We start from the raw sequence: 105,028 nt of genomic DNA, 5'->3' as shown, positions 1-105,028 counted from the left end.
GAGAGCTACTGTGCCAGCCACGGCCTCCCACACCGCCCCGCGGCCCCGCCCGCGCCCCCGGGCCGCGCCCCCGCCCCCCATGCACCATCTCCTGGAGCAGTCCGCGGACATGGCGACAGCGTTGCTGGCCGGAGAGAAGCTGCGCGAGCTGATCCTGCCCGGCGCGCAGGACGACAAGGCGGGCGCGCTGGCGGCGCTGCTCCTGCAGCTCAAGCTCGAGCTGCCCTTCGACCGCGTGGTCACCATCGGCACCGTGCTCGTCCCCATCCTGCTGGTCACCCTGGTCTTCACCAAGAACTTCGCAGGTGAGGCCGGGGGCGCGTCCGCAGGTGTCGGGCGCCGGGCGCTCCCCGAGTCCCCACGCCGGCGTCCCGCCGCGGGCCACCCACTGGGGCCTGGCGGTATTGGCGGCGCCCCGGGGGTCTCCCAGCAGATCCTCAGCCACCACCCCCTCCCCCCGCATCGCTGCCTATGTCGCCAGCCGCCTGGGGCTGCCTCCGAGACCCCTCTCCTCCGATGTATTGTTTTTACTTTCCATGCGCTCACCGTGAGCCCTGGGTGGACGCATCCTGGACCCGGTGGGTCTCAGGCATAAATGAAACCCGGGGTCTGGCAGGAGAGACCAGGAGGGGGAGTGGGCCGGCTCTGAGGGGGGAGGAGTGGCCAGGTGGGGACGGGAGAAGGGCGTCACAGGTGATGAGAACGGTAACTGAAGCCAAAGGCTGTCAGAGCACCTGGCGCAGCCCTGCGGCCGGACTTGCCCCGAGGGTCCCTGAGACCCAGCCGGTTCTGGTCAGCTACAGGAGGAGGCCTTGCTCTGGGCGTGGGGAGCCCAGAAGGTTTGCAGGCAGGACGGGTGAGGCCAGGCTGAGCATCCACAGCGGTGCTGGGCAGCGGCCCCACCTGGCCAAGCAGGAGGCCCATGCAGGTGGAATAGGGCAGTGACAGGAACCAGCGCTGTGAGATGCTGAGGCCTTAAGTTGACAGACGTGGGGGCACCAGGAGGACCTCCTGACAAGTGACCCTGGGTGAGCCAGCCTGGGAGGCACTGGGGGCAAGCGGACAGAAGAGTGGGCTCCAGTACCATCCTTCCTGAGGAGCAGGGACAGGGTCGGGCAGGGAGAGGTAGGTGGGAGGCTGGAGGCAGAGAATGGCACCCCCCCACCCAGATCTGGTTGGCAAGGGGTCCAGGGAGGCCCCTCCGCAGTCCATTGGCCAGACTTGAGGGCCAGAGGTGCCCGTCCGTGGCGGAGGGTGTGGGTGTTCCTGTGCACCCCTCGAGGAGGGACAGGTGACTCTGTCCCCTGAGTGACATTGGCAGACATTCTTGCCTTCTGCATTGGTTCTTTCACAAAGGGCTCGATTTTTAGGGGTCCCCATGATCTGGGAACCCACCAGACCTGAGGGTGGACATGTTCGGGCCCACGTGATCCTGCTCTGAGACTGGGGGCCTCTGCGGTTTCTCTCTTTGGACACCGGTGCCCAGACGCTCTCTCAGGGACGGGGGTAGTGCACGTGCAGACGCAGGTGTGACCCACCAGTGTCGCTCAGGGCATCTAGGTGTATTGGGTTTCTAAGACGACTGTAACAAGCTTGGTGACTCAACTGTCATAGTCTGGAGACCAAAAGTCCAAAATCAGGGTGTGGGCAGGGCCTCTCGCCCAGAGGCTCCAGGGAGGGTCCCTTCTGGCTCTCCAGCTTCCGGGGCCTCCTCACCCCGTCCCTGCTCCTCTCCCTGGGCGTCTGTTCCAAATCCCCTCTTCTTACAAGGACATGGGTCATTGGGTTGGGGCCACCCTACTCCAGTGTGACCTTATCTGTTTTGTTTTGCTTTTTTAAGATTTGTTTATTTGAGAGAGAGAGTGAGTGCACGCGCAGCGAGGGGGGGTGGGAGAGGGAGAGAGAGCATCCCAAGCAGGCTCCCCGCTGAGTGCGGAGCCCAGGCACTTCACCAACTGAGCCTCCTGGGTGCCCCCAGTACGACCTTCTCAGGACCACAGTACAAACAAGGTCATATTCACAGGAACCAGGGGTTGGGACTTGAACATCTTTGGGGGGGACACAATTCTGCCCACTACGGACGCACACAGTGGGGCAGGCTCAGGACTGCCGTCCTCAGGTGACCCCCGCCCCCCCCCCCCGGGGACAGGGGCTCCATTCTCATGCTGTCCAGTGCGTCCAGCTCACCCCAAGTGGAGCCTCAGCACTGCTCCACGCCCAGCCAGGCTGGGGTCTCCCAAGTTCATTCTTCATCCCTGGTCCTGGTGGTGCCCTGGGACTTCCTGTGCAGGCCTGCCCCCCCGCCCCGTGCTGACCTGCATTTGCACGTGGACATGCCTGTGCCCACTTGGGCTCCTGAGCATGGACAAGGCAGACCTTCTGAGCGGTGGCAGACAGGCGCTGGACCCTGCTGCCCTGCATCCCGGGCCATGCAGCGCGTCCCGTGGAACATGCCCGCCTTTGGCACCTGGGTGTGCCCGAGGAAATCTTGTTCCAGGTCCCCGAACGCAGGGGGGCTGGCAAGAGCTGGTCAAGTGGGCTCTGGCCCCATTGCTGAGCGGGGTGCACCTGCCTTGGTCCCCTCACGGTCTGGGGGGGCTTCAGCAGCTGCTCTTGCTCACGTGGATTGGGGGTCAAGGCAGGACAGTGGCTGTGTCGGCCTGTAGAGTGGGATGTCTCCTGGTGCTTCACACAGAATGTGGACGAGCCCCGTGCCCCTCCCCAGGCCCGAGGACAGTAGGGGTGCAGGGGGAACCACGTGTCCACAAGCTGAACTGCCAGGAGAGGCCCTGCTGACACGTGGGGACGACTCAGGTGGGGCAGGGGTGCCAGAAGGAAGTGAGGTCACAAGCTCTAACCCTCAGAGGGCACTGGAGGCCCCTCCCCCCAGATCCCCCCACCCCCAGCGCTGTGTCTGCATCCATCCGTAGGCCCCAGCCCCGGGTACAGGGCCGGCACGTGTGCCAGAAGGATCCATGCCCCATCCGCGAGGAGCTGGCCTGGAGACGGGGGCTCGACACTCACCACCCCCCAGCCGACCCTGCCTGGGGTGGACGCCCAATGCCCGGGAGCTTGCTGCTTGGGGATCCCCTAGAGCAGGGGAGACCCGACTCTACGCCCTGGTTTGCTTGTCAAGGACACGATGCTGGCCACACATGTTGGCCATGTCCAGGGTTGGGGTGAGGAGCTGACAAGGCAGCACTGGCTTCCTAGCCTAGAACCCCCCCAGTCTGGAGGGCCACAGACAGCAGGAAGGACCCCCGTGGCCCCTGGCCAGGCTTGCTGTGAGCAGACCCCCCTACTGCGCCGTGGACAGAGGGGGCCGGCCTTGTGGGGTCGCCAGGTTCCACAGATGTCCTTGGGCCACCGCACAGGGGAACTTCCAGCAGCGTTTTCTTAAATAGCTGGGCCCCACATCACCTGGGGGCCTCTCTAGCCTGGAGGGGCGCAGGTAACCCCAGAGTGCGTGCCCTTTTCGCAAAGGAGAGCGGGCAAGTGCTCGGCCCCAGGAGGACTGCTGAGCGTGGGCTTCAGGGCCTGTGCCACGTCCGGAGGGCCAGGGGAGCCAGCAAGGCTGACTGCTGTCTGGGGAGGGGAGGCCGCACGTCTCAGCGGCCAAGTCTCCCCGACCCTCGTCTGTGGCCTCTGAGGGCCTTGCCCTCCCTCGTGTATGGGGTCCCACCCCCTCGGCCCCCAGCACCGTGGGAGAACGTTTGTTCACACCACTGGGGGGGCACAGGGGGACAGGAAAGGGTCTCGGCAGAGGAGGCAGCCAGCCAGCAAGTGGCCAGCCACCACCTGCGTTAGCTTCCGGCTGATGCTCTAACGAGTGACCACAAACTTAGTGGCTTCAATGACACAAGTTTATGCTCTTAGAGCTCTGCAGCTCAGAAATCTGAAATGAGTTTTATGGGGCTAAAGTCTAGGGGTCAGCAGGGCCTCACTCCTTCTGGAGGCTCTGGGAGACTGTCGTCTGCCTTTTCCAGTTTCTAAAGACCCCACAGTCCTTGGCTTGTGGTCTGTCCTCCACCTTCAAGCCTGGCACAGTGGCATCTTCTCTGCTTTCATCCTCACACCCTTGACTCCGACCCTCCCGCCTCCCTCTTCTAAGGACCCCTACCCGATAATCCAGGGTCATCCTTCCCACCCCCGCCCCGAGCCCTAACCTAATCCCCCTTGCGGAGTCTTGTAAAGTTCTGGGTATTAGTACGTGACGCCTTTGGGAAAGGTCTGCGCCTCCCCTGGGAGGAGGTGGGGGCCATGAGCCAGGTCTGGGGGTAGGATCCCACCAGCCAGAGGAGCAATGTGGGCAGCGCTGTAGGGGGGCCGCTGACCCCCAACCTGTGTGGTGAGAGGTCTCAAGCCGGCCTGGCAGCAGGGTGGCCAGTCCCTCGGGGCAGTGAACATGGGGGCCTAGTGCCGCACAAGGACAGCCCCATGCCTGCCAGGTGTTGCCCTTTGGAGAAATGTTCAAATGTAACAGCCCAGCAGGTGGACCCCAGCGTGGCTCCAGACATGTCCTTTTGGTGTTGTTTTGTGCCCGTCGTCATCTGGGAGGGAAAATAAAGTTCAGTGACAGCCTTTTTTCTGCAATTCAGGAGGTCTCCACCGTTCCCAGTGGCAGACACTGCCGTCCTGGTGAGTGTTCCTGCCAGAGTCCAGGTCACTGCCCGTGCCCACCCAGCGTCCAGGACTCCCAGCCTGCCCTTCTCCAGGACAGTGGGTCTGGGAGAGACACCCCATACCCCTCAGGGGCAGGCAGGGCCCACTTTTGTGCCACCATAACTGCCTCTGGCCAGGCAGGACGGTCCGGGCCATTCACCCTCCTAAAGATGGAGCCCCCGGCAGTGCAGCCCAGGGCCGGTAGCTGTGCTGAGGGGCCTGTCCTGCTGCCCTGTGGGATTGGGTTTCCCCCACGTGCACACAGACCCTATGCATACAGAGGGGGACCCCAGGTTTGAAGTGCAGGGCAGTCCCTGAGGGGCTGTACCCCCCACCCTGTGCCACAGGCAGCTGCTGAATGTGGGGGTCTCCAGGGTGAGCCCCCCAGCCACCGCGGCGGGTCGTAGGCGACCGGGGCATTTGTGCTGGGGAACAGCAGTCCCTGGCATGTCTGGCGCGTCCCCCCACCCCCGCGCCCCAGCCCGAGTCTCCTCTCTGCCCTCAGAGGAGCCCATTTACTGCTACACGCCGCACAACTTCACTCGCGACCAGGCGCTGTACGCTCGCGGCTACTGCTGGACGGAGCTGCGGGACGCGCTGCCCGGCGTGGACGCCAGCCTGTGGCCGTCGCTGTTTGAGCACAAGCTGCTGCCCTACTCGCTGCTGGCCTTCGCCGCCATCATGTACGTGCCCGCGTTGGGCTGGGAGTTCCTGGCCTCCACCCGCCTCACCTCCGAGCTCAACTTCCTGCTGCAGGAGATCGACAACTGCTACCACCGTGCGGCCGAAGGCCGCGCCCCCAAGATCGAAAAGCAGATCCAGTCCAAGGGGCCCGGCATTACGGAGCGCGAGCGGCGTGAGATAATCGAGAACGCCGAGAAGGAGAAGAGCCCCGAGCAGAACCTGTTCGAGAAGTACCTGGAGCGCCGCGGCCGCAGCAACTTCCTGGCCAAGCTGTACCTGGCGCGGCACCTGCTCATCCTGCTGCTCAGCGTGGCGCCCATCTCCTACCTGTGCACCTACTACGCCACCCAGAAGCAGAACGAGTTCACGTGCGCGCTGGGCGCGTCCCCAGACGGGCCGGCTGGCGGGGGCCCGGCCGTGCGCGTCAGCTGCAAGCTCCCGTCCGTGCAGCTGCAGCGCATCGTGGCAGGCGTGGACATCGTACTGCTGTGCGCCATGAACCTCGTCATCCTCGTCAACCTCATCCACCTGTTCATTTTCCGCAAGAGCAACTTCATCTTCGACAAGCTGCACAAGGTGGGCATCAAGACGCGCCGGCAGTGGCGCCGCTCCCAGTTCTGCGACATCAACATCCTGGCCATGTTCTGCAACGAGAACCGCGACCACATCAAGTCGCTCAACCGGCTGGACTTCATCACCAACGAGAGCGACCTCATGTACGACAACGTGGTGCGGCAGCTGCTGGCCGCGCTGGCCCAGTCCAACCACGACGCCACGCCCACCGTGCGCGACGCGGGCGTGCAGACCGTGGACCCCAGCGCCAACCCGGCCGAGCCCGACGGCGCCGCGGAGCCGCCCGTCGTCAAGCGGCCGCGCAAGAAGATGAAGTGGATCCCCAGCAGCAACCCGCTGCCGCAGCCCTTCAAGGAGCCACTGGCCATCATGCGCGTGGAGAACAGCAAGGCCGAGAAGCCCAAGCCCGTGCGCCGCAAGACGGCCACGGACACGCTGATCGCGCCGCTGCTGGACGCGGGCGCGCGCGCCGCGCACCACTACAAGGGCAGCGGGGGCGACGCGGGGCCCGCGCCCGACAAGAAGCATGCGCGCCACTTTTCCCTGGACGTGCACCCCTACATCCTGGGCACCAAGAAGGCCAAGCCCGAGGCCGTGCCCGCCGCCGCCCTGCCCGCCTCCCGGAGCCAGGAAGGGGGTTTCCTGTCCCAGGCGGAGGAGTGTGCGCTGGGCTTGACCGCAGCACCCACCAAAGGTAGGCGGCTGGGGACCCTCGGCCCCAGGGAAGGACGCCCCCCCCCACCCCGCCCCACGCACGGTCCGCCGCAGACCAGGCATCTGGGAACCGTGTGCGGGGGTGAAGCAGCTAGCGGAAAGAAGGGGGTGGGCAGCCAGGGGGCCGACCTTAGGGCAGAAGGCAGGCAGGCCATGAGGGGCGCTGCCCGGCACACAGGAGGAACGCTAGCAGGAGAGCCCAGGGGGATATGAGAGTAGGTTGTTCAGGCTCTAGAGAAGGTTCTGGAAACGGGCCCTGCTGCTCCTGAGGCAGTGCGAGATTCCGCCCAAGCAGGCCGGAGTGTGCAGAGAGGGTCTTGGGCGGCCCCACATGGCTAAGGAGGCAGGAGGAGGGAGAATCAAGCCCTCCCCGGGGCCTCGGGGGGGCCTCCGACGGAGCGGGGCCCTCGGTGACCAGTCTCTGCCCGGCGGGGTCTGAGAGGGGCAGCAGCGGTGGAGGGGCGGGCGGCCCGCAGGCTGTGACCTGCCCGTGTTCTCGGCTGTTTGCAGATGCTCCGCTCCCTGACAAGGAGATCCTGTACCCAGCAGAGCCAGCCCGGGCCACGCTTCCTTCCGGGGGCCCGTTTCACGTCCGCTCGCCCCCAGCAGCCTCCGCCACAGCCCCTCTGTCCCCAGCCACTCTGGGCAAAGCTGACCCGCTCGCGATCCTGAGCCGCAATGCCACACACCCGCTGCTGCACATCAGCACGCTGTATGAAGCCCGGGAAGAGGAGGACGGGGGTCCCCGGGCTCCCCCAGACGTGGGCAGCCTCATTGCCATCCCGCCCCCCCAGCAGATCCTCATCGCCACCTTTGACGAGCCGAGGACAGTAGTGAGTACCGTGGAGTTCTGAGGAACAGGGCTGCCCGGGCCATTACAGAGCCCTCCGCATGACCGAGGAGTGCCGCGGACCCCAGCCCCACGGGGATGTGGTCTCTGCTTCACCCAGCACTGCCCGCACCTCCTGGCCTCCTGTCCGCATGCCCTGGGGCTGAGACCTGGCCCACCCGCCCCCCAAGACAGCATCGTTGGGGTGCTGGCTGGGCCAGGGGCTGGCCTTGACCCCAGCGGAGCCCCCAGCCAGAAAGGCCTGGAGCCACCCCCACCCCCACCCCCCATCCCTGCATCAGGCACTCGGCTGTGAGGTGAAGAGTTTATTTTTTTAGTCGATTTTGTCTTGGGCCCAGGCTAAGGCAGGACAACTCTGGTCCTGAGCCTGGAAGGAAGCTGGGGGTGATCACACCACCAGGCCTGGCTATGCCCAAGGGGCCGTGCTCAGGGCTCCCTCCTGCAGTGGGAGGTGCCGGGGTCCACCCTCCATCAGATCAACATGCACTTTCTCCTTGTATCCCGACATACCTGTACTTTATTTTACTATGATTACTGTAACTACTGAGCGTACATGATCAGGAGACTGGACGGTGTGCGAGTGGATGTGTGCGTGAGTGGGCACGGAGCTGAGTTGGTGTGGACGCCGGCGTGCAAGGGAAGGAGTCCAACGCAATAACCACGTCCCCCCACCCAGGCCACCAGCCCCCACCCAAGGACCCACGCTGCTTCCCGTGGGGACCCAGGGCCGGCGCTCGGAGGGTCTGTCCCTATTACCTCAGCCACGGTGACAACGTGACAGTATTAACAAGGTAGCACCGAGCAGATCAATAAATATTATTCTGATACCGCCTGAGTCCCGTGTGGTCCACCCTGCAGGAGACCTGTGCTCTGACTGGGCTTGCCGCGTCTGGGCCAGCTGCCCTCCACCCACCATCGTCACGAGGGGATGCTGCCCCCCAGGCCACCTTGGGGGCCCGGCTGCGCCCACCGTGAGGCAGGAGCACATGGTGGTCACTTGCCATTGACCTTCCATGACCTCTGACTGACAGGCATGCTCTCCAGGCCTGGGGGGTAGTTCAGGTGAGCCCTGCCCTCCCTGGGCTCACAGGCTCAGCAGAGGCAAAGGCAGGAGCCCCCAGAAGGCTGTCCCCTCCATCAGATGCTTGGGGACAGGGGACTGTTGGGTACACTTAGGGGGAACAGGGAGAGCCACAAAATCTTCCCGGAAGAGGTCCCCTTGATACTGCTGGGGGTGCCCCTCATGTTCCAGGGACCCAGGGCAGGGGGCCCTCCTCACTGGGCCCACGACTCAGGTGGGATGAGCCTAGTCTTACGGGTACACCATGGACCCACGTGCCCTTCGGTCCATGGCTGGGGACCCCGAGAATCTGAACAGAGGCTCCTTGGAGCCAGGTAGCTGAGGCAGCCAGGCCAGAAACCTGCGGGCCCTAGAGCGAGGGGCCGGGGGGGCCCGGCTGAGACCGGTGTGAGCCCACTTGCTGTGCTGCCCAGAGACCTGCCCGGCCCGGCCCCTGGAATCCCCGGGGCAGCCTTGAGCTGGGCAGGCTGAGCTTCCCTGGCGCTGGCTCATCACACAGGGACACAGACAAGGGACTGCATCCCTCCGTGGATTTTAAGTGTGGTTTTATCATCACTCAGGTCTGCTGAGGCCTGCGACCAGCAGACAGCCGCCATCGGGAAGACAGCTTCCCCCAGGAGGAGGGGGCACGCCGTGCCCAGGCTGGGGGCCGCTGGGGGAAGCACCAGCAGGCAGAGCGGGAGGGGGACAAGGGCAGGAGCCATTCCTGTGGTTTCCGCAGGAAGGAACGGACAAGGCAGGTGAACAGGCTTAGGACTGGCCTGTGTGAATACCGACCACGGGTTCACCCGGGCTCACCTGGCTGGTGGGCACCTGCCCTGGGTGGTGGGAGCAGGTGAGAGAGGCCCCGAGGGTGGGGGCCCCACAGAGGGGGTGGTGGGCCGGGGCCCTGGGTCAGCTGGTTTGTACATGGGAGTTTGTGGTTTCTAGGAATTAGTCCTGGGAGGGGCCGACCTTCCAGGGTCAACTTGGCCCAATGTCAAAATATCAGAAAATGAAAAGGCATTGTGAATACACCCTGTCCCCAGAGAGCACTCGGCCTCACCTGAGCCAGGACACTTCCCGCCCAGCATCCCAGGCTGTGAAGCCCACTGCCCCTTGGGTTGGCACTCACCATTTCCACGTGTCCAGGGAAGGGACCCCACATGCCCACAGGACCAGCTCTGCAGAGTGGGGACAAGCCCCTGGTCCCTCAGCAGCTCCCCCCTACCTTGGTCCGCACCATCAACCGGCTCCACGACCCTGTGAGCAGGGTAGCTGTGCCCACCTGGGGGGCTCAAGTCCGCAGCTCTTGCCACGCCCCCACCCCCAGCTGCCCGCCATTCCCTGAGTGTGGCTGGAGTCCAGTCCAGCCTCCCCAGCCATCCACGGCCACACTCACCTGCCCACCCTACCCATCCACGTGCAGAGCTCAGCTGGGCCCTGCACCGGTCATCCCTGCCCCTGCCCCGGTGGCTGCACTCAAAGTGGGGATGGCCCCAGAGCCCCGCAGAGGCGTTCGCTGCCTGGGCCAGGCAGCAGGCCGGTCTCGTGCACCCTCGCCCTGCCAGTGAGCACCAGTACCGCGGGCTGAGCGATGTTCACACACACACGTCTGCGTACGGTTAGCGCACGCCTGCCGAGGAGGCCCCCAGCGCAGCCACCTCCATGTCTTTGAGGAGACTGCTCTGTCAGGCTCTCAGCCACCTGTCCCCGGGGCCAACGCCCAGCGGGACACTGCGGAGCAAGTCTCATCCCGCAGAGGTCCGTCCTTCGGAGCGCACGCAGTGCCGTCAGCGTGAGCTGAACCCTTGCCCTGGTTTGCTGGGGCAGAGAAGAGCCCAAGTCACCATCCCGTCGAAGCCAAGCTCTCCCTGCAGGTGCCGAGGGCCGCCATCCGGCCCCGCTCTTGCAGGAGGGCACCCCATCAGCTCTAGTGTTGGTCTGAAGCCCCCGCCCACCTCTCATCTCCTCACCCCTGCCCTGTAGCCAGGGCACTGCAGCGGCCGGGGGCAACTGGCCCCGCCTCAGAAAAGAGGAGGCTCCCACACAGGCAAGACCGGAACCCAGGCCTCTTCCTGGCACGCCGGCACAGCATGGGCCTCGCAGCCAGACTCGCGCCAGGCCCCACCACACGCTGCCTGGCGCACAGTGCCTGCTCCTGAGAAGGCGGCGAAGGTGGCTGGGACGCAGAAACGACCTGAGCCGGCGCAGAGGGACGGAACAGTAACTGGACAGGAGGAGCACGTACCAAGGAGGACAGAGGCCTCCCTGAGGCCAGCCGGGCCCTTCGGGGACCAAGAAGCCGTAGGAGGGAGGTGGGCGGCAAGCCTGCCCCAGAAGCGTCAGCCTGGAGTCTCCAGTATACAGAGCTCAGCGGGCGAACAGCCCAGCCTGGTACCAAGAGTGGCCGGGGGGTTCTCTCTCACATCAGCTGGACCCCAGGACTACCCCACCGAAGAACACGGGAACCTGTGACCCCTACAAGTCACCAATGCCAGGGCCTTTCTTCCTGGAACCTGAGGGGCGGCCCAGTGCCCAGCTCCGAGCGCTGGTGGATTGGCCCAGCAGGTCCAGGCCCAGTGGGGGCTGGACTGGACTGTGCCCTCACTCCCAGGTGGCTCCAGAGTGAAGGGCAGGCAGCCTGCTCCAGCTACTGAGGCCCCCAGCCAGCCAGTCGTCCCACGGCCCTGAGCTGGACACAAGCTTCAGTGGAGCTAGCTGACTGGGGGTCCGCGTGTGGCCAGCAGGCAAGCCGTCCCCACATCCACCAGCTGCAGGGTGCCCAGCCCCAGAACCACCCTGCGAGAATGGAGGAGGGCCCAGGCGAGGGCAGCAGGCCCCAGGCCCCCTCCAGGGCCCAGGCAGTGGGGGTGGGCGGCCGGGGGCGCTCCACGTGGGGAGAAGAGGGCGGTAGCCTCGGGACACCCTACTGGGAGTCCGCCTCCCACCCCCCACCGCCCACGTGACCAAATGGGGACGATGAGGGGCCAGAGACACGGCGGTTGGGGCCCCTCCGCGGCAGTGGGTCTGTGGCTCCAGGCTCGCCGGGGTCCGCCCGATCTGAGACCGCCCATTAAACACCCCTCCGGGGCTTGGGGTCCAGGTCTCAGCCTGGTGGGCAGCAGGACCCCTGGCGCCTGCCCTCCCAGGGCACTCCACCCACCAAGTCGAGGGATGGCCCGGTCGCCGGCGCGCGGGAGTCTAGGCACCCCCAACCCAGGTAGAGGCACGTGGGCTTGCTCCACACCCCGAGTTTTTTGCTCCTCCCATCCCGCTATAGGCTGCCCCTTGGGCGATTGACACAAAGTCTCTCCGTTGACATCGCGGGAACGTCATCCCTTTTACAGACTGGGAGCTGCGGTCAGAGAACTTAAGAGTGCTCTGCAAGGCCGTCGGGCTCCCCCACAGGCCCGGGGACTCGAACTCACGTCTCCAGAATCTCCTTCTTCCTAGAACCAGAGGCGCCGGGGTCGGAGTGGAGCGGGGTGGGGCGGGGCTTTTCGTGCGCGGCCCCCTGGGAAGTGTAGTCCTCGGGCCCTCGCGCACGGCTCCTGGGAAGTGTAGTCCGCGGGCGCTCGCGCGCGGATCCCTGGGAAGTGTAGTCCGGCGGCGCGGACCGAGCGCGCCGACGGAGCGGACGGGCGGCGCGTGGAACTGCGCTTCCCGGCATGCCGCGCGCCGCCCGCCCCCGGCCCCGGCCCGTCCGGCCGCTCCGCCCCCGGTCCCGGCCCCGGTCCGCCCCGTCCGGTGGGGCGACTAGCCGCATGGAGGCCGGTTGAGGAGCGCCGCCCCGCCTCGGTACGCTGCGCGGCGCGGGCCCCGGCTGACGGGCAGGGGTCGGGGTCGAGTCGGGGTCGGGGACGGGGGCCACCTCGCTCTGGACCGGGCCCAGTGCAGCCCCTAGCGCGGGGTCTGGGGCTGGAAGGGTCAGCCCAGGCCTGTAAAGAGGGCGCGCGGGGCCGGGCCGGCGGCCAGGGCTCGAGGCGGGGGGGGGGGGGGGAGAGGGCCGGGGGGCGGGGGGGGGGGGGGCCGGGGGCCGCGGGCCTCTCCCGGCGGAGGCCCCGGGCCCTGCCCTTCAAGCCGAGCGAGTAGGGCTGCCGTGTGGCAGAGCGGGCGGAGGTGTCCCTCTGTGCGCGCAGCCGAACTTCGGCGGCCTGCAACAGTCTCCACTTTGTTTCCGTGGGGCAGTCGTGTGGAGGTGTAACTTCTGTGCCGCGAGGTGCCGGTTTGAGAGCCCGTAAAACTCTCCCCGAGAGGCAAGGCCGCCTTGGTATCGGCCTCTCGGAAACACCTAGGGCTCCGCTCTCGAGTGCTTGCCACCTTTGGGCATCAGGACAGCTTCGTTAGGAGGACGGGTGGTTTCCAGGTGGAGTCCCACTGGCGTTTGGGGTGCCCCGGAGAGGGGGACGAGCGGCCGCCAGGCTCTCCGCGCTCCTGGGCGGGCTCGGCTCCCTCTGGGTCTCTTGCCGCCCACCCCCTTGCGGCATGACTGGAAGGGAGCCTTGACTCTGGGACCGCTGGTCGGTCTTACAGAACGGCCGTGATGCTCTGGTGTCCGAGGCTCTGCCAGGAGAGAGCCTGGTAGGGTGAGTAGCCAGACCCCTGCACAGCGCCTCCCAGTGCTGGTCAGTGTGGGGGCCTGGCGATGCGCAGCGTCCAGGCTCCAGGAGGGTCAGTCAGGTGTGCTGGGAAAGGGGCCACTCAGGCCTCCAGCTCAGATACAAGTGGGCGTGTGTGCTCTATCCCAATCCCAAACTTTGCCACGCCTCCACAAAGCAGGTGCTGCCAGTCTCAGGGGGGTCTCAAGTGGCCAGGGGTGCCCAGGCTTAAGAAGTGGGGGCATTGGGGAGGTCAGAGCTTTGGCCACATCCTGCCATCTCCCAGCTGGACGTTTATTTCTGTAGCCCACTGGTCTGTCCAGATTGGGACCTCTGAGTTTCTGAGCAAGCCTAGTGGGTTGGTTGGGAGATGCGGGCTTTTCTGGGAACTCCATTTGGTGCTGGTCAGGTCTTGGCCATGCTGAGAAGCCAGTCTGGGATCCGGGAGGCAGTTTGTGGCTTTCCAGTTTTTTGAAGGGCGAGGGGGGCAGAGATGGGTGTCTCAGCTTGCTCTGCAGCCATAACAAACGGCAGAGATGGGGCTTAAATAGCAGATTTTTTTCACAACTCTGGAGGCTGGAAGTCCGAGATCAAGGGTGGTTGCTGATGAGGGTTTTTCCTTCCTGGCTTGCTGATGGCTGTCTTCCCACTGTGTTCTCACACAGCCAGATCTCTGGTGTCTCTTCTCAGAAGGGCCCTAATACCATCATGAGGCTCCACCCTCATGACTTCACAGTAACCTTAGGCACCTCCCGAAGGCCCCACCTCCAAACACCATCACCCTGGGGATTAGGGCTTCAGTATATGAATTTTGGGGGACGCACTTCAGTGCATAGCAATGGGACCCTCCCCTGCCTGGGCTGGGCAAGCAGGAACCTGGGTCTGCCACTCCCACTGAACTGTCTGATGTCCTCTGCTTCTGTCCTGACATGGACACCCAGCAAAACATTATCAGACGCTAACAACATCCTCCAGGGCAGAACAACTTAACGTGTTACTCTGATTTGTATCTCAGGGCTGTACACCCCAGGTGGGTCCCTAGTGCAAGTGGGGCTTTTCCTGTCCTTTGAGCAGGTACTTTTCTTGGAGTACTGGGGAGGGTGGGTCCTCCTGGGGCTGTTGGGAATTCCCACCACTTTGGAGTTGGTTTTCCTGAAAGCTTGTGGTGATTCTGCTGCTGTCCTCTGTGTGCAGCATTATGATTTCCAGAGCCAGATCATGGTGTATCCCTCTACAGATAAGGAGACAGCCAGAGAAGACTCATGTTCTATTGTCCCCTGAAATCAGACTGCTGGTTCTTTTGTGCCCCATGGGGTTTGCTCCTGCCCACACAGGAGGAAGCCCACAGAGGTCTATAGGTCATGAGCTGAAGTGAAATCTGCGTGTGGCACACGTCTTTAGCTGGGAGAGGGCCTACTGTGTGCAGACAGATGGGACGTCTGGGTGATAGCTCTAACCACCTCCATCCTAGATGCAGGAGCTAAGAGTCCCAGCAGGTTGGGAGAGTCCTGCCCGGGGCCGTGCAGCACCAAGTGGCTGGTCTGAGATCTGGCCAAACCCAGGCCATCCCCTGCAGTACAGTTGAGGCATCTGCCCACAGGTCATCTCGGTGGACAACCCTGCTTGGCAGTGACAGCTGGTCAGGGGGAGTGGGTAGCCACTGCATCTGGCAGAAGGCTCTTCCTGCTTTGTGCCAGGTTCCAGAGGCCCCCAGCACTGGTGGCTGGACCGTGGCTCAGTAGCAGGGCTACACACTGGGCTATGGATTTAGGAAGGGACACATTTGTCTCCCCTCGAGGATGTCAGCCAGGGCTCTGCTTGTCACTGCAGTGGTGTAAGGAACTGCTGGGACCTCTAGATCCAGAGAATGTGTGGCAGGAAACTAGGAGGGATGTGGACGCTCCCCGGCAGCCACTGGTGGGTGCAGAGAGGTGGGGCCTGGGCTTGGAGGTCTGTGGGGGCCTTTGCTTCCCTCCTGGCAGCTGGGAAAGGCTCAGGCCCCAGCCATAAATATTTGAAATTTACAACCCACTGAAATGACATTCTACAAGGGTATTGCCAGGGGACCCACCTCTGAGGTTGAGAGAAACCAGGGTATTGGAAAGTGTGTGGATGCAGCAGCATCAGAGAAGGAGGTTTCTCAGAATCACGGACTCAGAGCTGAAGGGGTCTCAGTGGCCTTCCTGCCTGACTAGACCAGGCACCCATCTCTGGGGAGCAGCTGCGGGGAGTGGGACAGAGAGCTCCAGGGGACCCGGGTCCTGGCACTTAACAGGCTCAGGGCTGGGCTTTAGGCCTGACAGGCTCGTCTGCCACCCACATACCCCCAGCCCACAGGAGGCAGGACTCAGAAAGGGCACACCCGGAAAGGTGCCCCCAGCCTCTGCACGGTGGGGCCGGCCTGTCCCCTGTGGGTACAGGCTTCCTCCTGGGCTTCAGAGGGTGGGTCTGGCCACACTGCCCCAGGGCGGGTGAGGGCTGCCAAGCCCCAGGCCTGCCACCACCACACCCGTGGGAGGGAAGGCTGTGGCAACAGCGACAACGTGGTGACCTCAGATTTGCTGGTTGTTGACGGGAGCCTCCCTGCCAGAGCACAGGATGTTTTCTTAAGAAGTTTTTCTGGTACTTTGGCAGCCTTGTGCTGCTTAGAAGTAAGAACTGTTTGCTTTTTTTGTGTAAAGCTGGACTAAGGACCGGCATCTCCACCTGCCCCCCTGGGCCAGCTCAGGGGCCTGGAGAGGGGCAGGCCCAGCTCCCCTGACCATTCAGCCCTGCCCTCCAGCTTCAGACGCCGCTTCCTGTTTGTACTTAGTTGGCATCTTGCATTGGTGGAGTGCTTTAATCTGTGAAGCGGGAAGACGGGGCTTTGGGGATCCTGGACAGGAGGTCCTCCGGGAGGAGTGCTTAGAAGGCCGGGCCTTCTTTCCCCTCCCCAGCCACCCTTCTCTGCTGGCCAACCTCCCACCAGGGCCTAGCTGCTTCCTTTGGCCCTAAGCCAGTTCCTCTTTCTGACCCTTACTGTGACTGTATTTCTTTCAGAAACCTGGCCATCCTCAGGATGGGCTGCCCACCCCACCCCGGTCAGCTCCGAGGCCTGTCCGAATGTCCCTGGACACCAGATCAGGCGTTTGGTTAAACCGGGAGGGAGCCCCGCTCCATCTCTGAGCTGCCTGCGCAGGTGGCGGGTCCCTCCTGCTGCTGAGGAGGACACAGGCTCAGGGGGAAGCAGGGAGTTGCTGGCTCACTGCCCCTTGTGATTGCGGTGCTCAGAGGGGAAGTGAACCTGACGCAGTGCCTTACTTTACCATGTGCTCTTCCTTCTCTTGTGAAACGTTGAGAAGTGTGGTGTGAGGGTGGGACTGGAGTGAGGCCCGCGAGCATTGCACAGCCCCCGGGGCCGCGGAGCTCCGGTGGGCGCTCCCCACAGCACCGCTCCGCGCCCTTCCATCCCCTGGTGCACGTGGGACAGAGGCAGGCTCCAGAGCCAAACACGGTACCGCACCACAGCTTCCAACCAGTTGGAGTGACGGCCTGCAGTCACGAGTCAGACTTCTCCAGGGGCTCCTCCTTTCAAGCTGCTTTCCCCCGCTGTGCTGGCCACCCCTGCACTCAGACTCGGGGCTGAGTTTTCCCGTGGCATCTTGGGGAAGCATGGGTGAAGTCTGCGTTGTCGGTGCTGCCGGCCCTTCCCGTGTCCAGAATCCCACGGCCTGACACAGGCCTCGGGCTCCTGATTCCCCTTGGCCCTGGAGGTCTGAACGGTCCGTTGTCTTTGGCAGTTGTCTGTCCCTGGTGACACAGAGGACCCCCAGTTCACCGGCTGGGGCAAAGCCAGGCATCCCCAGCCCTGTTCTTAGCCCCGTGGTGCAGGGTTTACAGGTCCCACACCTACCGTGCCCGGTCACAAGGGACCCTGGACCTCCATAACTGGTGGCGGACAGGTGACGATCTATCTGGAAATGCAGAGCCTGTGATCCCGCCCACGGATCTTTCAAAACAGACTGAGCACTGGGCACGGCCCTGGGGTTCCAGGTGCGAACATGGCTCCTCTGTCTCCTCAGGCTTCACTCATCGGTGCCAGGAGCCGCCACCCAGCCATGGAGGGGGAGGAGGAGCAGGGCCAGCCACCTCAGGAGGTCAGAGGCCTGGGCCAGATGCTGGGGTGTGGGGGGCCTGCTTCTTGTACGACCTTGGGCTCAGGGTCCAGCCAGCTGGTCAGCAGAGTGTGGGTCCCCCCTCCGTGTGGCCGCCTGGGATCACTCTGGCTGCTTCTATAGGAGAGCTTTGTGTGGTTTTCCTGACCAGAGGGTCAGCCAAGGGGGACCTTGGGGCAGGGAGCCCTGGGGGTGGGCTGCACACAAGGCAATGATCACAGAGAGGCTTTGAATGCTGGGGAGCATGTGGAGTTGATGGAGCAGTAGCCCAAGTCCTAGGTGGGCCCCACTGGGGACAAGTGGGTGCCCTGAGCCCAGGCAGGCCCCAGGGAGGGTGGGCACCCCAACTCACACATTCCCTTCCCTCTGCAGGCCGACATGGAACCTGTTGTGGGGGCTTCAGAGGTGGTGCCCAGGGTGCTTTCTGGAGAATCCCAGAACCTGTGTGCGTGCTCCCTGAAATCATTCAGGGCTGGGGGGCAGGGGCAGCTCCCTGGCAGAAGGGGCTCGGACTGGGTGATCTGAGTCTGGCGACCAGCGGCCCGGGCCAGCCCCGGGTTGTTGGGGAGGAGGCTCTGGAGCATAGGCAGGGTTGGTGGAGCTCCATCAGGAGCCCCTTCCCTGGGGTGGGGGGCTGAGTGCTTCAGAGACGCCGTGGAGGCTGTGACGGCTGGGGGCTCCCCCTCGTGGAGGATGCAGAGCTTCCCGAGGCCCAGGACCCTTTCCACAGGGAGGGTCTTGTCAGACGGTGCTGAGCCCAGCTGCACTCCGTAGTGAGCAGGGACCGGCTCGTCACAGCTGGGAGGGACCCCCGTGGGCGGTGCTGCTTGGGGGCGCGTGCCCCTGTGTGCATCTGGGCCCCGGGTGTGGCTCGGCCTGAGAGCCGGGAGCCCAGGCCACCGGTGTGCACGGCACCCCAGCTGAGCTGCTGTCCTTGCAGCCGACGCGGACGCGCTGACCCTGCTCCTGGAGATGAAGCTGAGGAGGCGACGAGAGCGGCCCAGCCTGCCGCGCACAGTGACCGAGCTGGTGGCTGAGGACGGGAGCCGGGTGTACGTGGTGGGCACCGCCCACTTCAGTGACGACAGCAAGAAGGACGTGGTGAAGGTGAGGCCCGTCACGCGGGGCCGAGCGGCTCCGTCCCGTGAGCTGCCGCCCTCCTGCATGAGTCCAGTGCCCCTCAGAAAAGGGGTTTCTGAGGCCACGGAGCCCTCGTGGCCTTGTGCACTTTTCTGTTGTGTTGCTTTCTCTCAGTCACTTAAATGAGTTGTTGCCACGGCAGCTGAGGTGGCCCCCTGGGGATGGGCCTCTCGGTCGGTCCCAGCGTGGCCTCCACCTGCAGGGTCAGGGTCCACGCTGGGGGCGGGCGCCGGGCTGAGCCGGCTTATCCGTTGCAGACCATCCGGGTCAGGGTCCACGCTGGGGGCAGGCGCCAGGCTGAGCCAGCTCGTCCGTTGCAGACCATCTGGGTCACAGTCTGCGCTGGGGGCTGAGCCGGCTCGTCCGTTGCAGACCATCAGGGTCCAGGTCAGGGTCCGTGCTGGGGGCAGGCACCGGGCTGAGCTGGCTCGTCCGTTGCAGACCGTCAGGGTCCGGGTCAGGGTCCTTGCTGGGGGCTGAGCAGGCTCGTCTGTTGCAGACCATCAGGGACAGGGTCAGTGCTGGGGGGTGAGCTGGCTCGTCCGTTGCAGACCATCCGGGAGGTGCAGCCCGACGTGGTGGTGGTGGAGCTCTGCCAATACCGTGTGTCCATGCTGAAGATGGACGAGAGCACGCTGCTGCAGGAGGCCAAGGAGCTCAGCCTGGAGAAGCTGCAGCAAGCCGTGAGGCAGGTGCGGTGTCGGGCGGGCGCGGGCTGTGCGCCCCTCCCCAGGCAGCCACGCTCCCTGCTCTGCCCACCTGTGAGCACACGGCCTTCCAGGCAGTGTGGAGGTGCCCAGCCCGCCCTGGGGCCCTGGCCTGGGGCGGGAGAGGGGCATATGCCTTTATTGGGTTTCAGACAAGGCAGGTAAGGTGGGTGAGCTTCAACCCCCAGGGAAGACCTGGACAGGGACCCCAGGGAGCTCGGCAAAGGGGAAAGGGGGGGTCCAGAGTCCCCGCCAGCCCAGCACAACATATGCCCCTCGGGGGGACGTGGGCAGAGGAGCTGGGGTCTGGGCTGGAGGGGCAGGAGGGAAGGGGCATCCACTGTGGATGTGGCCGCCTGTCCACGGCCTTTGCTCAGTCCCAGAACACAGGCAAGGCCTCCCCTCACGTTTGAGGAAGCCTGTGCTCAGCGCCCACATGGCCGCTGACTGTCGGCTCTCTCCCCTGCAGAACGGCGTCATGTCCGGACTCATGCAGATGTTGCTGCTGAAAGTGTCGGCCCACATCACCGAGCAGCTGGGCATGGCTCCTGGTGGCGAGTTCAGGGAGGCCTTCAAGGAGGTGGGCCTGGGTTCAGCCAGGAAGGGGGCTCAGTGCCTGGGCAGCCGCCCGGGGCTCAGGCTTCCCCAGCCAACACCCAGCCTCTGCCCCAGGCCAGCAAGGTGCCTTTCTGCAAGTTCCACCTGGGCGACCGGCCCATCCCCGTCACCTTCAAGAGGGCCATCGCGGCGCTGTCCTTCTGGCAGAAAGTGAAGCTGGCCTGGGGCCTGTGCTTCCTGTCAGACCCCATCAGGTAGGGCCCCTCAGCCTCCCGCGGGCAGCCCCACCCCGGAAGAGCGGCCCGGGGCCCGCCGTGCGACACAGCCCCCTTGTTCTTGGGCTAAGCCTCCTCAAACAAGGCCTTCCCACCCCTTCCTTCCGCCGTGAGCCCAAACACAAAGGGTGCGGAGGTCCCTGCCCTGGGTCAATAGCACCAGCCTCCTGCTGGCCGCCCCATCCCCACGAGGCTGGCAGCGTGCCCTCTGCCCCCAGCAAGGATGACGTGGAGCGCTGCAAGCAGAAGGACCTGCTGGAGCAGATGATGGCGGAGATGATCGGCGAGTTTCCCGACCTGCACCGCACCATCGTCTCAGAGCGTGACGTCTACCTGACCTACATGCTGAGGCAGGCCGCCCGGCGCCTCGAGCTGCCGCGCTCCTCCGATGGTGACCGCGACGGCCGGCCCGGGAGGGGGCTCTCCGGGCACTGGCACCACCAGGCCGCTGCTGACGCGTCGCTTCCCCCACAGCTGAGCCCAGGAAGTGCGTCCCCTCCGTCGTGGTGGGTGTCGTGGGCATGGGCCACGTCCCGGGCATCGAGAAGAACTGGACCACAGACCTCAACATCCAGGAGATCATGACGTGAGTACCGCCTGCCCACGCACGCCACGCTGTCCCGCAGCACAGAGTGGGGCCTGGGGAGGGGGCGGCAGCCATGCTGGGGCTGGGGGCGCACGTGCCCCCCCACCCTGAGCCAGGCCCAGCCCGCCCTCCCTTCCCCAGCGTGCCCCCGCCGTCCATCCCCGGCAGAGTGTCCCGGCTGGCCGTGAAGGCTGCCTTCTTGGGCCTGCTGGGCTACGGCCTCTACTGGATGGGACGCCGCGCCACCAGCCTGGTCCTGTCACTGCCTGTCACTCAGTACTGTCTGCAGAGGGCATCCACGGCCCGGCCGCACAAATAGGAAGGACGAGCACCGCGGCGGCGGCTCCCGAGTTGCAGCAGCTGAGAGGCGCTGGGGCCGGCCCCCCCCCCCACCCCGAGGAGCTCTGGGCGCCACCCCCCGTGGGGGTCCAGGCCCAGCCACGCCTGCCCTCCCCCAACCCGCCCAAATAAAGAATTATTTAACTGCTCTGAGCTCAGGCTTCCCAGCAGCCCTGCCCCCACCCCGTCCCCAGCCCTGCAGGGACCACTCCTGGGGTTCACGGGGTTCACGGGCATCAGGACGAGCTGGTGGGAGAGGGGCCGAGGTGGGCGCGGCCAGCCCTCCCCTACCTCACTGTGCCTTGTCATGCGCGGGCGGCGGAGCCCCCGGCCCGGGAGCGACTCAACGGTGGGTTCTGGGCTGCGGGGTTCCCGCCGGCACGTTTGGGAGGGGCCGGAGCAGCCCTCGAGTGGCTCCGGGGAGCCCACCTCCCGACGGGGCAGCTGGGCTGAGCTTGGTAGCCGCTTTCCTTGCAGAGGTGGTGTGGTTTTGGCTTTTAAAAATGTCTGAATTTTTTTTACTCAGGTAATTTTAACTTAAGACAAACTGAAGCCAATGTCAGGAAATACTAGCCTTAAATCTGATTGGGACAAAGAGGGTGTGTTGGTGGTGGGGGGTGGGGGGCACTCAGCTCTGAGCCGGCGAGCCTGGGGGAAGGGTTGGCTTTAGCAGCGGGGCCCGGCCGGCCTCCGGACGCTGCCCCCCCCCCCGCTGCCCCCCCGGGCAGCCCCTGGCTGGGGGGTGTCCAGGGCTGCAGCCCCCCCCGCCAGGCCTGAGCCTCCCCCCGGCCATGGAGGATCGCACCTGCTCCCCGTGCCGCTCTCTCAGCGGACAGAGGGCGTGTGTCCGCCAAGGCCCCCAAGTTGGCACACGTGCCGGCGGGTGCCGGCCACCATCCCACCGCCCCACACGGGGCGTCCACCCGGGCGTCTCCCGCGTGTGTCGTCGCCACGCCTGGTCGTGTGTCTGTGACGCGGCATCTGTGCGGCCCACCTGGGGCCCGGGGTCCTGCCCAGTTGTGCTTGTGCTGACTCAGTGTCTGACAAAGTCAGGTGAAACCCAGGGCCGTGAACTGGCCTGGGCCGTGTTGTTCCTGTCGCGGAGGCGCGTGTACACGTTGCTTAGGAACTGAAATAAAGTCTAATTTTGGAAGCTCCTGTTTTGTGAAATGTGTGGAAGCGGCACTCGAGGGCTAGGGCAGGAGGTGCCCCCCGGGCCCGGCGAGGACACCTGCCAAGGGGAAGTGTGCTCGGAAGAGCGCCCCGGCCCTCACCTCCCTGTCCACACCCTCGGGCTCCCCGCCCTGGCACCTGGGAGGGGAGGAGGCAGGGTGAGCCCAGCGCCCGCACAAAAGGTGCTGGGGACCAGTGGCTCAGCTCTGCCCCGAAGGACAACAGTGAGCGCCTGGGGGGCGTGAAGGGAGGCTGGTGGGGCCGTGGGCTGGGCTCCCCACCCACCATGTCTGCACCCCCAGGAAGCATGGCTGCCTGCCCTGTGCTGGGTCTTGCTGCTCTCCTCTTCCTCTCAGCGCCCCAGGCCAGCTCCGTGGTGCAGTATCGACGGCTGGTAAGAGTGGCCATCAGACCAGCGGGTCTCACTAGCCTGACATGAGCTGGGGACTCCCAGAGCCACCGAGCCTGCCTCTCACCAGGGTCCTCTCTCCACAGGTGCCAGTGGTGCTTCTGGAACCCCAAGGTCTGGCTGGGGCGGGGGAGAGGGAGGGTCCCACCAGGTGGGCCCAAGCTGGACAGCCTCCCACCTGTCACCCACAGGTCCCCACCCAGCAGGTCTCACCCCCCATGAGGACCTGGCTGGGTCCCTGCCCAGAACAGCTTGGGGGGGGGGGAGGGCAGGCAAGGACCAGGCCCCACGGTATTCCCTCCTAACGCCGGCTTGGGGTAGCCCTCAGACCACTGCCAGGCCAGGAGGAGGAAGGTAAGGAAGCCAAGACTGACCTTCCAAGGGCAGCAGGTGAGGGCGTGAGGTGGTGTCCAGGGGCCTCGGGAAGAATCGAGGGTCTGGCCGAGGGCTGGGGGGCCAGCAAATTGGCAGAGCCCAAGGCACAGCCATTTCCGAAGAGGCCTGGGACAGGTATGGCCCAAGGTGAGGGGACTGTGGCCGCCCACCCACCAGGACCAAGGTCGTAAATCATCCGCCAGATTGTCACAGAGCGTCTGCAGGAGGAGGGTTCTGGTTCCGGTCACCGAGAGAGCATGGCCCCTCCCCAGGCCCTGAGCCTTTCTGGCCGTATCCCCCACAGGGAGGGACTGCTCTCATATCTGGTTGGAGAGCCCCACGGCCCGCAGTGGCGTGTACACCATCCAGCCAGAGGGAGTCAGCACCCCCTTCAAGGTGAGCAGCCTGCAGCAAGGGCCCCGGGGTAATGTGTGTGTCACTTGGACGAAAACAAGAGATGGCACTGTCCACCTAGCAGGAGAAGGGCCAGCCAGGCCAGGCGCTGCTGGTGGAGTCTGTCCTCAGACACACCCGGGGAACAGAGGTGTTCGTGGACGTTGTGTTACAGCCAGAAAAGGTTGGGAGAAACCTAGGCTCCCACCTCGAAGGGTGTGAACAAAGAAAGAGCCCAGGAGACAACATTAAGTGAAAAAACAAAGCCACAAAGCAGGGTGCAAAATGACATCAAACGGAGCAACCCTCCTGGGGGCCTGTGACCTCACTGCCAAGCTTGACCCCTTTTCTGAGAAAGTAAACTTAATGTGATGCAAATTTATATGACATTTGACAAGTAGAAAAAGTTTGTTTTCAAATGCAAAGTGTTTAAGGGAGGACGGGCAGGAGAGGGGCAGGCCTGCTTGCATCCACGGGCTGGCCCTTTCCCCAGGTTTTCTGTGACATGCGCATGGACGGTGGCTGGACGGTGATTCAGAGCCGAGACCGGGGCCGGCGGAGGCCTCTGGACTTTGAGAGGTGCTGGCAGGAGTACAAACAAGGCTTCGGAGACCTGAGAGGTAGGACTGCGTTGCCTGTGGGGCACAGGGGCGTAGCCAGCACCCCAAGGCCCTGATCCCCACCGGGGACATAGGAGAGAGATGGCGGGAGGAGGCTAGGGGTGGTCCATCACACAGCAGCCTCTGCCCAGGTGCCCCACTCCTGCAGGTGACCACTGGCTGGGGCTGGAGCACATCTCTGGCCTGACCTCCCAGCCGGGCCTGCGCTCAGAGCTGACGGTGGATCTCCTGGGCCTGGACAACCACACACTTCAGGCCCACTATGAGCACTTCCACGTGGACAGGGAGGACCAGTTTTACCAGCTGACCCTTGGCCCGTACTCGGGGAATGCAGGTGAGTGCTGGGGAGGTAAGGGACCCCTGTGCCTGCCCCCAAGTGCCCTGTTTTGCCCCCTGGGCTCTCTAGGCTGTGGGAGGGGGACTCTTGCAGCAGGCCAGGGTGGGTGGGGGAGGTTGGGTCCCGGGAGCCCCCAACTTGCCGGCCCACATCTGCCAAGCTCTGAGCTCTGGGGAAGACTGTCCCTCCCCAAGCGCCTGCCCTTCTGGGGCCCCAGATGGCAAGGCGGCGAGCGGGGGCCTGAGGGGCAGCTGGCCTGCCGCCCACGCCACCACACTGCGCAGGGGACGCATTCCGGGGCGTGGGCCAGACGGACAACCAGGAGGGCTGTGGCTTCAGCACGCTGGACCGCGACCATGACCGCTGCTCGCCCTGCACGGATGGCGCCCAGACCTTCACCAGCTGCAGCCACGATCGCTCAGGAGCCGGTTGGTGGTACAGCGCCTGCGGCCACGCGGACCTCAACGGGCCATGGCCAGAGCACACGGGGGCCGCTTCCGGCATGCGCTGGGCCGCGGGCAACCACCAGCCCGCCTTGCGCGCCAGCGTGCTGCGCGTGCGCACCACTGCTTCCCTCAAGGCCTAGGCCCCTGCCCATCCGTGGCCGAGCCTCATTAAATGTTCAAGCCCGGCTGTCCGCTGCGTCTTCCTTGGGGCCAGGACGGGGGGGGGCCGAGCTCAGCTCCGACCCACCCTGGCTGCTCAGACCCCGCCCACCCGGGAGGCCTGTCCATCCAGGACAGGCCTGGGGAAACCCAGGAGGCTGTGCAGCGCAACGTTTAGGCCGGAAACAAGGTCACCAGGTCTGGGAAGGCACTACCCCTTGATGCTGACCTCCTGGAACCCTTGGCACCCACCAGAGCCCCCACTGGCTGTGACCTCCGTGAGGGCAGGCCAGCAGGACACAGGGCCTGATACTCTTGAGCCTTCAAGAGCCCAGGCCCACCAGATTCCAAGGTGTGGGTAAGACAGTGGGGTGAGGGGGTAAGGAGATGGGTCAGAAGGGCCTGGGACCTGGGGGAGGGGGGAGCGGTGACCGGAGGCTCAGGCCGGGCCCCCTAGGCAGTTAGGAAAGAGGCTGGCAGTAGGGGACTCTGATAGCAGGCCAAGCAGACAGGGCCCCAAGTGAGGCTCCGGTGGAAGGGGAGGGCAGGCTGCAGGAGGAGACGCTGGGGCTCGGAGCCCCTGCAGGGACCTAACCACGTTGTACTCCACACAGAAGGTCGTGTCCTTGTTCCTCTCAGGGATGGCGACCCTGAGCTGGAGAGGTTGAGGGGTTCCCCAGTGTCACAGCTGGCAGGGGCGGTTCTCATGAAGTCTGGGAAGCCCACATTGTGGCCCCAGGAGAAGGTTCCAGAAGAGGCTGCTGGAACTTAAGTGTAGAATCCATCCAGGAGGAAGCTGGGGTGTTTGTCTGGGGTTCTCCCACGTAGCTCCTGGTCTTGGGCTTTAGTATGGGGCCAGGTGGGGGAGGGGGTTGGGAAGCCCTTCCAAGGACCTACTCCGTGCAGGCACCACAGGGGTCTTTTCCAGGCCCCTCTGAGCTGAACATCGGAGTTATTTATTCTGCAACAGTCATCGCGACTTCTCTGGGGCAGACGCTTTAAGGCCAGGCCCGGCGCTCCCTAACCTCCTGGACAATCTATGGGGAGTTTCTCTTGGCCAGGCGCTATTCTGGGAGAACTGGCACACACATCATCAAGACTCCGTGCCCTCCTAGAGCATGGGTGAGGAGAGAGACACGGAAGAAACAGGAAAATGAGGGAATGAGTTCGTTTCAGGGAAGTGCTATGCAAGGAAAACACAGGGTGCCTAGAGGCACTTTAGGAGAGGCATGGGCAGGGTGGGCACGGAAGCCAGGACACGTGAGGACTCCTGCCCCAAGCAGAGGCAGAGCAGGAGCAGAGGTGCTTCTGCACTGGGGAGGCGCCTGGCCGGAGCGCTGCCCAGTCTCAGCCTTGGCTTCGTCCCGGGTCTCTTCCTGGCCTATCCCCACGGACACTGACCCTCGACCCGAGCTGAAAAACCTCTTTCCCTTCTGCCCCGCTGCCCGGCGCAGCCGAGGACAATCCAGAGACGGGCCCTGGCACAGCACGGGGCCCGGGCTGACCCTGGCTTCACCCCGGAGTTGAGAGGCACCCCTGCTGGTCTACCAGGGACGTCACTGAGCACGGTCACCCCACTCGGAGCTCTCAGCCCCGACTGTCCGGTCTTTCCCGGGTCGGACCTCCGGGACCTGCTGGCTCGTTACGCAGGCCCGGTTCCCCCGCTCCCCGGTCCGCTTCAGCACTCGGCCAGCCGCAGGCCCGCGGAAGCGGACGGGTCGCGGGGGCACAAGTCCTCCTTCCCCGCCCGGGCTGCTGCGGGGCCGAACCGCAGGAGCGGACAGACGCACGGCGCGGCCAATCAGAGTCAGCCTTTCGCGGGCGCGGCCCGCGCAGGCGCACGAGCAGACACCACCGCAGGCGATTGGGCGACTGGGCACGCGTGCCGGGGCTTCCGGTCGGGGCAGAGGGGCTTCCGCCGCAGCGGCGCCGCGGATGGCCGCGTTCGGGGCTGCCGTGAGGGCCTTGCTCGCGGCCGCCCGTGCCCGGTCGCCGCCGCTGGGCCACCGTCCGCCGCGCGCGCCCTGCTCCGCCTCGGCCGCTGCCCGCGGCGCTGCCATGGAGCCGGCGCCCCGCTGGCTGGCGGGGCTGCGCTTCGACAACCGCGCCCTGCGCGCGCTGCCCGTGGAGACGCCGCCGCCCGGTCCCGAGGGCGCCCCGTCCTCGCCGAGGCCCGTGCCGGGGGCCTGCTTCAGCCGCGTGCGGCCCGCGCCGCTGCGCCAGCCGCGCCTCGTGGCGCTGTCGGAGCCCGCGCTGGCGCTGCTGGGCCTGGGCGCGCCGCCCGCCGACGCCGCCGCCCGCGAGGCGCGCGAGGCCGAGGCCGCGCTCTTCTTCAGCGGCAACGCGCTGCTGCCGGGCGCCGAGCCCGCCGCGCACTGCTACTGCGGCCACCAGTTTGGCCAGTTCGCGGGGCAGCTGGGCGACGGCGCCGCCATGTACCTGGGCGAGGTGTGCACGGCCGCCGGCGAGCGCTGGGAGCTGCAGCTCAAGGGAGCCGGCCCCACGCCCTTCTCCAGGTGGGCCCGGGCGGGGGGCTGGGGGCCGGAAGGGGCTGGCCCTCGGAGGGGCCCCGCACGCCCTCTCCGGTGTGTGGGGTGGGGGGCGTGCTCAGTCCCGCAGTTTCCCTTCCTAGCTGGGGGTGAGATGTAACGGGAAGTTTGATCTAGGGACAGAGACCGGGGGAGGGGGTCCCGATACCCTGGCGAAGGGAACAGCTTGTGCAAAGGCCCTGAGGTCAGAGGGAGAGGGCCGAAGGAGGGGCCGTGGCTGCAGAGCCTCCGCCCCTGCTGCAGTGCTGCTGCCAAGTGCCCTTGTCCCCTCTGACCGGCTCGGGGAGGGATCCCGCTGCACTCCCCCCCTGGTCCCGCAGCGCTAGCAGCTGCTCCGTCCCGTTCCCATAAACAACACAAGGACTTTGGAATCAGTCCTGCGTGTGACACTGGTGTTTACCGCTTGCCCAGCCTAGCCACCGGTGCTCGCGGGAGGCAGGGTGATTTGTCCTCTCCAGCGTAGCATCTGTGTGTCCACCCACAGAGGCCCAGTGTGTGGCCGGTGCCCTGGACAGGGACAAGACCCCCCTCAGATCCGATGCCCCCCGTGGTCATTCTCCCAGGCACAGGCGTCTGAGCACTTGTGGGCCAGGACCTGGGTCCAGATCCGGACAGCCTGACCCAGCCGGCAGGGGGCTCTCAGAGCTGTCCTGCCTCTTACATACGAACAGTGCTGATCGTCCGTTCTGCTCTTTTCCACTAAACAGCGGGTGCATTTAGTCCGTATTTGTTAAATGCTTGTTGAATGGCTAAAAAAGTTACACCTGAGTTGTCATTTTCTGTTCAAAGAAATCCTGAGGGCATGTGTCTTCTCTGGCCACTTCCCTGTGCCCTCCCCTCCTCTCCCTCCAGGATCTGACGCATCCTGCACCCCCTGCCTGCCTCCCAGCAGCTCCATCTCTGACCCCCAGAATAACTCGTTCTTCCTCATCACCCAGTCTCCAGGCCTTTCTGTCTCTGGAAGTCTCCTGAATTCAGCCTAGCACCACTGCCGCGCCCCACCAACAGCCTGCTCAGAGTTGTCTGCACCAGTGACTAATGGGAGAGTTCTGCCCCTTGAAATGATATGTAAATGCTTCTCACCTTGGGGCCTGCTCATTCTTTGAGCATCTTTAAATTTTATATATTCAGTTGGGTAATTTATTCTTGCCAGTCATAAAGACAAACCTTTTTGTGAGAGTAATCTGCTATGGGATATCTATTCTATTTGAAGACTTGAGTGTTAAGTTCCATGTTTCTAGACTTGAGGTCTGCTAGAAAATTTTTCTTTAAAATAGAGGGGTCATGGGGCGCCTGGGTGGCTCAGTCGGTTAAGCGACTGCCCTTGGCTCAGGTCATGATCCTGGAGTCCCAGGATCGAGTCCCGCATCGGGCTCCCTGCTCAGCAAGGAGCCTGCTTCTCTCCCCCCTGTCATGTACTATCTCTCTCTCTCTCATTCTCACTCTCTCAAAATAAATAAATAAATCTTTAAAAATAAATAAAATAAAGGGGTCATTTAACCTTTACTCAGGTTAGCACCCACCCCCCAACATGTCCTAGGTTCCCCAGCCTCAGCATGACTTGAGGCTTAACATCCAAAGTGGCTTTGTGTGGCTTAAGGCCAACTCCTGGCTGGGGTAGTACCCAGATGTGGGCTTTGGGTGGTGGGCAGGTGACTTCTCGCCCATGCCTCCTGCCTGCCGAGGGGGTTGAGATTTCAGGACATGCCTCTCCTGGCAGGTACGAAAGAGCTTGTCCTCAGCTGGGTCCATCCCAGCAGCTCGGCTGGGAACAGACATGGGTGTGCTGGAGACGGGACTGTGTCGTGGGTCCTGTTGGCTCTGTGGGTGCAGAGAGGCCCTTTATCCTTGCTGTGTAATTGTCCAATTCTAGCTTTTGCTTTGGGAACCTTGCCTTGGGCAAGAAGGACAGGCTGCTGATTTTCAGGACCATTTTTACCAGATTCAAGATTAAATTGAGCTGTGCTGGCTTCCTGCTGAACATGAAATCTAGCTGGGTAAGAGGTGATTCTCAGGACCAGGGAGGGGTGGATTGACATTTGAGGACAGGTTTCCTTGTCACAGTTCCTCTCGTGGACTAGAAGGAGGTGAGTGGATTGCAGCTGTCACACTGGCCAGAGGCTGACGCAGTGGCCCTGGGGTGACTGCCAGGTCTGGTTTCCAGAGGGATGAGACATACTCAGGCAAGGCGAGGCCGGAGACCTAGATGTGTCTCCACACAATGGGGGCTTGCAGAACCCCGAGCACCATGACCACCACATCAGGGCATGCAGCACATATACAGTAATAGCATTTGATGAAATTGAGCTCCCATTCATGGTAAAAACTCAGTAAACTAGGAAGAGAGGAACTTCCTCAAATTGATAAAGAATATCTCCAGAAAACCTACAGCTAACTTCTACTTAGTGATGAGAGCCTGGAAGCCCTCCCACTGAGATCGGAAACAAAGTAAAGATGTTTCCCCCACCATTGCCTTTCAACATCATACTGGAAGTCCTAGCTAATGCAATAAGACAAGAAAAGGAAATTAAGGGTACACAGATTGAGATGAAAGAAAACTGTCTTTGTTTGCAGATGAACATCTATGTAGAAAATCTCAAAGATCTGACCAAAAACGTGAACTAATAAGCAAGGTTGAAGGATACAAAGTTACCATACGAGTCAGTCACTTTACTATGTACGAGCAATGAGCAATTGGAATTTGAAATTAAAAACAATACTGATTACATTATTACCCCTCAAAATGAAATACTTAGGTATAAATCTAACAAAATATGTATTTGTACCTAAGACCTTTATGAAGAAAACTACAAAACTGCTAAAAGATATCAAGGAAGGACTAAACAAATGGAAAGATGTATCACATGTCCATGAATGAGAAGACTGAATCTTGTCAGGATGTCAGTTCTTCCCAGTTTGACTTGTAGATTCAATATGATCCCAATCAAGGCACCTGGGTGGCTCAGTCAGTTAAGTGTTTGCCTTCGGCTCCGGTCATGATCTCAGGGTCCTGGGATCAAGTCCCGCAGCAGGGAGCCCGCTTCTCGCTCTGCCCCTTCTCCCTGCTTGTGTTCTCTTTCTTCTCTCAAATGAATAAATAAAATCTTTTTAAAAAATACAATCCCAATCAAATTTCAGCAGGTTATTTTGTAGGTACTGATAATGTGATTCTAAAGTTTATGTGGAGAGTCAGAAAACCTACAATAACCAACATAATGTTGAAGAACAGCAAAGTTGGAGGACTTCAAGCCTTACTATAAAACTATAGTAATCAAGAAAGTGCAGTGTTGGTGAAAGAACAGATCAATGGATAGACCTCCATAAATGTAGTGATTTATGACAAAGGAGCAAAGACAATATAATGGAGCAAAGATAGTTGTTTGAACAGATGGTTGGTGCTGGAACAACTGGACATGTACACACCAAAAAATGTATCTAGACACAGACCTTAGACCCTTCACAAGAATTAACTCAAAAGGGATCATAGACCTAAATGTAAAATGCAAAACTATAAAACTCCTATAAGATAAAATAGAAAGTCCAGAGGCCCTCAGGTTTGGATGTGATTTTTTAGACACAACACCAAAGGCAAGATCCATGAAAGAGATTACTGAAGCTGGACTCCGTTGAAGTCGAAACTTGTGCTCTACAAAAGACAATATCAAGACAATGAAAAGAAAAGCCACAGATTTGGAGAAAATATTTGTAAAAGACACACCTGATATACAAAGTATACTTTGAGTATACAAAGTATACAAAGAACTCTGAAAACTCAGACTATAAGAAAACAAAAACAAAGACTTTAAAATGGGTTAAAGATCAGGTCATGACCCTGGGGTCCTGGGGTCAAGCCCCGTGTCAGGCTCCCTGCTTGGCCAGCCTGCTGCTGCTTCCCTGCTTGTGCTCTCTAGCTCGCTGTCTCTCAAAGAAATAAAATCTTAAGATGGGCTAAAGACCTGAACAGACATGTCACCAAAGAAGAGCTAGAGATGGAAAATAAGTACATGAAAAGGTGCTCAAAATCATATGTCATCAGGGAAATGCAGATCCAGACGACGGTGAGACACCACTGCACACCTATCAGAATGGCCAGATCCAGAGCACTGACACTAGATGTGTCTCCACACAATGGGGGCTTGCAGAACCCCGAGCACCATGACCACCACATCAGGGCATGCAGCACATATACATGCACCAAATGCCGGTGGGGATGTGCAGCAGCAGGAACGTGCACTCACTGACGGTGGGCTTGCAGAATGGTGCAGAAGACAATTTGGCAGTTTTGTAACAAAAGTCAGCATACTCTTACCAGATGATCCAGCAGTTGTGCTCCTTGCTATTTACCCAAAAGACTTGAAGATCTCTGTCCACACAAAAACCCTGCACACAGATGTTTGTAGCAGCTTTATTCATAATTGCCAGAGCTTGGAAGCAACCAACATTAAGTGTGGTACATCCAGACAATGGAATATTGTTCGGCACTAAAAGAGAAACCAGCTATTGGGGCGCCTGGGTGGCTCAGTTGGTTAAGCGTCTGCCTTCGGCTCAGGCCATGATCTAGGGGTCCTGGGATCGAGTCCCACATCGGGCTCCCTGCTCAGCGGTGAGTCTGCTTCTCCCTCTCCCTCTGCCTGCCGCTCCCCCTACCTGTACTCCGTCAAATAAGTAAATAATATTTAAAAAAAGAGAGAAATGAGCTATCAAGTTCTGAAAAGACGGCGGCGGGGGGGGAGGGGGGCACGCCTGAGATCCTTCATCCTTACTGTAAGAGTGTTCTTGTAAACTCATAACAGAACTTCAGGCTTACAAGGGAGTGAGTTACACTCCCTGCTGGCTGGGTCCTGTTGCAGAGGCCTGATGCAGCCTCGCTGTCCCAGCTGCAGGCCAGGCACCTGGTGCCGTGGCTGCCACATCTGGGGCAATGTTAGGGGCCCATCCGTATCAGGTATTCTCTAAAACAGAGGCCTTTTACAGTGACATTACAGCTGTCAGGGAATGATTTTTAAAAAAGCCCTTAGAATGCTGTCTTTCAGTCCCTCCCATTTGCTGCCTGTTGAACGGACACCCTGATGGCACAACAACCTGTGTGTTTGATTTCAGACAGGCCGACGGCCGCAAAGTCCTGCGGTCGAGCATCCGCGAGTTCCTGTGCAGCGAAGCCATGTTCCATCTGGGCATCCCCACCACGCGGGCCGGGGCCTGCGTCACATCCCAGTCCACAGTCGTTCGAGACGTGTTCTATGACGGTAATCCAAAATATGAGAAGTGCACGGTTGTGCTGCGTATAGCTTCCACTTTTCTAAGGTAATGCTGGGGTCCCTTCGGGCTGTCATTGTGCGGAGACAGATGACAAGGCTGGTGGAGGGAACGCCCCACAGGGACACGTGTGGGGAACCCATCCCATGGCCAGTCCCGAGCAGCACCAGATGGCCACGAAATAGATGCTGGGCGCCTGCAGGGAGGGAGGGGGTTTAATGGGCAAAAGGCACCGGACATTTCCTGGGCCGGGAGTCCTGTTCTGCGTGTGGATGGCTGTTCAGGCACCTGTTGCCCCCAGAAGGGAGGTGGTGGCAGAGAGGTGGCCCGTGTCGCGGGTGCATGGCTGGCTTGAGTGAAGGGGGACAGGGCCTCGGGCCAGCCGAAGAGGGGCTGCCCAGAAGCGGGGCTCTGGGAAGGGGCATGTGCAGAGCTGTTCACTTGGAGTTTAGGACCAGGAAGGACATGAAAGTCACCCAGAAAGTGGCCTCGTTCCGTCACTGTGAAGAAGAGGCGACTCCACGCGTGCTGTGCCCCCATCCGCCGTGGCCACCCTTGCTCCAGCCCGGTCATCAGCTGCCACCCTTTCTGGTCCCTCCCTGATGTCACCATGCTGTCTGGCATCACACGGTTCTGATGGCCCGAACCCATGGTTGTCAGGAAGCAGCTGTGACTCCCTCTGGTCCTCCCTCCTGTGGAGCCAGGCGGACCCTGTGTGTCAGGGCCCTTCCCACGGTGCCTAAGGCTCAGCACCTGGCTTTTTCTTTTGTCGTCTGGGAGCTGGAGGAGCCAGGGCGGTCGCATCCACCTCCCCCAGGAGACCCAGGGCTGCTTCCCTGAGCAGCGCTCCTGGCAGTTCGACCAGAGTAACCTGGGGGGCTGGGGGGTCCCCCTGGGCCTGCTGGCTGTAATGCTAGTCGTGGCGACCAGAAGTGTCTCCAGACACCGCCTCACGTCCTCTGGGTGACACGACCACACGGTCGTAGAGCTGACCCTGCTTGTCACCTGACCGCAGGACGCCAGTCACCGCCGTGCTCCTTGACCTGGGGGTGAGCACAGAGCCCTGCTGGTCCCCAGAGGCAGCCGTGCCTTCCTGGGCCCCCCACACGTATCCGGCGTGCGTGGGAGCTAACCAAGGGCAGAATGGGTCTGTCTGTATCACCAAAAGACTAGTTATGTTTTTGTTGGTTTTGTTTTAATCAGGGTGTTCTTACCGCTAGAGGCTACAAGGCCTAGCAGCCAGACTTCTGTTTTTCACAAGGGGCTAGAGCCCTGTTTAACCTGTTAAAATGATGGGTATTTCCTCCAGGTTCGGATCCTTTGAGATTTTCAAGTCCGCAGATGAGCACACAGGGCGCGAGGGGCCCAGTGTGGGGAGAAACGACATCCGAGTCCAGATGCTTGACTATGTGATCAGCACGTTTTATCCTGAGATCCAGGCCGCGCACGCCGAGGACCGCGTGCAGAGGAATGCCGCTTTCTTCCGGGAGGTAGGCGGGGCTGCACAGCAGCCCTCCCTGCGTCCCGCCTGCTGATGAGACACGGTCTGCTGGACGGTGGACAAGGTTCTCTGAGTCGTTCCCCTGTCCCAAAGCCTGTCCCCCCTCGTTGACTCTGAGCAGGACCGACTTCTGGGAATGCTGCGTTGAGGGTCAGGGGCCCTGGGACAAACCCAAGGATCACTTTGTTTCTGTGGCACTGGTGGGGCTGTGTGCCCCCGCCAGGCCCAGCAGGAGAACGGTGGGGGGAAGGACTCCGCTTCCGGGGGGGGATGCGGACGGTCACGGTGGGGCCCCGGGCACAGCAGCCTGGACCCAGGGCAGGCTTTGCCGGCTCGTGTGACTTCCCTGTTTCCACACGGTTATCCTCCTGGGCCTGAGTCGTGGGCATAGTCAAGGCTCCCTGGTATTTTTGGTTTCATGGGTAAAAGCCAAAATTAGTATATCGAAGAGACAGATGGCCTGAGTGGAAATTAGAGCCTACACGTGTGCGCTCACCCAAAGCGCTTTTCCTTCTTACACGTCCTTCCGCGTTTGCCCCCGCTGCTGAGTGTGCGCTGAGAGGGCAAACCCGAAGAAGTCCCTGGGAGCAGAGCTGTCCTCAGGGAGGGAGGGGGCAGGCGGCAACCTGCACCCTGTCATGCCGCAGGTGACCCGTCGCACGGCCCGGATGGTGGCCGAGTGGCAGTGTGTGGGCTTCTGCCACGGCGTGCTCAACACAGACAACATGAGCATTGTGGGGCTCACCATCGACTACGGGCCCTTCGGCTTCCTGGACAGGTGAGCAGCCCGGGGCCAGCATGTGGGTGCCCATGGCACAGGGACCACTGGGGAGGGACCAGCTGTCCTCGATACTTGGTTGGAAATGCCTGGTCAGCCCTTCCCAGCAGCAGAAATCCCCTGGAAGGTTTGGAGCAGAGCGGCATTTTCAGAGGGTCCCTCCATTCCCGGATTGGGAATGGACTCAAGGGGCCAGGGCGGGAACAGGCAGCGAGCAGGAAGGAGGGACGTGGCCGGCCAGGGGCAGTGGGCTGAGGCAGCTCCGCCCCCCTGCCGACTGAGCGAGTAGGAGTCAGCTGCGGCGCCTGGACCTGCACCTGTCAGAGCTGGGCCCCTGCGAGGCAGGGCAGGAGGGCAGTGGCCACATGGACGTAGCCTCTGGGCACCCCAGGACCTGCCTCATCCCCTTGCTGGCTCCCCTCACCCCGTGTGGCAGGTATGACCCTGACCACGTGTGCAACGCCTCCGACAACGCTGGACGCTATGCGTACAGCAAACAGCCCGAAGTTTGCAAGTGGAACCTGCAGAAGCTGGTGGAGGCCCTGGAGCCCGAGCTGCCCCGTGAGCGGGGTGAGGCCATCCTGGCCGAGGAGTTCGACCCGGAGTTCCGCCAGCACTACCTGCAGAAGATGCGCAGGAAGCTGGGCCTGGTGCACGCCGAGCTGGACGAGGACGGAGCGCTGGTGGCCAAGCTCCTGGAGACCATGCACCTGACTGGTGAGTGTGGCTAGGGGGTCTGTGCCACACTGGTGGCCCGGCGTTTTCGTTTCGGTGAAATAGACACAACATAAAATTGGCCATTTACCATGAGGTGTGCTCTTTGGGGGCACTAAGCACATTCACCCCGCTGTGCACCCATCAGCCCCGTCCGTCTCCCCACACGGACACCCTGTCATTTCCTCCTCCTCCTGCGCCCCTGGCACCCCCGGTCTACTGTCTGTCTCTGTGCCGAGAGGGAGCGAGCGAGGGCACAGACCCCACCAGAGGCCCCTACTGTCCTGACTGGGATGCTGCTCTGTGGGCTCTTTGGCTTGGGTATCCAGGCAATGCTGAGTTAGGAAATGTTCTCTCCTGTTTTTTGGAAGTTTGAGAAGGACTGGTGATAATTCTTCGATATTGGGTAGAACTCACCAGTGAAGCTATCTGGCCCTACCGTTGTCTTTGTTGGGAGGGTTCTGATGGCCCATTCAGTCTCCTCGCTTGTTATAAGGCTACTCTGATTTTCTACTTCTTCCGAGTCCACTTTGGTAGGTGGTGTTTCTAGGAATATTTCTGTGTCATCTCCGGATCTGATGTATCAGGGTGGAATTCAGTCTTCTCTTCGAGTGCTCTTGCTCTGTGGTCCATAGTCACAGCCCCACTTTCATTTCTGATTTTAGTTACGGGGCAGTAGCTAAAAGTTTGTCAGTCTTGTTGATCTTTTCAAAGAACCAGCTAACTCTTGGTTTTAGTTGTTTTCACTTCATTTTTGTTCTCTATTTTGTTTATCTCTGCTCTACCCTCGATTTCCTGCCTTCCGGCTAGCCTAAGTCTTACTTTGTTTTCTTTCTAGTTCCTTAGGTGTAAGATTAAGTTACTGGTTTGAGGCTTTTTTCCCTTTGAGATTTAACAGATATGTAGCGGTGTCAGGGTATGTGAGTCACTATTTGTAGAGATCGCAAAACCGTCGCCTTCCATCACCCCACAGTTGCAAATTTCTTTTTGGGGGGCGGATAAAAGAGGTCTGCTCTCCTAACGTAGGTAATTAGCACCATAAAATTCTGACCACCGCTTTTGTGGCATCCTATAAATTTCAGTATTGGTGTTTCCACATTTTCCTGCCTCTACGTATTTTCTGATTTCCCTTGTGATTTCTTTTTGGACCCATTGGTTAGTTTTCACAGTATCTGGGATTTTACAGTTTTCCTTCTGTTTGTGATTTCCATCTTCACTCCACTGTGGTTGGAGAAGATACCAGTCTTTTTAAGCATACTGACTTGCTTTATGGCTGAACCAGCGGTCTGTCCCATGTGCACTTGAGAAGACCGATGTCTGTCTGATGGAGCAGCCTGACAGCGTTCAAGTCCCCCCGTGCCCTCACTGGTCTGCCGTGCGGACGTTCCATCCAGTATCCGGAGTGGGGCGCTGAAGCCTCCGGCTCCTACGGGGAACTGTTCTGTTTCTCCTGCCGTTTTACAAGTGTTTGGTTTGTATGTTTGTAACCGTTACTTCTTCTTGATGAACAGGCTGTTCGACACATAAAGTCCTTGTCGTTTGCAGGTCTCTTGCTGACAGTGGTAGGGCTGGCCCCGCTCTGCAGGTTACCGTCTGCTTGGGGTATCTTTTCTGTCCTTTCCCTTTGGGCTCGACAAGTTGGAAGCACTTTAGTTCAAGCTGCCAGTCTCATTTGGAGATGAACCCATTTAAAGTCATTACTGATGAGGATTTCTGTCGTTGCGCTATTTGTTGTCTGTGTGCTCTGCTGTTTTTCCTCCCTCACGTCCTCCATTCCTGCTTTTGTGTCTCTGTTCTGGTCCCTTCTCGTTTCCCTTCTGTGTCTCTTCCTGGGACGTTCTCCCGGGGTTACAGTGACTGTTTTAACAAGTCAGGCCGAGGACCTCCCCGCATCTATTCTGTGTTACGCCCCGTTTGTTTGTAAGTGTTTCAGGGGCTTGTCCTTGACGCTCTGCAGCTCAAATAGGCAGTGGGGACTATGACCACAGTGGGGGTGGCCAGGGGCTGACCTCGGCGCCTGTGCCATATTTACCTGATTCACGGATGGAGGAACGGGGGCTTGGAGTGGTGGCCGAGCTGGGTGGCAGGTGGGTGGGGGCTGTTGAGGAAGCTGGAGGGGAGGGGTCGGGAGCCCCTGGGCCTGGCAAGGCATCTACACTCGGCGTGGATGGTGGTGCAGGAGGCAGGTGCAGGGCCCTGCCTCTGCCTGCCAGCACCCTGAGCAGTGGCGTGTTCCAGGGGCCGACTTCACAAACACCTTCTACTTGCTGAGCTCCTTCCCAGTTGGGCCAGAGTCCCTGGGCCTGCCTGAGTTCCTGGCCGCGCTGACTGCACAGTGTGCCTCCCTAGAGGAGCTGAAGCTCGCCTTCCGACCCCAGATGGATCCCCGGTGGGTACCCAGGTCTCACTTCTTGGAATGTGCTTCCAGAAGGAGAGGACCATTTAGAACAGAGCACTCCAGGGAACAGAAGAGGGAGCTGGCTGAGGCTCCTGGGGAAGGGGGCGGTCGGGCCCTCGTGTCTGCAGCGCTGAGGCCCACCGGTCAGAGGGAAGGACAGCATGTTATCACCACTGGGGGAGGCCAGTGGCACAGCTGGGGAGCAGCTTCCCAGAATGGCTCTCTTGTCTGCCCGGGAAGAGCCCCGGGGCCCTCAGGTCTCAGCCAGACCAGGCTTTCCTGTGCCGCCTCGCACTGGGAAGAGCACACAGTGTCTGAGCCCACACCCGGAGTAAGACACGGGAAGCACTGTGGTTTGAGAGAATTTAGTGCCGCAGGGTGGTGAGTGCTGACGGAGGACAGGCTAGTAGGACCAGGGAAGGGGGTGTTGGTGCTGTCCCTGCCCCACCCCCAGGCCCTTCTGCAAGTGGGGAAGGACCCGGCCTTGTGGCCACCGTGGAGAAGCAGCCAGCAGTGACCTCCCCTGGGGGGAAGCAGGTGCCCCATGCACCCCGGGGGCCCGCAGGTCAGCCGCGGCACTGCCCCCCCGAGCACTGCCCCTCGGCTGTCCTGCGACCAGGAGGGGCTGCCGCAGAGTAGGGGTGAACGGCTGCCTCACCAGTCGGGCCGGGTCACCCCCTCGTGGGGCAGTCAGCAGTGGCAGAGCAGAGCCGCTAAAGCCACTGCCACCTCCCCCGCGCCCGACGGCCGTCTTCCAGGTGCCCAGTGGCCTCAGGACACAGCCCACGGCCAGGGGTGGGGACGCGCCTCACGCTGCCCCTCTGCACAGGCAGCTCTCGATGATGCTGATGCTGGCACAGTCCAACCCTCAGCTCTTCGCACTCATCGGCACCCGGGCGAACGTCACGAAGGAGCTGGAACGTGTGGAGCAGCATTCGCGGTTGGAGCAGCTGAGCCCGGCTGAGCTGCTGAGCAAGAACAGGGGCCACTGGGCTGACTGGCTCCAGGAGTACAGGTGAGGCTCCAGGGGGCCGGGCGCAGACTGCTCGCGTCGCCCTCTCCCTGGGAGGGGGCTGCGGACGACCCCCCAAGCAGGGAACCAAATGCAGGAGGGGTGTGGGGGCGGCATCTGCTGGAAAGATGAACTTGGATGATTCCAGAACCCGGCTGGAGAAGGACAGGGAGGGCGTCAGTGACAAGGATGCCTGGCAGGCTGAGCACACGCGCGTCATGCATGCCAACAACCCCAAGTACGTCCTGCGGAACTACATTGCCCAGAATGCCATCGAGGCTGCCGAGAACGGAGACTTCTCAGAGGCAAGCACACACCTGTCCCTCCTCCGTCCCTGGGTCCAGCAGCAGGGGATGGCCCGGGGAGCAAGTGGCAGCCCCTAAAACTCCTCTCCTATGGCCCTTCTCCAGGTGCGGCGGGTGCTGAAGCTACTGGAAACCCCTTACCACAGGGATGGGGAGGCCACCGAGGTCCCGGAGGCCACTGAGCCCGAGGGGGCTGGCGGGGCAGACAGTGGGGGGCACTCCTACAGCAGCAAGCCCCCACTGTGGGCGGCCGAACTGTGCGTGACGTGATCCTCGTAACGGCCTTGGAGGCCTCCACACGTGGAGCCCCCAAGGCCCCGAGTCCCACCGAGTCCTTGAGGCGGTGCGCACCCTGTGGACAACCCCACCCCTGCCTCTCCATGACGGCCGAGACGTCCAGTCAGGCCCTGACCCGTCTCTGTCTGACGTAGACTCAGCAGCCCAGCCCCACGCTCACTGCGCTCCCTATAAAAGCCGCTTTGTGCAAGGACAGGAGCTCAGCAGAGGGAAGCAGGCCTGGGGTGGGGTGGGGTGGGGTGGGGAGGGGGAAACAGAGTGGCCCCAGCCCACCTTGCCGGCCTGGCTCCTGCCTACTGGGGACATGCGGCCCCCAAATAAACCAGCAGCTTCCCTGGTCCGTCTCTGTGTGGTGACTCTGCCCCTGGCCCGCCATCGTGGGGACCCGGAGGGGCCGGGGGGGGGGATGGCACCTGTGTCACGCGGCCTCAGGCATCCTGATAGTAGTTGTTGAAGTTGATGCGCAGCAGGAAGTCCTCCAGGTGGGGCTGGTAGCCCCGGTTCACCAGCTTGGTCACCACTGGGGGGGGGGGGGTTGCCGCTCAGCCAGGCCCACCCGGTGGCCTCTGCCCTGCTGTCCCCAAGCCCTCCCGGCCCTGGGGGACAGGCACCTTTAAAGAGGAAGTGGGAGTAGTACTTGAAGGTGCTGTAGGACTGCTGCATGAGGGCGAAGTTAGGGTGCTCTGCACCCTGGGGGCCACCAGCCGGGACCCAGGGCTGGGAGATAAGCTGGCTGCGGAACTTGAGGACAAGGCTGAAGATGCTGTGGATGACGTTCATGACGGGCGCAGCCTTCTCTGTCAGCAGGCCCCTGGGGGGGGGGAGCAGGCAGCTGCTGGTGAGGGGCACCTGACCCCCTCTGCACGTGCCCAGGGAGCAGCCCCAGGCACAGCGGCTCACCTGAAGACAGCCTTGTGCAGGTACTCCGCGTGCGCACGCTGGATCTCCTCCAGGTCGCCCACCTGCGCCAGCCGGGCTCGGAACTCACACCAGGTGACATGCAGGATCTGGTTGGCGATGTAGCCCTGGGTGACCTTGACAAAGTGCTGCATCTCGTGCTTGAACAGCTGCAGCTGGCGGAACTGCACGGAGCCGGCCGCGTGGCTCACCAGAGCTGCGGGGGCGCAGAGGGGTCAGCCGGGCCCCAGCCGAGGGCAAGCCTGGGCTCTGGGCCAAGCCTCACCTGTGCGCTTGAGGTGGAAGCAGATGTCCTTGAGCGTCCACATCATCAGCTTCAGCTGCAGCAGGAAGGAGAAGATGCCGCTGTACCTGCTCAGGCAGCCCTCGGTGACCACGATGTTGAGGGGCCAGTCGACCTGCGGGGAAGCGGGCTCAGCATACCCTGCGGGGGAGCCCCCGGCCCGCCCACTTGGCGGCGCCCTGCTGACCTTGTACCTGAGCTCCAGGCAGCTCAGCACGTCCGGGGCGTTGGGGGCAAACGTCTCGGGCAGGAACTTGAGGGCGAAGGAGAGGTTGTCCGCGTAGGGGGTGTCCCCGTGCAGACTGTACTGCAGGGCCTTGCTGAGCACGGAGTTGAGCACCAGCGGGTTGAGCAGCTCCCCGGGCGTCTGCCCCGCCCCCAGCTGGCCAGAAGAGGGCGCAGGTGTCCCGAGGGAGCCCTGGCACGGCGCCCCGGCCCCGCAGCCATGCCCGCACCGCGCCCAGGGGTCACCTTCTCAAACAGCAGATCGCTGAGCGACTGTGCGAACTCCCCGTCCTCCATGAGCAGGAAGTGTCGCAGCGCCTCGAAGTGCGCCTCCAGGCCCAGCTCCACGAAGAAGTAGTCCACGGCGGCCTTGTTCACCAACGAGACGCTGGCAGGAGGGGCGGGGTCAGGAGCGGGGCCTGGTGGGGGCGGGGCCTTCTGGGAGCGAGGAGGCGGGGCCCTTCCGGGGGCGGGGCGTGCACTCACTGCGCGGCCAGCGGGGCAGTGATGGAGTGCTTCATGAGCACGGGCAGGGGCAGCAGCTCGCTCAGCTGCACCGCGGTCTCATCCGCATCTGACCGGACCCGGGGGTCCTCCGGGAGGGCGAAGGCGCGGGGAAGCCCATGGTGTAGCAGGTGGGCGACAGGAGGCTCCGCTGTACGATGGCAGACGGCCGTTGTTAAGAGGCGGGGACACACCGGCCCGGCTTCTGCCCGCCCGCCCACCGCTGCGGCTGCCCACTCACACATGGCCTCGTAGCTGTCCGGGTACTGCTCCAGCCGGTACTGCTCTATCAGACCCGCCAGGTAGGCCTGCTCCCGGCCCCAGCGCTGGGCGGCCACCGCCTCCTCACCAAGGCTGGGGCTGCCCTGGGCCGCCGCGCCTTCCTAGAAAGGAAAGGGTGGGGTGGGGTCCCCTCCGTGCTGCCCCATCCTGGAGGGCCAAAGCCCTCACTGCCCATGCGAGGCCAGACCCCTAGCCACATCTGCCCTCACCTGTGAGCTTGGAGGGTGACCGAGAGAGAGGTCCTCGGTGTCCCCACTCGTCCCTGGTCCTGAGCAACACAAGTGCGGCAGGAGGGGGTATCAGGCCCAAGTGCCTCCTACAGGGTGATACCTCCCAAGTCCCCAGGGCTGCAGACTTCTTGCCCTTCCTCCTTGCCCACATCCCTCCCGGGCCCACAGGTGCCACCAGTGATGGGACAGCTGTAGGGACCCCACTGACCTGGCTCCTCGGGGATACCATCTCCCAGATCCCGGGATGCAGCCACTGCAGACAGCGAAGCCTGGAGGCCACTCGCCTCCCCACTCCTGGAGCCAGCCTCCTGAGCACAGGAGCTGTCTGAGGCTGTCTCTGCAGGCAGCCGTGGCTCGTGCTCCCAGACAGGGCTCTGTGCTCCCAAGCTGAGGCCTGACTGGGACACATGGTCAGGGGGGCTCTGGCAGGGCCTGGGTATATCGGGCTGGCCTTCCCCAGAGAGTGCACCCAGTACCACATGGGACTGAGACACATGTCCGTGGACGTTCCACCGGGGCCGCGAGGGGGCCACATCCCACACGTTCTCCCCCACCTTGATGCTGGCGTCAGATACGTGTCCGTGGACATTCCACCGTGGCTGCGAGGGGGCCACATCCCACACGTTCTCCCCCACCTTGATGTTGGCATCAGACACGTGTCCGTGGACGTTCCACCGTGGCCGCGAGGGGGCCACATCCCACACGTTCTCCCCCACCTTGATGCTGGCGTCAGATACGTGTCCGTGGACATTCCACCGTGGCCGCGAGGGGGCCACATCCCACACGTTCTCCCCCACCTTGATGCTGGCGTCAGACACGTGTCCGTGGATGTTCCACCGTGGCCGCGAGGGGGCCATCCCAGAAGCATAGCCCCCTGTGGGAATGCTGCCCTCTGACACATGCCCGAGGAGCTGCCCCATGGCCTGGCTACTCCCGTCCTTGGGGAGGGTGTACCCAGAGGGGTGGGCGTGAGGCAGAGCCACCTGCCTATCTGAGACACCTGTACCTTGTGGCCGCGTGACACTGTCCCCCCACAGCTGCTGCCCCTCATTACTCGAGCTGCCTCCTACAGTCTTCAGGGACCCTGGGGAAGCCAAGGGGGCTATAGCTGGCCTCAGGATGGTTCTGAAATCATACTCCAGTGGCCCAGAAGGCCCCGTGCCCACCACTTCGGATGGAGCCGAGGGAGGCAGGTCTGAGCTGATGGTGTGCAGCGCCTCCTCCAGGACAGGGGCCACACCAGTGGGTACAGGCGGCTCGGCCTCCCGAGCTGTGGGCAGGAAGTCTTGGATGCTGAGGCCCTCAGAGCACGGCCCTGGCCTGTGCACCAGCCCCGAGCCACGGGCCCCTGCTGCTGGAGGTGTGAGCTGCTGCAGCGTCCGTGCATTCGGGCAATCCCAGGCAACCACGTGCGGCTGTTCTGCATACCCAGAGTCAGAGGTGCTGCCTCCCGCCGAGTGCCCGGGGCCTGGAGACAAAGCCTGAGACACAAGTGGGTGTTGGTTCCCCAAGCTCAGTTCTGCAACCAGCACCAAGTCAGGCTCAGCAGCCACTGTGCTCCCAGGGCACCGCAAACCTGGGGCATCCAGCTCACAGCCCCATGCTCTGCGCCCTGAATCCTGACCCCAGCCCCTCACCTGGGAGCCGGCAGCAGGGAGGATGGAGAGTGGCTCCAGGGCCTTCCCTTCGGACACGTCCTTCAGCATCCCCTGAAATTCAGGCAGCAACAGTGAGCACCTAACCCCACACAATCCAACCCAGAGCTTCCGCACCCTCACCCAACGCACAGAAGCCACAGCTCCTGACTGCCCACACGGGCCACAGCACTGAGGCGAGAAGGGCCCGGGCCTAGAGCTAGCTCTCAGCACTGCCCACGTCATCCTAGGGCGGCATGGTCTCCTCCCAGTCTCGACGTCCCTGAGCACTGAGTTACCAACCCTCTCCCAGAACCCAGGTCTGCGTGTACTCTCGGGCTCCGAGACCCCCGAAGCCCAGGGGAAGAGCTCCCGTCAGAAACCATGGTGATACCTGAATGAGCTTCTGATCTTCTACGAGGAAACGAAGCCGTGCACTTGCCAATCGGTGCCTCTGGATTTTCCACAGCGCCTTCTGCTCTCGACGAGCTGCTTCTGCAGACAACTTGCTATAATGGTCAACCAGTGCTTGCCTAAAGACACAGCCAGAGAGGCCCAGCTGCCACAGTCGCGCAACTCTGTGCAGCTGGCGCCCCGTGGGCTAGCATGGCTCTCCACAGCAGAGGCCCTCGGCACCTTCCCAGGCCAGCAGCTGGTCTGCGTGAGGCCCCACAGCCCCTGCAGGGGCCTTGCCGGGCAGGTCTTTCTGCCCCCACCAGACCAGGACCCCAGCGGGCAGGCACCTAGCTGGGGCTCAGCAGATGTCTGCTGAGCAAATACCAGAACGAGCGCCCACACGACCCGAAGCCGGAGGACAGGCAGGAGGCCCAGGGCTGCTAGGCACCCCGCACGAGAGGTGCCTTCCTGTTCTGCTGGGGCGAACTCCGGAGAGCGAAGGATAGATGCGAAAGGGGGCACAGCACAGCACAAGTGCTGCATGCGCTTCCCTGGCAGCTGTCCCCGCTCGTCACTCGCCAGCAGGGAACTGGGTCCGACCTGGACTGGCTAATTCCCATCTGGCTGCCCCCGACCAGGGACACAGCCCCGACACCTCGCTGTCCCCTACGGAGGACAGAAGAACATCTACCCGCGCGCGCACACCCACACACGAGACACACCCTCCGAGAACAGTACGGAAGCTCAGGACAACTGGGACCCTGAGAGACAACAGGCGGGAAGACGCAGCCCGCCACCGCGGTGCCCCTGGGGGACCCCGACTGTGCTGCAGCTCACGGGAGACAGAGGGGCGGGCACCGCCACGGGACGGCCTCCTGCTGGGTGCTGGCCTGGACAAATGCCCCCGTCTGTCCAGCGGTCGGGCTGATCACAGGCTTAAAAATCAGGGGCAGGAGCTGCTGAACTTAGAAGAAACAAAGAGACGGAGAGGCGGGCGAGGCAAACCCAGTGTGCGCACCTTGTCTGGATGCCAGTCCACACTAACCAACCGGGAGAAGACGTTCTGAGGACAGGGAAGCACACCTGAGTGTGGGAAAACGGCCACAAGCACTCCGCCCAGGTGCACGTTGGAGTTTGGACCCCTACTCTTCCTAGCTTAACACACGCTTAAAAAATCTCCAAAATGAAAAGACAACCATCACCAGACCCTGCCAGGAGGGTCAGCCCAGAGTGCCCGCCTCGCCCGCAGCCGCCTACCTCGCCTTCCTCTCCAGCTGCTCCTCCAGGGCCCTCAGCCTCCTCTCCCTGTCGCGGAGCTCCTGCGCATAGCCCAAGTCGTCATCCAGAGCCTCCTGCCTGGCCGCCCGGCGCCGCTGCACAACGCACCACACGTGCTCTTGCAGGTTAGAGCTGGACTCCACAAGCCTGCACCCCCTGCCCCCCCAACGGCCGCACCACCTACCTCTTGGTCCTTCACGAACTGCTCCTTCAGCCTCTGAAACTGCTCTCGCTTCCGGGCGTCCAAGGCCATGCGTTCCGACGTCTGCCGATCTACGTTGAGATGGGAGGGGGCGGCGTGGTGAGAAGCCCGCAGCAGGTGACCCCAGAGCCCCAGAGGGCGACCCGAGCCACACGTACCGCTGAGCGCTCGCAGGACTCTGGACGCTGCTTCCCGGGCCTGGACAATCAATTCTTGTTTTGCAATTTCCATTCGTAATTCCTGAAAAAGATCATCTGTAAACACATCCCAACTCTCTGTCCCCTCCTCTAGGGCGGCCTGAAAGTGGGGGCTGCTCGGACCCCATGCAGGCCCCTCTAGGGGCAGCACCCTGGCTCAACAAGCCTAGGTAGTCAACACACTCTCCAAGCAGTTTGAGGCTGAGACCCCAGGCCTGCGTGCACCCACCCTGGAGGGGACCGGGAGCTTGGCGCGGGCTTCCCCACAGGGAGGGAGGGCCAGCCCCCTCCCCGCATCCACCCCTGCGTGTTCTCTCAAGTCTCCCCCCGGGGGCCAGGCCAGAAATGGCTTTCCATCAAACCCCTCCCTGGGTACACAAAACACTCAAAGCTCAGGTCCTGGTACGCCGGCCCCTTCTGAGCAGGAGAGGAGCTCACAGGGGCCACCAAGTGCAGGAACCTCCCATCCTGCTGCCCAGGACTGGGCATGTCTCCCGCCCAGCCAGCCCCAGAGAAGAGAGGACAGAGCCCTGACCGGGCGTCCCCCACCCAGATACCCTACCGACAGAGAACATCAGGGCAGCCTCCCCACTGGCCCAAGACCCTTAGAGGGGAGGGAGGTGCACGGAGAGCCCCCAGGCCCACAGCGCCCGACACCTTCTCCTCCTTGCTGATGGAGCTGTGGCGCGCTACCCTCTCCATCCGCCCCACGTAGATGGCACAGTCCCTCTCAACCTCCTTCAACTCCTCGGGGGAGAAAATCACTGAGATCCGAGGGACGGGCACGTCAGACCAGTAGAGGTAATGCTACCAGGAAGGAAAAGCTGAAGTGAGCCAGTGACATGCAGACCCATGCCCAGCTCTGCCTCTGTTCCTGGTGACCCATGGGGACAGCCCCCTTTCTCAGAAACATTCATTCACTGGAGGGGCATGGCTCCAAGGACATCCCAGATGGGTTGTGCAGCGTCTCTGCCCAGGCCAAGGCTGCCTTCCACCAGCGACTCTCCAGAAGCTGTGAAGACCTCTCCTCAGCCTCCCTCACTGGAGGCGCGTGGGCTACAGGCCCAGGGTCAGCCTGCACAGAACAGACCCCACTGCTGGCCACCCCTCCCCCAGGGAGCCCCAGCCTTCAAGCTCCCCAGCATCTGGCCCCTCCCCATGTCCTGACAGCTCCAGTCTGTTCTCAGCCCAGCACAGGAGGAACCCCGTCAGCCACAGGCTGAGCCTCCTGGCCCCTCCCCAGCCCCGGCCTGGGCAGCCCCACCTGCCTCCCTGCTCTACAGGGCTTCACACCATGGATGGCATGTGGGCCGCTGCCAGGCCTCCCCCGCAACCCTCCAAACCACGAGACACGACTCCCTAAACCAGCCTGGGTCCATCTTCCTGCGGATGCGGCCCATAACTGTCCCACTGGGGCAGTTTCCCTCGTGGAGAGAGGGAAGGAGCCCACCGCCCCTCGGCCTCTGAAATGCCTTTGCTTTTCATCCTGTCTTTGGACAAGCTCCCAGAAACTCGATGGAGGAAATGAGAGGTCACCACACACTACAGACAGATGGCCAGGTCTCAGGGGACAGGGAACAACAGCAGGACAAGAAGGGACGGGAGGGCGGGCTCTCCTCACCCGGGGGCAGCAGAGTTTCAGCAAATTGATGGTCTTCCCGCAGACGTACACATCGTGGGCGATGTGCTTCAAGAACACAGGGACACAGTCCTCCACCTCTTTGGAAATGAGCACATAGCCGTGGGTCCAGTAGAACTTATCTGAATGGGGGACGGAACACATGGTTGGCCAGCGTCCAGCACTGGCCCCGACCCACCTGATGGCAGAGGCCCAGCCTAGCAGCCAGCAGCCACCTACCTCTGAAGCCCAGGTACTCGTGGTTCACCTGGATCATGAATTCGCCATAAACGTCTCTGAAGACCCCACTGTACACCCAGTCATGGATGAACCTGCCAGGGTGGACAGACCAGCCATGAGGGGGCATGGCGGCCATGGGGGTGGTCCGCCAATGTGCCCACAGTCCAAGCCCAGCTGCGCTACTCCCCCCTCCTCCCACACAACCCCCGCCCTTAGGAGATGTATGACAAAAGGCTGCTGTCCTATGTCAGCGCGGGGTGCGCGGTCTGTGCAGGGTGCGCCGGGGTGCGCGGAGTATGCAGGGTGATCAGTCTGCACGGGGTGCACGGGGTGCGCGGGGTATGCAGGGTGCACAGGGTGTGCAGGGTATACGGGGTGCGCAGTCTGCGCGGGGTGCACGGGGTGTGCGGTCTGCGCTGGGTGCACGGAGTGTGCGGGGTATGCAGGGTGCGCGGTCTGTGCGGGGTGCACAGGGTGCGCGGATGGCACGGGGTGCACAGGCCCCACCTTGTGTAGGGCTCACAGCTGGTCTTCAGCAGGGACAGCAGCACTGGGTAGTTCTCGTTGCTGCAATTATCGAGAGCTTCCTGGTACAGGTAGGAGAGCAGCTTCACCCCCTGGAGACAGCAAGGGGAGGGGCTTCAGGGTAGTACCACACGCGGCTGACGCCCAGCAGCAGCCCCACCAACGGGACGACACTCAGGAAGAACCCAGAACTCACAGTGGGGAATGCAGCCTTGGGTTCTCCGCCCCCACTACCTGGGAGTGCAGTGCCAACGCCACAGAGCTCAGCCAAGTACCTAGACACAGAGGCTGTGTGAGACCAGGGAGCAGACACTCAGAGTCCCCAGGTCCAGTGACACCACAGCAAAATGTCTCCCAGGCCCATCTCTGCCTGCCTTCAGGCTCCAGGTTTAAAAGCACCCGGACTTCAAGGACTCCAGATTTGAGCTTCCTGCCTGGTCCCTCCCTGCACACCCTGTGCATCTCCACCCCCTTCTCAGGTTCGGACCAGACTCAGAACCACCCTGAGTGCATGACCCTTCCCCCGCCCCCACAGCACCCCGCCACCTCACGCCGGGTGACACCTCCTCTGCCTGGATGACCGCCCAGACCCCGCCCAGACCCCCCACCCTCTCTCCCCTGCTGCAGTCTACACCCACATGGCAGCACAGTGCCCCTGCCCCAGCACCCTCCAGGCACCCCCAGACTCTTGCCACCCCCACTGCACCCCACCTCCAGCCTTTCTGCCCACAAGGTTTCCTCTCCCACCGAACCCTTCTCCCCAGCCCCTCATGCTCCCTTCTCCAGAGGGCACCTGCCACACCACTCCGCCTGGTGTTTACGAACTGGCCAGGAGCGCCAGGAGCGCCAGGAGCCAGGTCTGTGGAGACCCTGTGTGCCCTTCAGGCAGGTGCCCCCAACCCTAGATGGGGCCTGCCATGGTAGGCCACCAAAAGAGACACAGCACACAGCACCCAGGGAGCCCACCGGGGGCAAGGGCTCCTGTTCTCACAAGCCCTTTGCGGCCCAGCAAGTCCCGCACCTGCCTCCACACGGCCCCCAGACTCGGCCCCCATGCCAAGGCTCACCTGAGCTGCCGGCCCAGTTTCTTGAAAAGAAAGCCAATGGTGAGGAGGCTCAGGGTGGGCGGAGTGGAGAGGACGCAGGCACGGTAATACTGCAGGTACTTCCTCAGGCCGCTGGTGAAGGCCTATTGGGCAACAAGGCTGGGAGGGGGGCAGCCGGGCACAAGGGCACGGCCGCCAAGCTCAGAACTTAAAGGATACACTGGAGCTGGGGGGAAAGGCTTGGCTCCCATCCCCAACCTTGGGGCTCCATCTTCCAAGGAATGGACATAGATGGGTCATGCCCAGGCACCCCAGCCCAGCTGGAAGAAAGGACCCTTCACGGAACCCCAGGGCCCAGACCAGCTACACCAGGAAACTGGGAACTGCAGGTCCCAGGGGGAGTTCTGGAAGGGGTAGCCAGGCTCTGCATGCAGGTGCCAACTCTGAGAGGGTCTCTGGCCGCTCAAACCACCGGGCTCTTGGCAACACATGCGTCCTGGGCTGCACCGCAGCAGGAGGTCTACACGGAACGCTCCAGAACAAAAGTCAATCCACCCACCAGCCACATCCTCAACCCACATGGCAGTCCCTTCCATCTTCGTCAGTTTCCTCCTTGCCTCCATGGGCCCGGCCTGCACCGTCTCAAACCTGAACCTCATCAGCCAACAGCACTGCCACAGGGCCACGAGATGGAAGGAACCCGTGCCGCCCAGCCCCCGGGGGGCCCCAGCATCCTGCCTCCTCTGCTCAGCCTCCCTGCTGCTCTTCTCTCAGTTCTCCCCAACGCCCTGCTCCATCTGGACGCCTGCCCCTCCCAGCAGGCCGCACCTGCTGCCCCAGGGGGACTCTGCCTGGCATATGGGCCGACTGTAAGGTCCTCCGGAAGAGCTGCCTCAGCCCCGGGGCCTAGAACTTTAACACCCCAAATCAGGGAGGACGCTGTGTCAGTTGCTGTGCAACTCCCTGAGGACCCAGCAGGGAGCAGGCAGCACATGCCTACCCCATACCGCCCAGCCCCCGCCCCAGAATGCTGGCCACACCTGTATCCCATGGCCTAAACACGGCTGCCCAGGTCTGCAGTTAAGTGACAGTGGAGCTAAAACATCATCCCTAGGGAATTCGTTCCTGAAGAGTGACTGTCAGCTTTTAGACATTGCTAAGGAAACAAAAGGCTTGCACTCAGTGGTCTTGGAGTAGAATCTGAGGCTCCAGGAAGGTCTGGGATATAGCCACGAGGCGGAGGGCCGTACCTGGAACACAAGGCCCTTGCTGCACGAGGAGTCCAGCACAGGCTGCAGAGAGAACTGGCTCAGGCGTGCGTAGTGTGTCCCCCACTCGCCCACCTCTGAGAGGAGACTGCTGACGCTCTCGGGGGAGGCTCCTGATACGTGGACACCCCGCTTCACCACGAAGGTCTGAGCTGGCTGGACAGGCAGAGGAGAGGCTACTGAGTCAGGCACCCAGAGCCCAACATGGTACTGTTGCCCCATTCCACCCTCTCAGCACGGCGCAGGGTGTCCCAAGACTGGGTGCCCCAAACCAAGACACACACACAGGAAGCGCCAAGAGCAGAGAGCAGACGCCACAAAGCAGAGCCTGACCGTCCCACCCTCGGCAATAAAAACACACATGCAGAAACAACAAAGTATGAGTTTTTACAGACCACACTGAAAAATAATACATATCTGAAACGTCAAGCCAATTGTGGATGCGGGTGCAGGAAGACACACGGCCTCCCACACTACCCGAGAAGTGCACACACAACACCTAAAGTGCTGTCGTTAGATCTGACCACTGGACTTGCAGGGACACGTCCAGAGGAGAAAACAGATGGCTGCTGCCGAGCTGTGTCCTGGAATCACAGGGAAAGCCACAAAGGCCGGCCTGCTCCAGCTCTGGCACGGCGGGCAGGGAAGGCCAACAGACAAGCCCCAGGCGTCCCGGCCAACAGCCTCTCTATCAACAGGCTCCCACAGACACAATACCTCCCAACAGATTAAGATGGAAAATGTTTTGTGTATCTTATTGCAATTTAAAGAAACCTTTAAAAAAACAAAAAACCCTCCCAACAAAGAAAAGCTCAGGACCAGATGGCATTACCAGTGAATTCTACCAAACAATTAAAGAACTAACAGCAATTGTTCTCAAACTCTTCCAAAACCCGAAAAGGAGGGAATACCTCCTAATTCTAAGAGGCCAGTATTGCCCTGATTCCAAAGCAAGAAAAAGACACTATAAGGACAGAAAACTATAGGCCAACTTCCCTTATGAACGTAAATGTAAAAATCTCTGATAAAGTACTAACAGATCAGGGGCGCCTGGGTGGCTCAGCCGGTTAAGCATCTGACTCTTGGTTTCAGCTCAGGTTGTGATCTCAGGGTCATGGGATGGAGCCCCCCATGGGGCTCCGTGCTGGGCGTGGAGTCTGCTTGAGGATTCTCTACCTCTCCCCTGCCACCCCCCCCAAATAAATAAATAAATCTGAAAAAGAAAACACTAACAAATCAAATCCAGCAGCATGTTAAAAAGGGTGGCTCGGCATACAAAAATCAATCAATTCGGTCTTTGCCGAGGGTCTGACCCGCGAGCTGCTTCAGGGGCGTCTTTAGTAGGAGTCAGTACCGTGGATCAAGACCGAAGTCCAGAACTACCAGACTGCCCGGCAGCCAGCCGCTTCCCCAGCCAGAGGCAGAGCAGGAGCCGCTGGAAGAACTACGCGGACTTCATGAGACCAGCCCCTGTACGTGTCCCGCAGACCCACATCCTGGGTGTCAGCCCGGAACCACCGCCTGGCAGAAGGCACGTTTCCTGGGAAGATCTCAACTGGCTCCACCGGCCTCTCCTCTGTCCTCCACCCTTCTCCCACCTGTGTGCCAGCCGATCCCCACCCTGGGATCCTGAATCATGGCTTAGCTAATAACAAATACTCACTGGAGAAGTGAAGAAAAAAAAAAATCAATCAATGCGATAAGCCACATTAATAGAATGAAGAAAAAATAGGGTTATCTTAATTGGTGCAAAGAAAGCATCTGACAAACTCCAACACACTTCCATGATAAAAACATTCAATAGGTTAGAGAATATAAGGAACCTCCTCAACATGATAAAACCCATGTATGACAAAGCCACAGCTAACATTACACTCCACCGTAAAAGACTGAAAGATTTTCCCCTAGGACAAAGAAGGAGGCAGGGATGTCTGCTTTCACCACTTCTGTTTAAAATAGCACTGGAGGGGCACCTGGAGGTGGAGGGAGGCTCAGTCGGTTAAGTGTCCAACTCTTGATGTTGGCTCAGGTCATGATCTCAGGGTCTTGGGATGGAGCCTGGTGGTCAGGCTCTCGCTCAGCAGGGAGTATGCCTGGGATTCTCTGCCTCTTCCTCTGCCCCTCCCCCTGCTCACATGCTCTAAAATAAATAAATCTTAAAAAAAAAGAACCAAAATAATCTTGAAAAAGAAGAAAAATATTGGAAGACTCACTTCCCAAGTTCAAAATTTATTTATATTTATTTTAAAGATTTTATTTATTTATTTGAGAGAGAGCGAGCGAGCACAAGCAGGGGGAGCAGCAGAGGGAGAGGGAAAAGCAGGCTTCCCACTGTGCAAGGAGCCCGATGCGGGGCTCGATCCCAAGACCCTGGGACCATGACCTGAGCTGAAGGCAGACGCTTAACCATCTGAGCCACCCAGGCGCCCCCCAAGTTCAAAATTTATTACGAAACTACAGTAATCAAGACAGTGTGCTACTGGCATAAAGACAGACATCTAGACCAAATGAACAAAAGAGGAAACCCAGAGATAAACCCTCACATATATGGTCAATTAATTTTCAGTAAGGGTACCAAAACTATTCAATGGGGAAAGGATAGTCTTTTCAACCAACAGTGCTGAGAAAACTGGACATTCACATGCAAAAGATTTAAGCTGGATCCTCCCCCAACACCATATACAAAAATACATTCAAAGTATGGGGCGTGCCCGGCTGTCTCAGTCAGTAGGGCATGTGACTCTTGGTCTCGGGGTCGTGAGTTCAAGCCCCACCCACGCTGGGTGTAGAGATTTAAAAAAAAATTCACTCAAAGTAGATCAAACACCTCAACTTAAGACCTAAAACCAAGAAACTCTGAGGTGAACACACAGAGGCAAATCTTCATGACCCTGGATTTGGCAGTTTTTCACATATGACACCAAAGGCACAGGCCACAAAATACAAATAAATTGGACTTCGTGAAAATTAAAAACATGTGTGCTTCAAAGAAAACTATAAGGTTAGTGAAAAGACAACCTAAAGAACAGAAGAAAATATTTGCAAATCATGAAACTGACAAGGAACTAATATCCAGAATATATAAAGAAATGCTACACAACTCAACAATTCAACTCAAAAATGCACAAAGAACTCAAATACACAAATCTGCAAAGAAGATATACAAAGGGCCAATAAGCACATAAAAAATGTTCAGTATGATTAATCACTATGGAAATGCAAATCAAAACTATGAGACACCACTTCACACCCATTAGGACAGTTATCTTTTTTTAAAGATTTTATTTGGGGGAGCGCCTGGGTGGCTCAGTCGTTAAACGTCTGCCTTTGGCTCAGGTCATGATCTCAGGGTCCTGGGATTGAGCCTTGCATCGGGCTTCCTGCTCCTCGGGGAGCCTGCTTCTCCGTCTCCCTCTGTCGCTCCCCCTGCTTGTGCTCTCTGTCAAATAAGTAAAATCTCTTTTTAAAATATGATTTATTAAATAATATTAAATATTGTTTATATATTAAACATATAAATATTTATTTATTTTTTAAGATTTTATTTATTTATTTGACAGAGACACACAGAGAGAGAGGGAACGCAAGCAGGGGGAGTGGGAGAGGGAGAAGCAGGCTTCCTGCTAGCAGGGAGCCCGATGCGGGGCTCGATCCCAGGACCCCGGGATCATGACCTGAGCCGAAGGCAGACACTTAATGACTGAGCCACCCAGGTGCCCAGGACGGTTATCGTAAAGCACATGAAACAAGTGTCCATGAGGACGCAGAGAAATCGGAACTCTCGCAGGATGTGGGAAGGAAGGTAAAGTGGTGCAGCCACCATGAAAAATTGTTCATTGGTTCCTCCAAAAGCTACACATACACGTATTACAGGGCCCAACACTCGCACTCCCGGGTATATATTTGAAAGAACTGAAAGCAGGGACTCAAACTCTTTCACACACATGCTCACGGCAGCACATTCACAATGGCCAACCCATGTACCCACACACAGATGAATGCATAAATAAAACGTGGTACATACATACACAGAGTAGTACTCAGCCTGCTGACACCTGCCACGACCCGGGGGAGCCCTGAGGACACTGTGCTGAGTGAAATAAGCCAGACCCAGAAGGACAAATCCTGTCTGGTTCCACTTCTAGGAGGCACCTGCAGTGGTCAGACCCAGGGGGACAGAGAGCAGACGGCGGGGCCGGGGAGGGGCTGTGGGGAGAGTGCGTGATGTGGGGACAGAGTCTGGGAAGTTCAGGTTGGGAAGATTTTGTAAACAGTGATGATGATCACCCAACACTGGGAATGTAATTAATGCCACCAAATAGTACACTTAAAAGTGGTTTAAAAAAAAAAAAACCAGGGGAGCAAGATGGTGGAGGAGCAGGAGACCTGGATTTCGTCTGGTCCCAGGAATTCAGCTGAATAGGGATCAAACCATTCTGAACACCTACGAACTCAACAGGAGATCGAAGATAAGAATACTAACAACACTCTGAACAAAAAAGCGACCACTTTCTGCAAGGTAGGACGTGCGGAGAAGTGAATCCGAGGCGATATTCGGGAGGATAGACGGCGGGGGAGGGGGCCTCCGTCGGCCGCTTCTGGCAAGTGCTAGAGCCGCGGAGCACAAAATCGGAACTTTTAGAAGTCGGCTCCGCGGAGGGATGTCGCTCCAGTGGCTAAGCGGGGGGTGGAACCCTCGTGGGACAGTGTGGTCTCAGGACCCTCGGGGTCACAGAAAGACCGGGGGTGCCTGAGTGCGGCAGAGCTCCCGGGGATCGGAGCGGGGAAGCCGGCTGCAGAGACGGAGCCGAGGCGCGGGCTCTCAGCTCGGGGTGGCCATAAACTGTGATCCGCGGCCCAGTCGGGCCACTGCTCCTCCAGCAGGGACCCAACAAGCGGCAGATCCGGGGAGACTCCCCTTCCTCCCCTGGGAGGAGCGGCGCGGGAGCGCACCGCAGGGATCTGCTGGGTTTGGAGACTCCACACAGGGTCGGGTGCCAGACATATAAACGCTCGGTCACAGGCCGGGTGAGCACGGAGTGCGGCCGGAGACCGGGGACAAGGGAGTGACTGCTTTTCTCTGGGGGCACACTGAGGAGCGGGGCCCCGAGTTCTCAGCTCCTCCGGGTGGAGATTGGGAGGCCACCATTTTCACTCTCGTCCCCCAAAACTGTACCGAGAGCTTGCAGGGAACAAAAGCTCCTGAGAGCAAACCCGAGCAGATTGCTTAGCCCGGACTCACAAGGGCGGGGCAATTCCGCCTCCGGCAAAGACATTTGGGAACCACGGCAACAGGCCCCTCCCCCAGAAGATCAGCACGAACAGCCAGCAAGCCAAGACCAAGTTTACCGATCAAGGAGAACGGGAGAACTCCAGCGCTAGGGGAATACTGCACATAGAATTCATGGCTTTTTTACCATGATTCATTAGTTTTTCAAAGTTAATTTTTTTAACTTTTTTTTTTTGAATTTTTCTTTTTCCCTTTTTCAACCAACATCTTATCAATCCTTTTTAAAAAACATTTTTATTTTTCATTTTTAGAGTCATATTCTATCCCTTCATAGTAGATACCCTTATTTTTGGCATATATATGTAAGTTGTTCTCTCCTTAAAATTTTGAGATACAGTTTCTTCTAACAGATCAAAATATACCCTAAATAGTGTATGACTTTGTTCTAGTCTCCTGCCTGATCACATTCTCTCCAACCCCTTTTTTTTTCTTTTTTTTTAGTCCTCTTCTTTCTTTTTTCAAACAACTTATCTTATCAATTCCTTTTACAAAATCTTTTATAACTTTCATCTTTACAGTCATCTTCCATCCCTTCATTGTATCAACCCTTATTTTTGTACATACATATGTTTTTCCTTCTTTAAAGTTTTGGGAGTCACTTTCTTCTAACAGACCAAAATATACCAAAATCTAGTGTGTGGCACTGATCTATGCACCAGCCTGATCATATCTGATCATATTGTTTTTTTTTTTCGTTCTGTTTTGTTCTGTTTTTGTTTGTCTTTATCTTTTTCTTTTTTTTTTTCTTTTTCTTTCTTCTTTCTTTCCCTTTCTTTCCCCCTGGTTTCAGGTCTTTTCTGATTGGTATAGAGTATATCTGCTGGGGACGTTCTTAACCTGTTGGCATTTTGTTCTTTCATTCATCTGTTCTCCTCGAGACAAAATGACAAGACGAAGAAAATCACCTCAGCAAAAAGAACAAGAGGTAGTACCGTCAGCCAGGGACCTACTCAATACGGACATTAGTACGATGTCGGACCTAGAGTTCAGAATCGTGAATTTAAAGATACTAGCTGGGCTTGAAAAAAGCGTGGAAGTTATTAGAGAAACCCTCTCTGGAGAAATAAAAGAACTAAAATCTAACCACGTCGAAATCAAAAAGGCTATTAATGAGGTGCAATAAAAAATGGGGGCACTAACTGCTAGGATAAATGAGGCAGAAGAGAGAATCAGCGACATAGAAGACCAAATGATGGAAAATAGGCTGAGAAAAAGAGAGAGAAACAACTACAGGATCACGAGGGCAGAATTCGAGAGATAAGTGATAAGATAAGACGAAACAACATTAGAATAATTGGGATCCCAGAAGAAGAAGAAAGAGAGAGAGGGGCAGAAGGTATATTGGAGCAAATTATAGCAGAGAACTTCCCTAATGTGGGGAAGGAAACAGGTATCAAAATCCAGGAGGCACAGAGAACCCCTCTCAAAATCAATAAAAATAGGTCAACACCCTGACATCTAATAGTAAAACTTACGAGTCTCAGAGACAAAGAGAAAGTCCTGAAAGCAGCTTGGGAGAAAAGATATGTAACCTACAATGGTAGAAACATTAGATGGGCAACAGACCTATCCACAGAGACCTGGCAGGCCAGAAAGGACTGGCAAGATATCTTCAGAGCACTAAACGAGAAAAATATGCAGCCAAGAATACTATATCCAGCTAGGCTATCATTGAAAATAGAAGGAGAGATAAAAAGCTTCCAGGACAAACAAAAACTAAAGGAATTTGCAAACACGAAACCAGCCCTCCAAGAAATATTGAAAGGGGTCCTCTAAGCAAAGAGAGAGCCTAAAAGCAGCATAGATCAGAAAGGAACACAGACAATATACAGTAACAGTCACCTTACAGGCAATACAATGGCACTAAATTCATATCTTTCAAGAGTTACCCTGAATATAAATGGGCTAAATGCCCCAATCAAAAGACACAGGCTATCAGATTGGATTAAAAAACAAGACCCATCAATATGCTGTCTGCAAGAGACTCATTTTAGACCCAAAGACACCCCCAGATTGAAAGTGAGGGGGTGGAAAACCATTTACCATGCTAATGGACACCAAAAGAAAGCTGGGGTGGCAATCCTTATATCAGACAAACTAGATTTTAAACGAAAGACTGTAGGGGCGCCTGGGTGGCTCAGTCGTTAAGCATTTGCCTTCGGCTCAGGTCGTAATCCCAGGGTCCCGGGATCAAGCCCCGCATCGGGCTCCCTGCTCTGCAGGAAGCCTGCTTCTCCCTCTCCCACTCCCCTGCTTGTGTTCCCTCTTTCGTTGTGTCTCTCTCTATCAAATAAATAAACAAAATCTTTTATAAATAAATAAATAAATAAACGAAAGACTATAATAAGAGATGAGGAAGGACACTATATCCTACTTAAAGGGTCTATCCAACAGGAAGATCTAACAATTGTAAATATCTATGCCCCTAACATGGGAGCAGCCAATTATATAAGGCAATTAATAACAAAAGCAAAGAAACACATTGACAACGATACAATAATAGTGGGGGACTTTAACACTCCCCTCACTGAAATGGACAGATCATCTAAGCAAAAGATCAACAAGGAAATAAAGACTTTAAATGACACACTGGACAAAATGGACTTCACAGACATATTCAGAACATTCCATCCCAAAGCAACGGAATACACATTCTTCTCTAGTGCCCATGGATCATTCTCCAGAATAGATCACATCCTAGGTCACAAATCAGGTCTCAACCGGTACCAAAAGATTGGGATTATTCCCTGCATATTTTCAGACCAAGGTGCTTTGAAACTAGAACTCAATCATAAGAGGAAAGTCAGAAAGAACTCAAATACATGGAGGCTAAAGAGCATCCTACTAAAGAATGAATGGGTCAACCAGGAAATTAAAGAAGAATTTAAAAAATTCTTGGAAACCAATGAAAATGAAAACACAACTGTTCAAAATCTTTGGGATGCAGCAAAGGCAGTCCTAAGAGGAAAGTATATACCAATACAAGCCTTTCTCAAGAAACAAGAAAGGTCTGAAATACACAACCTAACCCTACACCTAAAGGAGCTAGAGAAAAAACAGCAAGTAAAGCCTAAGCCCAGCAGGAGAAGAGAAATAATAAAGATCAGAGCAGAAATCAATGAACGAGAAACCAAAAGAACAGTAGAACACATCAACGAAACTAGGAGCTGGTTCTTTGAAAGAATTAACAAGATTGATAAACCCCTGGCCAGACTTATCCAAAAGAAAAGAGAAATGACCCAAATCAACAAAATCATGAATGAAAGAGGAGCGATCACAACCAACACCAAAGAAATACAAACAATTATAAGAACATATTATGAGCAACTCTATGGCAGCAAATTAGATAACCTGGAAGAAATGGGTGCATTCCTAGAGATGTATCAACTACCAAAACTGAACCAGGAAGAAACAGAAAACCTGAACAGACCTATAACCACTAAGGAAATTGAACCAGTCATCAAAAATCTCCCAACAAACAAAAGCCCAGGGCCAGATGGATTCCCAGGGGAATTCTACCAAACTTTTTTCTTTTTAAGATTTTATTTATTTGACAGAGAGAGACACAGTGAGAGAGGGAACACAGGCTAGGGGAGTGGGAGAGGGAGAAGCAGGCTTCCTGCCGAGCCAGGAGCCCGATGTGGGGCTCGATCCCAGGACCCCAGAAACATGACCCGAGCCGAAGGCAGACGCTTAAAGACTGAGCCACCCAGGCGCCCTCTACCAAATATTTAAAGAAGAATTAATGCCTATTCTTCTAAAACTGTTCTAAAAAATAGAAATGGTAGGAAAAGTTCCAAACTCGTTTTATAAGGCCACCATTACCTTGATCCCAAAACCAAAGCCCCCATCAAAAAGGAGAATTACAGACCAATATCCTTGATGAACATGGATGCAAAAATTCTCACCAAAATAATAGCCAATAGGATCCAACAGTACATTAAAAGGATTATTCACCACGACCAAGTGGGACTTATCCCTTGGCTGTAAGGCTGGTTCAACATCCGCAAATCAATCAACGTGATACAATACATTAACAAAAGAAAGAACAAGAATCATATGATCCTCTCAATAGATGCAGAAAAAGCATTTGACAAAGTACAGCATCCTTTCTTGATCAAAACTCTTCAGAGTATAGGGATAGAGGGTGCATACCTCAATATCATAAAAGCCATCTATGAAAAACCCAAAGTGATATCATTCTCAATGGGGAAAAACTGAGAGCTTTCCCCCTGAGGTCAGGAACGTGGCAGGGATGTCCACTATCACCACTGCTATTCAACATAGTATTAGAAGTCCTAGCCACAGCAATCAGACGACAAAAAGAAATAAAAGGCATCCAAATCGGCAAAGAAGTCAAACACTCACTGTTTGCAGATGATGTGATACTTTCTAGGGAAAACCCAAAAACTCCACCCAAAACTGCTAGAACTCATACAGGAATTCAGTAAAGTGGCAGGGTATAAAATCAATGCACAGAAATCAGTGGCATTCCTATACAACAAGACAGAAGAAAGAGAAATTAAGGAGTCGATCCCATTTACAATTGCACCCAAAACCATAAGATACCTAGGAATAAATCTAACCAAAGAGGTAAAGGATCTGTACTCAGAAAACTATAAAATACTCATGAAAGAAATGGAGGAAGAGGGCGCCTGGGTGGCTCAGATGGTTAAGCGTCTGCCTTCAGCTCAGGTCATGGTCCCGGGGTCCTGGGATCGAGTCCCATATCAGGCTCCCTGCTCCTTGGGAGCCTGCTTCTCCCTCTGCTTCTCTCTCTCTCTCTCTCTGTCTCTCATGAATAAATAAATAAAATCTTTAAAAAAAAAAAAAAAAGAAAGAAATGGAGGAAGACACAAAGAAATGGAAAAACGTTCCATGCTCATGGATTGGAAGAACAAATATTGTGAAGATGTCAATGCTACCTAGAGCAATCTACACATTCAATGCAATCCCCACCAAAATACCATCCACTTTTTTCAAAGAAATGGAACAAATAATCCTAAAATTTGTATGGACCCAGAAGAGACCCCGAATAGCCATAGGAATGTTGAAAAAGAAAAGCAAAGCTGGCGGCATCACAATTCCGGACTTCCAGCTCTATTACAAAACTGTCATCATCAGGACAGTATGGTACTGGCACAAAAACAGACACACAGATCAATGGAACAGAATAGAGAGCCCAGAAATGGACCTTCAACTCTATGGTTAACTAATCTTTGACAAAGCAGGAAAGAATGTCCAATGGAAAAAAATAACAGTCTCTTCAACAAACGGTGTTGGGAAAATTGGACAGCCACATGCAGAAGAATGAAACTGGACCATTTCCTCATACCACACACAAAAATATAGACTCCAAATGGTTGAAAGACCTAAACGTGAAACAGGAGTCCATCAAAGGAGAACACAGGCAGCAACCTCTTCGACCTCAGCCGCAGCAACTTCTTCCCAGAAACATCGCCAAAGGCAAGGGAAGCAAGGGCAACAATGAACTGTTGGGATTTCATCAAGATAAAAAGCTTTTGCACAGCAAAAGAAAGAGTCCACAAAACCAAAAGACAACCGACAGAATGGGAGAAGATATTTGCAAATGACACATCAGATAAAGGGCTAGTATCCAAAATCTATAAAGAACTTATCAAACTCAACACCCAAAGAACAAATGATCCAATCAAGAAATGGGCAGAAGACATGAACATTTTTCCAAAGAAGACATCCAAATGGCCAACAGACACATGAAAAAGTGCTCAACATCGCTCGGCATCAGGGAAATCCCAATCAAAACCTCAATGAGATACCACCTCACACCAGTCAGAATGGCTAAAATTAACAAGTCAGGGAACAACAGATGTTGGCGGGGATGTGGAGAAAGGGGAACCCTCCTACACTGTTGGTGGGAATGCACGCTGGTGCAACCACTCTGGAAAACGGTATGGAGGTTCCTCAAACAGTTGAAAATAGAGCTACCATACGATCCAGCAATTGCACTACTGGGTATTTACCCCAAAGATACAAATGTAGGGACCCGAAGGGGTACGTGCACCCCAATGTTTATAGCAGCAATGTCCACAATAGCCAGACTGTGGAAAGAGCCAATATGTCCATCGACAGATGAATGGATAAAGAAGAGGTGGTATATATACACAATGGAATATTATGCAGCCATCAAAAGGAATGAGATCTTGCCATTTGCAACGACGTGGATGGAACTGGAGGGTGTTATGCTGAGTGAAATAAGTCAGTCAGAGAAAGACATGTATCATAGGACCTCACTGATATGAGGAATTCTTAATCTCAGAAATCAAACTGAGTGTTACTGGAGTGGTTGGGGGTGGGAGGGATGGGGTGGCTGGGTGATAGACATTGGGGAGGGTACGTGCTATGGTGAGCGCTGTGAATTGTGCAAGACTGTTGAATCACAGATCTGTACTTCTGAAACAAAAAATGCAATATATGTTAAGAAAAAAAAAAGAAGATAGCAGGAGGGGAAGAATGAAGGGGAGTAAGTCGGAGGGGGAGACGAACCAGGAGAGATGATGGACTCTGAAAAACAAACTGAGGGTTCTAGAGGGGAGGAGGGTGGGGGGATGGGTTAGCCTGGTGACGGGTATTAAAGAGGGCACGTTCTGCGTGGAGCACTGGGTGTTATGCACAAACAATGAATCATGGAACACTACATCAAAAACTAATGGTGTAATGTATGGTGAATAACATAACAATAAAAAATTTTTTAAAAAGTGGAGGATGCCTGGGGGCGCAGTTGGGCATCTGACTCTTGGCTTCAGCTCAGGTCCTGGTCTCAGGATCGTGAGATCAAGCCCTGAGATGGGTTCCATGCTTAGTGAGGAGTCACTTCCTCTAACCTGCCCCCAACCCAGCTTGCACACACGCACGCACACTCTGTCTCTCTCTCAAATAAATAAATCTTAAAAAAGAAAAAATTGGTTAAGATGGTAAATTTTATGTGTATTTTACCAAAACTAAAAAAAAAGGAGGGGGGGTTGCTTCCAAAATAAGGCCATTCATAAGAGGCCATAAAAATGGCATTCTAGAAAGTCTCCAGAGGGTGGCCCTCACACCAGTACCTGCATCAATCACCTGAGGAGTCTTCAAGACAGCATGTCTTGGGGGCAAACCCAGGCTGTGCGTCTAGCACATACTCAAGTTCGAGAACAGCCACTGTGTAAGATTGCTTAAGATACAAAGAGGCAGGGCACTTACACGAAAGAAGGCACTGCAGACTGACAGGTACAAAAGGTTTCATGCTTGTAAATACATTCATTTATTTTATGAGTGCCCAGCAAGAGGCAAAAGGTAGATAAACTGCAGCTACTGCCCCCAATGAGCAAGGTCCCGCCCACCAGCAAGGAGAGAGGCCCAGGGCACTGAGTAAAGCCAGCAACAGTCTCAGAAGGGGCGGCGGGGGGGGGGGGGGGGGCTTCCTGCAGGGCAGGTGGTGCTCGGGGCTGAGTGGTGCACCCTATCCAAGTACAGGGAAGGCTCAGAGGGCCCCTCAGCACCTCTTGAGGATGGGCATGGAAATGGTGGGCACATTTCCGTTGTTTCACCAATAGCAATAAACATCTCACTTTTGTTCAGTTTTAAAAGGGCGTTCACAAACTAATACTTTTTAAAACTGAAACGAGAAGACCATGGCCATAACCTCCAGGCAGGCCATGGAGCCAACTTCCCAGCGGACCCATGGCGCCCTACCCCCACCCTGCCTCTCAGAGGCTGGTATCTGAGGCCTCCCGCTTACGGCACTGGGCTCCCATCTACCCTGTAAAGTGCCAGGCAGATGGCAGGCTGCCAACACGGTGCTGTTGCTGCCCCCACATGCTGGCACTTGCTTACCTGGCAGAGGGAAAACGTGGCAGACACTACCCCAATCAGGACATTGAGCGCATCTTTCACCAGCTCGCACTCCTTCACCAGGATGGGCTGTGGGGTCTGCAGCAGGCCCCCACCAAGCACCTGCAGCTCCCCGTGGCGGAGCCTGCAGAACCTGTCGAAGGCGTCCCTTCCGGCCTCCGTGAGGTAGGGCTCCTCTCTGTGGCCAGGGGGGCTGTGTGGGAGACAGAGGAGGGGGCACTGAGCGGATGGAGCGACACACACACCTCAGCTGCATGAACAAAAGGCAGGGGAGAGAGGGACTAAGACCAGAAGCAGCAACACGTGCTGCCCCCCACCCCGCCTAGTGCCCAGGGGCACACGCTGATCATCAGGATGACAATCACAATGTGTCTTCATGTCAAAAATAAGCACTATGCCCACAGCAGTATTATTCACAACAGCCCAAAGTACCCCAGGTGTCCAACGACAGATGAATGGATAAACAGAACACAGCCTGCCCATAAAGTGGAATATGATTCAGGCTTGGAATGGACACTAACACCTGCTACAACACGGATGAACCTCAATTACATTACACTAAGTTAAATAAGCCACATACAAAACTGTATGCTTAAGATGAGCATGACAGCATTTTACGCTATGTACATTCTGCCACTCCTGGGATCTGGCCTAAGAGAGAGCTGACGAGAATGGCACCGGCAGCCGGCAGGGGGAGCTCCCGGTCAGGGCAGCCCCAGTAGGACAAGACACACCTGGCAGGTGGCCCCCCCATTTAGCCCCAGCAGCACGCTCCCTCCTGGGAGCCTCCCTGCCAGCCTCCCAAATATCTTAATGAGGTTTCCTTTATTCAGTTTCATGGAGCAAAAAGTCTCACAAATTTTCGGACATAACAGGCTTGCTGGTCTTGCAGAAGGTGCCTCTGGACACACAGCAGCCGCCAGGGGCTCTGCCTCCCCACGGTCCTATGCCAGAAATTCACAGCCACATCAGTAAAAAGCAGCCCCAAAAAAAACCAGTATCACTTTTTAAATATTCCTTTGAAAACCATCAACCCCTACTGAAAAACATGAAAGAGGTGTTTTTTAAAATCCACTGAAAAAATAATTTCTTTTTTTTTTTTAAGATTTTATTTATTTGACAGAGAGAGACACAGCGAGAGAGGGAACACAAGCAGGGGGAGTGGGAGAGGGAGAAGCAGGCTTCCCACGGAGCAGGGAGCCCGACATGGGGCTCTATCCCAGGACCCTGGGACCATGACCCGAGTCGAAGGCAGACGCTTAACGACTGAGCCACCCAGGCGCCCCATGAGAAAGTAATTTCTTAATAAAGGGAGCTTAGGGAATACAAGCTCTTTTAAAACTTTTCTTCTCATTTTTTTAAAGATTTTATTTATTTATTTATTTGAGAGAGAGAATGAGAGAGAGAGAGAGAGAGCATGAGAGGGGGGAGGGTCAGAGGGAGAAGCAGACTCCCCGCCGAGCAGGGAGCCTGATGCGGGACTCGATCCCAGGACTCCAGGATCATGACCTGAGCCGAAGGCAGTCGCCCAACCAACTGAGCCACCCAGGCGCCCTCTTCTCATTTTTAATACCTAACCAGCTCCTTTCTCCTCCTCTGCAAAAAAAAAATTTATTTTAGGTCTAGCATGTCAAAAAGAGTATCATTTATTCTTCAAAGACAGAAGTCATTTCCTGAGGGGGTAACAGCTCCAAGCTATAGGACATTTTAACATCAAGATGCATGTCTGACCACCAGCACATTTTCATCCCATCAGGAATGATGTACAAGGTACAAGAACAATACATCTCAGAACCTAGTAAATCAAAAATCCTGCTGGGTCGCCTGGGTGGCTCCACTGGTGAAGTGGCCGCCTTCAGCTCAAGTCACAATCCCAGGGTCCTGGGATGGAGTCCTGCATCGGGCTCCCTGCTCAGCAGGGAGCCTGCTTCTCACCCCTCCCCCGCTCCCCCTGCTTCTGCTCTCTCTCTCAAAAAAATTTTATTTATTTGCAAGAGAGAGCACGAGCAGAGGGAGGGAGAGGGAGAGGCCCCTGGGATCGTGACCTGAGCCAAAGGCAGTCCCTTAACCTACTGAGCCCCCAGGCGTCCCTCTCTTGCAAATAAAATCTTTAAAAAAAACAAAAATCCTTTTTAATTGACAATGCATGTCAATCATTCTTCCCCTCTTTCAGGAAGTATCTGAGTGCAGGGGGAGCAGTAAGGCAGACAAGCCCAGCCTCCCGGGGAAGGCGCTACAGATAGGAGAAACGAGGGAGCATCGACTTGGACCCCAGGGCTGGGGAGGACTCCAGGGGGCCCTGGGAGCAACAGGAAGAGAAAAGGGGTCAGTGTGAGTGGAGCTGGGGAGTGCGGGGACCTCACGGAAGGACTGGCCCTCGACCCAGACCAGGGGCAGCCATCAAGTGCGGCAGACGGAGCAACGATGTGCTCTGGTTTCTGTCCCTGGAAGGTGGCACCAGCTGTGTGGACGGTGAGGGAAGGGTAGGAGGAAGCAGGGAGGCCAGACCTGAGGCGTCCAGGTCGGCAGGTGGGCTGTGGCCAGACCACGGACATCTGCCCTCACGCCCCTGGGGAGAGAAGAGCGTGAGGAAAGACTGCTCAAGTTTCAAAGACCTCTGAGCTTCCTCCAGGAAGTCGCTCAGGAGAGGCGCACGCCGCAGGTGCTGTCCCATTTCTCACGCCCCCGGCTGCTCTTGCCTCCACTCTTCCGGGGTCGACGCCAGCACCACCATGGCCATGTGTGCCCCCCTTGGGGATTCAGAGCTAAGGCAGAAAAATCCATGAAGGAAAACACCAAATGCCCCTTGTCCCCACGGAGAACTCAGCAGTCAACATAATGAAACCACTCCCCCCAGAATGGGTGCAGCCACAGAGAAACGGCAGAGGATGCCTTCAGACCTGGACGGGTCCTCCAGGGGTCTCAGAGGACAGAGTTTACAGTCCTAGGGCTGCGGGTAGACAGGCAGCTCTGCTTCTGGAGGCAGCAGCTTCCTTAACTGCCCACTAGCCAGAGCTCATGGTAGGAAACTAGCAGGTGGCTGGGATTTAAACTGAAACAAGTTCAAAAAATTTGCCAAATGAACTAGTGCAAAAGGCCTCAGGGGTCAGGGGCCAGTGGGATTAGGTTCACACCAGAACAGGCAGAGGAGGATGCTTGGGGGAGGGGCGTTTGGGGCCCACGCCCGACAGAGGCATGGCCCTGAGGGTCTCGCTGAAGCAGCCACCATGTGTGCACTGCCGGGCATGGGCTCACGTCCTGGGAGCGAGGGGAAGACCGCCGCGGTAATCCTCGCTGCTGGAGCTCTAAGGTCAGCAACCTTCGGGGGACGCCAAGGAGATCAAGTGCACTCAGCAGAACAGGGGGCAAGGACAGAGACCTGGTAAGCAATCGTATCTCCTAAATGGTGTCCTAAAAAGTAGAAACTAATGAATGAAATACCACTAAGCAAATATTTACAGAAGAAAGTGCTAACTTATTGGCCCGCTTTTGAGACATGTCTGGGGTCAGCAGCAAGCGGGATGGCTAGACTTGCTTTGTGCACACAAGACAGGAAGTTGCAAGACAAGACAAGCACCCTACCGGTGGTGCTGAGGGAAGCAGGGAGCTGGCCATCCCTGGAGGAATCCACTGCAGGAGACAGATGACCTCACCAGCAGGAGCGGTGCCCAAACACAACCGGCACTTAACTGCCTACGCCCCGGCACATGTCCACCCTCCAGAGACCCTGCTGGGCCCAGAAGCTGCACCAGAAGGCACTGCACTCTTGCTAACATTGACTCTTGCATCCTATGCTCCCCAAAATGGTGTTCCACAGAATTGCCAGCAGATGAGATAGGACAAGAGGGTCCCAGGAGCAAACAGGGGAAATGTGTGTCCTCTATCCCCATTCTGGGAGCCTTTGAGGGATGACACCAGTGCTTTACAGACTCTGAGAGGTCCTGAGTGCAGAGGCCTCTGGACACGGATGAGCCCAGGGGACAGGATGCTGGCACCGGTCAGGGCAGCACTGCCATGACTGAACTTGTCAGCCAGAGAGCACCACTGTCAGTCCTGGATGTGAAGACCAGTGGACGCGAAGATTGTTCCCTCACCAGCACGCTGTGCCCTGGCCCTGATTGCACAGCCTGCTGGGCTGCCCTCGACACGTCTGACTGGGAGCCCTCACTGATTTGCAAAAGTCACTGGCACCGGAGAAACCTTCTTGAAGCCTGTAAGTCCTTCCCCTCGGCATCCCTCTCACCTCCCAGGACCCAGGCCATGCCACACACTAGCCTGACGAAACTTCCAGGCTCCAAATCCCACCATAGCTGCTCTACAAACAACTGCCTGAGCTCTCCCGAGTAAAGGCCACGCTCACATGCGGGGGGGGGGGTGCGTTTAGCAGCAAAGGCTCATATACCATCCAACTTGCTCCCAGCACCTCCGCTTGCTGGCCTCGTAGGTGAGCACAGCATCCCACAGGTCGATGTCTGGAGTCATGCCTGGTTCAGACTGGGAGTCAGGAGTCAAATTAGATGCTGACTGGAACCCTTCATCGTCGGACTGATCCACACTCTGAGGAACCTGGAGACCACAGGAAAGAAGGAAACATCATGTATGCCTTTGGGTCTAAATTTCACCCAAGTGTGGTCAGAATTCCAGGACTTCCCCACACACTTCCCGTTACTCATTACAAGAAACACCCAGCAAAATGTTTCCTCTACTTTTCTGAAGCATGTAGCTACTACACAATGTTTTCACTCCCACCGAATCACTTACTGGATTAAGATTATCAATTTCCAGTTATATATGACGTGTAAGCGTCAATATAACTTACAATGGAATTTTTCATGAAATGCTTCTGATGTGAAAATTCCATTTTGGGGAACCCAGCATAAGAAAATCATAGTAGGAACACCGGGGTGGCTCAGTTGGTTAGGCGTCTGCCTTCGGCTCAGGTCATGATTCCAGGGTTCTGGGATCAAGCCCTATGTCAGGCTCCCTGCTCAGCACAGAGCCTGTTTCTTCCTCTGCCTGCCACTCCCCGCCCCCAGCTCGTGTGCATTTTCTCTCTCAAATAATAAATCCTTTAAAAATTAAAAAATTTAAAAAATCATAGTAAACAGAAATGTACATATGCCAAGATGTTCACTATAGTGAGAATTTTTCGTAGTAAGGGAATAACTGAGTAATGATAGTGCTGAAATGTTTCAGCAACATTTATAAAGTCGCAAAACATAAAGGCCAACAATGATTTACTAAGGTAGAAAATATCCCATGTTATATGTGGAAGAAAGCGCACAGAACTGCGCACATGGTAGGAACAAACATTCTGCTGCACGGGGCTCTGCTATGTACTTGAGATGTAGCTGAACTTGTTACTTCCTTGTAATTGAACATAAACAGCAACCTTAGAGAGCAGAGTAAGTGACCTGACAACGCGCCCCTTTAGAAGATAAAAAGCGTGCTGCTTTGGTCTGCAGGTGGGCGGTGGGGTCCCTGCCCACCCAGGTGAAGGCCACTCCAGCGGCCTCGCCTCGCCACAGCTCAGCCACCAAGTGACAGGGACTCGAGCGCCAGCCTACCTTAACCATGACCAAGGGAAGGTCAAAGGAGGCATTTCCAGCTGCCGGGGAGCTGGACGCAGGAAAGCAAACACTCTACCTTAATGGCCAATCCAGAGAGGTCTGCACTGTCCGGCATCGGGGGCAGGTCTAGCCGGACATCCATGTCGTATGTGCGGCTGTGCACAAGGGCGCCGAAAAGCGAGACCCGGGTGTCTCTCTCAAACCTGTCACCGCAGGGGTCCCCATATGAGAAGAGCCCCGTGGTGGGCAGGCCCGTGCCTGGGGCCGCCTCCATCACCTGAAGCACCTTCTGGATCATGTCCTGACATAAGTACTCCTCTCTGGAGATCAAAGACTGAACGTCCGTCTCGAAAACACTCAGGTCCTGGCAGTCGTAGCCGCCGTAGGGCACGTTTCTCCCCACATGCTTATTGTTGAAGAAGCAGTCCCGCTTGCGCTGCAGCACTTGAGGGGGGCCGCTCCCTGCCAGCTGAACCAGGAGGTCCAAAACAGACGCCACCTCCACGAGCGGAGAGCAAGGGGCTGCTAGGAGCTGCTCCACGAGCTCCTCCAGACGGTCAGCCTCGGGGCCCAGACCACCCACTCTCAAGTCGAAGGACAGCATGAGGACCTTGTTCTTCACCGGGAGCTTGGAGAGATCAGGCTGCAGTTGATGAGGCTCCTCTTGAAAGAGATTCGTGAAGAGGGCACTGTAGGCCACCCTCTTCAGTCTCTGCTTTGCCCTCTTCCGGCTCCCGCCGTGCTGGCCCAGGGCAGCCTTCGCGGCCGGCAGGAGGGCCTCGCACAGGTCGTCGAACAGCTGGGGGACGCTGGCCATGCCCACCCCTTCTCAGCTCCAGGCCCCCAGAAGGTGAGAAAGCACCCCAGCCGGGCTGCACTCCGGCCTCTGAAACGCAGGGCGCGGGAGCGGGTCAGACGGCGCCGAACGCCAGGCGACCCCGAAACCCACAGCCGGAGGCTCAGCACTTGCACTTTCAGGTTCTTGCCCTCCCCGTGCCCACCGCCACCCCGCCGCCCGCAGTAGTCTGCAGAGCGCCAGCTCGCCACTCGTCCCACGCACTAGTCTTCACCCTTTGGGGGGTCACGGAAGCGGGACAACCCCGAGGAGACTGCGCGAGGGCCGTACACAGCGGACGTGGCCCGCCTTGGGCGCTCTGCCGACGTCCGGAGAGGGGCGGACGGGACTACGCGCCGCCGGAGCAGGGAGTGGGGGGTGGCGGCAGGCAGGGTCGCCGGGCGAGGCCTCACCCCACGGCGGCACCACCCGCTCCCGCCACCGCCATCCCCGCCCGCGGCGTCACTGCCTCGCGACCTCGCAAGAGAGCGACAGCCGGCGCGCCGGAATTGCGTCATCGGGAGGGGCGGGGCGGACGGGGAGGTCGCGGCAGGGAGGGTACTTCCGGCGTGGAGTGCCGCGGCCGCTTAGTCGAAGGAGGTGGCGCCACGCTCGCTAGGGTGGGCTGCGCACGCCAGGAGTGGGGGCTGGAGCGGGACCCCCCCCCCGCTGGACCCCGGCCATCGCCGCGTCTGTCACAAGCGAGCCCGAGCGCGCCCCGCGGCGACGCGGGGACCCCGAGGCCCGTGCGCCGCGGCTCCTCCGGGCAGTCCACCGCCCTGCGGCTCCGGCGGGGAGAAACGGCAGCGCCCGGACTCCGGCTTCTCGCCCACCGACCACGCCTCCCAACTTCCTTCTCCGGCTTCGCCGCAGCGTGCTGGGCCCGGGCTGCAAGTCGGCCGCTCCCGGATGAAACCCTGTGCGCTGGTAAAATGATTCTTAGGGGTCACAGTACTTGCTGGCCTGCGGTGGAACCTGGAGCGGACCCCCCACGCGCTGCGAGCTGGTGCGCAGGCAGGTGCGGGCGCCCGCGGAGCCCGCTGCCGTCTTGGACCGGGGCTGGAGGGTAAGTTTTCCCCGGATTTCCAGCTCCGCGCCCTGTGTGCGGGCGCTCCAGGCCTTGTCCTGGCTGAGAGGTCGCCTTTTCAGACCTGGACTGCTCGGTCAGAGCTGCGCTGCTGGGGAATTTGTCTGCCCTAGAGAAAAACCTCTGAGAAACGGGCCCCCAGAAGTCACAGGGCTTTGGGGGACCTCCCCCCCTTTCTGGGACCTCAGCCGGTTCTGTTTTTAAAACGGCCGTGCCTCCTCATGTGCAGTTCTCACTAAATGGACTGAATGAACCAAAAGTAGCCAACCAGGGGAAATAAACGACCCTTTGGCATGTTTCCTATACTTGTCTATGATGGCACTATGGCAGAGTCTGGGGACACTGGTCATTTGTTCCCACTGGGTCAGGTACCATGCTCTTTACGGGCAAAATCCTCGGCTGATTTTGGCAGAATGCACAGTGCACCTCCCATCAAGATTCAAAGAGATCCCTCAAGACCTCTCCCCAGAGGAAAAACAACAAACAAAAAAACCTACCCACAAAATTAAATACTCTAGAAACAAAGAAGCCCTTCAGGGCCACAAGCGTACAAAGCTCAGGGCCTCATTATCCCCTGCACTAGTCCCTGTAACACCCATTTTACCTGTGAGATGACCAATGGCAGAGGCTGGAGCTTTGTCCAGTTCCTCTGAGAAGCACCCTGCTTTCTTGACCCCATGTGCTGCTGACATCCATTCCCACCGACAGCGAACTTCTCACCGTAACTGACCTACAGGGTGCATTTTCTAGTATTCCAGCAGGTAAGCTAGGCTATCGTTTTGCCTTCAGCTGGACAGAAATGCCCCAGGGTAACAGCCCTTCTCACTGTTCACAAACCTCAGAAGCTGAATCAGATGATACAAGGTTTTCTGCAGGCTACACTTTGTTGCAACATGTAGGTGATTTGCTCTTCTCCCTTTCTCCAGCCTCTTCACAGGAGGCAGCATCCACCTGTTAAGACTTTTAGCTTTAATAGGACATAAAATCTCCAAAGAAAAACTGCAGTTTGGGACGCCTGGGTGGCTCAGTCATTAAGTGTCTGCCTTCAGCTCAGGTCATGATCTTAGGGTCCTGGGATCGAGCCCCACATCGGGCTCCCTGCCGCTCCCCCTGCTTGTGCTTCCTCTCGGTCTCTCTCACTCTCTCTGACAAATAAGTAAAATCTAAAAAAAAAAAAAGCTGTGGCTTGTTTAAAAAAAAAAAAAAGAAAAACTGCAGTTTACTCAAACTCAATATTTAGGGCGCCTAATTTCAGAACGATTACATTTGGATCCAGGTAGACTTCGAGGCCTCCTGAACTCCTCCAAACTTACAGGCTTTTTGGGACTGGCTGGCTACTGTCACAATTGGACCCCAAACTTCTCTCTTACAGCTCAGCCTCTATGTGCTTTGCTGAAAATGCAAACCTGACCCTATTATTTAGAAAGATCAGGAAGACATAGTTTTGGGGACTTTGAAGAAAAGCCTGATAAAACCCCCTGCCCCAGACATCCTAATGGTGGATTTCCTCTTTTCCTGTTTGTACATGAGAGGGAAGGGGATGCCTTGAAGTGGTCAACACGAGCATCACTGCCGCGTAAGGCACTGTAGCCAAGAACTCGACCCTGTAGCTCAGGGATGTCCTCCTTGGCTCAGAGGCATTCCTGCCACTGCCCTTGGCTAGACCCCTGCAGAAATGGTCACGGGGTTCTCTAACCATCCTTATATTTTGGGCAAGGGCAAAACCACAAACATTTATACCAATAGTCAGGATGCCTTTGGGGTAGCTCATGACTTTGGAATATTACAGAAACAACAAAGTTTCCTTACCTGAAATAAGCATAAAATTAAAAATAGCTCCTATGTCCAAAATGTATTAGATGCCATACGTTAGCTGCTCGTTAAAGCTCCCGGGCATTCTGGGCTCAACTCCCTAGAGGCCAAAATAATAATCCTGCTGACATTTCTGCCAAAATGCTGCTCGGTCAGTGGAGCGTGGGACTCTTGGTCTCAGGGTTGTGAGTTTGAGCCCCACACTGGGTGTAGAGATGACTTAAAATTGAAAGAAAAGAAAAACAATAGCCAAGCCTCTGTCATGGTCCCAAGCGACATTCTCCCAAATGATAATTTCAGAATACCGACCAGAGGTGCCCAAACAACCGGCCCCCCAAAAAGGAAAATCTGGTAATAGCTGGTTTCATAAAAAGAGAACTCTGGTTGGACCAAGTAACAATCTGGCCCTACCAGAAATCCTAGAGTCCCCACTCTACTCACACTCACCACAGTATGTACGTTAAACCACTGGCCTACTGACAAAATGATGGTGTTCACGAACCAGTATGGGTGGGAAATAATAAGGCCACAAAGAGAGCCTGCTTCGCTCATCCCACCTGTGTCCACACAAGTGGATCTCCACAGCTTCCATGTCTCGTGGTTCATGCTTTCTCACTGGATCGAAGCTTTCTCTTCTAGACGGGCCAGTGCTGCTTCTGCGGCTAAAATTCTGTTAGGAAAGATTGTCCCTACCCAGGGAACCCCTCTTGAACTTCGTCGTGGTCGGAGAACTCATCTTACTGGCCAGGCGCTTCAGCAGGCCTGCGCTGCTGGGCAGGCCTCACCTTCATTCCACCCCCCCATCCACTTTCCCCGCATCAGTCCCATGCACCACCAGCACTGGTAAGCCTCAACTAGCAAAATCTGCAGCCCCTCCAAAATACCTGGGCCAAGAGCATTGCCGTTGGTCCTTCTAACCCTCAGATCTGGGATCTCCCAGACTCCCACCTTCGAGATTTCCAGGACGTCCAATGCACTTGGCCCCTGCCTCCTCTGACACGTGTTAATAAAAGGAGATATACTTCAATACTGTTCGGGTCTAACTGCTTCTATTAAAAGTAACCATGCTTTGGAGCGCCTGGGTGGCTCAGTGGGGTGAGCATCCGACTTTGGTTTCGGCTCAGGTCGTGATCTCCTCAGTGGTGAGCACCACGGGGGAGGCGGGGGATGCTCAGCGCTCAGCGGGGAGTCGGCTTAGAGATTCTCTTCCTCTGCCCCTCCCCCCCACTCTCTCAAATGAATAAATAAATCTTTAAAAAAACAAGGTAGCCACGCTTTGGTAGAACAATCTACACAGTGAGTTCCTGAGAGATGGAGAGGGTGGCCTTAAGCATCACACCTTGCAACCTGGACATTTCACTTATTGGAAAAGACACCTCCACAACCTTGCCAGAAAGGCCCCTCTCAGGATCTGCTAACCAGCCCTTGTGCCACCAAACTCCAGGTAAGAGACTCTTGGATCCATGGGACATGTGTAGAGAAAGCACCAAAGCCTGACCGGACCCAAACACCAGCTGGTGACCCGGAAGTAAAGACCTCCTGGACTGAAACAGACATTTGGGGAGGGCGCTGTCCTGAGATGTACAGACCAGGCCCGTGTGCCTTTTCCTCCTTTCCCTTCCTTTTGGGGGAAGACAGTGCCCTTCTGTGGATCTCCCAAGCCCTGTGGAAGGGGGAAACCTCTTTCGATTATGGCCTTGCAGAAACAGCCTCACCATGATCCCAGGACAAATGAATTTTCCACTCACTTTTTTTTGAAGGGTTAGAAGTTTTCTTCAGGATTCACAAAAGTCCCTCTTTCATCGGACCTAGTATCTTACACTGGATTCTTACCCAAATTCAGTCTGTGAATTTGCCACCATACAGGCTGTTACTGGATAACATTTGTTTTCAGTTCTTTTGAGATAATAGTACTGTTTTAATACATCTTTGAGGTTTTGCTGTTTTTGTTCAGCTGTTGCTTCATTTTTCCCTAAACACACTTGGCTAATTGTTTTCATGTGCTCTTGCAGTACGCCCCTCCTCATAGGAACTTCCAGGAGGCACACAGGATTCTGGGTTTGCCTCCCTAGGGAGAACTTTCTCCCCTAAATTGGAATGAGTGCCAATAAATATCTTCACTTGGCAACTGCAGACCTACAGTCCGGTTTAGAACCACCATACAATTTGGGATTGTTATATTACTTCTGTTTTGTATAGCTATTTTGAGTTTTGTATTTTGTTAACTGTCAAACTTTTGTAAAAATGATGTGCCCACTATGGAAATGATCTCCAATACTTGTAACCTTGAGAAGATGTAGACTTTAGACGGGAAGTGCCTGGCAGTTCTCCCTCCTGACCTCCCGTCTGACTCAAATGTGGCCTCAAGTGGTTTCCAACTGGTACCCACGTTCCCTCTGCTGTAGGACAGAAGAGCCCTTCCTGGCATCAACAGACAAAACCACTAAATACAGAAACCCTGACTCTTGATCAGTGACGCTTTCAAAGAAAGATCTTGATCAAAAGGAGGGAAATTTGGAAATTAATAAAGGGAAACTCTCGGAAGTGGGCTTGGGATGCTAGAAGGGGAGGCCGGAAGGAGAAGCTATACCACTCCATGCCCATCCCAGGAACAGTCGTCGATTAGAGGCCCAACAGAAGAATCAACAGCAAAGAATCATCAGAAAATCATCATCATCCTGAACTCCTGCTTTTCTCCAAGAGATGTTCATTCAGAACAATCCTTCCCAGCTTCTTCCTTCTTCTCCATAAAATAACGTTCCTCTTTGCTTGTTGGACTTGCCTAGGGTTTTGCCATAGTCTACTTGTCCCAAATTGCAATTCTCTGCTACTCCTGAATAAACCCATTTTTGCTGGTAAAATAACTTTTATTTTTAAGGTTAATAGAAGTGTGGGAAATGAGGATGGGGCCATCCGTGAAGAGGTGGGCCACTGGAGGGGGGCTCCAGGTCACTGCCGTGGACAGAGTGTCCCTGACCCAGTGCCCTGGACAACTCCATAGCCCGGCCCTCTGCACAAAGGCCTCAGGCAGTGGGGTACTGGCGAATGTTTAATAAGTGGCTCTTGGGGGACTAACTTGTATTGTCATTTCTGGGGTGAAAAGACTTCCAGCCTGGCCAATTTCAAGCCACCAGGTCACAGAACTCAAGAAGGAGCTAGGAAGAAATGTACAGTCAGTTTGTCATTGCGATGAGCAGGTTCAGGACAGCACCTCACTCCCTAAGACATGAGCCCCTCTCCCCACAGAGCTCCATGGCAGGACTATCCCCCTAGACTCCCCGGCGTTCACCCTCAGCCCTGCCCCCCAGCCTCACCGGCCACCTGCAGCATCTTCCACTGTGCTTCCAGCTGCCCTCTCAAGCGTATCAGGGCCTGCAGGTCCTCGGGGGAAGCCACGGAGAAGGGACCCAGGCTGGGGGGTGCCTCTCCATGCAACACCCGGGCCAGGACCCCCACAAGCTGGGATGTGGATTCCTGGGCCAGGAGTAGAGGTGGAAGCAGCAACTCACTGGTCTCTCCCCACCTCCCACCTCCCACCCACAGCACGTCCACCCTGCCCAACTCACCTGCTCCACTAGGACCAAGATTCGGCCCCCCGCTGGTCCCCGTAGAAGTGCAGCCAGGAGTGCAGCTTGGGGGTCCTGGAGGCCATGGGCTGGTCCCAGTGCCACCAGCACCAGGTCAGGCTGGAAGCCATAGGCCAGGGGCAGCACAAGGGCCAGGATGCAGCTCAAGAATCCACCTGTCGTCTGTGGGAAGGACAGCAGCACCGCTCCAGCCCCTCAGCCAGGGGTCACCCCACCTCCCACAGTCCCGCCAGGAAGGGCAGGTGAAGGCCAGGAGCGGCCCCGAGGGTGCCAACGAGCGGCAGCCGCCCTACCCAGGACCCCACCACTCACCCCTGGCAGTGGCACAGACACGTGGAACGTGGACAGGGCAGCCGCTTCTTTGCCTCTGATGTTCAGCCACAGATTCCTCCTTCCAGGGGAGAGTGAGCACGTGGGCACACATGCAGGGGTGTGGGATGCGGCTCACCCTCCAGAGCCCAGACAGCAGAAGGGAAGGTGCAGGAGACCCTCCCAGGAGCTCCTCTGCCAAACTCCAGCTGGGGAAGACCCTGCCCACCCTCCCCCGTGGGGACCCAGGAGTACGTGCCCACCCACACACACGACAGGGTGCACACAGGACCCGAGTGTCCTACCCATCACTGGCAAGGTCTGGGGGCCGATCCAGCTGTCCCGCAGCCACACAGAGCACCCTAGAGGAAAAGGTGGCCCCAGGACAGGCTGCACGCACCCAGCCAGGAATCCACGCTTAGAGCCCTCCCCATGGGACGGGAAGCAGGAGCGGTGTGGCCCTCCAGGGCGGGGGTGCTCACCTCTGGGCTCTGTGGGACAGGCCGCACCGAATGGCCACCTCCAGGGTGGCTGCTGCAGCTGGGGTTGTTGCGATGCCACCGCTCACCTGTGGGGGGCAACCCCCAACCAGGCACAGAGTCACATCCATCCCTCCTCTTGGTCCCTGTCTATGGAGCTGCCATCTGCACAACCTGAGCTCAAACTGCTCCCCTTCTGGAAATAAGATGCTTAAAACTACACTTGAAATCATTGCCTTCACCTCACTGTCAGAGAGTATTTAGTTAAAACGACTGACTGAGCCTGAACTTGTGACCCTGTCCCTAAGAGCTGTTCTAAAAGGGTCCATGTGGCTCTGCACCACCCAGCCCTCCCTTGGACAGGCCATCTGTTGTGGGCAGGTCCTGGGCTCTGCCCCCAGCTCCATGGCCACCCTCAGCCCATCCCAGATGCCCCCACCTGTCCATCCAGGATCCCGTTCAATAGATGCAGGACCTTTCCAAGTGCAATGAAAGCCGTGTCCTCGGCCAGAGCCTCGTGGAGCCTGTGGTGGGAAACCAGAGGGACATGTGGACAGGAAGTGACGCCGACACCACAGCGCATGTGCACCCATAACCCCATCCCTCTCCCCAGGCCCGCTCTGCCCACCTAGCCCAGGCCTGTGTCTCCTCCTGTGGGGCTGACCCCTCTTGACGGAGAACATCAGGGGGTAGGACCAGAGCAGCATCCTGAGCTGTCAGGGCGGCAGCTGTGCGGACAGGGGGTGTGGGGTAGAGGTGCGGCTGGTCCAGGAGGGACCTCAGTACAGCCGAGGTCTGGGCCTCTGCTGCCTTGAATTCGGGCCCCCCAGGCAACACAGGTGGGCGTCTCCCCTCTGGGGAGCAGGTCCTGGGGTCCAGTAGGGGGGCCGGCCCTAGGGAGTGGTTCAGAGTCAAAGCCACTGCGCGGGAGCCCGGGGAGTGACCCTGCCGCCCAGCGTGGGCCACACTGACCTTGCTGCTGAAGGCTAGTCCAGTGAGGGGCCTGGGCTGCCCGGACACTCTGGATGGACTCCAGAGCACTGTGGAGAGAAACAGGAGCAGTAAGGCCTGGCCTGGAAGCCCCAGCCCTTCCCAGCCTCCTGCCCCATACCTGTGCTGAGGCACCATGGACCCTGACAGGGGCGGGGCAGGGTCACCCAGCAGCGCCTTCACCACCATGCACACCGACTGGGACAGTGACTCCAGGTGGTAGCCTCCCTGGGAGCAGGGCGAAGGCACACATGAGACTAGACAGGGCTGTCAGTGGGGCGGGGCGCCACCATCCCAGGCAGGACGCCCCACCCTGTAGAGCAGGCCCCCCCGAATGCACCTCGACACCTGGCCTGCGAGCCCTCCCTGCTGCCACAGTCACCTCCAGCACAGCACAGACCCGGCCGCCAGCCAGCACCTGCAGCAGCTGCGTGAGGTGGGCGAAGCACTCAGGCGTGGCCTGCATCTGCCCCTGGAACCAGAGCCAAGTGTGAGGGGGCCTGGCCCCAGGGCCCCAGAAGCCCTCCCCAGCCAGGACAGGCCCTCACCTCAGGATCCCCAATTGCTGAGTCAAATCCTGCCGAGATGAGCACCAGCTGAGGGTCAAACTGTGGACAGGGCCGGGGGGGGGGGGGGGGATGGGCAAGAGAGAGCCTGGAGCAGAGGTGAAGGAGGCCCCTCCAGAGAGTGCTCCCCACCCACAGGGCTCTGCTCTGGGGAGTCGGGGGAGGGGGCATGAGGGGGGCAGGGGATGACGCCTCTGAGCACAGACTCCCCCTCCCACACTCCTCCCCCCAACACCACGCCTACCCCCCATGCAGTTACCTCAAAGGCCACAGGGAGCAGCACATGCAGGAAGGCGGCCATATAGTCAGCATTTCCCATCCCAACCTGTGGCCACCGGGCATCAGAGTTGGGCCCTGTGTGTGGGGGGGGTGGGGCTGGGGTCTTCACCTCTGGGGCCCAGCCTCTGGGGTTGACCGTGGAAGGATGCCCTGGACTACATTCAGGAGGTCTGGGGCCGTGGGGCAAGGGGTGAGGCCTGGGGGCGGGGGGGGGGGGGGGGGCGGCCCCTGGGTGGGGGGGGGGGGGGGGGAGGGGTGGGCACCTGGTTCCAGGGCAGGTTGACAGTGAAGCCACGGCCCTGCCCCAGCCCAACGGCATCTGCATCTGACTCTCGAAGATAAGGCCAAAAGCAACCATGCTCATAGCGGTGCCAGGAGAAGTAAAGCACACTGCAGACAACCAGCCAAGGTCAGAAATTGGAGCTCAAAGGTCAGGACCTCAGCCCCATGGCTCCCAGCAGAGGATCCCAGCTCACCTGGGATCATCCTCAAAGATATACTGGATGCCCTGACCATGGTGGACATCCCAGTCGACAATGAGGATCCTGCAGACAAGGCAGTGCAGAGGTCACTGAGGGGCAGGGCCTCCAACCTGGGGGCCTGAGCCCACCCCAAGAGGGGAAAGGATTGAACGGGGTCTGTCAGCAGCCCGCTCCACCGCTTGCCGTCTGGCCTGGGCCCTGCCCCCAGATAGCCCAGGACACACCTTTGCAGACCGTGTTTCTGCTGGGCGTGTTTGGCTGCTATGGCCACGTTGTTGAACACGCAGAACCCGTTGGCAGCAGCCCTCTGGCTGTGGTGCCCAGGAGGTCTGCGGGTGAAAACTGACACGTCAGGGTCACCCTGTGCCCTCACAGGCCCCCACAGCTGGGGGCAGCCCAGAAGGGGACAGCCCTCACCTCACCAGGGCAAGCCCATTGTGCGCGGATCCTGTGAGCACAGCATCCACCAGCTGCAGCGCGGCCCCCGCGGCCAACCGGGCACAGTGGAAGGTACTCTGCGGGGGCAGGGGTGCCGATGAGCCCCCCCCCCCCCCCGCACAGGCTCTGCCCAGGCCTGTGCCCGGCTGCAGGTCCCAGCAGCAGCAGCTGGTCAGGCATGCAGGGCATGTGCACGCTGGTGACCGGGGGCACATGGGCCAGGGTCAGCAGCCGCAGCCATGAAATGGGCACGGGCATGCAGATGTGCATGTGTGGGTGGGGTGTCTCCAGGGCCTCACCGGATGAAAGTAGACAGCATCGTACTGCCCAGACAGAGCCTGTAATTCCTCTGTACCCAAGGCCTGGGTTCCTCGCAACAGGGACACGTACTCTGGGCTGCAGAGGGGCAGGCAGGCAAGGCAGGGTCACCAGCAGGAGCCGGAAGGGGAGAAGGAGAGGCCATGCGCTGGTGGGGCCACCCACCTCACGGTTCCCTCCCCAACCCACGCAGTGGTGAAACTAAGATAGGTAGGGGAGATGCTCTGTTTTCAAGATGCCGGCAGGCTGGGCGGCCCCACGTGCAAGGCGGCCTCCTCTGGGGCAGGTGGCTCCCTGGGGTCTGACCTGTGTACCAGGCCCAGCTCTGCCTCTGAGGCCTCTCGAGCTGCCAACTGTAGACACCTCTGCTCCAGGCCCCCCTGCTGCAGGCGCTCGAGGGCTGCGGTCAGGCGCTCGGGACGCTCGATCTCACACTCAGGGCTGCGTGGACACAGAGCTTAGCGTCCAGAGCCCCCTCTCCACCCTCCCCCCTCTATCAGCTCACACTTACTCTTCCCAGAGCAGCCGGGCGGCTGTCATTTCCTCATGGTACACGAGTGCGGTCCTCATGGCCCAGCCGCCCTGGGGTGGGGGTGCGGGACCGGTGAGTGCCTGCTCTCTCCTTGCAGCCCCGGGGAGCAGCTCAACCCCTGGGCCACATCTGGGACGGCGCGCACGGAGCCTAGGCACGAACGCAGAATCCACGCACGGAAGGAGGCCGCGGGGTCGACCGGGTGGCTCCCAGGCACAGGTTTCCGGCTTCCTCAGACTCGGACCGCGCACAGTCCGGCCCCCGCCGCCCAAAGCCCCGCCCCGAAGGGCGGCCTGACCGGAGGGAGGGGGCAGGAGCGGGAGTGGCCTGGCGTGCGAGGGGGCAGGTGCGCGAGGGAAGGGGGAGGGAGCGGGAGGGGGCGGGGGTGGGTGTGGGCAGGTGTACGAGGGGGCAGGTGCGCGGGGAGGGGGAAGCGGGAGGGGGCGGGGGCGGGGACCCAGGGCCAGTGTGCCCCGGACCCCACGGACTGTCACGGCGGCACCACTGAGTGTCCCGGTCCGCCCCCAATCTCCCCCAGACCCACGCCGACCGCGCAGGCCAAGGCGTCAGACCCGTCCGCAGCCCATCACGTCTGGCGCACGCCAGGGGCCCGTCCTAGCCAGAGCTCGAGAACAGCAGCGAGCGAGGCGGCGAGGCCAGGGCCCGCAGGAGCAAAAGGCCGCAGGCCGGAAAGCCCCCGTCCAGGCCGCGTCGAGCTGTGAGGAAGTGGCAGGGCCCGACTGAAGCTCCAGAGAGACCCTGGCCGAAGAGCAGAGTCGAAGGGTCAGGGTGGTGGCAGAGACGCTGGACAGGGGTCGCCGAAGTGTGGGGCGAGGCAAGGCAGAAGGCCTAGCGGAGGGGAAGGCGAACACGGAGGTCTGAACGAGGAGAAAAAGAAGGAAGGAAGGAAAGGAGGCGGCGCGGACACAGACCCAGAGCAAGACGGCCAGAGAGAGGAGGCATGCGGGAGCCAAAGGCCTGAAACCCGGGGCCTCTGCCACCCCGGCCCTGGGGGCGGGCCTTCTGGAGGCGGGGCCGCGAGCCGGAATACCCGAGCTGCGGGCTTATCGGAGGCGGGCCCTGGGGTCTCGAAAGCGGTGTTCTGAGGGGGACGGGCCCTCGGGAGGCCGGCCGTGGGGGATGGCGGGCCTGTTAGAAGGCGGGGCCGGGAGCGCAGGTCCTGGGGACTTGGGGTCTTGGAGGCGGGGCCCTGGGGCGGGAGTGCCACCAATCCCGTTCCTCGGTGCCCCAGAAGCGCAGGAATGACCTCTACGGCGGGAGGAATGCAGCCGGCGGCCCCCACAAGGCCCTACCCCCTGCGGCCTGCGACCCCACAGGGGTCCCCGCAGTCCTGATCGGGGCACCTGCCAGGGCGGGCTACGGGCGTGCTACCGAGGCTCTGGGCAGAATCCGATTGGCCCATTTTGGGTCACGTGCCCTCCCCTGAGCCAATCATGGTGGCTATGAAGTGGCGTACTCTGAGCGGCCATCCCGGGCCGCGTGGCTCCGGGGCGGGACCTGTGGTGGACCGCCCCTCCCGGATCGCTCCGAGCTGGAGGTCCCGGCAAGCGTCTGTCCCAGAGGCATCGGAGATCCCCCGAGCAGAAAGGCGGGTGTCCACTTTGGCAACTTGTCTGACTGTATTTGGCTGGGTCAGCTGTTCGCGTGTGCAGCCGAGCTCCAGGCCGAAGGGGGACAGCCGGGCCCCGCTTTCGGCACACCTGCCGTGGGGACAGGTGGGAGGAGCCAGGGCAGACGCGGGAGCCCCAGAGTGGCCCCTGACCCAGCTGTCAGCTCTCCGAGACGTCCAATGGCTGGCAGAGGGCGGCACGGGCTCGCCGTTACGCTGGGGTGTGGCCGACGAAGGGGCAGGAGGTTTGGAGACAGTAGAACCCGTTCGTGCGCAGTGCCACAAGGTGTCTCAAAAGCGCCCAGCGTGACTCCCTCCTCACCGGGAACCTGGCCTTGGAGAGTGCAGGGAGCTCAGACAGCAGGGACTGAGCCCCACCCAGGTCGGACCCTAACCCCGTCCTCATCAGGCCCTGCCTGGGGTCTGGCTCCAGAGTTTAAGCCATTAGAGGAAGGTCAGTCCACAAGAGGGCGGGGGCCCATCCCTAGTGCGGGGCCTTTAGGCTCTGGGCTCACTGTGGACCTGGGAGGAAGGGGGTGCCCAGGCCCAGCTGCTGAGCAGGGGCTGAGACTCCACGGCCAGCTTCTCTATGCCAGGCTGCAGCTCAGACGCCTAGAGATGGAGATCCAGCCTGAGAATTAGGAAAGCCAGAGTGGGATCTCTACAAAAGGGTTTATTTCTTTCCAGCCACGTGGGCATAGCACTTTCTGGGCTGGGGGTGCAGGAGAGTCCACACCAACGCCCCCCTGGGGGAGAGACATCCCTGAGTAGGCGCTCTGCGCCCTCCCTGTCCTTTCTCAGCTATATGAACTGGGCTTCAGCAGGGGCTGGAGCAAGCAGGGTCAGAGGGCAGGCCTTGACCCCAAGCCTCACCCCCCAGCACAGGCTCTGAGGCTTCTTGTTGCACCTGGGGGAGGGGACCACTGCTCAGGGAGAGGCCAGTCCCCAGTCAGGTTGACATCCTGTCCAGAAGGTCCAGGTTAGACTGAGCCCTGAGAGCAGGATAACAGGCTTGAGAGAGGGGGGTCCATGGAACTAGAGGTCTCCTGGGATGTAAGCCCCAGCCAAAGTCACAGTGATAATTAGGATCCCCCTTCCAGGTAGAAGCCCCAGCCAGGATCCCCAAGGTGTCCTCACCACCACTGTGGGGGCCCAGGGGTCTTCACAGGGCCGTCTCCTTGGAGACCTTGGTCCCCAGCTGCCGGGGAGGCTTGAAGCTGAGCACTTCTTTATATGTGACACCTGGGTCGGGGTGGGAGAAATGGACCATCAGGGGAGAAGGGGCCTCATCACCCTTCAGAATCACCTCCTAGGATTCACACCCAGGGTGGAAGCCAGTGACCCAGGAAGAGCACTGGGTCCAGCGCACTGGTACTTGCCCTGACCAGCACTGAGTCCTGTGAGGTGGGGTTGGGGGAGGGGAGAGCTCCCAGGCCCAGAACACAGGCTGTTCGCCACTGACCTAGGGGCCCACCTGGTCCCCAAAAACATCGGAGCCAGAAGTCATTGCTGGAGTGCAGGTGCCAGACAGGCTGCTTTTGTCCCACACACGTGACTTCATCCCAGGCTAGGGCCACACTCAGCCCACCTGTGTCCATCCACAGGAGCTATCCACCCTGATGGGGCTCCTGCCACCCAAACCCACTGCCCCTGGGCATAGCCTGGTGTAATGAGCAGACAGTGTCCTAATATAAATCAGTGTGTCTACTCAAGTGGAGCCACTCAGAATCCCACCAGAACACACCCCAGTTTCTGGATCCAGAATATCCACCAAAACTTAAATGAGAATTTCCACAAACACCCACAGTTTCTACCTTCCTCGCCTGGTGGTCATGGCCCCTGAAATGTGTTCCCAGAGCAAGCCATCCCAAAGGAAGGGAGAAGGCCTGATTTGCTTTCCCTCTGAGCAGTTTGCAAAGGGACAGGTTCTGCTCAGCCTACCCCAGCATTCCCATGCTCACCTGGCCAGTGCAGCACCTGTTTGGGGGACACTGGTCCTCCACAAGCCCAGTTCAGGAAACACTGTGTGTTTAGAGCAGGCGATCTGTGTGGTTTGCCCTGCCCATGGCACCCATGTGTTCCTGCCCCATCAGGTGCCTCCTAGGCCATTGATCTAACCCTAACACCGGGGTCAGTCCACACAGGGGAGGTCTGTGTGAAGCTGGCTATTCCCAGGGAAACAGGAGGTGATGAGAGTTTGCATTCCTGACCAGGGGCTCAGTCACAAACAGGTCACGTGTTCACCATGGTCTGTAGTAAAAGCAAAAGCTCTTACCACTGTGTGTGGGTGGGGACCACAGAAAGGATTCTGTGGCCCGTGGCTTTCAAGTTATCTTCTTTAGCACCAGAAAACTTTCATCAAACCAAACCAAACTTATAAGCACAAATAAGGGCAGGGCCCTGCCAGAGGAATCGAGCAGCCCAGTGGCCAAGGAACAGGGTCTGAGAATCACCAGTCCCGCCCCACCCCAGCCCCATGTGCAGCACCACGGCCCCAGGTCTGAGGCAGAGCCAGGATGGGACCTAACTGCTGTCCTCAGATATGCTCAGCACCCTCCAGGCTGGTCCTGCAGCCACCAACAGAAAGACACCAAGCGCAGCCCTCATTGCCTGCTATTCTGCAAAGCCAGTCCCAGCAAGGGGCCTGAGGACCTGGCAGGTGTCCCTGGGCCCAGCCTGAGGCTCAGCATGTGCTGGTCGGGCCCTGACAGGTGAGGGCAGAGGCCTTTGGTGTAAGACAACAGCCGGTGCCAAGCCCGGTGGCGCTGAGCACGGGCTTCGGTGGGTCTGAGCTGCTCAGCGGGACTAGAAGGGATGGGCAAGGGGTGTGGAGGAGGCTGCCTGGGGTGGGCCTTATCCTGCTGGCGGGACAAGAGGGGTGTGCAGTAGTCAGGTGGGAGGGGTCCTAAAAGGGGCAAAGAGGGGCGCCTGCGTGGCTCAGTCAGTTGAGGGTCTCCTTCTTGGTTTTGGTTCAGGTCATGATCTCAGGGTCATGAGATCGAGCCCTGTGTCAGGCTGCACACTCAGCAGAGTCCGCTTGAGATGTTCTCCCTCCCTGTCCGCCCTGCCTCGCCCACACACACGCCCTCCCCCATGAAACAAATAAGTAAATCTTTTTTTTAAAAGCAGGGACAGAGAGAGACAAGGACAAGCTCAAGAGGTAACAGTGGAGCTCTGGGGGACAAGTGGGTGCAGAAGGGCTCCAGAACGGCCCAGGTCTCTGGCCAGGACATGGGGAAGATGGGGGCAGCCCTGGGGCTGGGCCGGCAGGGTAGGGAGAGGCTAGGTGCTCACAACTGCCCTGAGCCGGGAGCTGCCTCCCAGTTTCCAGAACTCACCTCCGGCTCCTGTTAGTTCTGAACCCCCTGCCAGGGGCATTCTTTCACCCTTCGGCTCCAGCCAGAGGTCACCTTGGCCAAGAAGCCCCACTGCCCTCTGACTGTTGTATTCCTTACATGACCTTCATCCCCAGGTAGGGGACCCAGAACTCTGAGCCCTGCACTGGGCTCCCAGGGTCCCTCCACAGGCCCTGCCCAGAGCCCCCCCCCCAACTCACGTTTCCACTCATCCAGCGTGCGGTCCATATCATCAAAGGACTCGTCGTACTTCTGGGCCTTGGGCTCATCCTCCGTGTCCTGCAGTGACTCGAAGTAGGGGTGGGTCAGCGCCTCGGCCGCAGTCACCCGCCGCTCTGCATCTAGCACAAGCATTTTCTCCAGGAGGTTCACAGCTGCGGGGAGGGCTGGTCAGGGAGGGTCCCAGGCCTTGATGCCCTCGTCACTGACCCAACACTCCCCCCCAGTCCAGTCCTACCCAGAGGACTTGCATTAGTCAGGATGGATGCGAAATCCTTCTTCTCCAACTCGGGGAGGCCCTTCATGTAGTTCTTCGCCTTTTCAGAAAAGAAAGGGTAAGGGACCAACCCACAGACCCAGGCCCAGCCCCTCCAGCCCCCGTCCAGCTCCCGACTGACATCGGCACTCTGCAGCCTCTGCACAAACTCAGCGGGAGGCGTCCCTGTCACCTTCATGATCTCCTTCAGCTGGTCCAGGTCTGTGCTGAGGTGAGGAGCACAGCACAGGGCCAGAGGAGCAGGGCACACCCCCACCTGGCCGGAGCAGCATGCCCAGCCCCCACCCAGGCCCAGCCTGCCCCCCCCCACAAGTGTAGGATACGGTCACTGCCCTTGAACAGCGTCTTCCCTGTGATCATCTCCGCCATGATGCAGCCCGCCGACCAGATATCCACTGAGACAGAAGCCCCTGCATCAGGGCTCTGTGGGCCAGGGAGGGCGGGGGGACACCCATGGGGGGGGACACAGACAAGGGGGCCATCTAGCCTGCCACACCCTCGCCCGGCTCCCATCCCAGCTCAGCAGCCTCCCCACAGAGGAGCCACCATTGGACTTCCCACAAAGAAATGGCAGCAGGCAGGTGTGGCCTGGGAGGCTGGCGTCAGGAGTGGCTCTGAGTCTCTGGGCAGCTTCTCACCTGTCTGCGTGTAGTGCATCCAATTCAAGATGACCTCAGGTGCCCGGTACCACCGAGTCACCACATACCCAGTCATCTTGCTGTCTGCCTGCCTCGCCAGGCCGAAGTCCAGGATCTATAGTCAGAATCAGGAAGGTGGGGCAAAGCGGCCCCCAGGGAACAGGTGGGTCAGCCTGTGAGCCAGGAGAACTGGGCACACCGGGGCCTCCTGCCAACTCTCCAGGACCTGAGGTCATGGCCACAGACTCCCCAGGAGTTCCTCCCCGTGGCCAGTGCACCCAGCCCCACTGACCTCGCCTTCCACCACCCTCAGGAGCAGGCGCCCCGGTGGGTCTCCTTTCCCTGTTCCTCTACTCCCTGCTGACCCCAGGACCTGGCCAGCACATTTGGAGAGGTCCCCTTGGCCCTACCCTGGCTCAGACATGGGGAACTGGGGACACCTCCCTGCCTTCACCTCAATGAGATATGGAGTGTGCCCCATGCCCCCTGCATCCAGTGCCTCCCCTGGCCTGGACGGCTGGGGTCTGGTCCCTCTGCTCAGGCCTGAGGGCCAAGGGCAACAGGCAGATGGACAGGTGGGAAGACCCCCCCCTGACCCAACACACACCTTCAGCTCACAGTCCTCATTCACTGCCAGATTGCCGGGCTTCAGGTCCTAGGGGCAGAAGAAAGGTGGCCGTGCAGCCCCTCCCACGGGGGCACACGGGGGAAGAGTCTACCCCCGGCCAGCCCCACCCAGCAGCCCATCCAGGAGGGTCCTTCGGCCCCCACAGCTGCACACAGGCATCACACACACTCCCCTGGCAGGCCAGCAATGAGGGCTCCTGGCAGCCAGGCCCATCCCACACCTACAGGCCAGAGGAAGTGCCCACCACCAGCAGGACTCACCCTATGGATGATGCCAGCAGCATGGATGTACTATGGGGACAGAGAGAGGGTCAGCGGCGGCCAGCTCACTGGGACCTCAGAGCCATGGGCCAGCAGTCCTACCCCAGCCCCAGCCCGGCCTGCGGCAACCCCCACACACTCCCACCTTTAGCCCCTTCAGCATCTGGTAGACAAGGAACTGGATTCGGTCCTCACTCAGCTTCTCATGCTTCATGAGCTTGCCCAGATCAGTCCCCATGAACGGCATCACCAGGTAACTGAGGGACCGGGGTGGGTGCAGGCGGCAGGTGTCACACCCACTCAGCCCCTGGAGATCCTGGAGGCGCCCCCCGCAGCATGCGAGCTCCACCTTCCACAGGGCGACACCAGGCTCCACCCACCTCTCCAGCGCACACCCACAGCTCTTCCGCCCACCCTGCCCCAGAACATCAGGTGCATCAGGGCCGCACACAGGCTAGGGTCCGGGGAGCGCCAGGGATCACAGGCAGAACAGGGTGCAAGAGAAAGGAGAGCAGGGCCTGTGGGCAGCGGGGGAACGGCAGGGCACATGGGTCGGAGGAGCATGCCGGGCAGGTGAAGGGAGAGAGACACAGAGGACAGACGTGCAGCACCTCGCCAGCACCTCTGCAAGGTCACACGGTGAGGAGCCTGTCCTCAGCCCTTCCCCGGCTCAGACCGTGGCTCTTGGCCGACCATAGTGTAAGTCCAGGTTGGCAGCCACAGGCAGGCCCCCCTGCTACCCCTCCCCTGCCTGCCAGCAAAGGTCAGCAGCTCTAGTTACAGGCTACCCAGGATGCCAGGGTCCCAGAGCACGGGACCTGCCGACTAACCATGCAGTCCCGCGCTCACACCTCCAGCTCCACCCAGCTGTGTCACCACCCTGGGTCCGGGGGGGCCTGTGACAGAGGGTGGGCTGCAGCGTGGGGGAGGGGTGGGTAGTGTGCATCCCGACCCCGACCCGGGCTGCAGAGACCCCCACATGCCAATCCAGAACCCGAGTCAGCAGCCAGGAGCAGCCCAACACGCCTTTTTGCCCTGCGCAGCCTGCCCAGGACCTCACTCACAAGTCTGTGAAATCATCCAGGGTTTCATCAGGGGTGAACACGTCCAGCAGCCCGATGACCTGGGGAGGAGGCCGGAGTACCGTGTGGAATGGGGGCACAGCGGAGGGCATGGGGTTCGGATACACCTACAGCTGTCCTCCGCCCCCCCCTGCCCCCCGTCTCCTGGCAGGGCGGCCTAGCCCTGGCACACACGCCCACAGACACAGGCTATTTTTGAATGGTGACTACAGGGATTCTCTGGGGGAGGGGCAGCCCCAAGTCTGGGGCAGCTCCCAGTCATCCAAGGAGCTCCAGCCCCTTTGCCCTTCCTCCCCCTCTTCTTATCCCCACCGAAGACCCGAGACCAGGGTGGGACAGCCTCCCAGGGGAGAGCCAGCACCCACCAGGTCCACCAGGGAGCCTTGCCTCTGCTGGAGAGGCCCAGGCAGGCCAGCAGCTAGAGCTGGCCCTGCTGATCCCTGGGAGGCCCGTACACCGGAGTGGCCAGGGGGGCAGGTGGATGTGCCGGGGGGGACACCTGGCAGAGGCCATGCGAATGATGGCCGAGGCAGAAGGGAGAACACTTCAAGCATTTGAGGAACACGGGGAGAAAGGCCAGGTGGCCAAGGCCCAGGCTAGGGAGTAGCCAAGGAGAGGCCAGACGGAGCCTGGGCAGGCCCTTGCATGCCAGGTGAAGGTCTGGCTTGGATCCTAAGAGCTGCTGAGCAAGGGTTTAAACAGGTGTGACGCTGAGTGTGTGGGGACAGACGGGAGCGGGGCAAGAGTGGACACAAAGCGGAGGGACAACCAGGTGACCAGGGCCAGAATCACGGGCACAGGGAAGGGGAGGGCACAGAGGGATGTCCAGGGAGGGGCCTGGAAGCCCGTGAGGCCTGGGGCACCAGGACAGTGTCTTGGCAAATAGAGGACACAGTCCCCAAGGGTAAGGGCGCTCTGTCAGGTTGGTAACAGACTTCGGTGCCTCTGCAGTGTGGCTTCTGGCCTGAAGTAGGAGGGAGGGCAGAAGGGCAGGACCTGTCACGGCTCTCAGCTTCTTATAGTCTCAGTGCCCTCCTGAGAAAGGAGGGTTACGGTTGGCAGAGCCTCCCAGCTGTGTGCAGGGCACCACTGAGGCAGGGGCACCTGGCTGCTAGCGGGTAGCACAGACGACTGGGCCAGGGGTCGGAAGCGCCTGAAAAGAAAGCCCTGAGACCTTAGGGGAAGGGCAGGATGGGTGGGTGGGAGTGCAGCACAGTTGGGGAGGCGGATGAAGCCTTCCGTAGCAGACTCTGCCCTCATGGGAACCAAGCCTGGGCATGACTGAGTGTAACCAGGAGGTGGCGAGGTCAGGGCTGGGCTGGTGTCCATCCTGAATGGATTTCACCTGGGAAGGGCTAAGGGCAGAGATGGAAAGTCTGAGTGAATGAAGGACCCACTCAAGGGGCTAAGAGGGTGAGCATCAGCCAGGAGCTGAGGGAATAAGTTCCTGGTGGACATGAGACTCATTTTCCTGGAAGAAGGCTGGTGGCTCTGATGATCCAGGAGGGACCAGACCATCTGTCAAGAGCATGATTAGCCCGGGGACTGGGTACCCAGACTCTCAGCCCTGAGACTGGGCCCAAACTCGGGGTGAGGCAGGAATGGCCTGTGTGGGAGGGGCAGAGTTCAGGGTTGTAGGAGGAACATCGTGGAACAACAGGAGTTCCCCCAGGAGAGAGGAGAGCTCTCAGTAGCCAGCAATGGCCACTAGAAAGGCCCACAGCAGCCACACATGGTGCCCTATGGGCAGGTCTGGGAACAAGGGAGGCCTTTTCCTGGTGGGGCCCCAAATCTGCCATCCTCCACCATGGAAGGAGGCATCTCTGTGCCAGCCACTATGCCTAGTGCCCTCCACACACCAGCTCCCTCAACCCCTCACCACAGGAGACCCCAAGGCTCTAGGCTGCCAGTGCCCAGATGCTAACTCCTGCCCGTGCCCAGCTCTGCATTCCTGAACTGAGGCTTGGGAGGTAGACTGGAGCAGACTGTTCAGGAGAGGAGCCTGAAGGGGTGGAGAAAGAGGACCTCGGGTGTGGCTGTGGAGGATGCCCAGCAAGAGAGAAGAGGCTGAGGGCCCCTTCCAGGATAACCGCTGGTCACATGTGAGCGTCCTCTCTCACCTCCAGGCTCCTGGCTGGAGGCAGGGCTGCGGTGAGCTGTGGACGATGCCCTTGGCCTGAGCAAGTGGCCGTGCCTTGACTAGGACCTGGGTTGAGGAGCCAGATGTGGCCCCAGGAGGAAGCCAAGGAGCTAAGGACTAGACCCTAGGGAAGCAGTCTCTCTCAGAAAGAGGTGGGGCTCTGGCCTCACCACGTGGAGCCACCCCCCCCAAGAGTTCTGGGTATCACGCCCTGACCCCGCATCTCCACCCCAGCACACGGGTAGCAGGGACCCCATCTTCTAGGGCAGGATTTGCTGGCGAGGAGGGAGATGAGCAGAGGCAGTGGACGCGGAGGCCCGGGGCTGGCGGGCCTGGGCGCGACTTACGTTCTCGTGGCGCATGTGCTTGAGGAGGCGCAGTTCGCGGTAGGCGCGCTTGGCGAAGAGCTCCGACTGGAAGGGCCGGTACAGTTTCTTGATGGCCACCTTGGCGCCAGTGCGGCTGTCCACGGCCGAGCTGCGGGACGCACTGGTCAGCGAGAGGGCCGAGCCACACCGCGCCGACGCCCGCCACCCCGCCCGGCTCCCGCTCACCACACCGCGCCGTAGGCGCCGGAGCCCACGGGCTGCAGGTCCTGGTACACGGCGCGCACCTCCCAAGCCGTCTTGGTCACCTCCTGGCGGTAAAAGCCCCTGCGGGCGGGCGGTGGAGAGCTCATGGCGCCCCAAGCACCGCCCCCGCCACGGACCCCCTGGGCGCTGCGCCCCGAGGACCGGGGGCCCGGGATCAGCGGGACTCCCTGGGCGCGCGCCCGGGGCCACCGCGTGGGCAAAGCCTGCTGCGCGCGGTCGCCCGTCCGCCGCTGGGGCCCTCCGGCTCTCCCCTCCTGGGGCCGCCCTCCAGGCCGTCAGGAGTCGCCGACCCCGGCCCGACCCCAGCCCCGGCCCGGGGAGCGCGCGGTCCCTCCCCTGCCCGCGGACCAACCGGCCCCCAGGCCGCGCGCACGTGACGCCCCCGCCGGCCCTCTGGCCCCAGCGGAAACCTGAGGCGGCCGCCGCGGGGGGAGGGCCGAGGGCTGGGGGGAGGGGCGGAGCGGGGGAGGGGAGCGCCGCCAGGCCGCGCAGGGCCGGCCCGGAACGCACCGGAGACCCCGGCCGCCTCCTCTCCCAGGCCGGACTCCCCCGGCCCGGGTGCGGGGTGTCTTAGCACAAGTCCCGTGGGGCGCGCGGCTCCTCTTTAGTAACCACGCCCCCAGGGAGCTGGGCCCATCCTGGGCAGCCGGAACCGCAGCGCTTCTACTCCCAACTGCAAGTCACTGTCCACCAGCCTGGCCAACTCCACCCCACCAACCCGGGCCCCACCCCCGAGGCCCCTGAGCTGAGCCCTGTGTCCCCCACGTCAACGGCCCACCTTGCAGGCCGCCCCCTTCCCCTGGGGCTGATCCATCCACGTCCTAGTGTGGGGTCCCGAGCACCTATGGCCTGCATCCCCCTCTCCCTGTGACCAAACCTAGGCTGCATCCCCAACATCCCTCCCCGGGACCACGCGATCCCAAGCCTCCCAACCCCTGGAGCCAGAGAGGGTGGTCCTGTGGGTCTCCCTTGGGCCCCGGTGCACACCCAGCTCCCTTCTCTCCACCCACCTGGCAAGTGGGAAACCTGCTCCAAGCATGTGCAAGTCCCTTTGCCTGTCCCACCTTCTTCCCGTCTTTCTCCCTCCTGTTTGTCCTGAGCCTGGCCTGAGCCTCTCCTCTCTCTGCAGAAAGTTATACCTGACCCCAGGGGTGAAGGAGGGTCCTACTTGGGCCCTCAGTGCCCCCCCTTATCCCTAGGTGGGGGCATCAGCATCATCCTTCCAGAGGTCTGGCCACATCCTGCACCAGATGCTCCTGGAGGACAGAGCAGGGGCCTCTGTCCCCGTCCCCAGCCGCCCCCAGTCCAGTGACCCAGGTCTGAGACGGAGTGGGGTAACAGGATCCTCAGGGCCCCCTGCCTTTCCCTCTGTGCCCTGCTGGCCACCATGAATCAGCAGCTCAGAGCCGGCCAGAGCAGCTTTGCACCTGGGCTGCAGGCTAGTCTTCCGCAGCACCCAGCAGTTGGAGACTAGCCAAAGAGAGCGGCCTGGGGCCACTGGAGCCACCACCACCTGTGCCCCTCATGCCCTGGGCTGCCTCCTCCAGGAAGCCCCTAGCTGGCCCACTTACTCCCTGCAGTGGAGCCCAGGGGTCTGGCAGGTTTCCCCATGTGGGGCATGTCCCAGCTCTGCTCCCATCCCCGGCACACCCCACCCCCCAACAGCAGGACTTGGCCCAACCTGGTCTGCAGGGTTCCTTAGGACCTGAGGCCCAGTAGCCACACTGACCAGGCCCCTGGTGTTCCAACTCCCAGATGGTCTCCTCCCCCAAGGCCCAGGGCAAAGGCACAAATGCCCCCGTCCTAGGGACATTTTGCCTGATCCCTGTTGAGGCCAGTGCCCTTCCTCACCTGAGCTGCAGTGAACGGTAGGAGCTAGTAGCTCGGTGTATGTCCTGAGGGCTGAGGTGGACCTCTTTCCCCTTAAGCAGGAAGGAAAGGAAAGTTTTCCCACTTTACCCAGCTCCAGGGAAGGATAAGCCTTTGCTCCCAGAGATCGTCCCCCAGCAGTTTCCCTGACCACTGATCTACAACCAGACCAGAAGCTGAGCTTGCCCAGTGAGCTTCTCAGCAGGGCAGCTGGGGTTGATTTGTGCATGGCCATCAAGCTCTGTCCCGGGTCAGAGCCCATTAGCCTGGGTGTGGAACTCACCCCACCCCACCCCCAGTGGCCCTGGGCTCTCCGGGAGCAGGGAGGGTGCTGGGCTGAATATGGCTGCTTGTCTGACTGGAGACCCAAGGGATCTGGGCGGTGCAGGGTCTGGGGGGACCAGAGCAGCTGGGGGTGTGACGCACAGATCCAGCCACCCTCTCCCCAAGCAGTGGGGACAGCCAGGCAGCGGGGCCTCAGGACTCAGGACAAAAGCTGAGTGAGAGAGAACCCCCTTTATTGTGAAACCCTCGTGCAGGCACTTGACGTTGAGACCTCTGCAAGGTGGGAGGTCACCACCTGACACACGGAACACCACCCCCTCACAGAGAAGCCCCTCGATGGGGGACCCACACCCCCGACACGTCTTAGGCAGGGTCACGTCCCAGAGGTTACTAGATCAGCTCCGTTCTGGAAGAAGGGAGGATGCGAGCTGACCCATAGGCCAGAACAGCCCAGCGCTCAGCTGCAGGGCTGGAGGGTGGGCAGAGGTAGAGTGGGCAGAGGCTTCTTCATCAGCTCCAGGCCAAGGTCAGGGTCTGAGTCCAAGGGTACACTGGTGGGCGCCACTCCCTGCTGCCGAATCAAGGCTGGAGCCCCTGTGCCCACCAGCTCTTCATGCCTGCCACAGCCCCCACACTCAAGGAGAAAGTCCCTGGCTTTTGTCCCCTGGTTGCCCCTTGCCCACCTGAGCCCTTCGCATGGTGCACCCAGGATCTCAGCGGCAGCACCCCACCCCCCACATCAGGAACTGAGGGAAAGGAAGTAACAGTACGGCCCCTCACTTCAGGCTTCTTGCTGGTCACGGCACCCACAGAGTCACACGCGCCTCGACATGTCAGTGCCAGGAGTGCACATTAGTACACGTGTGCCCCCCACAGCCCAGGTGAACACGTGGCCCTGGGATGGTCTGCTCATGTGATACCTGGCGGCAGTCTCAGCTCTCAGACCTTCAGGTCTCGGCATTTCCCAGGGTAGCCCCCACTTCCAGGTCAAGAAGCTCTGACAAGCAAGACCCTCCCTTCAGTCTCCAGAGGCCCCTGGCCCCAGTGCACCACGCCCTCCAGAGACAGCCCTCTGGGACTGAGAAGATCTGGAGACAGACACACTCCCCAGGGGATCCCCTGTGGCATCCAGGGGAGGTCCTAAGGGAGACCTAGATTGTTGGAAGGAGGCAGGAGGACCGAGGAAGTCCAGGATGCTCCGTCTAGACTCCTACACCCGCGGCTTGCACACATGCACACCATCGTGCATGCACATGCATACAGACTGCCCACGAGGAGCAGCGTGCAGGCGGGGGACCCCAGGCTAGGGTCAGGGCACTGGCCACAGTGGTGTTGGGAGGCACTCCTCGTGGGAACGCGGCAGGCTGAAGAAATGGGCCGGCATGCTCCAGCCCGTCTTCTGGTCCCCGTGGCTGGTGGGCACATGCCCCTCACTGCTCAATCTCCAGGCTGCCAGGAGACTGCGGTGGCTCTGCAGGCTTGAAGCTGAGGACCTCCTGGTAGGTGAGCTCTGGGAAGTGAAGGGAAAGGGTGACATCATGCTGTCACTGGGCCACTGCCCCTGCCTCCCAGTCCGGTGCCACTTGCCCAGCCCAGGACCACCACCCTGAGGGCAGCCTCAGCCCCTGGGGCTTCCTTCCAGAGCCTGCCCTGTGCCGCCCATGAGCCTCTGCTGGACACACCCAGCCCCAGGAGTGCGGGGAGTTCGGGGACCACTCTGGGCAGGAGCTGGACACCTCCAGCAGGAAACAGGCAGCTCCTAGCCTGCGGGGAAAATGAAGCCCTGAGGCCCCTGGGCTCCACCGCTCCCAACCCCCAGCCCTCCTCAAGCCCACCCTTCCACTCCTCCACGGTGCGCTCCTTGGCCTCAACGCTCTCATCATAGGGCTCGGCCTCAGGCTCATCGTCAGGGTCATGGTACTGGCTGAAGTAGGCATGGGCCAGGGCCTCGGCCGCACTGACCCTCTGGTCACTGTCGAGCACCAGCATCCTTCCCAGCAGGTCCACAGCTACGGAGTGGTCAGTGGAAAGGCGGTGGTCAGTCGTGCATCTAGGGCCAGACATGGAGCCCAGCCCAGACCCAGGGCCCATCCTCACCCAGGGGGTTGGCTCCATGGAAGATGCTCCTGAGGTCCTTCTGGGGCATGGGGGGCAGGGACTGGATGTATGTCCGGGCCTGGGGGCACACAGGAAGGGCCTGAGGGGGTGGCTCACACCCTACCTCCCCTGGCCCGAAGCCAGGCAGGGACTTGCTGAGAGAAGCCCCCAGACTCATTGACTGCAACAGGACTGGACAAGAGCATGCATAGAGGGGCGCCTGGGTGGCTCAGTCATTAGGCGTCTGCCTTTGGCTCAGGTCATACTTTCAGGGTCCTGGGATCGAGCCTCACATCGGGCTCCCTGCTCGGCAGGAAGCCTGCTTCTCCCTCTCCCACTCCCCTTCCTTGTGTTCCCTCTCCCGCTGTGTCTCTCTCTGTCAATCAAATGAATAAAATCTTTAAAAAAAAAAAAAAAAAGGAGCATGCACGGACCAGAGGCATCCCCCACTTTGGATATGGTGGCTCCAGAGCCTTACCTGGGTCTCCATGCCTGGAGCACCCCACTGTCCTTGGCAAAAGCACTGCTAGTCAATGCTGAGACTGTGCCCTCACTGTCCCTCATGCCAGGAATGTCTTCCCTGTTCACCTGTTTCTCCTTGGGCTCTATTCCACTGTGACCCATGTTTCCCACATGGTTCCCGGTCTATTCCCACAGAGCTTCCTCCAGAGCGCCCAGGAGCTTGGTTAGCAGAGGTTGCTGGTGGCTGGTGACTCACGTGTTCTGAGGATATCTTTGCTAGAACCTCAGGGCTGGGTGTGCCCACCACCTCCATGATTCGCTTCAGCTGGTCGATGTCTGACTGGCTGAGGAAATGCCTACTGGCCAGGAATAGACCCTTCCCAGGCCCCCAGATCCCAGACCTTGGAGCACTGCCCAAAACCTGCTCTCCTACAGCTGGAGCCAGTGAGCCTAAGGTGGCCCAGCGTGGGGCAGAGGAGGCAAGGCCAGCCAGAAAGGGCCAGCGCCCACCTCCCCTGAGCCCCACCCAACAGAAGGGGACCCTGGCTCACCCTCCTCCCCAACCTGGGCCAAGGATACAGTCATTTCCTGGAAAGAGAGCCTTTCCCTGGAGCAGCTCAGCCATGATGCAGCCCACAGACCAGATGTCCACTGTTGGGGAAGGAGTCTCCATTAGTCTGCCCTCCCCAAAGACCCTCTCAGAGAATTAGGGATCTGCTCAGACTGTGCCAGCTCAGTGGCCTCTCAGTCACACCCCGGCCCCAAAACAGCAGAGACCCCCTTACTCCTCTAGGTACAACCCTGGGTAAGGGGAAGAGTTAGCCCAGGACCTATTGTGCTTGGTCCCTCTAAGGTCTGTTTTTGCATGACGGTCCCTGTCCTCCAAAGCTAGACACACACCTCCCCAACGGCCTTGGCTTTTGCCCCATACCTACCCACCCACCCTCCCCAGGCCCTGGTGTGAGCTCTGCCTGCCCACCGTGGTCCAACACAGCACACCTGCCCCTGTGTGGTTTGACATCACCTGTCTGGTTGTAGTGCATCCAGTTGAGCATGATCTCAGGTGCACGGTACCAGCGAGTGGCCACATAGCCAGTCATCTCTTCATCAGCCTGGCGGGCTAGCCCAAAGTCCAGGATCTAGAGCGACCACCAAGCTTGTCAGCACCTCCCTGAATGCCCCCTCCACGGCCGGGCAGGCCCCTCACCCACAGGCGGCTCACCCTAAGCTCGCAGTCCTCGTTCACAGCCACGTTGCTGGGCTTCAGGTCCTGCAGGGCAGGTGGGTTGTGAGTGCTGGAAAAGCACCTGGGCCGGGCCTGCAGAAGCCCCGACCCTCACCCGGACGCCGCACCTACCCGGTGGATGATCCCCGCAGAGTGGATGTACTGCGAGGGGGAGAGGGGGACACGGTGGGAGGGTCAGGTTCTGACCCCCGGCACCGCGCCCTGTGCCCGCCCACGCGACGCCCACCTTGAGCCCGCGCAGCAACTGGTAAACCAGGAACTGGACGTGCTCGTCGCTCAGCGCCTGGCACTTGACGATGTTGTTCAGGTCTGCGCCCATCAGGGTGGTCACCAGGTACCTGGGAAGGGTAGGCGGTCAGCATAGAGGCCCCGCCCCCCACCGGACGCGCTCCTGCGTCGGCTGCCACTCACACTTCGCTGAAGTCCTCAATGGAGGTGGCCGGCGTGAACACGTCCAGCAGCCCGATGACCTGCGTAGGGACGGGGGTCAGGATTCGGAGCTCCCGCCGGAGCGCCCCCTGGGTGCTGCGTGCCCCGCGGGGAGCCCCGGCAGCTCGGCCGCCCGCCCCGGCGCGCCCCACTCACGTTCTCGTGCTTCAGGTGCTTGAGCAGCCGCAGCTCGCGGTAAGTTCTCCGCGCGTGGATCAGAGACTGGAAGGGTCGCGACAGCTTCTTCACCGCCACCTTCTGGCGCAGCCGCGCGTCATAGGCTGAGCTGCAAGGGCCCTGAGTGAGGCGGCGCACGGGGGGGGGGGGGGGCCGGCCCAGCGCCCCAGGCCCTGCTCCTGTCGGGCCTGTTCTTCCCCGCCCTGCGCGGCGCTCAGACGGTCCCTCGGGTTGACCGGCACCTGGGAGGCCTCTCCTCTGTGCCTCCTTGGGGCCTGCTCCTTCTTCAAGAGGCGGCCCGCCGGCATTCCAGCCCAGAGGGTCCCGGCCTGCCCCACCAGGGAGCCCTAGGGCAGAACCTGGATCTTCCCCCCCCAGCTCAGCATGGGGCTGGGGGAGAGTCTCCACCAACTGGTCAGGAAAACAGCCATTGCAGACCATCCCTTTTCACCCCAAACTGTCCTCCTGCTCCCCTATTGGTTCATGGCTCCGGGAGGCTCCCTCAGGGTTTCCAGAGCCACCTGCAAAGCCCCTGGGTCCCCACACTTCTGAATATACAAAATATGGAGGAAAAACTGGCCAAAAGCGTTTACCGCATTATTATTTTTAAGAGTGAGAAACTGGGTACTGTGAAGTGTCTGGGCCCAGAGAACGTTCCCCTTGCCGCACCCTATTCCCCAGAGGTCCAGATGCTCCACCTCCACACCGGCTTCCACAGCCATCTACTCTTCACAGGAGACACAACAGTCATGGGCATCATCTTCAAATGCAAACGGCCTGCCCCCCCACCCTCCCAGAGTCCTGCTGGCCTCCGCATGGAAGCCCTGCTAAGAGCCATCCATGCCTTCAGAGACCGCTTCCTCTCCCTGATAATCACTCCTTCCCTCCCTCTCACTTCACATCCACTCTCTAGATCCCGCTTCCCCCAGCAACGAGTGGAGTCTACACAGCCCAGGGAGCAGCTCCTGCAGCACCTGGGATGTCCATGGGCCCAGGTGGTGGTGAAGGAAAGCCAGCTAGGTGCCTGAGGCATCCACGCCCCTTCCCCCAGACTGTGGCCTGTTGGGGAAGGTCCACGGCACTTCTGGAGAGGCAGGTAGGGGAATGGCTTCTACCACGGGGCAGCAGATCCTTTTGCCCAATTGTGTCTGCACAATCGAGTGACAGGGATTTGGCACTGGCTCACCAGCTTCATCAGGAGAATCCAGGAACCCAGGAGAGGGCCATCACCTGCGCTGGGCACCGCCCACTAAGTGCAATGGGGAGAGACCCAGGCCTCCTTTGGGGAACTTGATACTCTCTAGGAACTCCCAGAAGGTGATTCGAGACCGGAGGTGATTCCAGCAAGGACTCTATATTCCGCAGGGACCACTCATGCATTATCCTGACCCTCTTCCGGCCCTTGAGGTCTTAGAGATGAGGAGAGAGGCCTGAGGCTGGAATGGATGAAATGGCCAGCCTGAGGATTCTGGCAAGCGGGCCAATGACAGCAGATTGGGGAGCGGCAGGGGAGGGAAGAAGCCCTTGCTCCGGCTCCAGCACTGACCTCGGGGGTTTCAGGAAGTCCCGCTCTTAACTTTCTTTCAGAGCCAGGAGCAATGCCCCATCCCTAGGGGCTCCGGCCTCCCCACCTCCAAGACTCCCTCAGTGGACTGCAGCCACCTGGCTCAGGCCTTGGTAAGGACCCCGCTGGGTTTTGGGGGGCACCTCTCAACATCCACACCCACAGTTAGCCCATCAGTATTGCACCTGCAACCGACTTCCTGCAACCGCCTTACCCTAAGACCCCCCAGTCCCTCCCCAACCCCACACAGGCCTCAGCCAAATCCCAACCCTCTCTCCCACTTCGACTGTCCTCTGTCTGGGCCCCAGGCCCAACTGTGGGGCTGTGGTCTGAGCTCTCTTGGTTAGGGCAAGAAATGGACTGGGGTGTAGACCCCCCAAGTATTGTAGGGATAATGGTAGGTATCTCTGCTCAGGCCTAGGCCCCATCCAGAGTCTGACACCCTTATAAAACGGGAGGGGGTTAGGACCCGCCCGGGAGTTTGAGGCCATTCTAAGGGGAGGGATCCTGCCCTCCCCCAAGCTGGGCTTTTCCTTTTGCAAACAAAACTACCCACCCTAGTAGCCAGTGATCCGCCAGACCCCAGGGATGCCAGACCCTTGACGGGGGGGGGGGGGGGGGGGGGGGGCGGGGGGGCCACCGTAGACGCATGCTTGCACATTTAGGGGCCCGGGAGACCCGCCCTTTCGCCGACTGTGACGCCGCAGGATTTGGGCCTGGTGGGGGATGCTCCGGCTGGGACGGGGCGGAAGAACGACCCCTCTGCCCAAGCCGGAACGGCGCCCGGCAGGAAAGTTTCCTTCACGCCCCCCACCCCCCATTCATTGCTGCGCTCCGTGAAAGGCCCGGGGGCGGAGGCGGGGCGAGGCCCCACCCCACGCCAGGCACCTCGCAAAGGGAGGGGAGGGGGCGCGCGCTCAGTCCCGCCCGCACCTTCCCGCCCTCCCCGCCGCCCCTACCAGACCGAGCCGTAGGCCCCGGAGCCCACCGGGCGCAGCCCCTGCAGCCGCTGCGGCACCTCCCACACCGTCTTGTTGAGCTCCAGCCGGTAGAAGCCTGCGCGCGGGCCCGACATGTCCGAAGCGGCCGCCGCCCGGCCCGCGCCCCGCCCCGCGCCCCCGCCCCCGCCCCGCGCCCCCGCCCCGCGCCGGAGCCCGAGCGGAGAGGACGGAGGGCGGCGGGAGGAGGCGGCGGCGGGCGGCGGCGCGGCGCGGGGCGGGGCCGGGGGGGCGTTGCGCGGGGACAGACGTGCGGCTTCCTGCCCCTGGCTGGCGGCGGCCCGGCGCGAACCAGCCCTGCTGTGCCCTCCCCAGCTCGGAGCCGGAGCCGCTGCGCCGGCGCAGGGGGCGGGACGGCCGGCGTCCAGCTCGCCGCCCAGCCCGCTTCTACCTCCTGGGGTCCGCACTTCCCCAAGCATCCGCCCGCATTCTGTGCTCGGCCGGGCACCGCCCCATCCAGGACGCCACCGCCTCCGCTCCCCGCACCCTCCCCTGCCGGCGCCCGTGCCTGTACCTCCGGTGCATGCATCCCTCCTCGCCCACCCCCTGCTCCGGGCTCTGCACGACACCCCCCACGCAGCCTGCTCCCTCAGAAATGAAGGGGAACCCTCACAATCAAAAAAGCCAGGGCAGAGACTTTTTTCATCAACATAGAAAAACTGGACGTGTGGTTGGATAGGTCCCCCTGTGGGGTGGGCAGATGGACGCGCCCTGGATCCTGGGCTCGCCGGCTTCCCTCTCCCTTGGAGGCCGTTCTGGCCCTGGCGGTGTGGTTCGTCACCTGGTAAACTTCCGTGGACTGATAGCGGCCTCCCGCCCTGGTCAGGCCTGGGGAACCAGCCCTGTCAGGACCAGGGACAGCGGCGGCACCAGGGGACCTTTGAGGTTCTGTACCCATAAAAGGCTATTCCCCAAACGGGTCCTTCTTGGTTCCTGGTACCTTTCCTCCTTCCAACCCCGCCTGCCTCGGCTGCCACCTCTCCCAGGAAGCCCACCCTGACTTTCCTAGGTACTGAGGAGCTCCTCCGGTACATAACCGCAGTTCCTCCTCCGCGCACGACACGTTTCCTCGCGTCCTCTCATAGCCTGGAAGGGTGATTTCTCACAGGCTGCTGTCACCGACAGGGGAATGTTCTCATTACAGCAAGACAGCTTCCCCGCATCTGTCTAGCGCTCTGGGCCCGCGCATCTTTACTTCCCACTTAGAAGTGACAAGTGTTCGGAGACAGCATTGCCCCCGTGACAGATGCCCCCTGACCCTCTCTGTGGGGAGAGCACTGGGGGGCGCTGCCGTTTCCCAGGAACGTGGGCAATCGGGCTGTGTTACCCGACCTTCTACCTCTTCCAGACAAACTACAGCCCGGGTTTTTATGTGAAATCTCCTGATTTTAAATATTGGCAGCCAGATTAAAATAAAACATGTCAACGCAATACCGGGCAAACATAACTGCCCAGCGAACCCGGACCGTGGCGTGAGCCGCGTCCCAGTCGAGCCGGCCAGCCTTGCACGACTTCGGCCAAGTCCCGAGCCATCCCCAGCCTCAGTTTCCCTTCTGGGAGCCGGTGTCGGCCGGGCGGTGATGGGGGGAGGACACCGGCGTCCGCTCCCACAGCCGCCTCTCTCCGCGCCTCCTTGGGAGTCCCGGCCCTGCGGTGCGTTTCCCGAGCCGGCAGAGGCGCGCCGGGGTTTTGTGCGGAGTCGGTGGAGCTTCAGCTCCGGGCCGGGAAGAGGCGCGTCCAGCGGCAGGCGGTGGGCGCTGGCCGCGCGGCCGGGCATAAGGGGAGCGGCCTTGGTTTCCGCCGGCCCGGGCCAGGTTCCCATGGCGACAGGTCCCGCCCTTCCTCCCGGCGCGGGGTGGGATTGTGCCGCCCCTAGGGGAGCCCGGGCCCAGCTCAGCGAGTCGGGCGGAGCGGAGGCCCTCCCTCATGATTCATCCCCGGTGCGCACCTGGCCCCCAGGCTGGCGGATCCTGGCCAAGCTGCCTTCTGGGTAGGGTCGGGGTTGTAATACTGCAGAGGGGTTACTAGGGGGTTTCCGGTGGTGGTTAGGGTGGGGAGAGGACACAGGGCCGGACAGGTCCAGGAGTCCCCTGGAGAGGAGACACCGGTGGAGCTGGGCCAAACGTCCACGGTCCTGACTCGCCAGGACTTTGCCCGACTTGAGGACCAGAAAAGGATGGTGGTGGGCTGGAGGGCTGTGGCAGGCTGAGTGGGGCCACAGCAGGGATTTCATTTTTGTTCTCAGGCTGTTGGGGAGCCCTGCTGGACATGTTCACAGCACCACCCTGGCCACCAGGTCCAGAACGACTGTTGCTTGGTCTGGGTGAGAGAGGCCTAAGCCCAGAGAAGTGGGTGGCGCGGAGCGGAGAGCAGCAGGGTATGTGTGGGGGGGTGGCGGGGTGGCAGGTGCTTCAAGTGTGAGCGGGAGCACAAGTGGGGGAGCCAGGCCAAAGAGCTTCCTCCCCAGACAGCAGCCCTGGGCCTGAGGACCCCCATCCCTGTCTCCCTCCACCCTCCCCTGGGATTCAGTTGCCCTCAATATCAAGATCCCACTCCTTGTCTCCATGTCCACTGGTCCAGGCCACCCTTTTTTGGCCACTTACTAGTCTCCTGGCTGCACTTGTCTCTGAGGTCAGAACGACATCCTGTCATGGGGGCCAGGTGATGGGGGGGGTGTTCATGATGTTTAGCAAGCAGGGCATGGCCTTAGGCCGTTTTCTGCAACTTGGAAGGAAAGGTCATTGAGGGTGTGTGTGGCTTCCTCCCACCCTTGCCTCCCTGCCCCCCACATGAGGAGGAAGTGGGGAAGTGGAAACAGGAGGGTGGGTCATCCCTCAGTTTGTCAGCATCCTGACTATTCGAAGCTGGCCTGACCCCCACCACCGCCCCCTCCCACCCCAACATGCATGCCCAATTTCTACCCTTAACCGGCCCCATGAAAGGACAGCCCCCCTGGATCTCTTCACACTCCTGTTCTCCCTGGGGGGTAACCCCATCTGCTGGATCTGCAGCCCCTTCCTCTCTCTCTAAGCTTCACAGAATGTAAGGGGGTCCTGACTCAGCTCTTGCCTGGCTGTCCAGTTTGCGGGGGGAAAGGAGCGGCTTGTGGAGGTCCAGTCTGGAAGCCCAGTGCTCTAGGTTCCCACCTCCCTGCCCCAGGCATCCACAGCTTGGCACTTCCAGACTGTGCCCCACCTGCTTCCGAACAGCTGAATCTCGGGGAACCTAGTGTGGGTCATAACCGTGTCATTTTGGGGTTCCTGGGATGGGGGATGTCAGTTGTTTGTCTAGTACCCCTTCCTTGTGGGAGATATCCACACCTGTTCCATGTGGCTTCTGTGGGGCTGCCCCCGTGCACAGGTGGCTCATGATCAAGGCCTAGCCCATCCCCAGCCACAGCGATGCCCCAAGTCGAGGAGACACAGTCTGGGGTTGCCCATGAACAGCATCCCCACTGTCTGAGGACATAGCAGCATATGCTGGGAAGCAGTTCAGACATCTGAAACCATGTGAGCACCTGAATCCAGCCATATCTGAGGCTGGCCGGACCACCACCATGTCCTTATTTTGGAGCCACCAAATCCCCTTTCTGCTGGGTTGGTGTCCTTGGAGCATTAAGAGCTCTCTCAGGGCAGGCCCTGAACAGTGTGTATTTATTCAATGAAGGGCCCGACATGCTGATGCTGTGTGTGCGTGGACACGTATGTGTGCCTGATAGCTGTGGGGTGGCCTGTCTCACTGCTGTAGCCCTGCATGCAACACGGGGATTGGGAGCAACACCCTTTCCCTATCACCAGAATCCCAGACAACCCCCTCCCTCAGGCATTGGCAAACGTACCCTCACTCTCTGTTACGTGGCCCTTCAGCCTGACTTATGTCCTAAGTCATCCTGGAGCTGTTCTTGGGACCAAGAAGCTGACCCTAATGGCCCCACAGCCTAAGCAGGGGGACCCAGGGCCCTCTCTCCCAGAGTCATGCCAGTGTCTGGTGGGGTTTGCACACAGCAGTGACTTAATGTGTGCTGGCTGGACCATGCCGGTGAAGTACCCCCACCTTAGAAAAGGGGACACTGGTCCCTGAGAGCTCAAGGTCCAGACAATAATCCCAAGCCACGCCCACCCCTGTGGGTGGGGGGCAGGTCCAGCCACTCAGCCCAGGCAA

At 59.4% G+C, this 105,028-nt stretch overlaps 8 protein-coding genes and 1 long non-coding RNA gene across 42 annotated transcripts in view; 4 read left to right on the top strand and 5 right to left on the bottom strand.

The window, feature by feature from the left end:
• The window catches only part of LOC112831568 (Mov10 like RNA helicase 1), an 80,950-nt gene extending 72,651 nt beyond the window's left edge, over positions 1-8,299 (top strand). For 10 of the 12 annotated variants that reach the window (XM_073882584.1, XM_073882578.1, XM_073882585.1 and 7 more), the window contains 2 exons: positions 5,168-6,613; positions 7,144-8,299. In XM_073882584.1, coding sequence (XP_073738685.1) covers positions 5,168-6,613; positions 7,144-7,487 — 1,790 coding nt within the window. In that variant the 3' untranslated portion in view covers positions 7,488-8,299. Of the gene's footprint in view, positions 1-79; positions 306-5,167; positions 6,614-7,143 lie in introns of those variants that run through there. The other 2 variants (XM_025882230.2, XM_073882587.1) reach the window with 2 other exon arrangements.
• Positions 5,902-12,022, bottom strand: LOC141370844 (uncharacterized). Its single transcript, XR_012375285.1, has 3 exons — positions 11,975-12,022; positions 10,167-10,367; positions 5,902-5,990 (listed from the first exon to the last, which is right to left on the bottom strand). It is a non-coding gene; the product is annotated as an uncharacterized lncRNA (long non-coding RNA).
• Positions 12,023-12,240: 218 nt separating this feature from the next.
• On the top strand, positions 12,241-22,056 carry TRABD (TraB domain containing). Of its 4 annotated transcripts, none has more exons than XM_025881636.2 (10): positions 12,241-12,344; positions 17,206-17,280; positions 17,671-17,743; positions 18,239-18,405; positions 18,990-19,130; positions 19,615-19,725; positions 19,818-19,957; positions 20,197-20,369; positions 20,453-20,564; positions 20,733-22,056. In XM_025881636.2, the coding sequence occupies exons 2-10, from the start codon at positions 17,242-17,244 to the stop codon at positions 20,881-20,883; spliced, it is 1,107 nt and encodes a 368-aa protein (XP_025737421.1). In that variant the 5' UTR covers positions 12,241-12,344; positions 17,206-17,241; the 3' UTR covers positions 20,884-22,056. The 4 variants fall into 4 exon arrangements, with proteins under 4 accessions (XP_025737421.1, XP_025737420.1, XP_073738672.1 ...); XM_025881635.2 differs by having other exon boundaries at positions 20,706-22,056; XM_073882571.1 differs by lacking the exon at positions 17,671-17,743 and having other exon boundaries at positions 12,283-12,344; positions 20,706-22,056.
• A 131-nt stretch (positions 22,057-22,187) lies between these two features.
• Positions 22,188-24,843, top strand: LOC112831804 (angiopoietin-related protein 5-like). 2 transcript variants are annotated; one of them, XM_073882575.1, is made up of 7 exons: positions 22,188-22,300; positions 22,379-22,470; positions 22,572-22,599; positions 23,165-23,256; positions 23,747-23,873; positions 24,022-24,207; positions 24,495-24,843. In XM_073882575.1, the coding sequence occupies exons 2-7, from the start codon at positions 22,384-22,386 to the stop codon at positions 24,794-24,796; spliced, it is 822 nt and encodes a 273-aa protein (XP_073738676.1). In that variant the 5' UTR covers positions 22,188-22,300; positions 22,379-22,383; the 3' UTR covers positions 24,797-24,843. The 2 variants fall into 2 exon arrangements, with proteins under 2 accessions (XP_073738676.1, XP_073738675.1); XM_073882574.1 differs by having other exon boundaries at positions 22,188-22,470.
• A 1,886-nt stretch (positions 24,844-26,729) lies between these two features.
• SELENOO (selenoprotein O) lies at positions 26,730-39,965 on the top strand. 2 transcript variants are annotated; one of them, XM_025881472.2, is made up of 9 exons: positions 26,730-27,331; positions 32,465-32,668; positions 33,930-34,110; positions 34,769-34,899; positions 35,336-35,616; positions 37,852-38,002; positions 38,841-39,026; positions 39,172-39,328; positions 39,434-39,598. In XM_025881472.2, the coding sequence occupies exons 1-9, from the start codon at positions 26,751-26,753 to the stop codon at positions 39,596-39,598; spliced, it is 2,037 nt and encodes a 678-aa protein (XP_025737257.1). In that variant the 5' UTR covers positions 26,730-26,750. The 2 variants fall into 2 exon arrangements, with proteins under 2 accessions (XP_025737257.1, XP_025737255.1); XM_025881470.2 differs by having other exon boundaries at positions 26,732-27,331; positions 39,434-39,965.
• On the bottom strand, positions 38,361-70,519 carry TUBGCP6 (tubulin gamma complex component 6). 3 transcript variants are annotated; one of them, XM_025881466.2, is made up of 26 exons: positions 69,280-70,518; positions 68,036-68,199; positions 63,616-63,826; positions 50,454-50,627; positions 49,225-49,346; positions 48,354-48,432; positions 48,140-48,249; positions 47,633-47,724; positions 47,396-47,535; positions 46,432-46,581; positions 45,736-45,817; positions 45,560-45,648; positions 45,355-45,470; positions 44,096-44,234; positions 43,705-43,776; positions 42,276-43,548; positions 42,047-42,105; positions 41,797-41,938; positions 41,538-41,706; positions 41,298-41,439; positions 41,014-41,208; positions 40,809-40,941; positions 40,526-40,739; positions 40,237-40,436; positions 40,039-40,145; positions 38,361-39,178 (listed from the first exon to the last, which is right to left on the bottom strand). In XM_025881466.2, the coding sequence occupies exons 1-25, from the start codon at positions 70,018-70,020 to the stop codon at positions 40,054-40,056; spliced, it is 5,100 nt and encodes a 1,699-aa protein (XP_025737251.1). In that variant the 5' UTR covers positions 70,021-70,518; the 3' UTR covers positions 38,361-39,178; positions 40,039-40,053. The 3 variants fall into 3 exon arrangements, 2 of the variants coding, with proteins under 2 accessions (XP_025737251.1, XP_025737252.1); XM_025881467.2 differs by having other exon boundaries at positions 38,361-39,140; XR_012375284.1 differs by lacking the exons at positions 38,361-39,178; positions 40,039-40,145; positions 40,237-40,436 and having other exon boundaries at positions 40,602-40,739; positions 41,021-41,208; positions 69,280-70,519.
• A 2,566-nt stretch (positions 70,520-73,085) lies between these two features.
• HDAC10 (histone deacetylase 10) lies at positions 73,086-82,302 on the bottom strand. Of its 9 annotated transcripts, none has more exons than XM_025882132.2 (21): positions 81,519-82,297; positions 80,897-80,967; positions 80,692-80,826; positions 80,367-80,463; positions 80,047-80,144; positions 79,854-79,958; positions 79,624-79,692; positions 79,411-79,537; positions 79,128-79,193; positions 78,851-78,910; positions 78,643-78,774; positions 78,424-78,530; positions 78,285-78,352; positions 77,941-78,205; positions 77,752-77,836; positions 77,316-77,401; positions 77,139-77,195; positions 76,837-76,915; positions 76,504-76,686; positions 76,252-76,411; positions 73,086-76,092 (listed from the first exon to the last, which is right to left on the bottom strand). In XM_025882132.2, exons 2-21 carry the CDS (start codon positions 80,953-80,955, stop codon positions 76,082-76,084), a joined length of 2,049 nt encoding a protein of 682 aa, XP_025737917.1. In that variant the 5' UTR covers positions 80,956-80,967; positions 81,519-82,297; the 3' UTR covers positions 73,086-76,081. The 9 variants fall into 9 exon arrangements, with proteins under 9 accessions (XP_025737917.1, XP_025737918.1, XP_073738669.1 ...); XM_025882133.2 differs by having other exon boundaries at positions 81,850-82,297; XM_073882568.1 differs by having other exon boundaries at positions 80,897-82,296.
• Positions 82,303-82,550: 248 nt separating this feature from the next.
• On the bottom strand, positions 82,551-92,092 carry MAPK12 (mitogen-activated protein kinase 12). Of its 6 annotated transcripts, none has more exons than XM_073882813.1 (14): positions 91,702-92,092; positions 91,495-91,624; positions 88,990-89,048; positions 88,756-88,821; positions 88,071-88,182; positions 87,926-87,955; positions 87,645-87,692; positions 87,038-87,152; positions 86,723-86,794; positions 86,521-86,600; positions 86,361-86,439; positions 86,104-86,277; positions 83,685-83,789; positions 82,551-83,178 (listed from the first exon to the last, which is right to left on the bottom strand). In XM_073882813.1, exons 1-13 carry the CDS (start codon positions 91,824-91,826, stop codon positions 83,710-83,712), a joined length of 1,170 nt encoding a protein of 389 aa, XP_073738914.1. In that variant the 5' UTR covers positions 91,827-92,092; the 3' UTR covers positions 82,551-83,178; positions 83,685-83,709. The 6 variants fall into 6 exon arrangements, with proteins under 6 accessions (XP_073738914.1, XP_073738913.1, XP_073738912.1 ...); XM_073882812.1 differs by lacking the exon at positions 82,551-83,178 and adding an exon at positions 83,206-83,539; XM_073882811.1 differs by lacking the exon at positions 82,551-83,178 and having other exon boundaries at positions 83,206-83,789.
• Positions 92,093-94,120: 2,028 nt separating this feature from the next.
• MAPK11 (mitogen-activated protein kinase 11) lies at positions 94,121-100,964 on the bottom strand. 3 transcript variants are annotated; one of them, XM_025882312.2, is made up of 12 exons: positions 100,829-100,964; positions 98,285-98,414; positions 98,111-98,169; positions 97,926-98,037; positions 97,811-97,840; positions 97,676-97,723; positions 97,478-97,592; positions 97,033-97,104; positions 96,710-96,789; positions 95,992-96,070; positions 95,730-95,903; positions 94,121-95,404 (listed from the first exon to the last, which is right to left on the bottom strand). In XM_025882312.2, the coding sequence occupies exons 1-12, from the start codon at positions 100,942-100,944 to the stop codon at positions 95,325-95,327; spliced, it is 1,095 nt and encodes a 364-aa protein (XP_025738097.1). In that variant the 5' UTR covers positions 100,945-100,964; the 3' UTR covers positions 94,121-95,324. The 3 variants fall into 3 exon arrangements, with proteins under 3 accessions (XP_025738097.1, XP_025738098.2, XP_025738099.1); XM_025882313.2 differs by having other exon boundaries at positions 95,857-95,903; XM_025882314.2 differs by lacking the exon at positions 97,811-97,840.
• Between the last annotated feature and the right edge of the window lie 4,064 nt (positions 100,965-105,028).

The sequence above is a fragment of the Callorhinus ursinus genome, unplaced genomic scaffold (genome assembly GCF_003265705.2).
Source record: "Callorhinus ursinus isolate GAN/ISIS: 27379988/994484 unplaced genomic scaffold, GSC_fseal_2.0 scaffold48, whole genome shotgun sequence".
Classification (NCBI taxonomy): Eukaryota; Metazoa; Chordata; class Mammalia; order Carnivora; family Otariidae; genus Callorhinus; species Callorhinus ursinus.
The sequence above is the reverse complement of the archived record's forward strand: the minus strand, read 5'-3'. Positions and strand labels throughout refer to the sequence as shown.

Coding starts and splice junctions, on each gene's coding strand:
- TUBGCP6 (XM_025881466.2), bottom strand. CDS start 70,020: ATGGCCAGCGTCCCCCAGCTGTTCGACGACCTGTGCGAGGCCCTCCTG. Junction 48,433..49,224: donor AAACTGGGCCGGCAGCTCAG/GTGAGCCTTGGC, acceptor CTCTGTGTCTAG/GTACTTGGCTGAGCTCTGTG. Junction 41,939..42,046: donor GTCACCCTCCAAGCTCACAG/GTGAGGGCAGAT, acceptor TTTCCTTTCTAG/GAAGGCGCGGCGGCCCAGGG.
- MAPK11 (XM_025882312.2), bottom strand. CDS start 100,944: ATGTCGGGCCCGCGCGCAGGCTTCTACCGGCTGGAGCTCAACAAGACG. Junction 98,170..98,284: donor AGCACCTGAAGCACGAGAAC/GTGAGTGGGGCG, acceptor GTCCCTACGCAG/GTCATCGGGCTGCTGGACGT. Junction 97,593..97,675: donor ACGAGGACTGCGAGCTTAGG/GTGAGCCGCCTG, acceptor TGGTCGCTCTAG/ATCCTGGACTTTGGGCTAGC.
- HDAC10 (XM_025882132.2), bottom strand. CDS start 80,955: ATGAGGACCGCACTCGTGTACCATGAGGAAATGACAGCCGCCCGGCTG. Junction 78,531..78,642: donor CTCGCAGGCCAGGTGTCGAG/GTGCATTCGGGG, acceptor CCCTGCTCCCAG/GGAGGCTACCACCTGGAGTC. Junction 76,916..77,138: donor CCAGACCTTGCCAGTGATGG/GTAGGACACTCG, acceptor CTCCCCTGGAAG/GAGGAATCTGTGGCTGAACA.
- MAPK12 (XM_073882813.1), bottom strand. CDS start 91,826: ATGAGCTCTCCACCGCCCGCCCGCAGGGGCTTTTACCGCCAGGAGGTG. Junction 87,693..87,925: donor CTGCTGGCATCATCCATAGG/GTGAGTCCTGCT, acceptor TTCTGCCCCTAG/GACCTGAAGCCCGGCAATCT. Junction 86,440..86,520: donor AGAGGCTGCAGAGTGCCGAT/GTCAGTCGGGAG, acceptor TTTTCTGAAAAG/GCGAAGAACTACATGAAGGG.
- TRABD (XM_025881635.2), top strand. CDS start 17,242: ATGGAGGGGGAGGAGGAGCAGGGCCAGCCACCTCAGGAG. Junction 19,958..20,196: donor TTCCTGTCAGACCCCATCAG/GTAGGGCCCCTC, acceptor CTCTGCCCCCAG/CAAGGATGACGTGGAGCGCT. Junction 20,565..20,705: donor AACATCCAGGAGATCATGAC/GTGAGTACCGCC, acceptor TCCCTTCCCCAG/CGTGCCCCCGCCGTCCATCC.
- LOC112831804 (XM_073882574.1), top strand. CDS start 22,363: ATGTCTGCACCCCCAGGAAGCATGGCTGCCTGCCCTGTGCTGGGTCTT. Junction 22,600..23,164: donor GGTGCTTCTGGAACCCCAAG/GTCTGGCTGGGG, acceptor TATCCCCCACAG/GGAGGGACTGCTCTCATATC. Junction 24,208..24,494: donor CCCGTACTCGGGGAATGCAG/GTGAGTGCTGGG, acceptor CACACTGCGCAG/GGGACGCATTCCGGGGCGTG.
- SELENOO (XM_025881472.2), top strand. CDS start 26,751: ATGGCCGCGTTCGGGGCTGCCGTGAGGGCCTTGCTCGCGGCCGCCCGT. Junction 27,332..32,464: donor GGCCCCACGCCCTTCTCCAG/GTGGGCCCGGGC, acceptor GTTTGATTTCAG/ACAGGCCGACGGCCGCAAAG. Junction 34,111..34,768: donor ATGCCGCTTTCTTCCGGGAG/GTAGGCGGGGCT, acceptor GTCATGCCGCAG/GTGACCCGTCGCACGGCCCG.